Source organism: Pollachius pollachius (assembly GCF_949987615.1).
Source record: "Pollachius pollachius genome assembly, chromosome: 2".
Classification (NCBI taxonomy): Eukaryota; Metazoa; Chordata; class Actinopteri; order Gadiformes; family Gadidae; genus Pollachius; species Pollachius pollachius.
The window spans coordinates 9851551-9966309 of NC_136935.1; the positions used below are offsets into that span (position 1 = coordinate 9851551).

Consider the following 114759-nt stretch of genomic DNA (forward strand, 5'->3'; position numbering starts at 1 on the left):
GATAAACATATTAGTTCGTCCTGGCTGGAGATATATTGGGGCATGCTTGACTGCAACAGCGGGGTTACTGAGCATGGGGTGGGGGACATAAAATAGGAGTTTCTTCCAGTCCTGCAATGCAGTCTCATGTCAATCTTCTCATCTTAATTTGCCCATCCCCTTACTCCCATTCAACATACTTCTTCATCGCCTTGTGTCAGGAGAAACAACGCTAGCGCTTTGACATGTAGCTGCCTCCATTTGAGAGGGGGTTGCTTGCTTGTGAGAGCTTGTAATAGCATTCAGCCCTGGGTGTACATGCAATCATTAGGCCGATGTCAATGCCCATTACATTCCACACCGGCTCAGGTACATGGTGCGCAACGAGGGCACGTCCACAGGATGTGTGGACGTGGATTTGTTGGTAGATGCATTTGTATGCCGGACAGAGTGCAGCACAGGGCCTGATGTTTTCCAAAGCAACAACAGCACGGCAGTGCAAAAGGGAATCGCATGAATGAATGGTCTTGGATGGCGAATCGACCTGCTGTTCAATTTGATTAATGCAACAAAATTAAACTAAAAACTAAAAACGGTCTGTGTTTTTGGTTTGGTCTTACCTTATAACTGGATAATGTTAGGGCAAGCAGGGGATTAAATCAAAAAAAACCTCTCTAATCAAATGGACCTTGGAGCAGGGCTGATAAACACTGACCCTACCCCCGGTGAGAGCATGCCTGCAGGGGGCCTGTGGTCCCCAATCTTCTGCCGGGCCTGGAGGATCTGCAGTGTTGAGATCCACTCCACACTGGGATCAGGTGGAGCATTCCACAAATGCCCCTGTCTACACGCCAAGTTCCAGCACTCAGATGTTTGTTTTGTTGGACAATACGCCCCCCCCCCCCCCCCCCCCCCCCCCCCCCCCCAACATACACACACCCACCCAGCCACCCACAAACACACACACACACACACACACACAGAGACACACACACACACACACACACACACACACACACACACAGACACACACACACACACACACACAGACACACACACAGACATACACACACACACACACACACACACACACACACACACACGTCTTCATTTTTGTTATTCAATCTCTGGCAAGGAAGTAAATGGAAGGCATAGCATTCCATTTTTTTTGTAGGTCGATATCTTGCTTGTGCAATAATCCTGAGATAAGGCTTTTGAAAAATAAAGATAGAAATGCTAAACAAATAATCAGCACATTGCATATGTCCGAAACAAAAGAAGCCCAACGTGTCAGTGGCCCTTCACTACCAGTGTCTGGCTGTTATTGTGAGGAGCCACTGCTAAGCTGGGACCATTGTTACCGAGCCTCTGTGTCAGACAGGTCAGAAGACATAGAAGCAGAGAGAGAGAGAGAGAGAGAGAGAGAGAGAGAGAGACAGACCCCTAACCCTATGACTGTAATAACTAGAAATTGTCAAGTAGACCGTATTATAAAGGCTTAATTATGGTGCTGACGACGATGATGATGATGATGATGATGATGATGATGATGATGATGATGATACTGCTGATGATGAGAATGCTGATGATGATAAAAGGATACCAATGGGTCACGATATTAAAACTGAGCAAGATCTGCTTGCCAAATTTTCAGATTTATTCATTCGTCGGGGGGACCCGACCTCGTGCTATCTGGAATAGGCTAAGGCCAAGAAGCTGGTTTGCAATGAAAGCCTGACATCTAGTGGACGAGTTGGTAACACGCGTTTTGGTCACCCTCCATCACCCCTAGCGTCGTGTTCATTCAAACGACGTCATACTGTAGCCTAACCAATGGGCAAAAAACCGCTACACAATCTATAGTACCATCCCGGATGTAGAAATTATGAGGAATGCAATGCTATGGGGATCCAAAAGATGGCAAAGTCTTCTCAGTTTACAGAGCAAGTAAACGCCTTCTGTTTGAGAACCGACATCAACTGACATAGGGAGGTTTCTATACTAGAGTTAAAACCCAACCTCCGATTTAGAGAATCTAAACAGACAATAGCCTAATATTAATACAGCCCGAAAAATTTCTAACAAAGTTTAAAACATAAAAAAATGAATGGATGGTGTTCTTTTTGAGTTCATTGCAAGCGAATAGGAATATAGTATTGTGGCAAATATTATAGTATTATTTTATACAAGAGCCTTTTGGGTCTGCTTTGACTAGGCAATGCTGTTATTAAATATGTATAGATAATATACATTTCTAATATTTAATACCATTTGTATTTTCAATCAGCATAACATTTCGGGGGCTGGGTGAAACAACATAGGAACCTTTAACATAAAAAAAAATACTTGGTTAATGATTCGGCTATTATGAGAGAGAGGGAGACAGAGGGGAGATTGAGAGAATCTTCCATCTTTCCTGTGTGCTGTACCCTTGCTGTGGGAGGTTAGCGATGCGCGGCGCAGTGCAGCGCAGCAATAGACCCGTCCGTTTTTTCTGCTCAACACGTTCCCGACACATCTCCCTGGCCTATCCCCGTCTCTCCTGCTACGGCGTCCTCACACACTGCCTTGAGCTACCTGAGGAAAAGGGCACTCCGCCACAAATAAACCTGCGTTAAAAGTGGACGATTTTCGCGCAGTATGGTGCGGTAAACATCGCTGTTTACTTCGCTAACGAGGACGACAACGCTGAGCGAGATGGTAGACGTATAGAGGAGCCTCTCTGCCCATCGGATCGCACGGTCTCCGCTCTGCCCAGCCTGCTGCATCGCCGAGCGGCCTGTAAAGCACAACATGTCGACTAGAACGCCATTGCCGACTGTGAATGAACGTGATACTGAGAATGTAAGTGTTATCTCCCGCGGAAAAGCCAAATGTATTGTTGACATTGTAGCGGAAAGGTTTTTAAAATCCGACTCTCTTATTGTGGGTTGTTGTGGGGCAGCAGCGATTTTAGGGAGCGGGGGTTTTTGGGCTACCAATGTTGCAGAATGACTCGACCAATCACCAGCCTGGTCCGTATGACGGCCATAAAGACACGATATCGTGGAATAAACAGGCGAGCTTTTGTGCATTTCGTGGCGTTTCGTGAATTAACAATGCAGAGTTTCTGGCCTAGCTAACGCACTGCGTCAGTATAGCTAGCTTTATGGGCAATACGAAGGTTAAGTCGTATTGTTGTGACTCTCAATCCGGCTTTTTGTTAGGTAGACTGTTGGGAAATATGTTGCTGCCCCTGTTGCAAGTGGGTATATTGTAGTGCAGGGCGTCAATATTCGGGGGATGGGGGGGTGATGCTGTCCCACATTTCAATAGCCGTACTCGGTAGCATCACAATGTGACATGACATCCATCACCTAGGATGTCCGCTCTTGCTGCATACCCGTTATTTTTTTTGTCTCGCTATACCCCACTCGGATGTTGTGGTGTTGTAAAACGGCACATATGCATGCCATGCATCAACAGGAAGCTAATTAGGCCATACGAGATATCCCGTCCAATGTGATGGAATGTCCATTATGATCGATCTCCCTTCTCTCTCTCTAACACACACACACACACACACACACACACACACACACACACACACACACACATACACACTCTAGGTCTGATGACAACCTATGCATTGTATGTTGACAGGGTATGACATCAGGGTTCGACTTGTTTTCCTGGAATGAACCGTTGCCCAACTATATCCGAATTAATGGAGCATATCATATTTCAGAGACAATGGACATTACAAGAAGCTATGCTTTCTATTTATAGATAAACACTCACTTCTAAATCACTACACTTAATATATCCCGAGGCAAGGCTCTGAATAATCTATAAATAGTGTTGTTGCATTTTAAGCAGCTCATTTAAATAAGAGTGGGTGGTGGATAAAACATCATTGAGCAGATGGTCACAGACCATTACCAATTTACAAAATAGCTAAGATCGTTTCATATTTAAAAGTTATCGGCCTACATTAAACTTTATTGTCGAAATATGGTATAAACTATAAATAAAGATTTATACTCTAAAGTATTGCAATAGATTGAGCTGTCTAACTGTCTGCTCTGACATTAACTGTGAAGTCATTTTAGCTCTGCCTTTATCAACACTGGCAGTAGCTAGCCTAGCCTAGCCTTTTATCCATTCCTCTGTAGCACACAGCCCAAGGGCCACTGACTGACGATCTGTATTGCATAACTACCTATTACTCAGAGAGAGACAAGAGGCTTTTAGTGCAAAATGAAGAACATGGTTGTGCCATGACTTTTCCTATGCTTCCATCTCTGCCTTGGTATCTAGTAGTTGTGTGTGTGTGTGTGTGTGTGTGTGTGTGTGTGTGTGTGTGTGTGTGTGTGTGTGTGTGTGTGTGTGTGTGTGTGTGTGTGTGTGTGTAAGTTGCTTATGGCAGTGCTGGTGCTAAAATAGCCGGAGGACAGTTTTGACCTAAAGCCAAGCAAATAGTGACGCGTAAATGACCGCTACCGGTCAGACAGCTGGCTGATCTCAGCAGCAGCAGCTAGTCTGACGCCTTCACCACCAGTGTACCACTGGATGGTCTGCCCGAACGGGCAGCCAATCAAAATTTCCCCTCCGTCCGTTTTTTTCTAGATATCTTATCGTCCCCCTCATAGTCACGTCTCTGTCGCAAACACGCGCACGCACACTGGGGACGTTGTCGGGATCATGTGGTGTGCTTGTGCGACGCTTCCTCACACAGGAAGTAGGCAAGCTCTGTGTGACGTGCGCTGCTGCAACCGGCCGGTGTAGCGTTACCGTGGTGAAAGAGGAGCAGGGCAGCCTGGGTAACCAGACCGAGGCTTTTATTCTCAGGGCTGGGGCGTGGCGCTCCGCAGAAACAGTGGACCATGGGAGCTTTCACCTGGAGTGACATCAGCAGCTGGTGTAGCCCAGCCCGACACAACACTGTTCTGCTCTCTTGTGTCATCTCTCTCTCTTGCTCAGCTGTCTCTCTTACACTATTTTTGTAGTGAGCCCATCACAATTCATAATTGTGAGTTGCGGCTTTGGGACAGAGCTAGCTTTTGAGTGTCATGGGGTTGTTTCATATTACAATACACATATTGCATTAATTTATCACCCAGCATTAATTGGATTAGTTTGTAATCAAAGGTTTTGCTCATTACTTTCATTATTTTGCTACAAGATGATGACGAGGTGGTCAGGAAGGAAGGAGGATGGGGGCGACCTTATTTTCATACAGCTCTTTTCCTGTAATAGGTTCATTGCTGATGGGACAGGTATATCCCTTGCCTTTGCACACACACACTCCCACTGAAGAGCCCTGGCCTGCAGTGTGAATATCACTTAAGCCTTAGTGTGCGCAAGCCAGGCTCCTTATAGGAAAATGCAATCTGAGTGCAGAAAAGAACCAGGCTAAAGCGTTAGCCTAGCTAACGTGTGTTGTTGTCTATACTGCTCAAAAATAACAAACCAGTGGGTTTTCTTTTGTACTCAGGGCAGGATATTCTAATGGTTAGGGTGTATAACCCCTAGCCTCCAATGTCTGAAGTTTGTAGGAATCCAAGAGGGCTAACCACCTACCTGCTCACTAGTGACCAGGGAATTTAGTCTCCTTTGGTAAAAGCTTTTCTCTACTAAACGAAAATGGAATCGGCATGCTTCCGGTCGTTTATTCGTTCTGCGTTCTTCCCGCAGCACTCGTCGGACGGCTTCGTGGAGCCCCCCGTCCCGCCCACCAAGTCGACCAGCCGCCACAGCCTGCCGCGATGCCGAAACTCCCTGACCTCCACCGAGGAGCACCCCCACATCGGCAACTACAGGCTCCTCAAGACCATCGGCAAGGGGAACTTCGCCAAGGTCAAGCTCGCGCGCCACGTCCTCACAGGCCGAGAGGTGAGACGGCGGAGCGACCCTGTTGAACCAGAGATGAGATGAAAAGTTGTATTTATTTATATGTCATTTGGTTTGGGGCAAATGCCCACACCCTCAGAGTTATACCCTTTTATAACCGCACAACTGTAGTAAGACGTTATGTACACGCTGTGGTGTTCAACTGCTCAGCTGATATGAAAGCTGCTGTTCATCAAAGCAACTGCATTCACAGGTCTTGTGTTTCCGCACAGGTCTACAGTGCACAGTAGCTGCATTTCAACTAGCATCCTGTTTGTTGAAATTGGCTACTCAACCAAATTTGCGACTCAGTCAGTATTGCGATTGTAAATCATATCAGGGGCGCGGGTGTTTTGGTCTGTCCTTTTCTGATCGTTTTTTTCTTCAGTTGGCAGGAGTTATATTTCTATGTGGGTTTTTTTTTTATCAAATATTTTTTATGTGGGATTTTGTTCTATTTTTAGAGAATTAGTGAAGGCCCACAGCTGCCATTTCTCATTCAGAAATGGCACAGGGAGAGAAAAAATGTCCTGTTGTGAAAGTGTCATTTTTGACAGTGCTTTTGTCCTTTTGAGGTCACTTACCAAGCTCAAATTCACACTTGCTATCTCTCCATCTCTCCCTCCCTCTCTCTCTGTCTGCTGGCCTCCATCTCCCTCTCTGTCTTGCCTTTAAACATGAAGCTATTGTCGCTGCATTGCCAGTGATCCAAACCCCGCTATGTTGTGTCTGTAAGTAAAGCCCCTGTTTCCCAGGGACAGAGAAAAAAGGAAAGAAAAGGTGACCTGCAGTCTGTGTACCATCTCTCTCCCACTGGCAGAGCCTTAGAATCAGTTACTGGTCTCTCTCCCCCTGGCAGGGTCTGAGAACCAATTACTGTTCTCTCCCCCCGGTAGGGTCTGAGAACCAGTTACTGGTCTCTCCCCCTCACTGCAGCTGAGACTCTGGTGCTGGTCTCTCTTTCCCTGGCAGGGTCTGGGAACCTGGCGCTGGTCTCTCTCCCTCTTGCACGGTTTGAGAGCAAGACGCTGGTCCCTATCCCCATGGCAGGGTCTGAGAATCAGGCGCTGGTCTCTCTCCCCCTGGCAGGGTCTGAGAGCCAGGCACTGGTCTCTCTCCCCCCTGGCAGGGTCTGAGAATCAGGCGCTGGTCCCTCTCCCCCTGACAGGGTCTGAGAGCCAGGAGCTGGTCTCTGCAGCCTAGGTGCTTCTGCGGCACTTCTAGCCTATCTGTACTCTCACACCCTCTTATCTAATCAAGTTTCATATAATAATAATAGTAATAATATCCCCAGTCACGCTGCACAGGAGTATCCCTGAGTTAGCTGGATCTCCTCTGTGTGCTGATTCCTGTTTTAATGCCTAGTCTCTTGCTTTGGTTTGGGTGGGCTGGGGGTGTGTGGGTTACCGGCTACTGCCTACTTTTTCGCTGGGAAGGTCAGGCACTGATGTAATGCGTTCGCTTGCCCTTGCTGGTTCATCAGAATGCACAGGCATTGCTGTGAGTCAGAGAAAACAGGTGGGGGCCAAAACAGGCACATGGCACTAATGCTGATGATATCAGTGCTTGGGTCAACCACAATGCGTACAAACTGGGGTTAGCACAATGCTTACAGACCATTTAAGCACAATGCTTGAAGACCAGTTAAGCAAAAGTCGTACAGACTAGGGTTAGCATATGCTAACGGATTGGGGATTGGCAAAAAGCTAATAAAGCACACCTCACACACACACACACGCACGTACATACACACACACCTTGGGCAAGGCAATATATATATGTTTTTCAATTATTAGAAGAAGACGATTAACCTGTACTATTGTGCTATTTAACTTGTATGCCTCTTGCTTGTTACTTTCCTCATTTCAAGATGCTTTGTCATTTCATCAGTACTGTTATTCATTTACTTTCGAATATTTATTGTGTTCGGGGGAGGAATATAGGCAGAAAAAAATAAACACATAGTTTGTGTAACTATTGAAGCTGCTGCTTGTTGTATTGAATGACCTCGACCCTGGCTCGCAGTCCTCGCTGTGTGCCGGGACGAGGAATACAGATGAACAGAGGGTAGAGACCCCCACCCAAGGGCGTAGGCACCGGGGGGGACGGAGGGGACGCGTCCCCTCCAATATTGGAGACAGGCGCATTTGTCCCACCTAAAAATTATACCGGGGGAGAAAAATATTTTATTTTATTTTGAAAGCGCAACACAGCGTCTTGTCACCGCTTCTTATTCTAAAAAACTGGATGATTGAGCGTGCAATTAAAGAATTGATTTGATATTCATCAGTTCATTACTGCCATTCAAAATGTGTTTTCCTTTACATTTACAAATGTACCTTTTTAGTAGAATAAAATATATTTGTGAATTTTTTCAGTGTAGTTAATTTATGACATATTTCTGTTCAAACCATTAACGGATCTGTCAGGTTTCCGATATGTGTCCCCCCCAATGTTAACCTCATTCCTACGCCCCTGCCTCCACCACAGACTTCCTGTTGTCTTTCCCATCGTCCACGCATGTGTTTATGTGGACGCATGTGCTTGCGTGTGTGCATCACGTGTGCGGGTGTGTGACGGTCCTGTCACATAAGCATGGAACGTATAGTAGTGAATAATTAACAGGGATGCCCTTCTGTCACTGTGGATCTAAATTATTTATCGTTAAATAAATTACCCCAAGGGGGGGGGGGGGGACGAACGCACACATACACACTTAAACAAGCATGCAGAGGATCACACTCATAACCGCAGCTCAGTTTCAGTCCCGCTAGCCACACCCAGCTTGCATCAGCCCCTCACCCCCCCCCCCCCTCACAACCCCAAGTGGAGGAGAGGGTTTTCTTCAGATTTCGTACTTCTGACTCACGCAGCTGTCTGACAATCCAGCCGAGCACAACAGAAAGCGCTACGTGGTCATGTCCACTCTGAGGAGAGTGAATGTGATATACGGTACGGTGTGAAGAGAAGCACAAGATACCGGCCAAGGGCTAGTGCTCCACAGAGGGAGGGAGTTCTGTCCATGCACCTGCCCACCTCATCCTGGCCACAAATAGACGATAACTGCATAATGTCTGCAATACACAAGAGCATCTCTCTCCCTCTCTCTCTCACGTGGCATCTCTCGCGCTCTCCCACTCTCTCTCTGTCTGTCTCCGTTTCCCCCTCTGTCACTCTCTCCACTTTATTCTCTCACGCTGTCTCTATCTGTGGTGGCATCTCTCTTGCTCACCCACCATCTCTCTCTCTCTCTCTCTCTCTGTCTCTGTCTCTGTCTCTGTCTCCTTTCTCTTTCTATTGCTTGCTTGCTTACTCTTTCTCTTTATTTTGCTTGCTCACACTTTTTCCACTCTCTTCCTCTTTCCCTCACATTCTTCCTCTTTCTCTTTTTCTTCCTCTCTTTCTCTTTCTTACTTCCTTTTCCCCATACTCTTCATTCTCTGCACGATCTGTCCCTGTCTTTAATGTATAGTGCAGTAGCCTTTGGCTTCTCGTCTATGTGTTTTTGTCCACATATTTCTTAGTGTATCCACCTTGTGTCTATTTGGGGTGTACAGGAGATGAGTGGCAAACTCAACGTCTGCCTTAGAGTGGGGTTGCGTTGCAGGGATGTGGGGCGGGTTTGGAGAACCCCCTTGTTGTTCTTTCTTATAGCAGTTCCACCAATCGCAGGATTCTGTGACTCCGCATTCTCCACCACCTTAGTCGAGGGCCGCTTTTAAAGGGCCACAGGATACAACCAGAGATATCTGTTCACGCGGGCTTATTAGCTTACTGTTTTAATTAAGCTGTAACGAGCGTGTAGTTGCTCCAGTGGCGCTCTCGTTACTAATATCTCCCCTGTCTCATGGTAATGGTTTTATGATCTCAAATGCTATGAGATTCAAAGCGTCGGCTTGGATGGCTGCCATATGTGGGATTTTTGTTTCACTAGAGGCGTGGCGGCCATGTTGTGTGGGCTAATCAAGCCGTATTTCTGTGTGTGATGATGCAGTACACAAAAAAGACATTGAGTAGTGGCTTCCCCAATTTAATTTGCTGTGATGGATTTATGGTTTTATTAAAATGGGCGGTAACTGTATCGTTGTATACAGTCACAGTTAGGCGAACATTTCTGGCACTGATGCAAAAACAACACCGGTATAGAAAATATGCTTAATCAGTTGCTTATAGACATAGTTTATCAGCTCAATGTACTAAGAGAGGAGGAGGGGCTGGCACCGAGGGCCTTCTAGTGTGCTGAGCTCTCAGAATCACAGCACATTGGCTCTGCTGTCGGGCGGAGGGGAGAGTTGCATGCCAGTCGGCTAGCAAATCAGTTAACTAGCAACCTTAGGTCCTATGGAATCACAGCGAATGACTCTGTTTTTGCAGCCACTTTGTGTGTGTGTGTGTGTGTGTGTGTGTGTGTGTGTGTGAGTGTGTGTGTGTGTGAGTGAGAGACAACTCCTACTTATTCACAATGATTTTACACACATTTTGTTTTCAACAGCTGCAAATCAAAGCTCCAGTTATGAAAGACTGGCCGGCTGCCTGTACCAGGGTTTTCATTTAGTTTTTTTCTAACGGTTGGATGTAAAATAATGAGGACGCACTACTCTACGGCCCCCGAGGCTGTTTGGTGTGTTTACTGCACAAACCAGAGAAAGGCAAATGGATTATCCATTTTGGCTTCTAACTTTTTCTTCATGTGTCTCTCTCTCTCTCTCTCTCTCTCTCTCTCTCTCTCTCTCTCTCTCTCTCTCTCTCTCTCTCTCTCTCTCTCTCTCTCTCTCTCTCTCTCTCTCTCTCTCTCTCTCTCTCTCTTCCCCCCCCCCTCAGGTGGCTGTGAAGATCATAGACAAGACCCAGCTGAACCCCACTAGTCTACAGAAGGTAACACCCTGCTTCCCCCTGCCTCACACCACACACTGTGGTGCTGTAGAGACACCACACCGATTGGTTGGTTCTCCGTCTCTCTGTCTGTCTCTCCAACACTCTCTCCCTCTCTCCCTCTTTATGTTTCTCTCTCACTGTCTGTCACTCTCTTTATGTCTTGTCTCTTTCGCTTTCTTTGTCTGTCCCTCTCTTTCTCTGTCATTCTCACGCTCTTAGTGTGTGTGTGTTTGTTTTTCTATATATGTTTCTCACACACATGCACACGGTGGGTTTGCGGTGCAGGATCAGCTGTTGAAACCAGCCCCTCCTCCACCACCATTGCTTCCCTCCCACTCTCCCTGCTTTCTACGGCTGTCCGATTAGTGGTCATATAAGTAGAACCCGAGCACACAGAGTTTACGGAAGTGTCTGATGCGACTAGGGGTCTACATATAAGCCCTTCCTGTGGATCAACGGCATGTACATGGCATAACTTAACCCACAACACACACACAAATACACACCACATGCAAAAACACACACATGTACACAGGCCGAAAGACACATGCATGTAAGCATGCCCACATACATATATATACGCATGCGTACATACATACACACACATCACACACACACACACACACACAATTTCCTCTTGCGTGTGGAGCAATACAATTGTACATCTGTATGTTGGTCCGCGGCCATGGATCCACAGATGAGAAGAGATGATCAATTGTTTATGTGTCCCAGCATGCAACGGGGCCTCATAGAACTGTATGACTGACTGTGAGGCGAATGCATTACCACTCTCTCAGTACTCCCTCTTTCGGAAGACATTTCAAAGGAATCCCAGGGTGAGGCTAGGGTTGGTCACAACAGTCTAGAGTTATTCAGAAACAGTAAATGGACTGTTTTGTAAAACATGTACAAACCAACCTTTTCATTGCATTGAGGACCATTCAGAAGAACATATCAGGGCCTGGGCAAAGATAAGGTCTCAAAATACATATTGTATTCTTTTGCTAGTCTCAATAGAGCTTATTTTTCTTACTGACTTTGCTACCATGTTGTCAAAATACGGGTGATGATACCTAACCCCAAGGCTTCCTCCTGAGCTCTGCCTGGACACAGAGGGAGAGGGAGGGGGAGAGAGCCAGGTCGCGGCCCCCCTCCCTGGGTTTATAGGCTGTAGTGGGGCCATCAATAGGAGCTCATGGGGCATCACTGGTAGGGGGGAGGGTTCAGCATCAGCAGTGTTCTAAGCCAGTCATGACTTTTTATTGCAGCCTGCTGTCTCGCGATGCATATGGAAGAGCAAACATGCTGTTTGACCACTGATGGAGTGCCTCTGTCGAATTATTCATGAGGCCCCTTAAAGGTCTCGCGTTGGCTGTAGTCGACCCGCTGTGTCTGTGTGTGTGTGTGTGTGTGTGTGTGTGTGTGTGTGTGTGTGTGTGTGTGTGTGTGTGTGTGTGTGTTGGGTACTAGCGGGGGCTTGACTGCTGTGAACCCTCTGGTCCAGGATTGGCGAAATGGCCTATTAAGCAAGAGCCCCACCTGCAATGCAGAAGCTGTTTCTTTTTGAATGCAGCAACAGTGATCTACTGGATTATATTGATTGTCTCCTAGACTCTGGTGTCCTGCCCTTGCGAACTGACACCAGTGTGCATGGAACCGGGTCCTGCCCCCGGATACAAATGCCCATTGGGCCTCCTCTTGGTAGCCTGTAATCGCCAGGCCAATTGAGGAATGCGTACGAGTCTGGAACTCGTGGAGTTCATGCTCCATCATTTTCGGCTATTGACGGGCACAAAACCAAATGCCTCTGGACGCATTTGGATAGATCTACAATTAATCACAGCAGTGAACGTGTGACTCATCAGTGGCAGCCATATTTTCAAAATGACTCATCTGTGCTCCTCTGTACAGTCATGGTATCAAATAGTAGAATTTCAGAGCAATGATGGCACTTTGCATGGTTATGGAACCTTAATCTATCAACAAGCGATGTAAATAATTGTGTTCGGGCTGCGACTAACTTGTATAAACTGCTTTTTGATAGTTGATTAAGCAGTGACAAATATTTATTAATAATCAGAACTAATTCATTATTGGTTGACATTAATTGTCAACAAATTTGAATTATATCGAATATGCATATTGGATATGAAAGATACAGGGGTTGAAGAGGGTCTTCCTGAAATATAATCAGGTATAAAGTATTAATACTCTACAGCCTTGATTGTTAACATTGAAAATTGAGTCCTTTTTTTGCGTCATGATTAGTCAATGTAATCGATCAATGATGTCGGCCCCTCAAATATACAAACCGATACTGCTTCGGAAATATAATATTGATTCGGTGTCAGGCTTTTAACGGCTAAATACTAAGTGTAAGAACAAAATTGTCCATTTCCTTTAATATAATATGGGCTGATACATTCAGTATATGTATATATAGTTATATCTCATTTATAATGTGAGAACTGATCTTGTTCGGTCAGCCTCTCTATCTCTCTCTCTCACTTATCCTAGCTCACCCTTGCCCAATCCCTCTCGCTCTACCATAGCTGGTGTTGGCTGTCTCTGGTTCCTCTTGTTGTGGGCTGCAGAGGGCCGGGTTTCGGGGCTCTCTCCATCTAGCTCAGTGGGCACAGCCTGGGCCATTACAGAGCTCACTGAACATGCGTTACATGCACACACATCGACACATCCACACACACACACACACAGGTACCAAAAACACCTAGAACTGACTTGCCTCAAACACCTCTTTGGTTTTTGATAACGTATGGTGGGAAACTTGCTATGAGCACATGTGCAAGCACTCACTAATTCACATGCACACCGACGTATTCACATGCATATATCCTCCCGCAACTCAAGTTCCAGGAGATGGATCACACACAGAGGCAGAGTCCACGCTGGGACTTCTTCTGAACACAAACTGTTTTTATTTTTGCTTATTGATGGTAGGAGGAAGGTTTTCCATCGAGGGGATTTAGTTTTCCTTGCCTTGCATCCAGAACTCATGAATGAATGGAGACCACGTGCGCCCTCAAAGGGCTGACGGCAGCTCCTAAGGATCTCAGAAAAATCTGCCCAGGGTTTTTCCTCTTTTCCATCAAAATGATTGAACTTTGTTTAGAGAAAGGGTCGGAGCAGGTCAAGGAATTTCTCTTGAGGTCAGAAGGAGTGAAGGGAAGTGATGGTCCAATGTGGCTTCTCCTATTGGCCGGCTGCCCTCCTGTCCTCTTGCTCTAGTAACTTGTGTGGTTCAGCACAACAGGAAATGAGGTCAACTGAGTTCCCAGAGTACGTCCAGTGATCTGCCACAGGAAACGCATCACGTGTCAAACGTGGTCAAATATGTTGATGTTGTCATGGTTTTTAGGCATTCCAGCCCCGAAATAGTCCTCGCTCAATTAATACTTTTCATTTCTTTTTTACGGAGCAAGCAATCGCTCTCTCGGTCCCTCTGTTTTTCCTGCCATTCTGTCAATTCCAAAACACACTAAAGTAGGCGAGGCGAGTAACTGGACTGTTTTGACGTACAGACTTAGCAAAGTCTTTCCTATGCCGCTGTGAACTTTCAATGCTACTTACTCCTAAAGTTTGAGAGCGATTTTAAGTGGAAGTAATTTAATTAAGCAAGCAGAACTCTGTCATGTCCTTCCAGTCAGAACCCCTAACTTAATTATCACAAAGTGCTATACACTATCAAACTAAAGTAGGCCAAGCAGGTACCTACACTGTTATGTTATAGAGTGGCTGAACAGACTGATGAATGAGCTAGCCATGCTACAACAACAGAGATCGAGAGAATATAATAAATGAATTAACCAATCAAAACTGTAATCTCCCTTTAATTATTACACATGCTAACCCCAATCAAACTTAAGTAGGCTGAGTGAGTCACTCGACTAACATGCCGCTATAAGCTGGCCATGCCTCATCCTATAAGGTTGCTGCAATGTGATGCTGCTAGCAAATTAATTTAGCAATCCATACGCTGTTATCTCCTTAATTATGACATGGAACTAATCCCCTATTTAGTTCCCGTTATCGTCCTGCTATAGTGAGAGGACATGTTAGAGGACACTAAACCCTGACCCTGGGTGAGGGCCTACACTAGCTGACGGCCTATCGCCGGGTCGCCGGCAGTGTTTAACGTCCGTGGTTGGCGTCTGTCTTGTGTCTGACCGAGTGTATCAGTCAGCAGTATACTACAGTGTTGTAGCTTTCTCCCCCCCCCCCCCCCCCCCCCCCCCCCCCCCCGGTGCTTAGGGGGGGAGATCTGGGCTCCGGTTCCTAGAGAAGCAGAACGTGATGGGACGGACAGCAAAGTTCTCTGTTGTGATTCATTGTACACCGGGGGAAGAATTATAGTAGAGATAATAACGCGTGAATTACATGGATGATGCTGTGGGATCCACTCTCGCAACACGTTGTGAAACCTCTTGATAAAGAGGTTTCACAACGTTATTATCTCTACTATATTATCTCTACTATAATTCTTCCACATTGGGTGTGCTCTTGGCAAACCGACTGTGTCGTTGAGTTGACCCCCTGCCTGCCCCCTCGCTCTGGACTGTTTTGGTGGTCGGCTGCGGGGGCAGATTAATAGCAGGTCTGTCTCTCAATGAAGAGGCCTCTCTGGTATGCGGACAGGCAGTGGTTCATGGTTCATCTGATTCCGGCTCTGTGCCTGCCGGGTCTCTGTAGTACCACCGTTTAGGGGAATCACTGTGCTTCATCCTCCATTGTTGGATTTGTTGTTAGTCGGGACTTCAATACGTGCACAACCCAACGTCCACTTAACACGCATACACGCACTCACACACGTACACACGTACACCACGCTAACGCAGACCCTTATTGGGAAAAGCTGTCCGGGCGTCCTGGCCTGTCCATAATCCCATGTGGAATAAGCAGCTGTGCCACGGCGACTGAAATAGTGCGGCCAGTCCTCACGAGCGCTCTCCCCTGGCATGATGTCCCGGTGCATGGGGGACACTGTGCGGTAATTAAGGCTAGTTTGGAAGTCTGGTCGCCTCTGGGTGACTCTAAGTAGGTCACTGGCACGCAGACAACCGAGTTTCCCCCGGCCAACTTATTAAACTGCGCTTTTGTGCGTGCATCAAACGGGATGCGGCGCCTGATAATACAATTAAGGCTGTGCCCTGACAATGGCATTCCTCACCGCCGTGCTCGGAGAACGAAAGGAGCCCGGTTTGGTTTTGATTGTGCTCCTTACCCTGAACCGTTCAGCCGTCCACCTTAAACAAGATGGAATTTTCCCTGTCTTTTGTTTGTTCGGGGATTAGCCCTCACGGTCTCTGCTGAGGAAATGTACGTGTTTGTTATGGGTCACAAATGGGTGGTTGGAGGGGGGTTGTGTTATGTTTTGCATGTACACTTTTGGTTTGCACTTCTACTGTTTTTGCCGACCCTTCCATGTATAACAACAACAACCCCCCCCCCCCCCCCGGAGCCAACAAAGCTCTGTTCTTTTCTGCTCTATTCTGTGTATTCCATCCTGCACGAGGTATAATCTTTTTCTCTGTTTAGACATATATACACAAAGGCTAGATTTATGTTGTTGGTCTAATCTTTTGTATCTGTCTGTATGTGTTGTTGTGCGGTGCCGTGGTCCTTCTCTCTCAGATCTGTTCTGAGTTATGTTTCCAAATGGCTGCACGCCACATGCTTCCCCTGTGAGGGACTGGAGGGCAATGACGCAAATAAGAGAGGGGGGCGGGGGGGGGCGAGGGAGGTAGGGAGGGAGAGATATAGGGAGGCACAGAGATATAGGGAGGGGGGGAAGGGGAGGGAAAGACGGCGAGAGAGGGGGAGGGGAAGGGAGGTAAAGGGAGAGGGAGAGCAACATGAGAGACTCAGGCAGACAGACGATGGATCAAGGGATGATGAAAGTACTGATATCAGTCTGAGAAACGCTATAGAGAACCTCATAATAGCAAATAGTGTGTGTGTGTGTGTGTGTGTGTGTGTGTGTGTGTGTGTGTGTGTGTGTGTGTGTGTGTGTGTGGGGTATATTTTTCTGGTGTATTGGTGTTTACTTCTGTATATGTGTTGGCATGTACTGCAGTTGATGTGTTGGACGTAGTACAGTAGATATGTGTTAGTGTTAACTACACTAGATGACTGTGTATTTGCCTATACTACAGTAGATATGTTGGTGTGTACTACTTTAGATGTGTATTGGCATGTACTACAGTAGATGTACTGGCCTGTACTACAGTAGATGTATACTGGCCTGTACTACAGTAGATGTGTACTGGCCTGTACTACAGTAGATGTATACTGGTCTGTACTACACTAGATGTATACTGGCCTGTACTACAGTAGATGTGTACTGGCCTGTACTACAGTAGATGTATACTGGTCTGTACTACACTAGATGTGTACTGACCTGTACTACACTAGATGTATACTGGCCTGTACTACAGTAGATGTATACTGGCCTGTACTACAGTAGATGTGTACTGGCCTGTACTACAGTAGACGTACTGGCCTGTACTACAGTAGATGTATACTGGTCTGTACTACACTAGATGTGTACTGGCCTGTACTACAGTAGATGCGTACCCTCTGTACTACACTAGATGTGTACTGGCCTGTAATACACTAGATGTGTACTGACCAGTAGTACACTAGATGTGTACTGGTTTTTACTACAGTAGATGTACTGGGCTGTACTACAGTAGATGTACTGGCCTGTACTACAGTATATGTACTGGCCTGTACCACAGTAGATGTGTATTGGCATATACTACAGTAGATGTGTATTAAGTGGGAAAAGTAGCTATAGTAACTATAGTACATGTGTATTTGCCTATAATGCAGTTGGTGTGTATTACAGTAGACGTGTACTGGCCTGTAGATGTGTATTAAGTGGGAAAGGTAGCTGGGAGGATCATCTAGTGGTCTGCTTCCTCTTAGACGGTTCTGTTCCCTCAGGCTAACACGCTGACTGAATATTAAACCCAATCCATTTCACATGGGAGACCATCGCTAATCTGAACTGCTTCAGGAAAAGTGAAAGTCGGTTAAATATTTGGTTTGAAAATCCATTCGTGAACCCATCGGAGGATTTAAAAAAGACGCCGGCTTGCCTACTTTGAACGGGTTTATTTTTCTTAAAATACATTTTAACTTGTTTATTTGAAGGACAACATCTATTTGTATAGGTTTTTGGTTATGTTAGGCCCATTTGTTATTGGGTTGCTTCGTATCAATATTGTTTGGTGTGGGTGCTCTAGCCGGTGGATCGCCAGGTAGAGCACGTACCATTAAGGCTCAGACCTGACTGCAGCGACCCGGGTTTGATTCCTGCCTGTGGTCCTTTGCTGCATGTCCAACCCTTTCTCTCCCATACCTTCCTGTCTAACTCACTGTATCATCATGAATAAGTTATGACCCTTACATAATAAAAATATTTATTGTTTAGCGTGGCACAAAATTTGATCAATATTTGTTTATCGCGTTTAGCGTGCTTATCCTTAGCTCTTTGAACTATACATCATGCCTGACTGCATTGTCTCTCTCTCTCTCTCTCTCTCTCTCTCTCTCTCTCTCTCTCTCTCTCTCTCTCTCTCTCTCTCTCTCTCTCTCTCTCTCTCTCTCTCTCTCTCTCTCTCTCTCTCTCTCTCTCTCTCTCTCTCTAATTATTTTATAAATATATATATATATATTGTTCTGCAGTAGTTTTGTCAACGTAATGAAAAGACAAACCCTGTACGATGTACACGTAGCAGAATGCTTTGATTAATACAATACATATTTAAACCATTTCGGCCTCACCTCCAGCCTATGCTGGGAAACAGTGTGAGTGTGCTGTATTCCCTTGGCCAGGGGTGGGATTTGGTGCTCCCCTGTCCAGTTTTACAACAGCCACACTAATAGTTCTGAAGCACTCTGCAGCAGGCTGGCTAAATGCTGCGCTAGCGTCTGTGTGCATAGTAGCACAAACTTGCTAATGGCCTTTTGGCCCTTACATAAGTGCTTGGACAGTTTGTATTTCTAGGTCATTAAACAGCAGCGCTATTACAATGTGAACAGGCCTTCGATGTATCTTCATTTTCTTCCTGACCAGATTGCCTTTTGCTCTTCCTCTAATTCACCACAAACTCTCACACATGCATGTTGTTCCGCTTCTCATTTTTGAACTCTCATAAATTGATTCATCTTTTGACTGATGGTAAAGAAAGGAAACACATTTGCAGTACGGCTTGGAAGCCAAATCTGCGCTGCCTCAGGTACCGTTTAACTGTTAAATCCCAAGTTGAGGCACATTTTGGAGGGAAATCAGACAAAGGTTATAGGCCTGTAAAGGGCAATGATGGAGTGGTCATATTTAAATGATTAAACAGCACCTCTCAGTGGCCACAGGCTAGACAAGGTCACATGACGTCAGTGTCTGACAAGCAAGGTACAGAGGTACCAAGATTCCCCAGATTTCAGTCATCCACGTTTTTCTGTTTAAACCAGACATTAGACAATGAATAACCTTGGATCAGGCTACATCTGGTTCTGGACCATTAACATGTGTGTCAGAACTGGTTTCCAGTCACGGTAAAACCAAGTACAATCATGTGCACAGGCCCCTCCCACTTCATAAGTGGGAGGGGCCTGTGCACATGATTTGATTTGGTTTATTCTTTACGACTCAAATCATGTGCACTGGCCCCACCCACTGCAGAAGTGGGCAGTGTCTGTGTCTGTGTCTGTGGCTTGATTCCTAGAGGGTTCTGGGGACTCATCATCACATTGGTGTACTGTTGCTGCTCCGTTGCTCCACGTCAATGCTAACACGATAACATGGAGAATGCAGCAGATGTCTGAGTGATCACCATCAGCCTACCTCTTCAGTGTGAGCCATCACTGGCTGAATGTGTTGTTGTTGTCTCACAGGCTGGCTGCTTCTTCCCGCAGGGCTAGTGCTTGGCTGGCTGGCTGGCTGTGTGTGTGTGTGTGTGTGTTTGTGTGTGTTTAGGAGAATTGTGCGTGCCTGTGTGTTAAGAATTGTGCAGGTGTGTTTTTTTGAAGTAGCATGTGCCTTTTAGTTTGTGTGTGCGTGCGTTGAGGGCGCGTGGGTTTGTATTTTTGTGTGTGCGTGGGTTTGTGTGGGCAACTCAATAAATGTTGCCTCCCCTCCAAGTCAAGGACCATAAGCCCTTGGTATACAGATCATGTTCTAAAGTCTCCTGGCTGCATTACATTCACACTAGCAAAATAATTCTCCTACCATTCTCCTGAGTTATTAGGTTATTTCCCTTGGCTGCGTCTTTATTATTTTCCTGCTGTTATTAGAGAGGGGTCGGAATACCGTGGGTCTACCGCTCCAATAAATGAACCATGGCGTAGAAAACAAACTCATTATTTCACGCATTACACTGTTTCTACAGCGGGTGGCGCTACCATTATTTAGTGAACTAGGCGTGTCAGCATGTCCTCTGCGTGACCTGCAACGTCATCTCAAAGCCTTCTTGAAGCCTGAGAACATCAATAAGTTAATCTTTCTGTAAAATAACTTAATGAGGCAAGGGTAGAAGCTATAACCCAAGTGTCTTGTTTCTGCAGTTAACGCTACAGAAGTATAGTGTCCTGTTTGTTGTGAACGGTTTTATTATAAGGTGGAATTTGTTATTTTATATTTTAAGCTATAACCCCAGTATCTAGTTTACATGTCCTGTAGTTTACGCTCATTAGTAGTACCGTATTCTGTTTATTGTGAACAGTTTATTATAAGGAGGAATTTGTTCATTCATATTTTTCTTTGGTCATTGTATAATGAAACTATACTTTATCCTTCTTAATTTGCACTTCAATTAGTTTTAAAACTATTTTAGTTTTTCTATATTATAGTTTACTCTCCCGTAGCGTTGTGGCTGTACAGTTTATACTGTGGTACGTTCCATACCGTGAGAAAATGGTACGGTCCCGTCCATAGCTGCTGCAGAGGACAATATCACATTTTACAATTAGAAATGTATGCCTAAAATACTCTGCCTTCGATCAGCACGCCTGACCTCGCTGCAGTGCATTTACTCTGTATTGATTAGGGGAACTGGATCTTGAGTGTCCGTTGGAGGCTGAGACACCTGTCTTTTCATTTTATTTCACAGTCTGATCCATCAGGGTTGTGAGGATGAGGTGAGATTAATCCTGAAACTGAATCATAGACTATAGGAATCAGCTCACTCTTACTGTCCAGATTTCCGTTGCTGGTGTCTCTCCTTTTTAGAGATGAAGGCAATATATATACAGATTTATATAACCAATATGTATTCACCACTAGTCATCACACATCGTCATCACCCTTTCCCAGCTGCAGTAAAATATGTTTGATCTCAGTCAGAATATATATATATATATATATATATATATATATATATATATATCAGATCTAGGGTTGCAAAGGGGTGGACAATTTCCGGTAAATTTCCGGAAACTCTTGGCTCAAAGTGTGGTCCAGGGTTCTAGAAGTCATCAGTGCACATGTGATGGAGGATGCACAGTGCATGTAGGGGGTGTTGTCTCTATAGCCCTGCAGTAAGCAGTGTGCTAGCGTGATTGTGGAATAGCATAGATATTCAAGTTTACTTGCATGAAATCTGGTTGTGTTAGTCAAGATTATGCTAAAATATATTTTCCCCAACTACATTTAAGTCCCCTGTTAAGAGCCAACCTTCGATTTTGTAAATTCCCGGTTTATTCCCATAAATTCCTGTAAATTCCCGTTAATTCCCTTGGAAAGTTTCCAACTTTGACAATTCCCGGGATTTTGCAACCCTTATCAGATCTAACTAAATAACGTATAGTTGTTGTATACTTCTTGCTCATGGTTTGGATAACATATTGACCAAAAAGTGGAAGGCCATTATGAGTTAATTTGGAATATGGTGAAGTTGTGAAGTGCAATATTTCACTGTATTTACTATCAGTCATTTAGCAGACGCTTTTATCCGAAGCTACATTTTGACATCGTCTTCAATAAGCTACCTTGCTCCAGTTTATGCCTATATGTATACTATTAGGGTAAGCACCCCAAACCTTTCAGCTTGGAATCATACCAACCTCAGTCTAGACCATCCCACTCCATATCTCAATAAAATGGTTATTCAAAGGAAACTAAATCCACATTCAATCCATCTGTGACATTGTGTTAAAGCAACATCACTCTCTAAGCACCAGGACATAGATTAACCACCGATAACAACAACAAGCACATCCTTTTATAGCGTGTGTGTGTGTGTGTCGTGCCCCTGTCAGTGGTAAGGACAGCGATCCCTGCGGAGGAAAATGTGTTAGTCATGCATGACTACCTGTGATGTCCCTGACCTATTTATTTTATTCACGGGATGCCCTTTATCTTTCCGACAGCTGTTCAGGGAAGTCCGAATAATGAAGATACTGAATCATCCAAACATCGGTATGTATCCCTGTGTGAACGTGCTACATGTGTATTTATTGACGATTGACGTTTTTACATGTTCAGTGTTGTTTCCTGTTAGTACGCTGCACAATCAAGATTTCCCTCGAGTTGGAGTTTGACTCCATTGATTCATTGCTCCTTGTCTATGTTTCCACCCGTCACTGTGTTTTCTCCCTCCCTAGTGAAGTTGTTTGAAGTGATTGAGACGGAGAAGACTCTGTACTTGGTGATGGAGTACGCCAGCGGCGGTGAGTGTTACCGTTCAGGCCTTAGTACTCATATCAAAAGAAAACAACCTTCCATCCAGCTGGCCTCATCATTATATTCTGCAAGTGCAAATGGCATTAATCGTGTAAGCTTACTTAGATGTTCACTAGCCGAACAAGGCTTCAATGACCTCGGCTGGTCTGAAAAGGGATTGGCCGCTCACTATTCTGACGATTTCAATGATGAAAGTGGATAAAGATGCCAGCAACCTCATCAGGAAAATCTTATTGATAAGGATGACTACAATGATATGGACCATCTTTAAGAGGACCCTGATTATGAGAACCCTGTTTATGCTTATGAGGCCTGTCCTTATGAGGACTTGACTAATGAAGATCTTATTATGAGCTCTTCAATTATGAAGGCCCTACTTATGAGGTCTTTGTTTGGGATGGCCCTTCTTATGAGCTCTTCACTTGTGAAGAACCTTCCTATGATTTTCTCACTTGTGAAGGCAATTCATGAGGTCTTTACTTATGAAGACCATTCTGATGAGACTTTATTAGGACATAATTTAAAAGGAAATCGTTTGTGAGAACAGCAATGTTGGTAAAATGCAGACTTTGCTGAAACTATTGTACTGTTGTTAATCGGTGTATTCTCTGTCCTCCTAATCCAGGGGAGGTATTTGACTACTTGGTGGCCCACGGACGGATGAAAGAGAAGGAAGCCAGGGCCAAGTTCCGACAGGTGAGACATCGACCAAAACACACCCGGCCTCACTATTCGGCACGTACTCGTGCACTGCAACCACAATCCATTATTTCCCCTGCAGTGTTTGCAGTGAGACATTGCCACACCATGCTCTATATTCCCAAGCATTTCTTAGTCATCCGTGGACAGGATTAGATTGAGATGGATAACTTTGTTGGCGTGGACACAGAAAACCTAAATTTCCTAGAAACCATTCAGTTTGTGGATCTGGGCTCGGACTGTGTCCGTCTTCTCCTGTGTCTTGATCTTCCACCAGTTAAATTATGATTTAAGGTCTGTTATTCAACAGAATGTGGATTTGTTTTTGGGCATTTTGAACATAAACAATTACTTCTGGAACTTGTTCTGCAGAGCAGAAGTTCAGGAGTGAAAATTGAAGGGACGGGTTCCGTTAATGAGCCAGGGTTTTGTCATGTTTCATAGTTAATGAGGAAGAGTTTTGTCATGTTTTCTCGTTTAATGAGGAAGGGTTTTGTTATGTTTTCATAGTTATTGAGGCAGAGTTTTGTCATGTTTTCTCAGTTAATGAGGCAGGGTTTTGTCATGTTTTCTCAGTTATTGAGGCAGAGTTTGGTCATGTTTTCTCAGCTAACGAGGCAGGGTTTTGTTATGTTTTCTCAGTTAATGAGGCAGGTTTTAGGATTTGTTTCTTACATTTACATCCTCAATCCATCACCTGTGATAAAGCCGGTATAGTTCTGGCCTTAATGGTGTCTGTGACATTACATTATGACAGTGACATAGTATATTTCCGGGCTTTGGTGCAAGCCTTCTTAACACAAAGCCTCCCATATTGCAGTCCCCCCTCATAATATTGAGGTTGGTCTATTTTTGTTTCCGTTTCACTTTTGCGAATGATTCTGACAGATCTAAATGTCAAGTGTTGTGCAGAGGCCAGAGAAGGCTAGAGATACGGAAGAAGAAAAAAGAAACGACAACATTTAAATATCCTTCATCAGTGGTAGCCTGCGATGAGTCAGAGGAAGAGCGTGGGCAGCGTGCACACTTACCGTGCACACTCAACTTGCACACTAAACACAACCCAGCACAGTAAACAGTGGCTCAGGGTTTGCGACTAGGGGTGCGTGTGTGTGTGTGTGTGTGTGTGTGTGTGTGTGTGCGTGTGTGTGTGTGTGTGTGTGTGTGTGGGGGGGGGGGGGGGCTTTTGTGAAGCAAAAACGTCAAAGGGTTCTGTCTAAAGATCTTTATATATGATAGATGGTTAATCTTCAATAATGTAGTTATGAATTTCAATCCGTCACCGGGACACTTAACTGTGCGCGTGAATCAGCCCTGGTGGGTGATCCACCAGGAATACACCAGGTCTGATTACAAGAACACAGTTCCCTTCCACCCACATGAATCCAAAATACGGATGCGGTTTATGTCCTTCAACCCAATGATGCACGCTCGTGCTGTGACATTCGGTTTGGTGAAACATATGCACTTGTGTTGGATATTTTACGATACATGTGTGGTATATGTGATGGCGTGTTTGGTTACACGTAGGCCCGTTTGGTTTGTTTGTATTACAGATTGTGTCTGCAGTGCAGTACTGTCACCAGAGGAGGATCGTGCACAGGGATCTGAAGGTAAGGATATGTCTGCAGTGTGTCTTGTTTTGCTGTTTCACTGCCTTCAAAGCCGTTCATGTTTTTTTATTCTGTTTTTTTTTTTTAAAGTGGAACCCCTTTTGATTAATTTTACTATTGTCTAATTCTGCTGCTGTGACGGCCAAATGTTCCATCTGGGCTTTATAACGTTTTGTATTTCATCTTGTGTTCTTTTGTCTTGGCTTATTTTAGCTTGAGGAGTTTATTTTATTATAGCTTAATTAGGCAAATTATGCATTGGCTTAGTGGATTTTTTTCCAAGCCTAGTAGAAGTTGATTTAGTTCATTTTATCTGAGCTGATTTACGCCTAATGATTTTTGGTTTAGTTTGTCAAAGTTAAGTTTATTTGAGGTTAGTTTAGCTTAATTTATTTTAGTGTATCTTAGCTTAATAAAGCATAATTTATCTTACTTTAGTTTATATTCGCTTAGTTTAGCTTAACTTACATTGGTTAAGTTTTGTCTTGGCTTAAAGTTAATTACGCTTAACTCGTCTTTGTTTATCTCAGCTGAACCTGTCTTCTCTCTCTCTCCTCCCTCCAGGCGGAGAACCTGCTTCTCGACGCCGACATGAACATCAAGATCGCGGACTTCGGCTTCAGCAACGAGTTCACGCTGGGCAGCAAGCTGGACACCTTCTGCGGCTCCCCCCCTTACGCAGCCCCCGAGCTCTTCCAGGGCAAGAAGTACGACGGGCCCGAGGTGGACGTCTGGAGCCTGGGCGTCATCCTGTACACGCTGGTCAGCGGATCGCTGCCCTTCGACGGGCAGAACCTCAAGGTGGGCGGGGGGATAGGGAAGGGTGTGTCGTGCGGCGTTGGCTACGTGGTGGGGCGGTGCTGTGAGATTCGTGGAAGACGTTTGGTTTTATGCTATACTGGAAAGTCATTTCAAAGTGTCGGATCAATATGTCAAATTGGCAGTGTTTGTTCGATTTCAGTGTTCTCTGTGCTCTTGGATTTCAGATTATGGTTGAATTGTCTTGGAAAACGCTATTAATCTGAAATGAGCTTGTTTGTTTTTCAATGCATAAAATGAGCTTTGTTGATAGTCATACAGCGATGGTGACTCTGTATTGAGCGGAACCCCATTTTTCAATTTGAAATCGTAATTACCCTGAAAAGGACAGAAAAGCGCCGTGGCTCACCCCTAAACCTTCCCCCGGTGTGTGTCTGTGTGTGTGCGTGTGTCTGTGTGCGTGTGTATGTGTTTGTTTGCAGGAGCTGAGGGAAAGGGTCCTGAGGGGGAAGTATCGCATCCCTTTCTACATGTCCACCGACTGTGAAAACCTGCTGAAGAAACTGCTGGTGCTCAACCCCGTCAAGAGAGGCAGTTTAGAGGTAATCCAGGCCCGCGCCACGCCCTGGAGTTTCCACAGGCATGTTGTTGTCTTATAATGCTCCGCCATGGATGGAATCAACATTTGATGGGCGGGAGGAAGTTGAGAAGGGAGCAGCTGATCCACGCCGTTTAAAGGAGATCTTCTGGATTTTCCAACCTGGATTCTATTTTCCGATAATTATAGGTCTAACGGACTCATTTGGACGACAGTTTTTGAAATCTGTCCAGTATTGAGCCAGAATGCCGCAGAGGTAATCTACAAAGTCGGGCTGCATGTAATCCTTTGGGGTAATTACACCCGTCAATGTACGTCCTCCGCAATATCGTTGGAGTATGATCTCAACCTGTCAGTGGCAGAATCAAGCACTTTTAGAGGATGTACATAGACAGAGCGCTATTGCCTCAAAGGATAACAATGGAGCCCGTTTTCGTGGATTAGGACTCAATTATGGACCAATTTCTAAAATTGTTGTCTGCATTAGTGCCTTGGAACTAAAATGATTGCATAGAGGTCCAGGTTTAAAACCCTGAAGTCCTGCTTTAGTTCAATTAGGTGAGCGGAGTCTGGGGGATGTTAGGGGATGTTAACAAAGAATAGTTGTGGTAGCTTTAGTCTTTATTATATATATATATTCTATCGTATATTTAATGTACAATCGATTTTTGAAATGTAAGCGCTTTATCATAATCTGCATACGGTGTTGCCGGCTACCAATGATAAATGCTTTCTTTGACAAACTTATCAATGTTAGACTAATTATCTATCAGCTTTTCCTTAACGTCAGCCAGTTGTTACTGCACTAGACTTCTATTGAAAAGCAAAGAACTGCATCAAACGCTAGCATGTGAACACAGTGGGACCTTATCTTGTCTGTGTGTGTGTGTCTGTCTGTGTGTGTGTTTCTCTTTGTGTGTGTGTGTGTGTGTGTGTGTGTGTGTGTGTGTGTGTGTGTGTGTGTGTGCTTAATGTTCCTTGTGGCATAGCATCCAGTCCACTCTTCTCTGTTTAACCTCAAAACATCCAGTACATGTATACCTCCACCACCACCACCACCGGTGTGTCTCTCTCCTGCTTCCTCCACTAAAATCTACCTTTAACGTTGAGTTATTTAGCAGACGCCTTTGTCCCAAAGAAACTTAGAGGTGAGGCTGAGACCAAGCAAAGCACAACATCAATATAAGTGTAAAGCTACAAAAACTAAAAGTGCTGCACAAACAAGTCTTGAACAAAAGACCACTGTGCCGCCCTAAAAGAATTGGAACGTAATTTTATAATATTTGTATTGGCTAATTATTAGCTGTAGTAGTCAAGTGTTTTAAACAGAACCAAGTAGTGTGCATTGTAAACTCACCAACAACAGCTCATGCCTTGGCATCCATGTGGTTTCCCATGATGTGATGATGTAATGGTCCAATGTAAAACATACCAAAGGGGGTGGGGGGGGGGGGGGCATGGCAAGTCTAGCTGTTTAGGATGCATTAGTCCATCTGTAGGCCTCAGTGAGCTATACCAGTGCTCATTGATGATGTATCCAACCAAAACAAAACCACTTTAAGTCCCTTTGGAGAAAGGTGTCTGCTAAATAATAACAAAACAGTATTCAAGTGTCTCTGATGCTCTTAAGCTTTAGCCTACTTTAATAGCATTGTTTTTCTCACTAGCTATGAACTTAGCCTTTTTGCATCCGTGTCCTGCAATAGTGGGAGCGCCTCTTGAGTCAAAGCAGAGTGCCCGAGTGACGTGTGGATTCATATTCCTCCAGCAAATCATGAAAGACCACTGGATGAACGTGGGCCACGAGGAGGAGGAGCTGAAGCCCTACACGGAGCCCGAGACCGACTTCAACGACGGAGCCAGGATAGGCGAGTAGCGCTCAGACCGCTGCACGCGTCAGACAGGGCTATTTTAATTCCAGCTCTGTCACACATCTCAAATACACATTTTGCGTGGGCGGAATTATTTTTTATGACTAAGGAAACGTAGTCTTATCTGTTCCCAATTTGAACCAATACAATCAGAGCATGTTTAGGAGGTGATGCTCAAACAGAATCCACTTAGAATAACCTGGCTGGGAGTAAAAAGCTGGATCAAACTAAAACCGGACAGACCAAATTGAGACGCGTTCATTACACCCCACTATGTCTCTGGTGTGGATGACGGGGACATGGAACGTCTTCTGTCGCCGTCAGACATCCCTGCCCCGGTCTGTTGAGTCTGGTTATCCTCTGTTCTACCTGGTCTCTAATGCTTTATTGATAATGTACTTTGACCCACAGAGCTGATGATAACCATGGGCTTCCCTAAAGATGAGATCACAGAGTCTCTGCTGGGCCAGAAGTATGATGATGTCATGGCCACCTACCTTCTGCTTGGCCGGAAAGCTCCAGAGGTCTGTGTCTCTGATAGCCTGTGATGATGGGCGCTGACCTCATCTTAACCGGCTAACTGTTCTTTCATAGCATTAGCGTCGGATGGTGCCCTCCATTAAGTCACTAATATACCACATTATGGTGTGTGTGTTTGTGTTTGTGTGTGTGTGTCTTTATACGTGTGTTTTTGTGTGGTTGTCTGTGTGCGCGTGTTTGTGTGTGGTGTGTGAGTATGTGTTTGTAAGTCTTTGTGTATGTATGTGTGTGTGTTTGGTGTGTCTGTGTGTATGCCTACATCTGTGTGTGTGTGTGTATGCCTACATGCGTCTGTGTGTGTGTGTTTGTGGACTGTGTGTGTGTTTGTGGACTGTTTGTGTGTGTGTGTGTGTGGGGGGGGGGGGTCTCTGCTTCCAGTTCGAGGGCAGCGAGCCCCTGGCTGCCGGCATGCTCGGTCAGCGCCAGCGGCCCAACAGCGACATCAACAACAGCTCCAGCGTCTCGCCCGCCCACCCCAAGGTCACGCGTAGCATCTCGGCCAATCAGAAGCAGCGGCGCTACAGCGATCATGGTGGGGATGAGGAAGGTGGAGGTGGTGGTGGTGGAGGTGGTGTTGGTGGTGGGGATGTCGTAGCCAAGCCAAGTACAGTAACCTCCTCCTCCTTCTCTGCTCTGAGACAGCGCTGCTGGATGCTTGTGGTGCGCTGGCGAGTTGCTTTGTCACGGGCGGTCGATGACAGCGGGGCCGTGGGGGAGGGAGGGAGGGAGGGGGGGGGGAGGGGAGAGGCCATGGCTCTCATGTTCAAGTGCCGTCCGCCCCCCTGGCTGCTGGAGTGCCCTTGAGCCCGACACTGAATCCCCGGCATCTCTCTCCAGAGGCCGTCGCTTAAATGGCTGCTTGTGTCCCTCTGTCCTTGTTCTAGAGAAGATAAAACGAATAACTAGTATGATTTTATTATTAAGCCTCCCTTTAGATATAAACGTGTTGTTGAAAGAGACTTTCTTTGTAGCTCACTGCTTGTGGACTGTACTCCCCCCCCCCCCCCCCCCTTGTGATACTTGTATTTTATTTAGTGATGGAGTAGTAAATCAGAACACTGTACTGGCTTTGTCGCAACCCAGGCCTGCGTCGTGTGTGGCACGTTGTGTCTGCTGCCATCGTGTGGCTGGCTGCTGTACTGCAGCTCCTGGAATGAGCTTCTTGAATGTTACCCCGCTTGCCTTGGCTTCTGACTTGACCTTTGAATGTCTCCTATATAAGCAGCCAAGTAATGAATTGATTAATGTCCCAATGCATTTTGAACGCCGGAATTCGAATTTGTGTTTAAACATTTTGAATGGCTTGGCTTCGTGCTGGTGACAAGCTCGTTTGTTGAGACGACTGTCTTTGCCTTTTTTTGTCTGAATATGTTTCACTTTAGACCTTTTAAAAAGACGGCGAGATGTTTGACGTGTGTGTGTGCGTGTGCGTGTGCGTGTTACCCCTAGTGGGTCCGTCCGTGCCCCCGGCGGCGGCCTACTCGAAGCGCGGCCAGGCGCTGAGCGTGGAGAGCGACCACCGGGAGGAGTGGGACGGGGCGCGCCGGCTGGAGCTCAACACCTCCAAGGGCGACGTCCCCGCCTCACCACTAGGGGTGCAGGAGAGGAAGAAGACCACCAGCGCCGTCGGGGTGAGAGCCAGAGGGGGAACACAACACACACACTTTCTTACGTATTCCTGGCTTACTACACACACTTTCGCAAAGTACGCGTGTACATAAAGAAATACATCAATTATATTGTGTTTTGATTGAGGCCCAGAATCAAAAAGAGATATTGGGCATCAGGTTTTCAACAGAATTGCAATTGATAGATGGTGCAAATATGTTGGGAGAACATTATAAAATAAATTAAAAATAAAGTATAAAAACAAATTGTGGGGCTTAAACGCTGTGGTTCAGATTTAATCCAACCGCTGTGGTGTAGCACTTCTCCGTTTGAGTCGACCCTTTGTCCGTCTGCATGCACAGATGGACGCAGGAGATATTCGCTCGCAAGCACATTGCTTTGCTAGCTGTATATATCGAAAGCCCTTCGTCTTCCCTGTTCACTTCATCTCACACTTTTAATGAAGAAGGCTTTGGAAAGGTTCGTCCACGAGATCAGACAGGAACACGGATGTAAACCAAGCGAAACAAAACCTTGAGGAAACGGCTTGGCGCTCTAGTTCCCCCTGCTACTGGATCCTATGTGTGTAGAAACACAATCCATGTGAATCATGGGAAACCCGCCCCTGATTTCCGTCTTTTAATTCAGACATCCAAACTGGTATATATATTGACAGTGTTGAACGCCACACACAATACTGTGGGGATCTGCGGAAGGCGTTGGGATTTTAATTGTTTGATTGATTGGTCTGTTACACCAGACAAATGGCTCGATGACGAGGAGGAACACGTATGTGTGTGAGAGATCCTCCACTGACCGCTACTCTGCCGCCATCCCCAATGGCAAGGACAGCAGGTACACACACACGCGCGCACACACACGCAATCCAATAAAATGTCTATTTTTGACATTATTGGTCAAATGTCTGATCTTGCGCTCTCTCTCTCTCTCTCTCTCTCTCTCTCTCTCTCTCTCTCTCTCTCTCTCTCTCTCTCTCTCTCTCTCTCTCTCTGTCTCTCCATAATCTACTCTCTCTCTCTCACTTTCTCTCCTTTTCTCCATCTCTTTCCCCCACCACCCCCAGTCTGACGGAGGTTTCTGGAAGCACCCCATCGACCGCTCCCAGTTCCACGCGTCCCCGCCACACCAAGTCCATGTCTGCGTCGGGGCACCCCTCCAAGAGCACCCTGCCCCCCATAGAGGACAACACGGAGCTCAAAGCCAGGTGAGACCCTGCTCCCCCCCCAGGTGTGCTGTGGATTCAAAGCGACCCTGTTAGTCACATGATGGATGGATGGAAGGTACCTGCCTACCCAGCGGACCGTACCAACTGGTAAGGGGAGCAAGCCATCACGCACCTCGGATGGAATGTGACTAAGAAAATGTATTAGTGATCAGTAATGAATAAGTACTCGACTATGTCCAAGATGATGATTGAATAAGTGACTTGAAAGCTGTATTTGGGTCAGAATTGTTCTGTGGGTTGTTTATTATCACCCAGAGGAAGAGAGTGAAGGTCAGGTTGTGACCCAAGCAAAGTACGGACCGTTCCACACTGGGTCTGTTATTCACTGGATAATAAAGGCCTTATTCACTATGACTATTTGAGGACAAACTTGATTATGGAGAAAGATCCCCAAAATACAAAACATTTTATTTTCATCCATTTTCATCCAAATCTTCATAGAACTAATAATGATAATCTACATAATAATACTTTTTAATAACACAAATAATGCCATGCTCCATAAGAGCCTCCATGTGAACTCACTGCGGGCTACTCTGACGAAGGCGTCTCCCATGTCTCGCGCTAAAGCCCCTGACAGACTGTGTGTTTCCCTTGTGGCCCCCAGCTCCTCACCGCGGGGCCCCTCCAGCTCCCCGTCGGCCCACAGCATCAGCACCCCGGAGAAGAACCGCTTCCCGCGCGGGACCACCAGCCGCAGCACCTTCCACGGGGCCCAGCTCCGGGACCGTCGCAGCGCCACCTACAACGGGCCCCCGGCCTCGCCCACCCTCTCCCACGACACGGGGGCCCTCGCCCAGCAGCGCAGGGGCACCTCCACCGGCATCATCGGCAAGATCACCTCCAAGTTCGTGCGCAGGTCGGTCCCCCCGGAGAGAGGCTCTCGTTAGAACGGTCTCCTCCCGTCTCTCTTTCTGTCTCTCTCTCTCTTCAAAGTGCTTTCAACTGAGATCTACTTTTCTGACATACGTTGGCCGAATCATTTCAGTAGATGAAAGACAAATTATGATCCCCAAAATGATGTGTGTAAATGAATTGCCGCATTTGATTTACAAGCCACGGGCTATATTATCGTGATTACAATTATCTTATCCTTTCTTCTTACTCATTTCTTTCGTGAGCCTTTGTTGAAACCCGTCCCCTGTGGCTCTGGCCGTGCGCGGTCGTAGAGCGTCTCTGTGCGTGCTGCTGTTGGCAGGAGCTCACAGCTCTCTCTCCCTCTCCTTCTCTTCCTGCTTAGAGCTCTGTCTTTCAGGTCCACCCCCAGGTAGGAGATCACAATGCTTGCTGCACCTCTCGCTCCCCCTCGGCCCAAATACAAACCAAAACAACTCTCCCCCCCCCCCCCCCACCCCCCCCCTCCAGCCAAACAACTCATTGTCTGTTGAGCTCCCCCCGTAACCCTGATAAACCCAGTGCCCAGTGCTCTTACTGACCAACCAGAACGCCCCCCCCCCCTCCTTTCATCCACTCTACGGATGAATAATCCCCAAGACCGTCCAGCTCTCTAACCACCTTCTAAACCATGACTCGACTCATGCTCACGCTCTCTTGCTTTCACTCTCTCTCTTCCTCCCTCTACCTCTCTCTCTTCCTCTCTTCATCTCTCTCTCTTCCTCTCTTCATCTCTCTCTCTTCCTCTCTCCCTCTCTCCCTCTTCCTCCTGCTCTCTCTCTCTTCCTCCCTCTACCTCTCTCTCTTCCTCTCTTCATCTCTCTCTCTTCCTCTCTTCATCTCTCTCTCTTCCTCTCTCCCTCTCTCCCTCTTCCTCCTGCTCTCTCTCTCTTCCTCCCTCTACCTCTCTCTCTTCCTCTCTTCATCTCTCTCTCTTCCTCTCTCCCTCTCTCCCTCTTCCTCCTGCTCTCTCTCTCTCTTCCTCCCTCTACCTCTCTCTCTCTTCCTCTCTTCCTCTCTCCCTCTCTCCCTCTTCCTCCTGCTCTCTCTCTCTTCCTCCCTCTACCTCTCTCTCTTCCTCTCTTCATCTCTCTCTCTTCCTCTCTCCCTCTCTCCCTCTTCCTCCTGCTCTCTCTCTCTCTTCCTCCCTCTACCTCTCTCTCTCTTCCTCTCTTCCTCTCTCCCTCTCTCCCTCTTCCTCCTGCTCTCGCTCTCTCTCCCTCCCTCTCTCCTCCCTCTGCCCTCTCTCGGCCTTTCCTCTTGCTCTCACCTCATCGACACTCATCAAAACAAACAGACACCGAGACAGAATCAAGGACCTGGCGTTTGGATTGGGGTCAGGGTTTCACTTCACTAGCCTGGAGTCCTGATCACGTGACTTCACATTCTGTTTCGCCACACGGATCAGTGTGGACCTCTAGCCCAAGGGGGCGGGAGTACTGCTCTTGACGAACAGACTCCTTCAGCCAATCAGCATAACAAAACATGTAACGCCATCACTGTGGATACACGGGATATAGAAGAGCGGCCCAAAAAATATTTTCCGTCGTCAAACACCGATGCTGCATACTCTTCTTCTTGATTAATTGTTGCTTTTGAGTCTATTTTTGCAATAAGTGCACTGAATAAGTGCATGGCTGTGTTCACTCTACTGAGGTTAACGTTGCAGCTCGTTGCTTCGGGAAACGCGGCCTGTATTTTCACGTCGTCAACTAGGATCCAGACCCTGATTGGTCGGTTACGTCATCAACCTAGACACAGTCCTTGATTGGCCCCTGGTTACGTCATCAACTACGACCCAGTCCCTGATATTCCCGGTTACGTCATCAACTACGACCCAGTCCCTGATATGCCCGGTTACGTCATCAACTACGACCCAGTCCCTGATATGCCCGGTTACGTCATCAACTAAGACACAGTCCCTTATTGGCCCCCGGTAACATCGTCAGCTACGACACAGTCCCTGATTGGCCCGGTTACGTCATCAACTACGACACAGTCCCTGATTGGCCCGGTTACGTCATCAACTACGACACAGTCCCTGATTGGCCCGGTTACGTCATCAACTACGTAAGAAGTCCGTGATCATCCCCGATTAGGGGACGATCAGATTTTTGGAAGTCGATCGAGTTGTCCAGACTGATCCGTGCAGGGAAACGCGATCGGAGGTCACGTGATCAGGGTGGGCTCCAGGCTTTGGCTGCCCCCCCCCCCCCCCCCGTCCTCGAACTCTCTGAATGAAGCCAGAGAAAAGGGGGCGTGAAGAGACGGGCGCGGTCAGAGTCTCCGGTGTGGGGGAGACCTATTGTGTATGCTCCCTCTGTTCTCCCCCTTACCTTGTGTACCGCTCCGCCGTCCCCTCTCTCTCATGCCCACCCACCCCTCTGCCCCGCCTCACCCCAACTCTGTCCTCTCAAACACCAAGGGATTGGACCCTGGCATGACGCCTGATGTCCCCTCTCTCTCCGTGTCCGCGAACGACCTGGCTGGCGTTGTTGGTGGAGGGAGGGGGTGGCTCGGGGGGAGGGGAGGGGAGGGGGAGGGGCTGTGAAGGAGGGCTGGTCCTGGGAGTCATGATTTCTCCCTGGTTTTTGTTTCAGGGTGCCTAGTGAGGGAGAGGCGAGTGCCAGGAGTGAAACCCCGAGGTGAGATGATGCACTGAGCTGCTGTTTAGAGATTGAAACTCACCTGGGCCCCCTTAAGATCTCCCTCATCGTTTCCCCACCTCTCTCTCTCCCTCCCTCTCTCCCTCTATTTCTTCTCTGTCTCTTTGTCTGTCTGTCTCTCTGTCTGTGTCTCCCTCTGACCGACCCCCCCCCCCCCCTCTGTCCCCCTCCCCCCCTCCCCTCCAGAAGTGCGTCGGGGGACAGTAAGGACGAGGCGGGCCGGGACTCCAAGCCGCGCTCGCTGCGCTTCACCTGGAGCATGAAGACCACGTCCTCCATGGAGCCCGCCGACATGATGCGGGAGATCCGCAAGGTGCTGGACGCCAACAGCTGCGACTACGAGCAGCGCGAGCGCTTCCTGCTGTTCTGCGTGCACGGCGACGCGCGCCAGGACAACCTGGTGCAGTGGGAGATGGAGGTGTGCAAGCTGCCCCGCCTCTCGCTCAACGGCGTGCGCTTCAAGCGGATATCGGGCACGTCCATCGCCTTCAAGAACATCGCCTGCAAAATCGCCAACGAGCTCAAACTGTGACGTGCGCCTTGACAGGAGGCAGTCCTCCGGGTGGGCGGGCGGTGGGTCGTCGGCGGGCCCCCCCCCCCCCTCTTCTCACCTCTCTCTCTCTCTCTCTCTCTCTCTCTCTCTCTCTCTCTCTCTCTCTCTCTCTCTCTCTCTCTCTCTCTCTCTCTCTCTCTCTCTCTCTCTCTCTCTCTCTCCCTCTCTCGCTCTCTCCCTCTCCCTCTCTCGCTCTCGCTCTCTCTCTCTCTCTCTCTCTCTCTCTCTCTCTCTCTCTCTCTCTCTCTCTCTCTCTGTGGTGGGGGGGGGTCCCGCTCATTTCATGAACTAACTTGCGTTGGTGTTGACAAGCGGCGGGCGCTGGGGGACCTTACCGCGCACAATCAGGTTGGACCGGACCCGGGCCGGCCGGGAGCCGCGGCAGCGCAGGCCGTGAATGTAACTGACTGTACAGGGTAGCGGGTCAGAGAGAGGCCTGTTGGTGGGTTTCAAGACGAAGAGAAGACAAAAAAATAACTGACAACTGTACTCCTTGCTTTCTTCCGTCCATTTCCCTATCTCTTTCCCCTCCCCACTTTCTCTCTCTCTCTCTCTCTCTCTCTTTCACTCTATCCCAGTCCCTTTCTCTTCTTCTTTGTCTTTCTCTCTTCCGCCTCTGTCCTGCTCTTTCTCTCGCTCTCTCGCTCTTTTTCTTTTCTTTCTTTCTTTCTCTTTTTTCTTTTTTCCTCTCTCTTTCTCTTTTTCCTTTCTTTATTTCTCGCTCACTCACAATCTCATTCTCTCTCTCGCTATCAATCTCTCGCTCTCTCAATCTCTCTCTCACTCTCTCTCTTTCCCTCTTCATGCAACACACGCAGTATGCAACTGAAGACGACCATTCCCGCAATAATGTTTTGCATCTCTTTTTCTAACAGGCTAACAACGAGATCTAATCACCCTGCCCCGTCCCCCTCGCTGAATAACCATTTAAAATGACTGAAAGCTCAACTAAACTAAATAGCCGCTTTTCCACCCGTGTTAAATCCGTATATAGATCAGGCTGGGAACCCTTAATAAAAACTATGTTAAAAAAAAAGTTAACAAGGATTAAGAAATGTACTGTATGCGTTACACCTGCAGGTACTGTATTATATATTGGTTTTGAGTTCTGTACAGGATTTATTGTCAATACTGTGTCTTTATTTTTCTCTTCGTTTTCTTGACATTTGAGTTCTGTCCTGCTATAATTGATGTACCTTTTAGAACATTTTATCCTTTCTGCTCAGTGAGATTTTTAATTTCCTCTTTCTACGGGTCATCGCGTACGAAAGAAGAAGCATAGTGTTTTACTTTTTGGTTTAAAACAGCACTAAATTATTTTGTGGAGTACTCTGGGACGTGTTCGTTCTCACTCCCTCTTGCCTTTTATTTTTTTCTCTTAACTGTTCAGTTGCTCCCATTTTGTCCGCCTAAGGAAAACACAACACTGTCCCGTCAACGTAGAGGCCAGCCCTGTTTTCAGCTCACACTAAACATGGGTTAACTTTATCGTTTCATTTTCTTCTTCTTCTTTCCTCTCCTCTTCTTGTTTTTCCTCTCGGCAGTCGGTAGGGTGACATGAAGAAAGCCTGCTGCAGTTGCACAACTTTTCAAGGAGTAATTCTATATTGAACATGAGAGTGCGCACATAACTTTTCTTTCATGTCGGTCGGTAAATTTCTTCTTTTTTTTTAAAGCAGGATTTGAATTAATGTTCTTTAGAGGCAGAGCGTGAGAGAGAGAGAGACCAAGGAGGTCAGCAGGTCCAAAGGCATGCCGATGCAAAATAATCAGTCATCATAATGGATTGGGAAAGGAAAGACGACTCTCTCTCTCTTTCACTCTCTCGCTCTCTCTTCTAAGAGCCTAATTCAGTCGCTGTACCAGTGTTCCAATGCAGCTCCTTTTTATTTTCATTTTACTTTCCTTTTGAAATCCCCATGCTTGTTTAATATTTTTTTATTTCTTTTTTTTAAGCATATTTGGTTATATTTATTCCATTACATTGTAATGTGCTGCTTTGTAGAGTTTGAGGCGTGCACTTTGTTGCAGAAAATAAAAAGGATTTTATTTGTTTGTATTCAATACCTCATATTTTTTATTGTTCGTTCCTTAAACCAGACATGCATTGTTGTGTCATTGTGACATTGAAAGGTTCCCAGAAAGTTCCGGGTTTGATGCCCAATGTCCACAGCCTAGCCTGTAAGCAGATTTGAGCAAGATGCCCTAACCCTTTGCCTGTATAAATTAACTGTTAATTGCCTTGGATATAAGCACCTGCCACATGACCTCAAATTGCTCTTTTACACATTAGCTTTGCATGCTATGTGCCGCTAGCTGGGCAGCGAAGAAGAGATGTAGCAGCCAGATAAAGACGTGTGATGATAGAGATTTTATTCACTCCATTAGTATGGTGTTAGTCAATTACTTGTGATTTTAAAGATGGCACAACTTCATACATGTAATATTATCATTTTGTCCCGTTCCTCATTCGGCTTTTAAAGTCATGTGAAAATATTTTAAAACACATTCAAAAAGTTCCTTTAAATATATGTTATGAAAAACAGTGTTGATATGAACGTTTTCAATACTTTAAATGTCGTACAAACATTTGACAATAATATGCAAGGATATTTTACTATGTCCTTACAGAAGATTGCTGTCATTTTCCAAACTATAAACATAATATTAAAAGAATTTCCTTTTTTCCCTAACAAGCATTTATCAAACTGCCTTGGTCCCTCTGAAAACTTACAAAAGTTTCATTTATAAACCATGTATCGCACAAAAAGAAAGACATAAAAATGTAAACAATTCATTTTGGCAGATAGTTTTCTTACCTGTTTTTATCTAACGTGGCGGTTTATTAAAAAGTACTACTTTAATCTTCCCTTGAGAAATATGCAATTGTATAAAGAGTGTTAAGTCACGTGAATGGTTAAACACAAAATCTGATGTACAACAAAAAAATCGAAACAAAGCCAGATACAATGGATAAACAAAACTGGACATTTCGAGCGTTGTGTTGATCAAGATGGCTTGTGTGTGTCCGTGGTCATGTGTATACGCTTGGGAAAAAAAAACGATCAAATCCTAACTTGAGAAACAAGCATTCACGTATCACTATAGCTGTGCGTTGATATTAACAGGAAAAGTAGAACATACAGCAGGCATCGAGGAGAGTAATGCTTGTCGTTCTCAAGTTAGGATTCAACCGATAATACCTTTCTCCCACCACTGACACCTCTAACACAACCACTGACACCTTTAACACAATCTACAAACATTCGGCTTCCAACAGTACAACAACCGCTCGCTCCACCAACTGGGGGGGGGGGGGGGGGGGGGGTGGCAGATCCTCATCAGGTGCTCAGGTCTATGACCAGGTGCTCGTAGATCTGCGTCTTGCCCTTGAAGCTGGACGCCAGCAGGAATTGCCGGTTGTCTATGGAGATAGGCGAGAAGGCCCGCGGAGCCTGGATGTGCAGCTCCTGGAAGTGGACGAACTGGCCTTTCTTGGCGTCCCAGCGGTACACCCGGGTGAAGGAGTAGTCGCTGCCCAGGATGGCGTACTGCCAGCTGCCCACCGTGAAGGGCTGGAACACCATGGACCCCCGAGAGGGCATCGTCTGCAGCTCGCGGAACAGGGCGCCGTCCCACCGCATCACCTTGGAGTCCCCGATGAAGCGCGTCAGGCACAGGTAGAGCTCCGTCTTCACCTGGAAGTGCTTGACGGCGTACACGTCCTCCATCTCGGGGATGTCGGTGCGCCGCTCGAACTCCTTGCTGCCCTTGTTCCACTGGTAGATGACGGGCCGCTGCGAGCTGCTGGACAGGATGAGGTGGGGCTTGGAGGAGATCTCCACGTACTCGACGTCCGTGTCGCGGTACCACGAGTGCAGGGAATGTTGCGAGTAGAAGCCGTTGCCGTTCCACTTGTACACGGTGGTGGAGCCCGCCTTGGAGCTGTCGGCGATGACGAAGAAGGACTCGCCGTCCACGCGGAAGGTCTCCACGTCGTTGGGCTTGCGGATCTTCAGGATGTCGATGTCCTGGATCTTGATGAACTTGTTGGCCGACACGTCGCGCATGTAGATGTGCGAGCCGCCGAACAGCTGCGCCACGATGATGAACATCTGGTCGCCGATGACCAGGGGCTTGCACACTACGGTGGACGTGCCTAAACAGGGCGGGGGGGCGGAGAGAGAGAGGGGGGTTCATCATTGGGTTAGAATCTCTTCATGTGTTACCACCCATGGTTGTGTGTGTGTGTGTGTGTGTGTGTGTGTGTGTGGTGGTGGTGGTTGGGGGGGTTATTTGATTGTTTTTAATGTGTGTTTAATGTTGTTTGGTTTCCTGATGTTTTTGTTGCTGTGGGAGTTAATTGGTTAATTGATTATGTTGGTTAATTGTTTGTGTTGTGATGATTGCTTGGGCAGGTTGCAGCTGGCATATCAAGGCCAGAGAGAAGGGACCAGTTTCCACTTCCATCTCTGCAGTGTTGTGTGTGTGTGTGTCTTTCAATAGTGTTATTTTGTTATTAATACATCTATTTTTCAATTTACTGTGAGAAGCTGAGGTAGTAGTGGACAATTTGATGTTGTGGCCGCTACCCCTAGGTGGTGGTAACAAAAGTGAGGCTCTCAACCGCACCACATCAAACCACGCCACATCAACAACTGCTTATGTCCTTCGTCCATGTTGTAATGGTGACCCAGTGACTTACTGTCGATTTCATCGAAGTTCCGGAAGACCATCTCCACGTGATCCCACTCCAGAAAACTGCATTTCCCAATGAACGGTTGGGCGAACACCACATACTCATCGCTCCCGAAGGAGAAGGACTCCACCGACAGGGACTCAAACTTGAGAGACTGGTAGGAAGCAAATTCTGGAGAGAAATCAAACAAACTATCTTATAAACTGTTTGCCTTTTCACAGAACCAACATATACGTAGAAACCACTAACTGTACACCACTTGCATTTCAGTTTGAATGCATGGCGGAAAGTTCACCCCCAACACCCACTTCTTCACTTTCATAATGCTGCAAATGCAAGGGCTTTTATGAGTGGGCGATATAGGCTCAATCAACATTGTGTTTCCTAATTCCATCAAAGATGGATAAATAAATGCCCTCAGCAACAGATCTTGCCTATACAAGTACCAATTCTACTATTGTATTATTATACATAATATATATTTAATATATATATATAGTATTGTATTAGTGATTAGGGAACTCGGCCCCAACCTTCTCCTGAATGACATTTACTCCTGAACTTTGCTCAGCCAATTTTGATAAAATCGTCTGCTAAATGGCTAAATAGTAAAAGAAAAGGATACCTCTGGCCCGCTGCTGACCGGTCAGGCCTCCTGGGGTAGCTCACCTGTGGTGATGCAGTCGAAGGACTGGGGGGACAGGTCGTTGATCTTCTTGTCCAGGAGCGACTCGGGGCCTTTGCAGTAGATCTGGTCCACGGTGGCGTTGGTGTGGACCATCCACTCCACCAGCCACTTGAGCTTACAGTCACAGATGAACTGGTTCCCTCGCAGGTCTCTGGGGGTCATCAGGAGGGGAGGGGACACCTTGTAAATCGACATGTATTTGATAATGGTGTGCTAATGCAAGTCAGTGGAAACGTTTGAACCTTTTGGATAGCATGAATACGAAGTGAATATTCAATTATTTATAGAGAATAGACCAAATAGACCAAAGAATAGTCCACATTCAAAAAGTCAAAAAAATGTATCAACGCAACAGAAAATAACAACAAAACGTGTTCTCATGGTGGGGGTTTCATTTGGAGATCCGCAGTCAGTGAATAAGGCTCCGTCTCTGGTTACAAATGGTTGAATGATTCCAAATAAATAAACGAAAAAAATGATGTTATTCAAATCCAAGCATCAAATCAAAAGCAAAACAACCACAAAAGGGCTTCATAATGTCCATCCTCATTGCAGTCACTGAGTTAAGGGCAGTCTGGTGCTCTGGTGATTGGGCACTAATGGCATTCCCAGATCTAATACTGAGTCCTAACACAGTGGGCTGTTGGTGTGTTGGCCGCTGGTAATTGGTCAAGCTACACTCAGGGGAGACGAGGGAACAGGAGGAACAGACCCTCCCGCAGCAGGCCATCGACCCCGCCCCATCTGTCTCCCACAGTACAGAATGCAATATTAATCAGGCTAAATGTAGTCCCTGCCCACACATTATTCAAGACTTGACTGCAGAGGAGTACTGAGAGATGGTCTATATTTAGCCCCCCTGTACAAAGAGGTTTGCTGGCCCTAGAGCTCTTCTCTTTGGTGCTTCGTAATGATTTGTATTTCAGATGCAGCTTTTTGAAGCTATTTGGCAGAAGCCGCAAAGGCAGTGGTCAGGCTTTGTCCTCAAAGGCGCTGTAGGTCACATTTCAGAGCAATGATTTCATTAGAAATGCCATGGACATCTGTCAGCTGTCAGTGAGTAGAAATGCTCTGTTCTACCTATATCTGTTCTGGTTGGCTGTACGTTTGAATTTTAGACCACTCCCCTGCTCATTTCTGACCAATCTGGACTTCTCTTGAACGATAAGGTCAGGGTATCAAGACGCTAGCTAACACAGCATTATCAAAGCACCTCCACTGTATCGTGAATGTAAAACCTCTCAACGGTGGAGAGGCAGAGCTTGAAGTCATGCGTACTTACACTTTGGTTAGAGCCTCGAGACCCTGGAACATGTCTTTGGGCAGAGTCTCCAGGTTGTTGTAGGCTAGACTCCTGTAAGACAATGGAAATAGCATATTATCTCACAATTGTCTCATATTGTTTCGTACCTATCATCTCATATCATGTCCCAAATTATTATCAAGGGAATCTATTATCTTATATCATATAATGATATAGCATCTCGCATCATAGCATATTACATAATAGTTAATATCATATATTTCCTTTGAAATTCCAAGTCTCAACTTGTATAAAATATTTTCATGTCAAATCACCACGTTATTTCATCAAATCATATCTCATATATCATACCCACTTGTACTATATTATATTGTGTGCCCATGTACATAGATGTGACAGAAAATGTAAACTGGATCTATAGTTCGTGGTTCCCGAATGCAAGGCAGAGTGTCTACACATGTTATGTTTGTGGCAGCAAAACAAGGCTACGTGTTGCAGGGCTGACTGCTACCTAGGAGACTGGCAGGCATTCGCTAATTACAAGTGTAAAAAAATATCTTTTTTTTTAAATGCTGTGTCCGTAATTAAGTAAATATCAAGGGAGGCCTTAGGTTGTGCAACACTTTCACACTGAAAAGGTGTACACTTCTTTTTCTACCATACAGATGACTAAGTATAATAGCATTTGTTTTAGTGAGCATACACTTACACTTTGATGTAGAATATGTGTAATTGTTAGTCAGTTTTAACTGAGTGTGATCCGCTCTACTTGAGACCATTGAATACAGCTGTGTGTGCTATTAAAATAGAAATCCCTGTGTGCCAGTAAGAAAATGTGGACCACACACTTAAAAAACACATGTTTCTCAGTCATGGTCAATAGCTCAGCTCCTTCAAATAAAATGAGAGTAGACTATTATACTCCTATTCTCATAGTTACACCACACGGCTAAGAATAAGGAATTTTGCAACACTGTTCGATTTGGTTTGGCACCTAAAATGAGTACTTAGCATCTTATCCTAGCTATCTTGGCACTCTATGAACATCCTTACTGTACAGACAGCGATATATTGTTTATTTTTCTTCTGACAAATGTACTTATTGTAAATCACTATATTAATATGTATAGGTCTAATGAGTTGTTAATAGGTCTATACTCACAGATGCACTAATGTTTTCAGCCCGCGGAAAGCATTAGGTGATATAGACTTGATTTGGTTGGTTTCAATGAATCTGTAGAAAACACAGGGCAGATGTTTTACAAAAGACACTTTAAGCTCCTGAAGCGTTTCATTTTGAAATAGTTATGAATAATATGTATGAATAATAATATGACTACTCACAGATACTCCAGATGAGGAAGGCCCAGAAAAGCATCTTCATTGATGGAGTCAAAAGTATTGGCTGTGAAAAGACTTAAGATACAAGAGCATGGAAGGTAGTCATTTATCACAAAATCTTATTTTTTTTATCAGATGATGTCATGCCAACTGTATATTAGCCTGCTTTATGGAAAATAGTCCTATCTAAACCTGCAATTGAAACTGACAAGTTGAAAAAAAAAAGATAAACCAAAACGATATAAATATATTTTAGAACAAGAAACAGCCCAACCGAAATACGACATTGTCAGACTGTGTGATTTAAAATCCCAAGGTAAATACCAAAGCTCCTCCCAGAGAGAGAGAGAATGGGGATCCTATTCATGAAGGGATTCCTATCACTGGGACAACCACGCTTTGTTTACCATTCTACTATAACTGACAGCTACCTCAGCCAGAAAACACCGGTTGGACTACAGCCTATTAATACGCTCTCATACCGTACTACACATGACATCACATCGTGGTGTGTGCATCAATGTGACGAGCGTGACGGGGGAAGTGATACCAACATTACTCGGATTAATCGAAGTAGAGGGGGAGCAGGAAACGTCTCTGTCCAGTTAAACATGGCGATGGACACATCGCAGGGGACCTTCAAGGCGAAACAAAGACAGAAACACAAGCGAAGGGCTCTCACAGCAGATGCAGAGCAGGCGTGTGGATGAAGCTCTCTTTGGGGATCTCCGTGAACGCGGACTTCACGAACGATCTGTTGGGAAGCAAAACGACAAAGAAACCTTTTTTTTTAACATCATAGTATGTCCCGGTGCTGAACTCCAATACAAAACTGGACACATCGCGGTTGGTAGGTGTAGAGTAGCCTATACTGCATGTAGTCCAATTTTTTTCTTTCCACTTACAAGCACACAGCAAAAAAAATAAATCAACGCACGGTTGACACAAAGCAAAAAATATGATCATGTTGACACGACTTACAATGAAATGACATCAGGGGGAAAGCTGCGAGGGATCAAACCCGCGCTCTCGCACAGCGCGTTGTCTTTGGTGCACGTACACGCCGAGGGGCAGCGGGGCTGGCGGGCGCGCTTGCCCTCCGCCGCGAGCAAAAGCCCCGCGACCACCAGCCACACCAGATGGGTCTTGGGGGTCTCCTGGCTCTCGCGTTTCATCCTTGCGACGGTGAATCCTCCTTTGCCTGGGCAGAGACGTGCTGCGCGTCGAGTAATCCTACACACATGTAAAACGCCACAAACACACGCACCCTCGCCCTTGTTGTCCCCCACTTCTCCAAAAGAGGGCCAGTCGACACCTTTTTTTCCTTTTTTCTTTTCACCAAACGCCGTCCTTGTTGTTAAAAACGGCAAGTATCGTCTGCCTGACTATCCTCCACTATACTTCCATCCGATGCGTCCCTTGTCCGGTTTTCTTCTGATGTTATTATTCTCAAAAATACCACTCAAAGGCAGCCCCTCTGGAGAAGGTATAACACGATTTAAAGGCGTTTTAAATGCCCACAGCCTTCAGAAGATGTCCAGTCTGGCACGGGGACCAAATCGGTGTAGGGGCAGGTGCGAGTCACGACAGGGGACCAGATCGGGAGCGCCTCCATCCAAAACCACGCCTATGCCAAACAGAAGCGATGGTCGTGTTCCTGGTACAATCCGCCTTACATGGATGTCATGGTTTTACTGGTGAATCAGCTGGGAAGTGAGGAACCCTTTAGTGAGCCAGCAAATGTGTTGCTATTGCGCAGAACCTGCCTTTTCTTGTTGTGTATGCGCGAGCGTCAGGTGTAGGTAAGGTAAATAAACAACAAATAAGACAAATAAGGCTTTATATCTTTGTGATAATGATGACGATAACAATAATGATAATATAACATATGATAATAATATAGATATGAACATTATTAACAATAATAATGTTTTTAATAATCAGAATATTATTATGGTTATGATTATCATGATTTAGTGATAATAGGCCGATTCATACGCTATATCCGTCATATTGATTCATAATCTGTGGTTTGGTTTGCAATAGGGGGGCGGCTTTTAAATGAACCACTTAGTTCTGGTTTGTTTAAGTTACAGATGCGATTGTGGTTGCAAATGTGATTGCAAGCCAACCTTTTTAATAGAGTGATGGAATGAAAGCCACTCTGGGGCCGACGTATTACTTTGCCCGGCCACAATTAAACACTCTCCACTCCCAGGGACCCAGATGGGCTGCCGGCAGCCTCTATACCACGGCTCCTCTTTCATGTGAACCCTGATTCACTGCGTACACATCGATTTCACACTGTCCAATAGCCCGTCGCTGCCATGGCAACAACAACAAAACAACACCGAGAGATTCACCCCTTCCTCTGTGAGCCTTGCTGGTGCGAATGTTTCCCCCGGAGATAGATAGGCTAGTCCTCTCTTCAACGCCTTCTAGGGCCACAGACCGTCCCAGTAATATCATTTCTGCAATTGCATTGTATTGAATGTGTTGAAACGTTGTTGGCTTACGACATGGATCATCTTTTCTTCTTTTTTTTTTGGCGAAAAAGAAAGACATGGAGAGAATGGACACTTGAATGGAATGACTGAAATTCCAAAAAAGAAGAAAAAAACGTGTTGCTGGAGTCTGGGAAGAACAGTGGAAGTGATTGTCGACCCACGCAGGGATGGGACGTGTCCAAATGCGATAAATTCCATAATTCATCGCGAGCATAGAGCGCGCACTGTTCACTACTCTCCCTAACGTTATCAACAGTTGCTGAAAAAAACAACTCTGATGTTATCTGTTTGATAACTGAAGCATCAATGCCGTTTTTGGTTACTGTTTTAGACTTCATCTTGTCTGTTTATAAATAAGCCTAAGTGTAAGGCCTAATGCTTTATATGAATATATTTATGGACTCAAATAGCCAAACAAGACTCTTCTTAAACAAATAGCAACATATAAGCGTATGTTCCTGCCAATGTAATGCCATTTGAGTCGTCCTCATAGGTATGAATTAACAACTTAGCCACCAGAGGGCAGTGTTTTATTTAAGGATCATTTATATTTAGCGTTATATTTGTGATTGATCTCTTGTAGATGCTGTATTTAATCATAATGTGATATAAAACCATGTGACCAAAGTTGACATAATCTTTAGTAATATTTATATTGCAAGGTTCATACGATAAATCTGAGTTTGCATTTAAAAAATATACTAGGCCTTGCATGTGCCTCCCTTAATGGGTTTTAATTTTCATGCAGATAAACATTTAGTATTATGAAAATACTACAAACATAAGGATTTGGAAAAATAAATAAATAATCCATTTGATAAAATAACGCAAAGTGACTTATGAAGTGATTCTTTTTTTTACCAAGTCAGCGATATCATTTCCCACTTTTAAAGAGTGGCACCAAAAGCATTTCCATTCCCACTCCCCAATGAATGAATATGTGCAATTATTTATCGAAAGCGTTTAACAATACCATAAGTGTATAGGTTGTAGGCATGGGTGTGGCCCCAGTGTGAATCCTCTAACCATGTGCAGTGTTAATGTCATGCTCCACCAGGCGAGATACACAGGACCAGCAACAATGGCTGTAGCTAACTCTGTCATTGTTTGGCGGTTTACCTGGCTTCTCAATGTCTCACATGTAAGCAGCCAATCATGGCATAAACAAGAATGGTTTATGCCAAAAAACAAACAACAGAAAGAAATGGAATTGCATCAATTGACCGCAAAATAGCATCATCAAGTTTGGGAAAATCAACAAAGAAAATGGCCTCCTTTGCCCTCCCCTTGTCTTAAGGGATTATGAGTTGATTATTGAGACAACATATGGGTCAGAGACAGGAAGACAAGGACCAAACTGTCAACACTGTTACTGTTGCATGATCTCTTTCTGTTTAGTTATGTCATCGCTACTGCTAAATCTTCCTCCAACCAAACCCAATAAGTTCCTTATGGGCTCACTTTTGCAATTGGCTCCTGGCTTGTTGAGGGCCATCACCACAACAATGAGCTCCTTCCCACTCAGCAGAGGAGCTGTGAGCAGGCATTTTGTGGTGCACTTGGTCTTCTTGTCCATAAAGTCACTGTAGTGGGAGTCCTATAATACAAAACAACAAAAGACATTACAGGTTACATAAGGGATTACGTTATGTCCCAGGAATATTTTTTTTCGAGCATTGAATAAAATGTTTTATGTTGCAAGGTTATATAATATAAAAAAATGAAAATTAATAAAATAACATTTTGGCATACAGAGTAACAGCATATAGGGCATTGATAACATGACATAATTATATTGTAAAAAATTGTACAATATAATTAAAAAACTAGATTAAATAAAAAACTAATAAAAAAAATAAAACTAATAAAGAAAACTCTTTGTGCTTATCAGTTGAAATGGGTCCATCAAACCTAGACCCCCACTATTCCTGAACCCCCGTTCAATCCGTCCTTTTTTCTGTTCACTCACGTGCAGGTTATTCCTTAGTCAGTGATTTTACATCTAGCCCCGCCTCTTTCGGCTCTACTGGTTGCTCACCTATTCCTATTGGTGGTAACTAGCTTCTTCTCTCTTCCCCATCTAGGGAAGTACGGTAGTACCAAGTGTCAGGCCCAGACGTCGAATGATGTGCAGTGGTTTTCCCTTACGCCCCCTCTTGGCAGCTCTTTCAAGCACATGCTTAGCCTCAGCATTCACCAATGTGCTGCAAGTACCCACAAGTGCAGCTTCTTCGTCAGCAGGGTTAGGGTGTTCACTCAGATCAGCCCTAGATACACCAGAGCGTACCATACTGTTAATGTAATACGCCGGTGGGCAATGTGTCTTTTGTTGTGAAGACCTGATTAACTGGACTTAATCAATGTGATTCCATGACAGTTTGACTTAACAAGATATAAATGTATCATAATATATTGAACGTAAAATACAATTTTTACCATTGTTTCGGATAATAAATCGCCTTATTCCTGTGGGTGCGGATATATGTCAAATAGCCTTTTCATTTTTTTGAGTATAGCTGACTCAATGTATATGTCCCTGCCGTATATAGTGTGAGACAGATCACTGTACACAATCTGTTTTTAGCTATTTATCAGGTTTGACCAGAGGGACCAATAACATGGCAACCTGTGACAAGAAATGACAAACTAACGAAAAACAGTCGTCAAGAAATATTCTTTAATTTTCAAAATGTGCACTTTATGCCTTGAGCATAAAGTGCATGGTTAAGGCATGAAGTGTAGAACTAAACACAAACACCTTAACTATGAAGAACACATAGCTGCGAAACCACTCCCTAAATTAGTTAAGTAAATATATCTTCTAAACGAACCTTTGAAATAAACCTTAAACATCAAATTGTATTATTTTCAACCAATGTCTGAGGCTCTGAACTCTGAACTCATGAGGCTCATGACGAACCATCTCGTGAGGCCTGAGCGGAGGCCATGAGCTGGAGGACCTCCTGTCTCCTGGCGGAGCTCCTCAGTCCAGGCAGTGGTCCAGGTGGGCCAGAAGCTCCCGGTGCTGGCTGGACCGGTACTGCGCCCGGCAGCCCGGGCACTCCAGGAAGCTCTGGTTCAGGGCGGCGGGGGGGCGAGGGGAGCCGCCGCGGTCTGGAGCAGCGTTGCTGGTCTGGGGCCCGCTGGCATCCTGACGTTGTCTCTGCTAAAGCACGCATGGAGGCAACGCTGTCGGTCACATGGACGCTGCTGCTGCTGGCTACCTCAGCCTGGATGCACATGGTAACGTGACCATTGAAACCTCATAGTGCTTTTCCTGATGAAATTAAGGTCAATAACGGTGTGTCCTATTGCCTAACTAGGCCTCTTGCGCACTTTTTCTGTAATGCTTATTAGCAACTATTTGTTTTTTATTTAACCAAGGTGCTTGCATCTTGGAGTACATCTTAACCTTACTTGTCTTCACTGACCTCTGGCGCTGTGGTCTTACTGGTTTTCCGTAACTCTTTGAGGACTCTGTACAGCTGTTTCTGTAAGTTGAGACAGTCGCGTTTCTCCTCCTCCAGGTCTCTGGCCGACATCTGAATCTGTAATGGAAAAAATAAGGGGATAAGAGTGTGACAAGCAGAAGTAAAGGAAAATAATAATGATAATAATGAAAAAATTAACACACATTTGACAAAAAAAATCTGAAAATCTGCAAAAAATAATAAAGAAAATGGATATATATACAGTATGCATATATAAATGTAAAGGAAAACAAAGGAAAATAAAGGAAAACATTAAGTTGAGGTAAACATTATTATTCTTGCATACTCTACATTGTTGACATTATTCATAGTGTATAGATGTAAAAAGGAAAGATTCCAGGGGGGAAATGTGCCAGGTATAGAGGGGGTTAACATCGATGTGGTCGCGTATTGGGACATGTCTGGGTGATCGTTGATTGGCTACGGGAAACAGGAGGATATGTGAAAGTTGAACCAAGACCGGAGGATGAGCTAACATACTGATACAGCAGAGGAGAACCCAGAAGCAGCTGATCCTCTAATAGGGTTTCATTACAGTGGATGGATTAGCGGCTACCTCTAGCGCTCAGTCTAAAGCTAAACGCTTTATCTAAGGAAGGGTTAATTAAGATGGCAGGTCTAGGGGAGTGAGAGTGGAACTGTGTGTGTGTGTGTGTGTGTGTGTGTGTGTGTGTGTGTGTGTGTGTGTGTGTGAAGGGTTGGCTACCTGCTGCTCCAGAATCCCAATTTTCCTGTGATCGTCTTGGTGATTCAACACTGTATTTTGAAGGACATTCACCTGTGAGGGGGAAACAAAGGGGAGTGTAGTGGTTAAGTTGTTGGACCGGGTTTTGATTCCCCAGGTCCACAGCCAACATGCACCCAACCCTTAATGCAGGATGCCTTACCCCTAGTCTCCTAAATAAGGCTTTAGATTCTTAAGTCTGTTCTATCAAATCTCAAATCTGTGTGAAGAGGGCGTTTTATGTCTTTGGCTTCAAATTTGTTTCGACCTGTTATATTGCTGGAGGCAGGGATCTGCGAGTGCTTGATTGGCGAATACAAACCCGGCCGGCAGCAGTTACAAGTGTAAGCTCAACCCCTTCCTGATCCTAACTATTAACTTACACATTAACTTACATCCATTCCGAATTTGAGTTTATTTAGATATATGCGGATGCTAGATACAAATATACTAAATACTATATAGCAGCTTTCAATTCTCATTTTTGAAGCGTTTTTTCTTGTTCCCCTGATCACTTCATGCATTAAGTAAAGAAAACATATGCATTTATTTTCCGACCTAAAACGAGTCCTTGTCGTGATATGAATGAGAGCAGAGACCCTGGTCATTCACACCTGCAGTTGGTGCTCAGCAGACTGATGCTTCTCCTCGTCCAGCCGCTGTCGGAGGTCTTCCGCCTGGGCCCTGAGTGCTCTCTCTCTCTCCCCACCCTGACTCTTCTCTTCCTGGGCACGCTTCTGGCTCCTCAGCCTCTCTACCTGGATCTGTTCCTGGAGCTCCTGCACGTGGAGCTGTTTCTTCTCATAACTGCACGCACATGCACACACACACGCCAGCACACGCATGTTTGAGAAGTTTTTGTCCATCCAAAATGAACATTTTCTAATATTGTTTAGAAAACAGATAAAAACACTGCTATTTCACTTTGAAGTAAAGCAGATATCGGTGGGCAGCCAAAGTGACCTGAGCATTCATATGAGACAGAGCTCCGGCCGTCTTATTGTCTAAGCAGCAAGCAACAAACATTGACACCTTGTTGTATTTGGGAGGTTGTTTGTGTCACTCACCTCCACTGCTTCTTGTCCAGGTCTTCGTGGGCGACGTTGAGCTGCTCTCGAAGAGCCTCCAGCTCAGTCTTGGCCTTGAGCAGGAGCCTGTCATAGTGATCCTGCATCTGGCTCATCCTCTCCCGCTCTGAATTCAACACTAGGTTTCAATGCTGTGCTCAAATCGCCCCGCACATTGACTTTGATTGCTCTTCTAACGCATCAGATCGACCCACTACCTCACAGGCATTATTGCTTGTTCAATTCATTACTCTGATTGTCTGGGGGGGGGTTCAAGATGGAGTTACACATCTTTTCGGCATTCTTTTTGATAGCTTGGGCCAGTATCAATATAGCGTACTCTACTGTCTCTGTCCCTCACCGTCTGAATGGGCCGCATTGTGCTGCTCTGATAGGGCCTGGTTGGCTTGGTTCAGCTGCTGCTCCAGACCGGACAGTCTGTCCAGCACGCCCCTTAAATAGTGCTCCCTCTGCTGGTCATAAGCCAGCCACTGCTGATTCTTCTCTAATGCCTGGGGCCATCCGTCACAAGACAACAGCAAAAACAACAACAAAAATAGAGTGACATACAGGCTTGGCTCCAATCTTTTGCTGTTTTGACTCTCATGTAGGCTAATATCATGTCAGGTTAGGGTGTTAGGGTGTGGGTTTGAACCACGTCTACCTGTAGTCTTCCTTGAGCAAGATGCCCTAACCTCTACCCTCTAATTAGGCACGTGGATCTAAAAATGTATCAATGTCAGACTCTCTGGAAGAAAGGGTCTGCCAAATGACATAATAGTATTAAATTCTCATAGGTTACACAATATATGTTTGCCCATTGATAAAAATGCTATCTATGCTTACATCTCTGAGCTGAATATGAGCAACTGTAGCAGAACAGGTGCTCTGGCCATCTGAATCGTAGTCCTGTGGAAAAATATGAAACATATAATAAGTTTACTAGTGTTACCCAGGTCGAAAAATACAGCAAATCTCTCAGCTAGTATCTATAAAAAGGGCTGTTGACTAGTCAAAAGTACAGATTTTGGATGAGTACTTCATAACAAATGCTGCCTCCCAGTGTCAACACGTGATATTATTTAGATCAATAAGCGGACCTAAGCTTCACTATACCTGATGCCCCTTTACTGTCTTCTCTAAACCTTGACATCTCGTCGACATGGTCACCAGCTTGTTTTTAATTTCCACCATCTCGGTGCGCAGTGATTGTATGAGTTTATCGATGGGCTCCCTCTCTTGAACGTAGGTTTCCATCTGGTCCTGGAGGCTGGCGTAAACCTCCTCCTCTTCTTGTGTCATACTCAGCTTGTATCTCAGCTTGTCAATCTCCTCATTTTTGGAGCTCAACTGTTGGTAATTCTTCTCTTTTATCGTTTCAAGAGAGAGGATTCTCTGTAAATATATTAAGTGACACATCGGTCATGTGACATGTCAGACAGGTCACTGTAGAGACGTCAATGTGGCGCAGAAAAGTAAAAAGGTTCCTCTCCAATAACTGTTTATTAGGTTTAGATTCTCTTATAATATCATTACCCGTAGGAGGTGATTATACTCCATATCCGATGAAGCAGCGTCCTGCCGTGCTAACTCGGTTTCCATCTCTTCGGGGTCTGACTCCTGAACACAGCCACACAGGTGGGATGTGAATACCATCTGTCACCTGTGGTCAATCACAAACCCAAACAACTACCCTAAATAGTAATATCATAGTAATTATATCATGTCAGATGGTAACTGATATTTTTTGCAACAAGCTAAATCATCGTTGACTAACATTAGCTACCATAAGCTACAGTTGGGCAGATCATATTTATATTTATGTAGACATTAAAGATGATGGTAACTGGGTTTCAAATCCAGGGAGAGTAACGTGCTAGGTTTTTACATGTACTAAATTACCTGCAACACGGTGTTTGAGGTTCTTCCCCTGGTTTTCCTGAAGCTAGGTGTCGGTGGGGGAGGGTCGACCAAACCGCGAACTGACGGTCTGCCACCTCTTGTACACTGTAGTCTAAAAACGTAAATAGTTTAAATTAATATTACACCGCATTTATTAAATGATTTCAGTTTTGAAAAAATGCAAATTACAATTACAATTACAATTAGGGCATTTAGCAGACGCTTTTATCCAAAGCGACTTACATCGGTTAATATACAAATAAATAAATACTGTAATAGATACAAAAATAGAGGAATTATTGATTGATTTAAGTAATAAATAATTAAACCCACAAACACACATTACTAATTTACAATTAAATGTATGTTTCTTATACTAATCGGGGTCCTAGATTAACTTCACGTGGCTCTGTTAGACAGCCGTGGGGGTCGCTATGAGGAACTCCCCATCACCGTTAGGGGGCGCTTTAATGCAGGATGAAAATTGCTCCGATATTTGGGAAACGCAAACTATTCTACGTGACACCAGTCTATACTTTAGTCAAAAAAACACTACTGTGACCATCGTGTATCCTCTCCATTGTTGAGAGGGGACGTCGTTGTTGTTTTAGGCAATCCCTATCAAAATCGCCGCTGAAAATTTATTTATCATTCATCAGCCTATATCAGACATAGGCCTATAAAAGCCGCGGTTAGTGGAAGAGGATGTCAGAATTAGAGGGAGCAATGTGTGTGTAAGCAATGTTTGTTTCTGTGTACGTGGAGATAGATTGCAATCACTACAATCCAGTTTAAAAAAATAGCCTTCATCTCACAAGCTCTTGCTGCCCTAGTGCCCTCTCTAGTGGTCCGCAGTCCTTGGTTCAACTACACCAGTGCCTCTTTTCACTGCGAGTCGCAGCACTCAGCTTCCAACCCCAAGGCAGGCTCACTCGCATCAAGCGAGGCGACGTCTCCGAGCAAAGCTTCTCCCCCCTCACATCTTCTGGGACAAAGGAATATGTGTCCATAGGATTGGCACAATGCTGCGGGTCATTGTTGAGTCTGCGAGTAGCATCCCCAAAAGGAGTTTTGGGGTTCCAGATCCAATAGCTGGAGTTTTGTTTAAAGGTGAGTTTTCACTTACTTTTTGGAATGAAAATAAGTTTTTGTTTATGTTCTCGTATAGTTTGCTACTTGTTGGCATCGTTAGCAACCTAGTTTACTACTTCTAGTTGATTTCTGGTTGTGTTAAAGCAATCCTAGCCGACTACATTGTTGTCTCGGCAGTGATTCATCCACATAGGAAAACATATCCTTATAAGGTGAGAACTGGGTCTTCCTTGGCACATATCCTGGACCTGAATCAGGCCCTATATCTTTTGGTTTGGGTAGATTTTGTATTCAAATTATAAAGAATCATGCGATTACAGGTGATGTGACTGCAGATGCATTCGGTTGATACAGACTTTGAAGACAAATAGATCCACACTGATCGGTAGAACTGCATTGTTTCTGTTATTTTTACAGGCGAAAAAAAGAAAACAAAGTCAATAGACAATGATTTGAATCCTGTTTGGAATGAAGTAAGTAATACATTTCATCAGTAAGATGCAGCATGCTTTATATTCATGAATGTAATTCAACACTGGCCAGTGAATATGTACATTTTCTTAGTTGTTTTATGGGTTATGTATTTATGTATGTATTGTAATGACAGGTACTTGAATTCGACCTGAAGGGTATTGCCTTGGACCCTTCCTCACACATAGATGTAGTTGTGAAAGACTATGAAACCGTTGGAAAAGACAAGTAGGTGTATCCACAGACAAACACACCCCCCCCCCCCCCACACACACACACACACACACACACACACACACACCAGCTAGTCATTCATGAATCATTGCAGAGGAAAATAAACAATCATTTGTGTGCGAGTGTAACCAAGAAAGACAGTTCATGCGCTGTATATCTTCAATTAAATACACACCATAGGGATCACACTATGGTTATTGGTTGCATTATTACAACAACAAATATGTAGTACCATAGTGCTACTTCAGAATGCAGTTTGACTTGGTACCAGGAGAGGTTCTGCTTTCCCTGAGCACCTTTCCTGCTCCACATCGCTACCTGTTCAGGCCTGCTGTGCCTTGGAACGGAGCGGAGGTATAACATTGATGTTTACATAGCAGTTCAACCCTTTGTTACCAAATACCTTTTGTATTGGCTGTATTGGCTTTCCCTACATGTATTAGACGTCTTAACTCTACATTAAAACAGTGGTCTTTGTTAGTGTTTTGGTGTGTGGAAAAATATGATATGTCTGTAGAGAATAAGGTAGCTTGTTTGATTACAGTGAAAGTAGATGTAAATGTCAGGAAACCATGGTTGGTTGTGGTTACCGGGCTTCTGCAAGTTATCTGACACAATTGAGGGATTTTTGTGTGCTGGGAATTGGGGAAGTAACTGTATGTGTGTATGGGTGTGTGTGTGTGTGTGTGTGTGTGTGTGTGTGTGTATGTATGTGTGTGTGTGTGTGTGTTTGCTTTTTGTGTGCGTGTGTGTGTGTGTGTGTGTGTGTGTGTGTGTGTGTGTGTGTGTGTGCGTGTGTGTGTGTGTGTGTGTGTGTGCCCTAACCCTGTGTTTGGGAGAATGTGTTCATCCTTGTCAGTGTGGCCAAACTTTACAGGATTATTACAGTCTTTGGTTTATTCACTTTATGTGATAACATGTAGGCTATAAAAGTCATCCCACTTAAGTCGGCTTCAGAGGGTGTTCAGAGAAGCTGCTGATGACTGTGCTGTGAGTGCTCTCTCATTGCTTTGCTCTAACAAGAACCTTCAAGTTTCAACACTGTTGCAACACTGTATACACCCAGTGTATGTGTTTCCCGTTTCTATACTGATATTCAACATTACCATATTCCCCTTAAGATATTCAAGGACCATTCTTGGTTTACTCCATGCCCTATTCTTTCTCTGCCCATCCCCCCATCATCTCAGTTGCTATATCTGTGTAGCCTCCATGCTAGCTCTGGTGTGCCAACGTCATGCCTGTGGCTCACTCTAATTGTTTCCATCCCTCTGTCATTTTGCCACACAGCCTTTCATGCTAACACAGGCTTGTCTCTGGAAATCGGCTGGTCCTTTCCTCGCGAAACATTGTGTGTGACATCATGTCATCTGTTCTTTCACGTCACGTCCCTATTATCCAAACAATATAATTCTGGTCTTTGTTATGGTGACAGGACGTTAAGATCTATCTGTGTTTACAAGTAACTCACTGTCATAATCTGATCGTTTCCTCTAACGCTTCTCTCCTATTGGATGGAACTTGAAGTTGCTCTTTTGGAAAATGTGAATTGATATTGTTAGGAAATCCCATGTGGTTGTTAATCACCCGCATACTACTTCTGCTGAGCACGGGGGGACTCTGGGTGTGTATTAGTTGCCATAACTTTGGCTCAATAGTTGAAGTGAAACAGGGAAATGGGCACTTCTATTAGCCAATAAAGAGAACTAAAGATGAATCACAGAGTTTTGGTATTTCTCTGAATAAAAGAGAAACAAAATCAGAACTTATGTCTACATTTTATATTAAGATGTTCATAAATGTGGAACTGTGTTTACTTTGTTGAATCTGGGTGTATTTTTTTATCAAGATTTAACACTTTTCTCATTGATTTTAAGATTCATTGGCTCTGCAAAAATTTCCTTGAGAGATCTAGCAAGTGGTCAGGCTAACTCCCTCCCATTCAAGAATGTTCCCCTGGTCAATGAGAAACAGCAAGCCATCGGGGTAATCAATCCATTCAAAAAGTTACCTACTCTCTGAATAATTCAAACAACTATCGTTTTGTTATAATTTTACAAAAATATACATTTATCTTTCTTTCAGGCGGCCATTAATTTGGTCGTTGGGTACGAGCCCCCTGCTGGCACCTTTCCAAACTCCACCAACGACCAGCCTGATGGAGAGGTGTCCTACGGGGACCCCGGTGAGTGAACCATGGTGAACGTGGAGGTGGGCTTCACCTCAGAAGTCACTTTGGAATATGCTTGACTTTTATCATTTCATGCTTGGATTTTGGATCTCTTCATACACATTGTTTACCAGAACTAGTAGTCTTTAACAGAGAGGTTTCATAGCGGTAGAGGTTCTAGATGCACACGAGAATGCAGTGAGTTCAAACATTGATGCGTGTAATGCCGTGAAATGTCCTAGTTGTAGAATGGCAGGGATTCTGCTTGGCGTACACATTTGATCACATATAGCATTTTATTATTGTTGATTAAATGTATTTTTTCCTCCACGGGAGATGGTGAGGATGAGGAAGAGGGTGTGGAGAACACAGAGAAAGGTTTACAGCCGGGAAGTAAACAGGGAGAGCATGTCAGGCCGGGGCTGAACCCCAACCCAGGCCAGAAGACCACACGCCACAGCACCAAGAGACGCAGGGCCCTTGCCAACAAGCCTCAGGACTTCCAGGTATTGTGGAAAAGCCATTGACTCTCTCAAAACGCAACCGTTGTTATCACGTTTGACAGCGTTTGAGGGGACTCACTGTTGCTCTGCTACATCCAGATTCGTGTCCGGGTTGTCGAGGGTCGACAACTTCCTGGCAATAACGTCAGGCCGGTGGTGAAGGTGAACGTGTGTGGAGAGACCAACAGGACACGAATCAGAAGAGGAAATAATCCCTACTTTGACGAGGTAACCTCCTCCCAGAAATTCCTCATCCCACAAAAACCTTGCCAAACCGATATTCTTCCTTTCTTTTTCCATCGAGAAGATAATATACTCTTGTTACAATGCTTCTTTTTTCTTGCTTGTCTTTAGTCCTTGCTTTTTGACTTCTCTTTGTTCCTGTAGCCTCCATAACAACCTGATAAGGCTATCTGTCCTAAGCAGCAGTGAATCATCTGAAACCAGAGGTCTGAAGTTAAATCCCTGTGCTTACTCTTGCATTTTACAATCTTTCCTGCTACCTATTTGTTCCTTTACTTATCTAAATCTACGAAAAAGTCAAATGTATATTGAAGTAGTAAGTTAAGTGATGTATTCAAAACCCAGACTTCCAACTTTAAGTAATCAAGTTTTTATGTACTTCAGATGTTCTTCTACAATGTTAACATGCTACCCTCTGAGCTGTTGGACGAGAACATCATATTTCGGGTTCGTACCATTGTTCCTGTTCAAATACTTTACATTTAATCTCATATGTTCTTTACAACATTGGTGGTTGATGTATGACGCATGGCCATTGATCTATTGCTAATAGCTTACTGTGGTTCCTCTGCCTTCACAGGTCTATGATTCTCACTCCCTCAGAGCAGACAGTTTAATGGGAGAGTTCAAGGTATTCAAGTCCCTTTCATGTTTGTGTAAAAGCATTACCAAAGCGGTTTTACTGCCGGACATTTAATGTCTTCTACAAATTACTTTTTGAATTATTAAGTAATTGAAACACCATTCTCTCTGATTAATTGAAATTATTATGCTTTTCTTTATGGTCACCCAGCTTGATGTTGGGTATGTCTACGACGAACCTGGTCAGTACTTTCTCAGTATAAAATGTTTAACCTATTTATTTAACAAACATATTTGGACATTTGGTTCTCTAAAGTGTGTTTACAAAAATGTCATTGAGTACAAGGCATACCAACATTTTATTTTTTTTACTCCAGCTCATTCAGTGCTGAGGAAATGGCTTCTGTTGAGCGATCTGGAGGACTCGAGCTCTGGGCCCAAGGGTTACCTGAAAGTCAGCATCATCCTCGCGGGGAATGGAGATGAACCACAGGTGTGACATCCTCCCATTCCGGGTCAACTACCCTCTGACGAACACAGATACAACAAGACACAATACAACCCACAACGCTCCTTACCTCCTCACCTTACGCCCCCCCTCTCTCTCCTCTCCCCTTTCCTCCTCTCGTCCGCAGATTGAGCGCCGGGAGGTGAACGACGAGCAGGATGACATAGAGAGCAACCTCCTGGTGCCGGCTGGGGTGACCCTGCGCTCGGCCAGCATCAGCCTCAAGGTGTACCGGGCAGAGGACATGCCTCAGAGTGAGTTGGATTCAACATGGGCACTGAAGAGCTGAAGAATAGTCACAGGCAACCTATTCAACTAGCATAAGGCTATTCATAACCTATAAGCTCTAAGCAACATTACATCTAATCTTGCTAAGTAGTACCATGATATCAGTATCCACCACATTGGATAAATAATTGTAAAATATAAAATAAAAATATACATAGATTAACAAAAATTGACCACAGACAGGAACACATCTAGCAGCATGGGCTGGATCATTTGTTCAATTTGTGATGCTGTGAAAAAATATTGCTATGTTTATCATAACTGTTATAAATAGATGTGAAACAAAACTGTCTTATTTTTTTTTTTACAGTGGATGATGCATTTGTTCAGACGGTCAAACAGGTTTTTGGAAAGGATGGCGACAAGAAAAACTTGGTGGATCCATTTTTCGAGATGAGCTACTCTGGGAAAAAGGTTTTTAGCTAATTTAAAAATCGTTATGTGTATATGTCTGCATCTTGTGTTTGCACATGCTGAATTTATTTCAAATGATGCTCATTGTGTTTTAGCTGAGCACCAAAATCGTAGAGAAAAATGCAAACCCAGAGTGGAACCAAGTCATGAATATTCAGGCCAAGGTAAAATAATTGTTTGCCTATGGAAAATACATGTTAAAAGCACCTACTACACATGCTAAATGCACCTAATACTGCTTTTTTAATTTACAGTTCCCATTCATGTCTGAGTGCATCAAGTTGACTGTTTTCGACTGGTAAGACCTAGAGACATGTACAAGTTGTCTGTGTGTGTGTGTGTGGGTGTGTGTGTGTGTGTGTGTGTGTCTGTCTGTGTCTGTGTCTGTGTTTGTGAGTGCTTATATGTTGCGTGCAAATGTTTTATTACTTTTTTCAGGGATCGCCTTACCAAAAATGACGTCATAGGAACAGCTTTTTTGAATTTGAGCAAAATTGCCTCATCTGGGGGGGAAATTGAGGGTGAGAGATCACTTTTTAATATTGTTTACCATTCTAGAATCATGAATCAATATTCATTTTGACCATCTAATACTTTATGGATGATGCATGCTGTATTTATTACTTGTATTATTCCCTCTGTTTGAAATAGAACCTCAGGCTGAGAATACCAACACACTTTCATCGGAATGTAAGAAGTTATGATTTCATTTTGATGTATTTTGCTCCAAAGAAAGGGAAAAATATTATAATCTCGTTTGACAAGCTATGACCTGGGTCTAACACGATGTCAGTGACAATAGCAGAAGGTGTAACACACAATCAGTTGAATCCTTAAACTCTCTCAACACGTTTGACTGTGAGTCCGAACAACGGTTGAATCTCCTGTGCTTGTGCCCACCAGTGAGCACGGCCGAGTCCGAGGTGGGCTTCCTCCCGGCCTTCGGCCCGTGCTACATCAACCTGTACGGGAGCCCCAGGGAGTTCAGCGGCCTGCCGGACCCCTACGACGAGCTCAACACGGGCAAGGTACCATGCAGACGCAGTCATCCCACTGAATCCAGACGCAGGTTGTTATTGAGTCGGTGGGGGGGTTGGGGCATCTTGCTCGAGGATGCCTACTGGGTTTGACTGCGAACGCCGAGGATCAGAGCCAGAAAACGTTGAAGCTGGGGGTCTACCACCCGGACCACTAGACTGTCCTGCCCTCCCAGGTTGGATTGCCCTTGACCATAACTTACCTGTTGTCATCCTAGACCAACAGTCCCAGTCCCTCACCAGCTCCTTAATGACCTGTATCTGGATTCACTTTCAAGTAGCTCTCGATAAAAGATTCTGTGTCCCTAATACTTAATTATTTGCTTATCATTGCAATATTGCCATCTGTTTGATGTTTGTGTTTGTGTTTTCCACCCCAGGGGGAAGGGGTAGCCTACAGAGGACGGGTGCTCGTCGAGCTGTCGTCCAAGCTGGATGAGAAAGTGGACAAGAGAATGGGGGACATTTCCAGCGATGACATCCTGTTGGCGCAGGTGAAGAGAGACAGACCTCCTCTCTTTTGTCCTTGTGCTCGCTGTCTTGTTCGCATTTCATTATGAGGCCATATAAGGTGCTGTAGGGTAAGAATTTACAGTTGTTAAACTTAGCCGGCTTCTGTGTGAGTTTCTTTCACTCCAGCTCTGGTGGAGTTATGATGTTATGATGTGATTGAAAGGCAAGATGGATTGCCAAAACTAATCAGTGAAGAGGGGCCCTGATTGGCCTGAGCTGGAAGCTTTCAAATTCTAAAATTGTCTCATACAGAGGCAGGCGTGCAGTCAGATATTCTTACATTTCACTCACTAATAGCTGAAGGACAGCTATGGCATTTCCAACTAATAATGCACAAAGTATAATCGTTGACCTATCTCTTACCTCCATAATGATAGCTGACCCTCTCCCTTTTGTCAGAAATACCAGCGGAAGAGGAAGTACTCGCTGTGCGCCGTCTTCCACAGCGCCTGCATGCTCCAGGAGCCCGGCGAGCCGATCCAGTTTGAGGTCAGCATCGGTAACTACGGCAACAAGCTGGACTCCACCTGCAAGCCCCTGGCGTCCACCACGCAGTTCAGCTACGGCGTGTTCGACGGTGAGAGAGCATTTCTGTTGTGTTCTACTTTTTATTTTTTTATTTCTTGTTAACCATTTGCAGCTGACTTGCAGCCTTTATTTAAATTATTTTAGAGGTCATTTAGATACAGGTCATTTTGGATGAATGGTCAAACTAGGTAAGGGGTTACCTCTGCTCAAAGAGGCCTATTGGTAGGCTTCAGACATTGTGGATTAAAACAAGGATTTTCATAGTTCCCAATCTCATGACTGTCATTGAGTTTATAGAGTTTATTGTGTGTGTGTGTGTGTGTGTGTGTGTGTGTGTGTGTGTGTGTGTGTGACCCATTCCCAATCCTGCCCATAGGTAACCACTACTATTACCTTCCCTGGGCGGACACTAAGCCTGTTGTGATCCTCACATCTTTCTGGGAAGACATCAACCACCGCCTGGACTCTGTTAACATCCTCCTCTTCATCGCAGAGAGACTTGTGAGAAGTGACGACTCTATAAACCAATCCCATTCCCTGTATTCTCACTTTTCCCTACATTTGTATTCGTCGTTCATATTTTGAACCCAAATTATTTGATGTTTATTGTTTCCAGGAGGACAACCTCACTTCATTGAAGACGGCGATCTTGGCCAAGGAGCCTGAGTCCCGTTTGGTCGAGATTTGGCTGAAGCTCGTAAATCACACGATCGAAGACCTCAGCAGGTAGGGGCCTTCAGAGCCAGAGGGGTCCTTCCTGCACTGTAGACCGTTGGCTTTCAACCTGCGGCTCGGGACCCAGAAGAGGCTCAGAGAACGGGAGTTATTGGATCACGGGATGGAAATATTATAATAGTTCAAATATCTAGGATATGCTGTATATACTTGTCTGTCATGTCTGTTTAATTTGATCATTCGAATATTTCAAGATTGAAAATCAAGAGAAAAATTGCAAACGTTTTCAATTAGGTACGAGTATGAGTCATTATTTAGATGTATTTGATTGATTCATAAATCCATTGATCCCTTCCTGAACGTCCCTTCAGTTTCAAGCTCCCTGTGATGGAGGGCCAGGCCAACCTGACCGCCCTGGACCTGCAGATCAAGAAGCTGCGAGACGCGTCGGTGGCGAGCGTCAGACAGATGGCCCAGCGCATGAGGCAGGAGGCAACCGACGTCAAGGCCACCGTCAGCGAGTTTGAGGACTGGCTGGAGCGTCTCAAGCAGCTGGCAGAGGAGGTCAGTGATAAGAACAACCAGAGGAACTGAACTCAATTTAAATCAAAACAACACCATTTCTGTAACTGTAACCTCCCTAGAGGTTGGATTTTGCAGTGAGGTTGACGATTTAAACCAACTGAGTACCGAATACCGAATCACAGCCAAGTCCTTTCTGCCTGATACCACTACATTCTTCACACTGATGATACAGTTTAATCGAGTTTGGAAGGTTTGCAGGCAGAGCAGTTGTTCCCTGCTGACATGTCAGTGCAATCTTGAGTGTGTGTGGTGATGGCTGGTTTATACTGTGTGCATTGATGCCCAATGCAGACAGTATAAGGGGATAATGTAAGTGTTTTACTCAGTCAAAATACCAAAAAGGATAATATATTGTGCTCTGTATAATCAGTAGTGTGTGTATGGATTGGAGGCAGGGGAAGGAGGGCTTTGGGGAAGATGTGATTGAGTGAACACAAAATAACCACAGTGACTCAGGGTGTATTTACTGTTGTTACTCCAATGTTGCCCGTCGCCTCAGCCTCAGAACAGTTTCCCAGACGTGATCATCTGGATGATGCGCGGGGAGAAGCGGTTGGCCTACGCCCGTGTCCCGGCCAATCGGATCCTCTACTCCACCATGGGGGAGGAGGCCTGTGGGAAGTTCTGTGGGCGGACCCAGACCATCTTCATGCAGGTAAGCAGACGCGAGCTCTATCTAGTCGTTTAGCAGACGCTTTTATCCAAAGGGACTTACAGGGAATGCGGTTAAGGTAGGAGGGTAGGGGTTAGGGGTTAGCTATCTTGCTCAAGGATGCCTACATGTTGTGCTGTGGACCACGGAGATCAACCCAGCACCCTTTGTCGGAAGTCAAAAAAAAAAACTTGCCACCACTACACTATCCTAACCCAACTCATTACAACCAATATCACAATGTACAATACTCAACGATAATGAAACGATAATCTTTGCCAATCAGCTACTAACCAAGCAAGTCTTTCCTCTCGCATTTTATTTGAAATGGTGAATTACCATTGACAATTCCACAACATATCTATTGATTGATTGATTGATGGATTGATTGATTGCTGAATTGATTAGTAACTTCCCCCTTCCCTCCACCCAGTATCCAATGGACAAGGACAAGGGCGTGAAGATCCCGGTGCAGCTGCGGGTGAACATGTGGCTGGGTCTGTCGGCCCATGAGAAGAAGTTCAACAGCTTCGCCGAGGGAACCTTCAGCGTGTTCGCAGAAATGGTAGCCAGCTCTAGAGCTGTTCTTTGCTCTGTTAACCATACTGTAAAGTAGTTGTTAGACACCAGTTAGTAGTCAATTAGCAAACACTTACACACTCAATTACCCAAAGTGACAGTCCAAGGTATTTTTCTTTAGATACATAATTTGTTGAGGGAAACCTCTTCAACCTGGACCCCAGTATCCAGGTTGAAAACTCCTGAAGTTATCCTTTAATAGGATGGCTTGCTTAGGAATGCAGATAGACATCGGGGTTCGAACCCAGAACCTTTAGACTGGAAATCCACCCTAACCCTAACCACTAGTCCGTCCCGCTCTCTCACGGCAGTATGAGAACCAGGCCAAGGTGATCAGGAACTGGGGCACCACCGGTCTGGTCGGCCGCCACAAGTTCTCGGACGTGACTGGGAAGGTGAAGCTGAAGCAGGAGCGCTTCATGCCACCCCGAGACTGGGACTGGGAGGGAGACTGGTTCTTTGAGCCCGAGAGATGGTCAGTACGATGTCACCGCTGCCGCTCGCATGCATGTCTGGGCTTGTGCCAACCCCCTAAATGCATAACAGAGGGCCGCTGTCGTGGACGTGTTTCGGCATGCAGCGCTGAGGAATGCTTTGCATTCGGGAATCAGATTTCAGATTAAACAGCAGAACCCAAATCGGTGCTTGGGCAAGAAATACTTCAAGGGAAAAAAGATTTAAGTACAATCAAAGGAAATGAATGGGCGTATTATCGCCATTTGCCCTAAGCGCCCTCCTTCTTCGTCTGTTTACATTCTCCCATCAGCAGTCATGTAAATAGCTCTTGTTCTCTAAACTTCCTGTTCCTAGCATGTTCTCTAGCCCACTTATACATCTCAAATGTTAAGCGTTGTGTGTGTGTGTGTGTGTGTGTGTGTGTGTGTGTGTGGGTGTGTGTGTGTGTGTGTGTGTGTGTGTGTGTGTGTGTGTGTGTGTGTGTGTGTGTGTGTGTGTGTGTGTGTGCGTGTGCTCAGCCTGTTGACAGAAGCAGACGCTGGCCACACAGAGTTCACAGACGAAGTGTTTCAGAACGAGACGCGTTTCCCCGGCGGTGAATGGGCACCGGCCAGCGAGCCGTACACAGACGTGGTAGGAAGACTGTCCTATAGGGACCGTGTAATCAAACACCAGCCACATTAAGTGGAACGGCCTGCTATTTTCAAACAACGGATAAATACGCCTGGTGCCGATTGCGACATCAAACCAAATAAGTTTCCACATCGTGGAAACTTATGTAAAATGAATGGGAATTCCCATTCATTTTACAGAGCATAATAATAAACATTTGCAGACCACTCCTGTTTGAAACAGTGCTTTCTTATATAAGAAAAATCTGACAACTCATACGTTTTAGTAATCCTAAATGATGAGCAAGCCAAAAATGTGCACATTCTTTCCAAAGTGAGTGTATAAGCCACAGAAAATATGGTTGTTGCACTTGGCATCTAGACAGCCATTCGGCCTGGAACAGGCTGTGGCAAGTAATTGTTCATGTTGATTAAGTGCAGGCTTTTGCACATAGGCAAATGAGGGAGGGACCTGACTGCAAAACACCAGTGCTCTAAACACACTACTTTAAAACAGTGGAACTCCTAGTGTTTACTTACATACTAAAATAAATATTTAAAATTGTTATGTCATAATAATAATTATGAAAAAAATATATGATTTAAACCTTATATTATTACAAAATGATAAGATTACTATTTAAAAATATAGCACGTAAATAGTATTCCTAACCCTTATATGTAATTACAGTTTTTCCTGAGTTGACAGTAACCATAAAAAGAAGCGTCTGTAAGTATGTGCCAGCTGTTCAAATGAACTATAGCTAGCTGCCTCTGTCTGTGGTGTTCATCCAGAATGGAGAGCAGGCTCAGAGCCCAGAGGAGATGGACTGCCCCCCCGGGTGGATGTGGGAGGACGAGTGGAGCTACGATGTAAACAGAGCTGTGGACGAGAAAGGTCAATAAAACCTCCAACCAATCCAATCTTTTCTTCAGATGCTGATAGACCACAATGGGGTTTGCTGCAGTAACTTGAATTTTTTTGTTTGTCCGCAATCAATAAGCTCAAAAAAGTAAGCAAAAAACGTTTGGTACGGTTAGGTTAGGTACGGTTAATAAAAACGGTTAGGCAGGCTAGTGAGCTTTGTTGGTTATATACGTTCTATGGTCACGCAACAAATATGAACCGAAATAGCGCTCTGTGCGCTTTGGGCTTAATACAGTATATATTTGTGCACCTTTTCATTTTTCTTTTTGCCATAGGCTGGGAGTATGGAGTCACCATTCCCCCCGAAGACAAGCCCAAATCCTGGGGGGCCGCGGAGAAGATGTACCACGTCCACCGGAGGAAGAGGCTGGTACGGCCACGCAGACGGACTTCGGACGTCATGCCAACCATAGAGGTGAGGCCGGCAGAGGGAAGGAAAGGAGGGAAGTTTGAGGATAGCAAAGGAATGTAAAGAAGGGAACAATGTAGAAAAGAAAAGTAAGAAAAGTAAAATGTAAGATAAGTGTTTAGCCCTGCAAAAGGAAAATAGGGGGACAATTCTGAGGTTTGTTAAGGAAAGGAAAGTGACAAAACAGAGGCAACTTGAAGAGCGACTTGTTGTTGTTGATTGTGCCACCCTTAACCTTTTTGTTTCCATTAAAGAGACGGACATCTGGAGACGACTGGGAGTACTCCTCTCTGATTGGCTGGAAGTTCCACAGGAAGGAGCGATCATCAGACATGTTCCGGCGGCGGCGATGGCGAAGAAAGATGGCTCCCTCAGGCCGCATGGGGGCGTCGGCCATCTTCAGGCTGGAAGGGGCCCTGGTGGGTAGCTAGCTGATATAACAAAATAAATATAGGCGTTGGTGCCATGGTGCCAAACTCCTTGGTGACTGTGGTTCTCTGTTTTTCTGAAATCTATTGGCATGACTACAGAATGAAAATATGTGGTAGGAGTCATATCCTGTCATTATTCCCCTTAATTTGCCCTGTTCCTGTTCATAAATGGTAGCACACTATACTACTCGTTGACATTTCTCCAGCAAAACCAGCTTGTTTGCTTATCGTTCTCTTACACTTGGTGTTTCGAGCAGCAGTTTCCGCTTGTTTGGTGAAGCCATTTTTCTCCATTAAGCCAGTACAGTACAGTATGTTTTGTTATCTAGGGTGTTGACGTTGACGAGAAAGCCAGCAAGGCAGACGCGACTAAACTGTTTGGAGCCAACACTCCCAAGGTTTCCTGTAATTTCAGCAGTAAGTGACCCGCAGGCCTGATCCACACTCAGTATCTGGCAGGAAATGAACACCACTGACCCCCTCTTCCTTTTTTAACTATTCCACATTCATATGTGTGTATGTGAATGCATAACGCTACTCTATATATGTATGCATATGCATATGATTATTTAAATGTGAACATTTGCTTGTATATTTTTTATGTGAATGCATATCAATATACATTTGCATGTGACTATGTTAAGTAGAGTAACTTAGGAATGGACATACAGTACAAGTACTATGTCATAGTGCAATATTATATATATATATAGCACTCCACTGCTATATGTATATGCACCCAGGTATACATCTTTAAGACGTCTATTGTTCCTTCCAGGGTGCTACAGGTACCATCTCAGAGTGTACGTCTACCAGGCCAAGACCCTCTGTGCCATGGACAAAGACAGCTTTTCCGGTGAGGAGCACAGGAAGAGCCTCTTGACTCTGTGCGATAACAACACGATCCCACAAGATCGCAGTAGATCGCCACAGTGTCACCGAGCTGCAACATAACACGTCCCGCTCCGACCCGTCTCCCTACAGACCCCTACGTCCACGTGTCCTTCCTGAACGTCAGCAAGACCACAGAGGTGGTGAGGTCCACCCTGAACCCCACCTGGGACCAGACGCTGATATTCGAGGACGTGGAGGTCTACGGAGACCCCAAGACCATCGCCCGCAACCCCCCCGACGTGGTGATGGAGCTGTACGACAGCGACCAAGTGGTGCGTGAGGACAGCACACGTCTGCATGTTTACAGCCCTACGCATTCTGACATGAACCACGAGTCTGTGAACTCAAAGTTTGATGGCAAATTCTGCTTTTAGCCCTTTTTGTATTGTGTTACACTGTTGTGGACAGACAGGCTTTTGGTTAGGGTGTTTCGACTCCCAGCCGAAAGGTTCTGGGTTCGATTCCCCCAATGTCCACAGCACCTGCCTGTAGACCTCCTCCAGATGCAACGTACCCTGACACCCTAATTCACCCGCTCATGATATGAATCTAAAAAAATAAATAAATCACTAAGTCACTTTGGATAAATGCGTCCGTTGAAACGGCCAAACGGCTTCGTGTGTTGCTGTGCAGGGCAGAGACGAGGCCCTGGGCCGCTGCACGTGCCCTCCGATAGTGAATCTGAACCCTGCTGTGGCCATCAGCCCCAAGCTGCTGTGGTACTCGGTCACCAAGAAGGGCCGTGATGCAGGACAGATGCTGGTGGCTGCTGAGCTGCTGCTGAAAGACGGGGTGAGGACCTTATAAGGTGCTGTTGGAGTTAGACAGAAAGAATGTGGACATGGGGAGTAGTTAATTAAGTAAAGATGAAAAGAAAACATGGGCGCTGAGGAATGGAGGGAGGGAGGGAGGGGGCGGGAAAGGGAGGGAGTGAGGGAAGGATGGGAGGAAGATGGGAAGAAGATGGCAACTAATATAGGAACGACCGAAGGCTGAATAAAAGAACAGAAGAAAACATTGATTGAAAAATACAATGTAATAATTGTGTTACATACATTTCAAAATCAGTATTTTAAAACGATAATGCGTAAAACCTTTGATTGAAGAAATGTGGATGAGATGTGGACTCTGTGCTTCCAGGTGAAGGAGGGAGACCTTCCCCTTCTCCCCCCGCTGAAAGGGGACAGCCTCTTCATGGTTCCTCAGGGAATCAGGCCTGTGGTGCAGCTCACCGCCATAGAGGTAAACCTGGAGCCACACCACCCAGCTATTCAACCATGTTCCCACCAGACACATCCAGACAAGACCAGACCAACCTCGCTGGTTCAGGACAGAAGATAAGGGAATCGGATTCAGAGCTCTTTTTTCAGCTTTTGCAATTCACCCAATTCACCCTACCTTTTCTTAGTATTGCTTCACTTCTTTTATAATCCAGGTCAAGTTTATTTTACCTTGAACTTACAAACAAGGGAAAAGAAGTGCTGTAGATAGTATCTCCGTTTAGTCAACTATATCTTATCTTCGGGTTTTTTTTGTTGCGTTTCTATTCTTCGAATTGCTCCGTGGTTTCGTAGTCATCGTGTGTACCTCTGTGCCTCCCGGCTCCACAGGTTCTGACCTGGGGCTTGAGGAACATGAAGACCTACCAGCTGGCTAGCATCTCCTCCCCCAGCCTGGTGGTGGAATGCGGGGGCGAAGTGGTGCACACCGCCGTCATCAAGAACTTCAAGAAGAACCCAAACTTCCCCAGCTCCGTGCTGCTGCTCAAAGTGGTATCGCTCGTTCCCATTTCAACACATCATGGTGACTCACCCTACACTGGTATAACAATATCGTCTTTCAGATGTCCCCTGTTGATTGTTGTTCCTGTTTTTCCTCCACCAGCTTTTGCCTAAACAGGAGATGTACACCCCACCCATTATTCTGAAGGTGGTGGACCACCGGCCGTTTGGCAGAAAGCCCGTGGTCGGTCAGTGTACCATCGACTCCCTGGAGGAGTTCCGCTGCGACCCGTACCTCAACAACAATGAGATGGTCATGTCTGCCAAAAGTAACCAGAACACACTCACATACACTCTCTGTTTCTCTCTCTTTTTCACTGACTCACTCACTCCATCACTCACACACACATGGAATTGCACCCCATGACACACATACACACCAACAATACCACTTAAACATGCACATCCGCAAAAACATACACATACACATGCACAACACACGCACAAAGTATTCACCTGATGATGTGCATGTTTTGTAGTGGCGATGATTTCATCTGCCCCAGGCGATGTGGTCATAACCATCGAAGACAGACCCATTGTAAGCGCTGAGGTCAGTAATAATTTCCAAAACATAAACACCTAAACACAGCAATAATAATAATAACAATAATAATTAAGTTCTCATGGACTTCCTTTCTGTTCGTTCCTCTGTTCGTTCCTTCCTTCCTCACAGATTCATAAAGAACAGGTAGATATTCCCTATTGTTTCTTTTGTATCATCACTTTTGAAATTCATAGGCTGTGTTTTTGAAGTCATCACTTCCCTTTATTTCTTGCTCACTTCCTGTTTCAGCAGGAAGATACGGTGGATTGGTGGAGTAAGTTCTATGCCTCCATAGGAGAGAAGGAGAAGTGTGGTCCTTACCTACAACAGGGATATGACACCCTGCAGGTGCATACCACAGAATGCTGTTGTCATCTATTTGCATGACGTGCAATTTTCAAAATGATAAGTCTTTAAACCAACTCGTTTGTGATTCATTGTGTGTGTGTGTGTGTGTGTGTGTGTGTGTGTATGTGTTTGCATGTGTGTGTGTGTGTTTGTGTGTATTTGTGTCTATTTTGTGTGTGTGTATGTGTGCATATGTATGTACTTATGTGTCTATGTGTGTGTGTGTTTGTGTATGTCTCTGTGCACATGGTTGCGTGTGTGTGTGTTTTTCTTTGCCTGTGTCTGTGTGTGTATGTGCGTGTGTCTACCCCAGGTGTATGACTGTGAACTTGAAGACGTGCCCGAGTTCTGTGGGCTGACAGACTTCTGCCGCACCTTTAAACTGCAGCGAGGCAAGATGGAGGATGAGGATGAAGACCCGTCCGTGGTGGGAGAGTTCAAGGTGCAACGAGTCTCCGTGTTAATATAGCCTTTTTTCCTCACATTTTAATCGTTGCTGCCCCCTGGTGGAATATATAAAGAATTTAAATGAGGCTCATTTGAATTATCCTGTAGAAAAACAGCCTTATACCTTGTATATATCAAACAGATCTGTGCCTGCTCACAGAGACTCGACATGTTGAATTGTATATGATGTAAATGTATGCTATGTTATGTTATAAGCTTACTGTGTGTGATTAACCAGCATGGATCAGGTTTAAGACCTTTGTAGTGCAAAGAAATATCAGAACATAATGTCTAACATTGTGTATATAGAGATTATAAATTGTGTTTGGTTAAGATATTAATACAAGGACAAAACAAGAGGCTACAATCCAAACAGACGCAAAGAAAGTAAGGGATTTTTATTCGCACAAATACATTTACTTGTGAGAAACAAACGGTACAATTGAGTTTTGCACTTATGTTCTCCTGAAGGTAGTGTATGGTATGAAGCAACAGGAGAAGAGAGCTTGACTTCGAGAGCAGTGTCCGCTGGTTGATAGTGTGGGAGTATGAAAGGAGAAAAGAGATTCTGGAGTGCTAATGGAACAATGATGGATGATATGAAGTTCTCAGCAGCTGGAGGATCAGTGACTGCTATAAAGTTGACTGAACTTGAGGTTCTTGACAAATGTTTAAAGATATAAAATAAATAAGTATAAAAATTCCCCCCCCCCCACACACACACACACACACACACACACACACACACACACACACACACATACACATACACACACACACGACAAAGAAGTGGGCGCAGACATCGGAGTTTCAACCCAAAAGCTTGCGATGCACAGGCTCTATAAACCATCCTGCCTCCATAAAGGACCTGTTGCCTGGTTTATGCCACAGGGCTCCTTCCGGGTGTACCCGCTGTACGAGGACCCCGGGATGGCTGCTCCCCCACGCCAGTTCAGGGAGCTGCCTGAGAGTGGTCCGCAGGAGTGCCTGGTCAGGATCTACGTGGTGCGCTGCTCTGACCTGCAGCCTAAGGACAACAACGGCCTGGTGAGGCCCCCCTATCCCCTTTAGTGTCAAACACACGGCCATGGCTGATGCCAATCAACAGCCTCTACTGTTAGTCTTAACTGGATCTGAATTCCATTTCAACAGCTCATTATTTGCACACAGATTTTTTGTAGTTGATTTGTGCAAATATGCTGCTTAACAAATGGATATCTTCATTTGTCTCCGTATTTATGAGACCGCATTAAAGGTTAAACTATCTCTTTTCCCATCTCAGTGCGACCCCTACATTAAGATTAATCTTGGGAGGAGAACAGTAGATGACAGAGAAAACTACAAACCCAACACACTCAATCCAGAGTTTGGCCGGTAAGACAGCGAGTGCATATCAAGAAAAATAATCAACACATTTGTGTTTCTTCATATACTCATTCAACTTTGGATTATTTTGTGTATTTTACCTCCGATAGACATATCGTATTATATTTGGGTTTCTGTGGGGTGAGAGCACAACTGAATGTCTTGTTTTGTTTCTATGTATCCAGGACGTTTGAGATGTCCTGCTTCCTCCCCCATGACAAGGATTTGAAGATCGCCGTCTATGACTTCGACCTGCTGAGTCGGGACGAGAAAGTGGGCGAGACCATCATCGATCTGGAGAACAGACTCCTCTCGCGCTTCAGCTCTTACTGTGGCCTTCCACAGACCTATTGCATGTAAGCTCCTAGTGTTGTTACACACACCAAGTCTAGACATGCATCTTTAAACGGATAGGCTGCCGCTCACCCTACTATTATCGCTGGATCACTGCAATGCATTGGTTACCCATGAAAAAAAAAGAAACAGTGGCATGTAGCAAGACCTCAGCCTAACGTGTTGAGACGAAATACAATCAAGGTGGATTTTCTCCTTTCTCAGGCAACTGAAGCAATGTTAGAATAATGATCAAAATTGGAGAGGCTCCAAAGAAAGTGCTGCACCGCCTAGTCTAAAACGACAAGCACAGGAGACAGCCTATGTGTAAGCATGTGCTTCCCTACAGCTCAGGGAGCAACCAGTGGCGGGACCAGCTGAAGCCATCTCAGATCCTGCAGAACCTGGCCAGGCTGAGGGGGATTCCTCCCCCTGGTTTACAGATGGACGGCAGCTCTCTGTCCTTTGAAGGGAAGCAGTACAGCCTGATGGACTTTGGTAGGAATATTAACACTTGAGGCATTCTTAAATTATAGAAGGATAACTCCCATGGTCACACGTGGAATTGTTTGTAAAACAATTATACACTGATGTTGACTTTACTTTCACTTTCAGTTTTGTTGTCTAAAGGGATTCTTTGAAAAACATTTGTTTCCTTGTACTTTTTCAGAGGCCAATAAGGTTGAACATCAGCATCTTGGCCCACCGAAGGAAAGGCTGGCCCTGCATGTCCTCAGGAACCAGGGGTTGGTACCAGAGCATGTGGAGACCAGGACTTTGTACAGTTCCTTTCAGCCAACACTATCCCAGGTTAGACATGGATACCCACTCAGGCACGCATGTACGCAGGAATGCATGCACACACACACGCACACACACACGCACACACACACACACACACACACACACAAACACACACAGATAAATAAAAACAAATCACAAGTATTTGTTTAAAACAATTTAAATGGACATAGAATCTGTATGTGTGCTATAGTGTTACATTTAAATGTAACATTATTTCTTCCCTATTTTCAGGGAAAAATTCAAATGTGGGTGGACATCTTCCCCAAGAGTCTTGGCGTGCCTGGGCCGCCGTCTGACATAGAGCCGCGCAAAGCCAAACGGTATGAATACCCAAACTAAAAAATAATGCCATGGATGCTATTTGATATGGGCATGGACATACAGTACCTCAAATAACGGTGTGATTGTAACAGGTACCACCTGCGGACCATCATCTGGAACACAACAGATGTCACACTGGACGAAACAAGCATCACTGGAGAAAACATGAGTGACATCTACGTTAAAGGGTACATGATTGTGTCAATCCAAAGAAAGCACTATTACACGCCCCCTATCATAACCATTGCTTTGGTTGAGTAAAATACTAATAGTAGATTAAACTTGGTGGAAGCGTCTTTGTGAGCTCAGGAATTCTTAGCTGAGTGAACTGTAATGGACATTTCTTGAAGACATGACTTTCTAGAGATACTAAGACAAGGCAAGCTCTGAGTTACTATGTTTAGTAAACACGTCACAGTTTCGGCCATGCGTATCAGCCTTGGTGAGGAAACATATACAGCCTCTGCACTTTTATGGCTATAACATAAACCATACATTCTGGATGGCCGAAGGGAGCAGAGGCATCCTAACCAGCAGCTGGGCTCCAACAATTGTTTTCCCTTCTATGTACTGGGGTGCTCACTTCAGCATTTCAACCTTTTTATGCTTTCTTTTTTTTATGCTTTTACCCCTTTTCACAATGAACAATAAAGTATCTTTTTTTGGTACATTGTCAATTCAGTTCAAAGAATTTCCAGCCCAAAACCCAGTTGGAATCGAGCCCCTGAACCCCTATAGTAGTGACATGCTCGACAAGTTGAGCTAGACAGGGGCCTTTTAATACCTTTTACTCCTTAAATCCTGTTTTCACAATCGTAAATCATCATGATCATGTTTGGTGAAATATTTCAGTCAAACATGACTTTAATCACCACCACGTCTCCCAGATGGATGCCAGGGATGGAGGAGGATAAGCAGAAGACGGACGTCCACTACAGATCCCTGGACGGAGACGGGAACTTCAACTGGAGGTTCATCTTCGGGTTTGACTACCTGCCGGCAGAACAACTGTGTCTGGTCTCCAAAAAAGTAAGAGTGACATCATGTCAACTGCTCTTATTTTTCCACTTAGTAATACATCCTCTCTGTATATGCATAACCATGCTTCAAATGTAAATGAGACCAGAGAACAACAGCAAGATGTTGACGATTTGTCTTTACCAGAACCGCTTTTGGAATCTGGACAAAACCGAATTCAGGATCCCTCCAAAGTTGAACATCCAGATATGGGACAATGACAAATTCTCCCTGGATGACTACCTAGGTCAGTCAATGCCGCTCTTAATCTACGACTAATCCAGACAACAAAATACATACAAATGTTTTGCAAAAAAGAGATAACAAAGACTGAAAAACACATGACTTTTCAATAACTCTGCCACAGGCACAGTGGAGCTGGATCTGCTGCATCTGATCCCTCCAGCTAAAAGCCCAGAGAAGTGCAGCCTGAAGATGATACCGGGCATGGAAGGCTCAAGCCTGTCCAAAACGTCAAAGGCTACCTCCTTGTTCTCCCAGAAGTCAGTGCGAGGCTGGTGGCCTTGCCTGATTGAACAGGATGGAAAACATGTGATTGGGGTATGTTCAAAACGAACCACTTAAAATCAGCAGAATACATGTGTTAGCAGGATCGTATTGTCATTTCTTTCATGTTTTACAGGGGAAGGTGGAGATGACCTTAGAGATTGTGGAGGAGAAGGAAGTGGAGGAAAAACCAGCAGGAAAGGGCAGGGATGAGCCCAACATGAACCCTAGACTGGAGTCTCCCAAGTAAGATATAGTTCCTCCCTTAGGAGTTCAAATTAATTATCTTTAATATTTTCTTAAAGTCATGAATTAATAAACATAACTGAACTATTTTTGATGTTTTGTCTTCCAGCCGCCCTGACACATCGTTCTTCTGGTTCACAAATCCCTGCAAGACAATGAAATTCATTGTGTGGCGCAGATTCAAATGGATTTTCATCATATCAATTATTCTAATACTGGTGATCCTATTCCTGGCAATCATGCTCTACTCCCTGCCTGTAAGATCATCTATCATAATGACCTGTTCTGAAATACACATTGCATTCTGCATATCGATCATAGACTATCTATGTCTACATAAAGCTCCAATTGAGTATCACATGATTACCACATTTTAATATGTTTTGGATTTTACAGAAATTATGTTAACAAATGTTTGACGTGTAAATCAGTAACCTTTGTATTAATTGTTGCGTCCACAGAACTACATCTCAATGAAGATTGTGAAGCCTTTCTCGTAGTCAGTGCTTCCAAGGCTGCTTCCCTGCTCCAGAAAACACAGAGGGATGATGGTTCACTATAGCCAGTAACCTGCCCCTGGAACCAAGAAATTGAACAAAATAAATGTTTTAATGCCTGCTATTATCCAGATTGATTAACTTCCTTGTAAGGCTTCTTGGGGCTTTTTGCACTACGAATAACGCTGAATATGTTATTTGTTGTTTTCAGCGTTTACGCATTTTGTATGCTGGTAATATCTATGAAATGTGAGCTTTTAAATAAACGTATTAATGACTTGTTTACATTATTGTGACATTAGAGTTACTATAGCAAAGGTCAAAACTTTGAAAAACTAAATATTCTCTGTTCATCCTGTCAGAGGAGCCTGTTTCTATAGACGTTGACGCCTCTTGTGAAACGAACCATCCGTTCGATCCCTAGGAAGGATATGCACGACATTAACCCTCTTTACGATAGAGTTGCTGGGATACCTAATCATTATCCCGCCCCTTTTTCCAGATACTTGTTATGATTGGTTGTGATTTGCTTGCCGTCAACCCGTGATGTCACTCAGCGACGAATTGAAACTAAAACAATACCAAAGGATGATGCATAAAGTAGTTTTGTCTAAATACAATTCCGTTGATGCAAAACAGTTACAAAAAATGTAATGTATCGAAGTCAGACGTACACAAAGACAGCGTGATTGTAAGTTGGATCAAGCTTTTTAATGGACAGTTTGGCACCAGGATCTCCATCAGTTTCAGTTTGTACTTTGACAGCTCAATGCTAGCTTACCAGCCAACAATAGCTAACGTCATTCTTCAGCTACAGCAGGTTGACAAATAATATGTCGTATTTAAGACTCACTGTGTCCATGAGAAGATGTCCATGAGAAGATTGCAAGATGAATCGCTAATGCAGGTAGTGTGTCATGGGTCTTAGGGAACGTTATACTGTTAATAAACGAAGAGCCATGTCAAGTTAGCTAGCTCGTCATATATTGTGGTGGTCGTTTTAGAATCACTTTTGTGAAAACCCTTTGCTCTGCAAAGGTGTTCTGGTTGCAGTCTGGGTTGTATAGTCGAGATCGTCAAGGAGTCACGCAGGAACAAATCCCGGTTCGGAAATCGGGAGCTGAATCCGTTTCAGCTGGCAGTCTTGTACCTAACTATACCTAACTAAATTCTGAGATTCACGCCAATTGCTTATATAATATATCAACACACCTCTAGTCAAATGCCTCATTTTTTATTTTCTTGCTTTAGTACCTCCTTTATTTTGACTTGGAATGGTGATGATGATGAAAGTCATGAAAGTTTACATTTTTTCCATCTTTATAGTTTTGATACTTCTACCTGAATTCCCTCAAGATGGATCAAGAAATGGATTCTCAAAAAAGGTACTGACTTGTATATATGTTAACTAACCTGCTTAGATGTCTGCTTAGATACACATGTATTGTGCCTCAGTAAATTTGCTTAATCTCTTATCAATCATAATATGTAGTAAAAACTTGTCTCATGCATATGATAATATCACAATGTGTATGTATATATATTTATATCTATATAATCGAAAACATAATGCACTTATTAGCAAATATTTTACAAAGAAGTGTAATTATATTTTGGCTTTCCAGTGAATGAACCCTACTTTGATCTGTTCATTATAGTGACCTCGTTGCTGTTGGTTCAGAAGTGGACAAGGATATAACAGTAACGCAACACAAAGATAAAAGCGAGCTTCCTGATAATCCAACCATGCCTGAACTGGTAGAATCAATGGAGAATTCCCAAGGGGACATGTCTTCTCAGCATGTCATGGACTTTGGGGCCACGAGTGGACGAGATGATCCCGGCGTCACCCTGGCTAAAGAAGGAACAGCTGAGATGCAATATCACAATGGACAGAAATCAAGCAAGAGGCCGAACTCGCCAGGACCCCACCCGGTTGATTCAGCCTCTGCTTCAAATCAAAGGCCCATCCTCCATCTCAGTTGTAGCCCTAAAAATGTTCTGGATGCACGTGATGATGATGTGGTGATGCTGAGCCCTGAAAGCCCTAAACATCTCCCTGCAGACAGCGCCACTCCGGACAGGGAACCCAAGTTTCTTGATCTAGCAGTAAACACAGACCATTCAGGGATTTCAGAACTGGAATCCGGGCCACCTGTCAAGAGTGTAGATTCCGGATATCTTCCTCAGAACACAGCCCAGGTGGTTGCCACGGTTGCATCCAAGGATGCTGTAAAAACTGCACGCGTTGGCTCTTCTCATACGAAACATGACTCTACTGGACGGCACACAGGAACAACTTTAAAAGGGTAACCATTTTGCCTAACAGCATGTTTAGTTTATTTACCTGTGTATATTTTTCGATGATGGATTCGGAGTAGTCGCATCAGTTGTTCTTTAATGCTTGGATTTCCCTAGCCTCATCGTGAACTCTAGTTAAAGGAGACATATTATGGCGTTTTCATAACAAGTAAACATAGTATTTGAGTTCCAGAAAACATGTTTTTGAAGCTGTTTGCTGGATATAGCTATTTGGAAAAAAAGCCGCTATTCCCCTATGTTTCAGTCCCTTCAGAATGCGCTGTTTCTGGTGTCTGTAGCTTTAATGCAAATGAGCTGCTGTCCATTGACCAATGAGCTGTCAGGCAGAGCCACAGCATGGAGGAGAAGGGATTATTGCTGTTTGCGGACTCCTGGAGCTCTTTTTCTATATAATATAATAATAATGATAATAATATTATGTATGGGTATTTATATAATATTATATCTAATATCACGGCCAAAAGCTATGTGCGCCTCGGATGATATTATGAATCATTAAGACTGCGTCTGACGTCTCGTAGTGGGGGATATCTCGGCCATGGTTGAGAAGAATTGGGGGAAAGGAACTTTGGCCTTGACTCTTTGAAGACCATGAACTGCGACACGGAGGAGAAAGGGATTGTACTACGGGAGCTGAGCTGCCGGACTGCCGCCGAGCTCCCTGCACCGGAGCTGCCGGACTGCCCCCAAAACTTCGGCGGCACCACCGGAGCTGCCGGACTGCCGCCGTCGAAGCCGTTCAGCCGCCTTCGGCGGCTCCGGCAGTCCGGCAGCTCTGGCAGGGTAGCCTACTCCGGGAGCTGAACTGCCGCCGAAGCTTTCCAGCTGCTCCAGCGGGTGTCCTGCGGGAGCTGAAAAGTCTGGCGGAGGTAGCTCGGCGGCAGTCCGGCAGCTCAGCAGCTCAGCTCTGGGAGTACAATCCCTTTCTCTGCCGGACTGCCTCCCCCCGCCGGAGCAGCTCCGGAGGAGGAGACATGGAGGAGAAAGGGATTGTATTCCCGGACCTGAGCTGCCGCCGAGTTCCCCACGCCGGAGCTGCTTGTCCGCTGGTCCACAAAATCGTAGCTTTGCTCTGATTGGAGGGGAGTGGGGAAGTGGGAGGTAATATTCAACTGTGCCCCCTTCCTACGTAGGAGGGGGCGCCGAAACTGACTCGCTCGTTTGGTAACTGTAGGCGGGGTACTTTCAGAATTGCATATCTCACTTAAAAAATCATGTACAGACTTTTTTCAAAGTTCGTATGCGTGTTGGAGCACCAAAGACCCAAAACAACACCCTAAACCCCCAAAGTTTTTTTCATAACATGTCCCCTTTAAATAGTTAAGTTAAGTTAAATAGGACTCTAAACTTAGATGCTTATCTCAGATTAGAGTCCTATTTCACTTCATACAGCATGGTTCTAACACGTAAAAAATAGCCTTTTTGGAAAGAAACAGGGCCGAGTTGCAAAGTAAAAAAATCGATGAATATTCAGATACCTATATTCTACTTAAATCTCATCGGGATAATGCAGAATATGCTGTTTTCTTACAATCGTTACAGCAAAAACGTACAGCAAAGAATTTGTTGGCCATGTTGGATTCCGTCTATGACGCATACACACATTTTCTTGTACTTTGCAACTTGTTTTGCAACAGTTTCTCACCAAAACGGCCCCTTCCTACAGTTGAACACTACCTCCATTGGGTTAGATTGGACTCCATACTGAAATAAGAGTCTGCATGGCTGGATTACCGGACAGGGCTGGGGCTGCTCTCCATCGAATGTCAGCCCTTGTGCGCTGACCCCTTCCTCCTGCTCCCTCTGTCCCGTTTTCAGCTTTGCGTTCTCACAGGACAAAATGGACAAGCGGTGGCTGGGGACCCCCATCGAAGAGCTGAACCGAATGCCCCAGTGTGCTCCTCCTCTGTCCCACCTGAAGCCCACGCCCAGCCACACAGTCACAGTCAGGGTGAGCTCACCTTTTGTGTTTGGTTGCCGTTTGTCTCACGGTTGTTTGTCAGTCAGACATGCAAAGCTGTTAGTTTGTGAAATACAAGCGCACAACAACAGGTCACACGTGCGGGCTTACAAAACCATGTTGATGTTCACACACACACACACACACACACACACACACACACACACACACACACACACACACACACACACACACACACACACACACACTACTACAAGTATAAGGAAATAATGAATTAATATCATTAATAGAAGCTGCAGATGGTTGTACCTGATGCACCTGTTGTTGTTTGTAAAGGAATGATATATTGGCCATTTGGTGGATATTCAACTATAGTGAGTGCATCCATTCTTAGCACCCTGCCAGTTTTTAACGCCATGCTCGACAAGTTGAGCTAGACAGAACAACAAATTAGGCAGCAGGGGCACTTGAGCTAAGCTATGCATAAAAGAGGTTATTACCGCCATGGTGGATCGTGTCTGTCATTCAATGTATGAGGAGAGAGTTGTTGTGAATAGGGAGAATTGAGTCAGGCAGTGTGAAGTCAGCACGCAACCCCCTGAGGGCCTCTTGTCAGTAAAGCTCCCATCACACTGCCGTATCCTCCTCAATCAGTCCCTAAGGAATACCAACACACACGCACATGCACAGAAACGCATACACATACACAGAAACACACATGCACACACATATACACACACAAACGCATAAAAAAAGTGAAGCAGCTGGCATGAATTTTTAGTTTTTTTCTGCCATCAGATGATGTTGTTGCTATGATGGTCATAATCATGTCTATAGATGCAGTAATATGCATAACACTCTATCACGTCAAATTGTAACATTGTGATACACCCTCCAGGGCTAAAAAATAAAAGATCTAGTTGGATCAAATCTCTAATTTGTATTTATTCAAGTTGTCATTCTTAAATAGTATGGTATGAGTAGTAGAGCATGAGTAAACTATACTCTATTTCTGGGGTCGACAACCCTAGGCACGTGTGCCACCACTGGCACGTGGCAGTATAATCATTTGGCACACTTGAAAAAAATAAAAAAATCGTATTTTTTTTATTTTACTATTAGAAAAATTCACCGCACAATGCGGCAGCAAAATCAATACTACCGATTTTTTTTTTTTGCACTTTATTCTGTTTCGGGCATTTCCTCCCAGTGCAATGTTGTGAGTAATTGAGAAGAAAATTTTTAAAATATTGTAGCAAGTGGCCTGTATGCGTCGCTTTCACATGGTTTTGCAAAGCTGTACATGTCTTAAAGATATTGATGTGGATGGTTCCAACATTCTCATATATTCTCGTTTTTTACATTTCTCACAGTGCAAATATGTTTTTGAATGAGTTTCTGAAAGTGGTGTATCAAGATGGGACATATGTAATTATAATTTTTAAGCCCATGTTGCAAATATAACAACAAAAAATTTTCAAATGTTGATGCATGATTGTGGACTATAAGGAAATAATACAATTCCAGGTCCTCTGGAAATGTTTTTGGTCGCTGTGTCATAATTCATCTTAATATTTAATATATTGTTGCTTAAGGCACACTCATTAACGAAAAAATGTCAAACTGGCACTACATGTTGAAAAGGTTGCTGACCCATGCTCTATTTCATCCATAAAGTGACTCTTGAAATCACTCAATACAATCAAAACCAAGAAGTTTGTCTGCTCTATTTCTTCTTGAGTAAACCCGACCTGTACCCTCACTGCACCCTTCTTTTGTTCTGGATGTTCCAGACAGACCTCCTGAGAGAGGGAGAGGTCCCCCAGCACTACCCGTCTAAGTTCAAGGACGCATGGGACGACATGTCCGTCAAGATGCCCTGCTCCGAGAAGAACCTCTTCCCCGTGGAGACGGAGGTACCGGCAGACACGAGGCCCACGACACTTCAAATGCACTGAAGGATAACCCCTTGGGACGGCTATCTTGGTTTCAAGGGGGTCCAATGCATGTAGAGGTCCTTAGAAGAGGATGTGATAAAGTGGTTCTTTTATATTGTGGTTTTTCTAACCTCAATACACACAAGGACACAAGTTCTTTGCAATTAAGGCCCTCACATTCACCCATTCATGCACGCACAGACACAGACAGACACTAGGTCATCCTTGAGCAAAATTCCCTAATCCACAACAATGGCGGTAAGACGCTTTTTTTTAAGACACGTTTGTTAATGAAAAAATATTAAATACTATGAACCGATTACCAAATCTAACCAGTAACCCTCCTTTTACCAGAAGACGGCAACCCTAACTTGAGACAGTACGCAAAGCTGGTCAGCAGACATGTTTCTCAGTAAGGTGTGTATGTGGTGTGGTGTGTTGTGTAGGTTGGAGGCGGTGTACAGAGCCGATGGGTGCTGATCCAGACTGCCCTAACGGGCGAGTTCAGGAGTTCCTTGGACCTCAAGGTAAGGAGCACAGAGATGGTCACTCTCATGAGGTTCTGATGCAGAGCTTAAAGAATGTCTTAGGTTTACTTTTCAGCCAAAAGCCTGTATGTATACATTCAAGTGTGCAGTTGTTGGATCCAAACCCAATTCCATAAACAACCACAGGATGGCAGAGTTAAATTCACCCATATTCAATTAGGAGTTGGTTTAAAACAATTGCTGTATTTACCAGATGATGGGTAAATGCACACCTTATATAAGGTCCCCATCATCAATCATTTGCTGTGTTTTAAATCGAAAAAACCTTTGTAAAAACCAAAGTGTATTTCTTGCATACAGGATGCGATACTGAGGTACAACATAGCCCACGCCAAGAAGTGGGACTTCACGGCCCTAAACCTTCTATGTACAGAGGTAAGATTTGTATGCCAAAAGATAAGACTCTATTCCGAAAAGATGAAAGAAACAGTGCAAAATCCCAGACAGAGCTTAAGATCTTTGAAGCACCAGGGTGGAGGTATTTGGGAGAAGAGGTTGTGGTGGGGGCAACCGTTGGCTGGTGCTGGGGTCTCATTGATGATTAATGGTGTCGTAGATGTGTGAATATTTATTGTTCCACATTCTATTAAACCAGAATATATCGTATCTGCCGGCTACATCATATCACTTAATCCTCCCCTTCGCTGTTAAATTGACGGCTGTCTTGATGTACCAGCGTACCACGTTTGTACGTGACTTACCTGTTGAAAGACTCATAAATCAATGGTATTATCTTGCACCCTGAGCCTGGTGTTCTTCCCTTTTAAGCGGTCAGTTGAACAGCCTCACTGGTCTGGTCTAACGAGGAGCTCTGCTGCTCACAGCCTTGTTATCTCCAAGCAAATCAGATGTTTGTCGGCCCACCCACGTGAATCCTCCCCGCCTGCTAGCTGGGACAAACGGAGTGTGGGTGCGTGTATGTGTGTGCACAGGTGTAGTGTCTGCATGTGCCTATGTGCACCTGTGTTTGTGTGTGTGTTTGAGCAAAAATACACATGTTGCCGGTGTGTATGTGTGTGCACACCTTCCAGTTAGGAGGGATGGGGAAAGAGCATAGCAGCAGCAGCTGTTTCAGGTGAACCAAGGGAATCCCTATCATCCCTAGCAGTGTGTGGTAGACAGCTTCCCTGTCTCTCACACACACACACACACACACACACACACACACACACACACACACACACACACACACACACACACACACACACACACACACACACACACACACACACACACTTTTTTGAATTTAGACTACTGAGAAACATTGAATTGTGCCCCGCCAGGACTGATTCTTGGCTGCAATTAGTATTTTCCAACTTTATTCATTGTCATTTTTCTTCAACATTTTAAGATTTATTTTACAAATTCATGCAAATAAGTTATTTGGCAGATGCTTTTATCAATGGTTATGCTTATGGTGGACCAACATGCAAAACGTTAAGGAGCAGCTATGGAGTGTAAGCCACGTTGCCTGGCATCATTCTTAGCACAAATTTAGTTTTCAATCTTCAATTTGTAGCTGTGCCTTGGCCTGGGTTTCATAATACTGTTCTTTCTGTTCTACACAGTCAAATATATAGACTGCTTTCTATTATTAATTCACTTGTGTTACTTTTTCTCTTTATGCTTCCTAGATTTATTCTAAAGCCATTCATGAGCTTATAGTATAATATAGTTTTGTGTATTCTGGTCTTCTGTTGCAGAATACCATTTTGCTGCCAGTATTTTTTCACTGTGTTGTTCCAACGGCAATAAGAAAATCTTACAATTTAGGGGGGGTAATGATATATGTTTTTCAATTAAACAAAAAGCAAGATCATTTATCTTTTTTTCTTTTACTCTGCATAGCTGATTGGAGTAGTGCAATTAATCGATCAGCGTCGCTGCCCCACTGCTGGATGCATTGAGGGGAAACACTGGGTGTAGCCGTTGGCTAACAGTGGGAATAGATAGAATGTAAGAATGAGGGAGGGGTTTCCCAAAGCAAGGCTTGGTGCCATAGATTCTCTCTAGAGTGGCCTTTTCCCTGAATAGAGGCTGTATATAGAGGATCGTCCATTTACTGGCCAACCCTCTGAACAGGCAAAGAGGCAGAAACCCTTGAACAAATACATTTCACTTTCAGTCAGAAGCTAAACTTGTTGTTGTAAATAACTTTTTTGTCGTTGTAAATACGGATTTCACCAATTTAGTAATGACTCAGCCCACATTCGGCCACCCTCTGCGCAAACTGGCTGTTTCTTCCTCCCTCTTAATCAGCTTCTTAGAGAAGGGCATCAGTAACAGTGCATCAGATCAATAACTGCCGTGGCCGTTTTACAGCTCAGTCTAATTTAATTAAAAGTTCCATTGAATGCTATGGAAGGGGAAACCACCCTTCACATCTGCTCTGTTGCATCAGCAAATAGCCAACCAGTCAGATCCTGCTGATGCTTTTAGCTGCGGATGACTGGAGCTGGGGTACGTCCAGGTTTATACAGGGAAAAAGGTTCAAGCGCTGGAAGTGATACACTTATACAGCGATGGTGTGTGTGTTTTCCTGATAAGTGTGTGACAAAGAGTGTGCTGGTGAAATGTTCACTGTTTTCATGTCGATGTGATGCCCCAATGTTGTGTCGCGACCTTGGGGTCACGACCCCACACAGGGTCACCTGATGAGGTTATGACATTCAGAAGGAGATTGCTGAGTTTTATGCTGTATGTTTGCGTTGTTGCATTGTTTACACTGACCTTTCAAGTGTGTCTTCCTCCGTTCCTGGAGTCTGTTGCACAGCATCTTAGGAAGGTATTGGATCTGCATAACCGTACTGAAGATAATTTACGGTCATGTTCTAATTGTATTTTTATATGCTATTAGGAAAGGACAGTAAATTGTCTTGCCATACCCTCCCAAGTGAAAGTGTCACAATGTTTATTTGGTAACCAATGCCCTGACTCAACGTTGTGAGCCAGTTAGGTGTAAGATATAGCTTAATTTGAAATAGAGGATGCAGACATGTACCAGTAATTGCATATGAAAGGCACCCATGGACATGGTTGACTTCCTAACACGGGCCTATCCCTGCATTTCACCCTGCTTGATTTACTTTATCACATGTTTACAATTATCAATTACTTTTGAGTTATCAATTTCCCGTATAAATGTATGTGTCAATGATTTCTCAATTCGTCTCATGTTGACACTGCTACATGGTAATATTATGAATGAAGCAGAGGTTACATTGCATTGCAATCTAACGCTAGTAGACCACATTCGCCTGTCCATCTCTCCGTTCTTTTATCAATAAACTCCGGTAGATGTGTGTAAACACACCTAACTTAGTGTATGAATGTAGAATACAGGGCATGGCTCTCCGTGGCTAGCCTCCTTGTGACCTAGCCCCCCCTGCCATCCATCCCGCCCCAGAGGAGCGCTTTATGATGTCAGTGCACCCATTAATCCTGACAGTGTTTAGGCGGACATGCTCTGCAGCCATGTGAAATGCCCACGGCCAAATTGGAGACTCCATTTCCTGGTTTAGAAATCACGCATTCCCCCCCCCCCCCCCCCTCCCACCTCCCTCCCTCTCTCCCACTCTCTGACTCTCGCTCTCTCTTTCTCCCCCCCCCCTTCCAATTGGTCATCTGCATTTGTTCGAAGAAGGTCCATTTAATCAGACCGGCTACCCAACCCTCCTCCCTAACCTTAATGGAAGCAGGCTGGTGATAGATGACTCTGACACCCCTAGCCAATACACTCATAACTGATTGCGCAGTAAATCTGGTTGTATGATAGAATTACTGGACAGTTATTTTAAAGGGGGGGGGGTTGCTGGGTTGCTGAGGCAGGGGCTTCAGCTGTGTCTACGGATGATGCGAGCCCAGCACATTTTAGCTCCCGAGATTAATGGCAGTTGGGGAGGAGGAGGGTAGGGGAGCACATTTGGTGCGTCGTCACCGGCTCTGCCGCTGTTTTTATTTTATTTTGTCGTGAATTTATATTTAACGGCACACAATGTACCATGACGTATATCTATTTATTTTAGTCATAAAGCACAAGAGAAGGACGGAGGGGGTGCTACCCCATTTAGGAGCCACTCGGCGGTGAGGTTCATAAAGCTCTACGCCGTCAGAGATCCCTCCACGCCAGACATATGGTTATGGGGCGTTTAGTTCCCGGTAAACACCTGGGAGGTGCAGCTGGCCTCTCGGGTGTCTGCAGGGCTGAGTGTCTTCCCGGGTACTGGGGTGTGATTAAAGTTATGAAGAGCACCCATTCCCGCTTTGATGGGAGTGAAGGAAATGGGCCCGCGCACGCACGCACAAGCACTGTGTCCATTCACAGACAATCCTGATACCACTCTACCGCCTGCACTGTTGAAGATGAAGCCACATTAAGCTGGCTTGTTTTGTTAAACGGCTGTTTCAGTACCTTCTATATATGCCCCTCCCCCCCCCCCTTCTTATCTTGTCTGAAATGTCAATTGTTTTATAGGTGCAGGTTCACTAATTTACAAACAATTCTTGTTAGCATTTAGGAGGAGGAGATAATTAACATCACCTTCTCCCGAGGAATCCCTTAGAGATATCTTCGTTGCACATGGGTTTGGTGTGACAGCAGTGTGGCTGGAAAGCAGAAAAACATATTTCTTGCTTCTTGCGTGCTCCTAGGTTGTTTTTGTCTGTTTGACAGACCAAAGAATGACCGAGGACCTTACTTTGTCAACTTGCAACATAACCTCAGTTTCATCTGGGCGCGCCCATCACATGAACACAGCCAGAGATACAATATTGGAAATAGTATTTATAGTCTGTTTTTCACTGTGGTCTTGCTTTGCCATTTACTATTGGTATTCAGTACTTGTTGTTGCAAAAACCTTCATGCTGACCAAACACAATCTCAGTCCTGGTCAACACAATACTCATGTCCGTCCGTCTGTCCCTCTGGGCTTCTCCTCCTCCAGGTTCTGGACTGCTACGAGGCCAAGGAGCTGTTTGAAGTCCTCCTGCCTGGCATGGTGAAGCTGGCCCTCAGCGCCCCAAAAATATGCACATCGGTATGTAGTGTTATCCACTAACGACTGGCTTCAGATTCCAATGACGCACCATCATCACAGCCTTCTCTAGAACTACTTGAATGGCCAACCGCCACAGCGGTCATATTTAGAGTTTTGAATGAAAATATGAATACATGTGTATCAAGTTCAATGAGCGAATGGACACCGGGGTTGCTTGGAAGCACACACAAGTCTTTTATTTGCATGAGTTACGACAGTCCAGAAATTATAAACCTGCCACTGCGGTCACAGGGAGCGTTTACAGAGACTCTCACAACGTAGTTCATGTGCTACAGTCCTTGTGTCTGCTCCCGATCCCTTCCCACTACAAGATAAAGCAGGCAGGTCAATACACCCTCCCTGATTGGTCTGATTGCGAGCAGGTGTCCGCAATCAGACCAATCCACCCAGCCGATCCGGTGTGCTCCCAACCTGCCCATACTCCCTCCTGCAGGCCAGACGCCGTATGTCCCTCAACAATACGTCATTATGGTATGAACATTTTTTTCTGGAAAATGTGGGCTACTAGTGTAGTAGACCAAAGGAGATGTAATGTAGACACTAGGGGTGTAAATCTCTGGTTTCATCACGATACGATATTAAATCGATTCATTGGACAACGATACGATATTTGCCGATATCAAAAGTCTGCCGCGATACGATATCGATTCAGTGGCCTGCGATCGATAGGAGACGATATCATATGCCCATTTAACACAACCTGTTACATTCACATCAACTCACAAAAAAAACGTAATTATAATTTAAACATTTTATTGCTTTGCTCTTCAAGATGTTAAACAAAAACCATACATTTAAGAGCTTAACTTAAGAGCCTGTAATAGCTTTCAGAACAAATGTATTTCTTTCAGAACAAATGTATTAGTAACCATTTCACCAAAACAATCAATAATATAATAATCAAATGTTTCCTCCAGTGTCCTTTGGGAGGTTTTTCTTTAAAAAACCAACTGGTCAACATGCTCTGCGGACAAAACACTGCGTTCAGAGCTGACAATGTCTCCAGCAGTGCTGAAAACATGTTCTGAAGGTACACTAGTACCAGGAATGCACAGGTAGGTTTTGGCAAGGTTTGCCAGGAGGGGAAACTTAGTCTGATGTGTTTTCCACCACTCCAACACATTACCTTCCATGGGCAAAGGGTCAGTGTCTTTGTACTTGGCAACTTCTGCATGGACTAGGTCTCTGGAGGTCTTTTGCCTTGGGTCAGCAGTGCCGAACGTATCGCCAAAGAGGTCCTGAAATGCCTTCGACTTTTTGGGAGCTGGAAAATATTCTAAAATGACACAGAACAAAAGACTAAATTAATTCAGAAGAAATCTATTTTTATTGCACTTCAAACACTTAACCCTATAAACTCATTTATACACTAAGTCAATAACACTTTCCACATGCAGGAAAAACACACACACACCTTGTTCTTGAGCCTGGGATGTCTCAGGGGTTGGCTCCAAGTCAGGCTCATCATCAGTTTGGTCAGCAGATGAGGGAGGAGGTATGTTCTCCTCAACATTTGTCAAAGTGTCATCCTGTAGATGATCATGATCACACACACAATTAAATGAAAAGCATTTTAACAATAAGAAAAGGCAAGATTTATGAATATATTTTAAATATATTTATATTTTTAAGTGCATCATCAAAGCATAACAAACAATATTATCTTACTTTCTGGTCCCACAGCTCTGAAGCCTCATATGTGATAATCTGGAAGGCCGCTTCTTTCTCCTCCTCACTTAGAAAGGGCAGTCTTGAATCTTGCATCCAAAGCAGATGCCATGTGGAGGACCTGCTGCACATCCTGGTAGCGCTGTGATAGCTCCCTGGACATAGTTTCCTTCATCTCTCCTAGTAAAGCAGTCTTCTTCTGTGATAAGGTAATGCACCAGCAACTTTGCTCTGAGTGGAGCGATGACCGACAAAGTGGGTTGTTTCTCTTCACACATTATTGTGGTGGCGGTTCTGACTGGTCCGAGGAGCTTTACCATGTCTTCTGCAGCAGTGATGTCACTTTCACTGAGTGTGTGAATGTCATTCACACCTTTCCTTATTTTCCTGTCTAGAAGTGAAGTACACACAGCAGCCTGCTGCTCCAAAAATCGCTTGAGCATATCAAATGAGCTATTCCAGCGTGTGCTCACGTCTTGTTTAAGCTTGTGTATGGGGATTCCAAGCAACTTTTGGTTCTCTTTTAAAACTGCCGTTGCTACCGTGCTCCGGTGAAAAAACGTGACGATTCGTCTCACTCTGCCCAAAAGACGAGTTGCACCCGCACATTTTAGGCCTCTGTGTGGCCAAATTAATTGTATGCCCGAAGCACTTGATGTGGGGTGACATTTTCGCCTCTGCTCCGGCTACCGTCATATTGCTGGCGTTATCTGTGACAAGTGCGGGATTTTTGTCGCGAATATTCCACTCTTCACATGCCTCTCTCAAAACTGCCGCAAGATTTGCACCCGTGTGAGAGTTGTTCAAAACACGAGTCTGAAGAACAAAATTCTTCATCTGCCAGTCAGCGTCAATATGGTGGCTGGTCACGGTTACTTACGCTTCTGTTGTACAGGACGACCAGCCATCTGTAGTCAGAGCGACTCGTTTTGCTTCCATCAACTCACGTTTAACGTTGTCTTTAGCTTGATTGTATAGCTTCGGTATGCAAGTTTCACTGAAACACTGTCGGGATGGGATTGTATATTTTGGCTGCAGAGTATGAAGTAGCTCACGAAAGCCGGCGTTCTCGACAACACAGTACGGCCTCATGTCTTTGCAAATGAAATGTGAAATGGCAGCTGTGATACTCATTGCTCTTTTGGAGTTGTGGTTCAGTTTTTGTGGGAAAAAACTGCTCAGGGCTGGTGTTGTTGGCAATGCTGAGCTGCCGTCGAACACATCGACGACGTTGCCGCGTGCTTCATGGGGGTCAATGCCGTGTTTCTTTTTGAGGTGCCCGGACAGGTTAGTTGTATTTCCCGAATATTTAATGTTGGATCGGCACTTTTTGCATATAGCATGCGTTTTGTCCGTTGACCAGTCTTTTTTCAGAAATCCGAAATATTTCCACACCGCTGACTTGTATCCGAGAGGGGATACAATAGCCTCGGCATCATCTTGGCCGTTAGTAGGATTAGCCGTGCTGCTGCTAGAAGCCAAACTAGACACCCTCCCATTCAAACATGTGCTCTTCGCGCTCATGATTGCCTCGTTTAACAGGTGAACCAGTAACGCACATGAACGGCTTGGCGCGCTTGGCCGGAAATAGTGTCACAAACACCCGCGCAAGGAGATTGTCAAAATAAAAGCGTATAATACAGCGATATGCATCGATGTTTGAGCGTTGCATCGATGCATTTGGATCGTTCGCCAATGTATCGATATATCGATGTAGATCGATGTATCGTTACACCCCTAGTAGACACATTATACAGAGCAGATATTACCCACGTTCTACGCATTGCCCGGGTAGCAACAGCAGCCACGATGGGGGCAGGAATCAAGTGTGGAGGGACATTTTTAACGGCCATCATTTGTCGGCTGGACCATGCCCGTCGGTTGGAAAAGTTGGCGTTTCAATAACCGTAGATTGAAGTAAGATTTCATACTGCCGTCCATTTGGTTGATTCGATTTGGTTTCATACTAGACTCTGTTCATTTATACGTTTTTTTATTCCATATTATTGATGTAATTTATTTACTAAGGCAAAGAGTGTACCTTATTGGCGGGATATTTAGATGCAACGGCAACAAGTACAGGACAGCAGAAGACTTTGAACTAAATGCCTTGAATGCCCTAATGCTGTATGTCAATGTTAAGACAACCTCACAATCTAATCCACGTTTGATACGATCTCCTAAGTGCCACATCCCTGTACCTTCTCGTTATCCGTCATGGACGATCTCGGAATGCCAACATCTGCATTCCTCTAATTCAATTCCTTATCGCAGAGCTATGGGAGTAATTAAATAACAGCCATTTCTTTGGCTGGAGAAATAATCTCCTTGTATTTTTTTCTTCAGTGCAGACGAGGCTTGGCTTGAGCACGTCGGCTGTGTTTTATAACAAAGGGCACCGTGGGACTTGTGCTCGTCAGCACGCCGTAGCCCCCGCTAATGTTTAAGTGGGTGGGTTATTAGAGGCTGGTATCGATCAACCCTCAGCCCGGCCTTTGGAGGCTCTTTAGGCATAATCAGTGGAGATGGATAGGCCCTACCACCAGGGTCCAACCGCACTGACCAGGAGGGGGGGGGGAGCCTTAATTACTGGCAGCCATTTAACTAATGGAACTCAGCCTTCCCCCTGTTTTACGGCGCAGGGCTAACATGGCTAAACTAATTACCCTCCCACATCAGGAGATCCTTCTGCCCAAAACCACTGTGCTGCCTGGCCACCTACGTAGTGTTGGGGCAAAATAACCTGCTGAGCACATCACATGTACATTATAAATATAGCTAACTCCTACCTCTAGCTTAATGAGCACATCACATGGCAGTCACCTTATAATATAGTCAACTTTTAACACATAACACATACATGAGAATATAGTCAGGTCAGGGCCAGAGCCAGGGCCCCATATCTCCTTCCGGCAGATGGTAGACACTCAGACAATGCACCAGTCATCCTCAAGGATGGGAGGACCACAACAGGTGATGCTCTGAAGCTCTCCCCCGTAAGGAGGAACACAAGAAGATATACATGCATACACTAGTGCCTGGGAACCAAGGTCAAGTAAAAACACACAGAACCACACACATCTCAAACGCACACACCTCATCACGAGGAGATACAGCATAAGACTGTATCACTCTGAGACTCTTCACCTTCTTCCGAAGCAGACCTTCCACGGAGGCGAAGCTCCGGACGAACCATCAGCGCTGATTAGGGACTTAGACATATTCGATTTCTCACGCTTATGACTCTGTATAACCGTTGCCACTTTACTTAATAAATCCAAGGTCCTCGTGCCGATAGACTTTATTACCTCTCCGTCTCATTTCATCTGGTCCAGTAACTAGCCAGACCGTTTTTCCCAACAGTAGCCATGCGATGCTCCATCGCTCTCCTCTCTCGCTCTCTCTCACTCTCTCCCTTTCTCTCTCTGTGTCTCTGTCTCTGTCTCTGTCTATTTCTCCCTCTCCTCCTTTTTATTAATGTCCTCATACAAGGTTATCCAGCGTCCACCATGTTCTCTCCATGCCCCTGTCTGCGTTGTGTATTTGATAATTATTAACGTGTGTGTGTGTGTCAGCCCATCCCCCTGCTGAAGGCCAGGCAGAACCACTCCCTGACTCTGTCCCAGGAGCAGATCTCCTGTCTCCTGGCCAACGCCTTCTTCTGCACCTTCCCCAGACGCAACTCCCGCAAGTCAGAGTACTCCAACTACCCCGAAATCAACTTCTACAGGTAACGGATCGCAGCCACGCCAGCGTTATGGGCCTTCAAGATATTGAATAAAGCTATTGTGGCAATTGAGATTCATAAACCATGCTGGATGAAACAAGTTGGCAGGCATTTTATGCACTGACATACCTTGTTGGATTGACTGGGAGACTGATTCTCTTGTTTTTTGATGAATCTATTTATTAAATTCGATTATTTATAAATTATTAATTATTATTTGTGAATACATTTTGTTTGTTTGTCTGTTTTAATATCTGACGTAATAATCATGACGCACTTAATCATGAAGCAGTTCTAAGGCTTTCACATTCCATTTTAATTAAGATCCCAGAAGAAAAAGACAATTCAGCCTCAACCCAAGTCCTCTAACAGAGTTCATCAGTATACACCAAAGAAGTAAAATCAAATACAATTGCAATGTTGAAAACCTGTTTGATTTCGTGGGGCATGCGACCTACGGTATACACACTACCATAAGGGGGCACTGCAACCTTGGACATGCTTTCATTAGGCTCTGTAATCATCTTTCAGCCTGTGCACTGTGAGTTTTGACTCTCTTAGGAGAACACCAAAGCATATGTTTAGAGAAAAATAAAATTACACAAAGTTTTCTCTCCCCCCAATGTGGTCTGTCACATTTAACTGTGCACTATAAGCGTCTCTGTCACAGTAAAACTCTGATAGGGATAGGCCCATCCATGGGGAGAGTGGTTTGTGTCTCTGGGTTGGCAGATCGTCTCTGAGCTGCTTGGTTCCCTGTCTTGGTGTGTGTGTGTGTGTGTGTGTGTGTGTGTGTGTGTGTGTGTGTGTGGCGTGCGTTTACTTGTGTGGTAGACGTTGTCACTGTAGGAGTGTTTTATGGCTGATGTCTTCTCCTGCCTACTCAGACCCAGTGATCCGGTCAGACGTGTGTGTGTGTGTGTGTGTGTGTGTGTGTGTGTGTAGGCGGGCCACAGCGAGGCTAATTGAAACAAATGTATGTTGTGATAGAGTGAGATAAAAAAAACAAGCAACAACAAGTGCCTATCTGTGGTCTACCCTCTGCGTCGTGACGGCGCCATGGTGAGCTATCACTTGTGGTGCTGCTGGGATGTGGGATGATGTGTTATGCATGTCAGTCCAATTAATAGGGAGCCCATTAGTGCCTTCGTTATCAATCTCACGCTACGCAAAATAAACTCCAGAAGGAGTTCCTTTTCCTTCGGCTTCAATCACGTCTGCCATCATTTCTGACATCATTGCGTATTGTCTAAGGAATTCATGCGTGCAAATCTATTAGATTTCGCTCGTTATTTCGGCACCGGTCGGTGGCCAGGCAGTGTTTACAGGACGCCCAATTGCATTTTGGGAGGGGAGAGTTGGAGGAGAAAACGTCTGACACCGGCGCTAACCAGGTTTCGCGATGTCAAGCAAAGTTCGACGTGTTGCCATGGAAAGTGAGTTATAGTTGGCTGTGTTCACATCTCCATCTCAAAATAATTTGGAGATCCAACGTAATTGAATTTTTCCCCCCAATTTGTCTCGGGCACCCTTCTTCTTCTCATTAGTGGGGCCTAACGGTGTCTGGGAGCAAACTGGGATGGGTTGTGTGGGAGTGCTTCTGGGCTCTTCCATGAGGGGGGAGTTTCAGCTCTGTATGTTTTTTTCTTTTTGAGAGTCGTTGCTACTTCATAGACACCAACTTCTGTCTTTAACTGTAATTAGCCATCTGCTTTCCCCCCCTGGGGTAAGACAGCAGCACCAGATTGCACTCTTTATACGCACGCTTCGTGCTAGGTTTTTTCTAGCCTCCCTTCTCTGCACTTCACTTATTATTTTAACTCAATGTTAAATCATGCAGTCGATCATCTGAAATGGGCACCCTCCTTAAAAACCCTCTGTGAGATCTGGTCCATCCCTCCTTAAAAACCCTCTATGATATCTGGTCCATCCCTCCTTAAAAACCCTCTATGATATCTGGTCCATCCCCCCATAAAAACCCTCTGTGATATCTGGTCCATCCCTCCTGTCAGTCCCTCTTTGATATCTGGACCATCCCTCCTTTAAAACCCTCTATGAATCTTTCCATCCCTCCTATCAGACCCTCTATGATATCTGGTCCATCCCTCCTATCAGACCCTCTATGATATCTGGTCCATCCATCCTATCAGACCCTCTATGATATCTGGTCCATCCCTCCTATCAGACCCTCTATGATATCTGGTCCGGACCTTCTATCAGACCCTCTATGATATCTGGTCCATCCCTTCAATCAGACCCTCTATGATATCTGGTCCTGACCTTCAATCAGACCCTCTATGATATCTGGTCCTGACCTTCAATCAGACCCTCTATGATATCTGGTCCATCCCTTCAATCAGACCCTCTATGATATCTCCCTGGTCTGTAAATGTCACAGGCAGGCTAAGTGGGGGGAAGGCCCACCTAATAGCGTGAGCATAGATTCAGACGACCAGAGAGAGACGGAGAACGAGAGGGTGAGAGAGAGAGAGAGCGAGAGAGAGAGAGAGAGAGAGAGAGAGAGAGAGAGATGGCCGTTTCAGACCTGGCAGTGGCCAAGCCATCGCAGAAGGCTGCCTCCACCGTTTCTGCTTTCTCTTTTTACTATCAGCATCCCCCAGCTCTGCCACCAACCCCCACCCCCTGCTGAGCGAGGGAGAAAAAAATAACAACAAGTTTGTTGTAGCGGCGTCCAGCCTCCGTCCGATATGGGCGTACCCTGGATCGTTATTGGACCCCCCCCCCCCTCCCCGCCCCCTCACCACGGTAATTGAGTGAGTGTCCGTCACTTTGCTTATCGGCTACAGTAGCGCTCCATCTTGGCCGGGGCCGGGCAGCAGGCAATCTCCTGATTGCTGTTTTGGCACAACTGTCAAGGTCTGTCCTCTTGTTAAGTGATGGATAGATATGAGCGGGAGGGGAGGGGGAGGTACTTTCCCCTTGCCTTCCACTTGTGCTTTTTACTCACACAGAAAGGCACATTGAATAGGATACACAAAAATAAGATGTGTGTATATATATATATACAGTGTTTTTGTTTTATTCAATTTGTTTATTTCTGTCATGCCCATAGCTCATTACCGGCCTTGAACCTTGCTGCGGCCTCTTCTAAAACTGATACCTTCGGCTGATCTGCAAGAAAATAATTGTCTGTAGGGAAATGGTGGGAGAACGTTGGCCCCTTTTTGGAGATGCATTGTTTTGCAGAATTGCACAGCCGTAAACATAATAATTGGAAACGTCTTGAGTAAACCACCACGGGATTCCATCTCTATGGCATTTTAGAGATGAGGCCCTAATTGATTGTGCATCGGGCAGTCCCCCCATCCAGGGACTGTCCACGTGCGTCACCGGTGTGTCTCCTCCTTGGGAACATTAGGGCAGAATGGTCCTTCTACTCATGGCTGAAGGGATTGTGGGGAGGGGGGAGGAGGAGAAGGGGTGAGAGAGTGTGACCAAGGCATTGAGTGAGGGAATGCCTGACGGACAGAGTAGGAAGAAACCTCTATAGTCAATAAGCAGATCGCCTTGGATGCGTGGGCTTTTTCCTTTCTGTCTCTCTCTTGCTCCGGGGCTTTTAGTGCATCAGATTTCCCTCCTTTTGTCATTTCCTTATTACTCCCTGCTTTGTTGGGTTGGTTTTTTGTTGTTGTTGCTGTTGTCGTTACTGGTTTCTCGATGAAGTGCCGTGAGAGGTACGGATAAATGGTGCGTTCTGATTGGAAGTGGCTTTGCTCTGCTCTTGGTGCAGGCGGCCGCCCGCTTGGTTTAAGCTGCCCATATCAAGCCGCCGAGTACCAGCCAGCTCCCCTTCCCTTGCTTGTATCAAGACGCTGAGGGTTAATCCACTTGCAGAAAATACCCTCCACTGTTAATGCCGGCCAGTCTGCATTCACAGACTTTGCTACAGAATACAAAATGCACAAATATGACACAAATAGGTGAAAATCCAACTTTTATTCTAGAAATACTGCATGTATAATGCCCAAATAGCTTGTAATACTCTATGGGAGGGAAAAACTGTGTCATTCTGTCAGATCGTGTCAGCTCTGTGATTGAGTTCTTTATATAACCAAGAGAAACCATGTCTCTGTGCACCTTATTTCTACGAAAGGGGTTAATCGATTTCATACTGGACTACATGAAGTATCCCCCCCCCAGTCGTCTTGCACTCCCTTTCCTCTGATACGCGTTTAGCCTCGATTCTTCTGACACAAGTTGCCTCAGGCACTGCTGTTTTTGTTCTTCCATTCAGAGTGGATGGCAGAGAGACTGAATGTCCGACTTAACCATTGACTTCACTCACCCCCCCCCCCCCCCCCCCCCCTTTTCCATCCCGGGACCCAAAAGGGCAATTTCAGTGTGGCTTAGTGATCCAACCTCACACAGCGGAGTACTCTGAGCACACCTGGATTCAGGAACCACCAGACTCCATTGGACGAAATGAGACTTATAAGACAATGTATGAAGAGAGATAAATTCATCAGTTTGATTAATTCTCAAAAAAAACCTGATAGCTTAGAGTTTAAGAGTGCCAATGTTGTGGCAGTTATGAAGTACACAAATAAAGTCCACAATGGGTGTTGTGTATACCAACTATAACCGGTTTTTTATTTATTTTCTTAATTGCCATGTATTGTGCAAACTGCTGTGTTTCTGACTACCTCCCTTAAAAACTATCTCACCAGAAGATATTCCGCTTATTTGCAAAGAATCTGTCTCTATTACAGCGAATGCTATTATTTCTCACAAATCAATCTACTCTTCCAAGTAGATTGAATACAGTGTCTACTTGACAAGAATCTTTTTCCTCAAAATATCTCTGGCCCGTTTCAGATTGTTCGAAGGCTCCTCGTTGAGGAAGATCGAGAAGTTAAAAACTCTCTTGTGCTACTTCAGGAGAGTCACGCAGACACGTAAGCTATGAAATATGACCCACCGGTATCATGGCTACCTTTTTGTGTTTTGATGCCTTTCCAGGCTCATACAGCTCGAGTGAATGAATAACAACAAATCTTTGTTTTGGCTCAAGGGCCCAAAGGTCTCGTGACGTTCACCAGACAGTGTTTGAGCAACCCTCCGAACTGGGAAAGGTAATAATGCATCATCTATAATCGGCTATTCATCAATGAATATTCTCTGACACACAAGTTTGCATCAATATTTTTAATATTTTGATGTTCCTGGATATGTTATTCCATTTAATGGAATCTGCCACCGTGAGGCATAACATCACTGATCTGAGTGGTGTGGTTGATGTGGTTCTTCCCTCCAGCTCTAAGACCCTGATGACCCGACTGCACATCACGTGTGAGGGGACGATCGAAGACGACGGATACGGGATGCTACAGGTTCGAGTCCCATTTAGGAGTTCCTGCTGTGATACAATATAGGATTTTAGGTTCTCTATGTCCTGTGGTAACCCGCTCCTCAATGTCTCGGGGTTCAAGGTACGTATCACGCTTTGGAGTCGGGGTTAAGCCGAACTCGGTTTAATTACAATGAACTCTCAAAACAGGGAACACATGCACTATACCTAGGGTCTCCGTGAGCCTCTATTCGGATGTGGTCTCGAGCGCTTCCCTCGTGGCACTCGCTCCTGTTCTCCCCTGTCGTCAGCTCTCGTGCTCCTTTTACGATGGCCTCCTGGCCTTCTCCTCCCTTCGGCCAGGTGTCCCCTATCTCGCTGATTGGGGGGAAGGAAGTGATGCTCTCTGTCGCCGGTTAGTGGGTGGCGGCGGTATACGCCGTCCATGACTACACCTCGGACCCACCCGGGCCGAGGTTTGAGGAGCGGGATGCCACAATCCCTCGTCTGTTCTCTCAGCGTTCCTAAGACACGGTGAAGATGTTAATTGGTAGGTGGGTAGGATAGTGTAGTCGTGGCTAGGATGTTCCCAGGGCCATTCCCAGCCAGAAGGTACGCAGGCTCAATCCCCAATGACCAGCTGTAGCCACCCATGATAAGCCCCCAAAATTCCTGCTCTTTAATGCCATGCACCTGAACATATTCAACCTTTATGTCTTTGGATCAAAGGTAATGGTAATGCGGAAATGGAACCACAAACACAATTGGATCCGATTCATACATATGCAGAGATCCATACATTGATACATTGAATTTGAATCGGTGTCTAAAAACCTATATGATGCATTTCATTATAATAAGCAGCACGGGGTGTTTTCTCCTCCCTTCTGCTTTGTTGACTGCTCTTTCTTCAGATCCCCCTGTATATTTCAGTGTGCATCTACCTGGATAAACTGCTGACATCATATCTGTCTGGCTGGGTTCACCCCTGCTCCCCTCAACCCATCACCATCGTCCACTAGTGTTGCCATGCAGCTGGTTTGTTTTTCCTGTGGTTGACAGTTGATGTGTACACACGAGTGGCCCTGGGGAGGGGCGAGGGTGGTGTGGGTGGGGGGGGAGGAGGAGGAAGGGACCCATGGGTGGGATGATGGCGGAGGGGGGTTGGGAGGGCAGCCAGCCTGCCAGCCTGCCATCGCAGCAGGCCTTGACCTATCGGTGGTGGGGGGGGTACCTCCGGAGTGACGGCTGCCTCTCGGTGGAGCGCGGGGGCTCTGATAGGGCGGGGACGGCTGTCATTGTGTCAAGAGGAGGGTGGAGTGGAGGGGGCTGCAGTGGAAGGGTGAAAGGGGGTACCAGGGTGCAAGATAGCCAGGGGGAGAGGCTGACTTGAATGAAAAGAAAGAGAAAAGCCAAGCAACCCCCCCTCCCTCCATCTTGCCCCCCCCCACCCCCACCCCCGCTGTCATGCATCCAAACCCGGACGTGGCCCAGTGAGCACAACCCCTCAACCCCCTGACAGGATCTAGAAGGCAGAATAAGGGAGTGTCGTGAATGGGCTTCACTCACACCTACGTCCTTCCTCCGAAACAAGCACGCACACACACACACACACACACACAAAGACACACACACAGACACACACAACATGGAGGGTCAGATCTGGCGGATCCTATTTGCTTGAGATATTAACGTTGCACACATTTGTTAGCTGCTCTGTATCGCATTACATTTGTTGTGCATAAATAATGTTGATAATCAAATTATAAGAGCGATCTTTCATTATTAATTAATGATTGATGGCATAAAATGTAATGAAATTACAGAAATGTCATTTTTAAATATCGACGGAACTACTCGCTCAGCAAACAGAATAGAGCGCAGCGACAAAAAACTACCATCCAACGGCATACGTCAAATCCCGCTGCTTTACACCAATTCCTCCACCAGAAATTCTGAATGGGACGACTTATGTTAATGAGCGTCAGACCACGCTTCCACATTGCAGGGCTTAGCAACCAGCGTGTGCTCCCATCGTCGGGCCACGCGTGTTCACGTGCGGACCGCGGCCTCCCTCGGCCATCCACCGTGATGGATGCAGCGTGCGTCCCACCCTCCGAGCCGCTGATTTGATTATCCGCCAGCAGGATGTAGCGTTCCGATCTTTAGGCATCTGTCTGTGTTAAACGGCCACCGTGGGTGGCAGCTAATAAGGACGGGCTAATGGAGTCATCTGTTCAAATCACGCCAGCGGCCGTAGCCGACGCCTCGTCCTGCTGATTGGGCAGAACCGGGGGACTATTGTGTGTGTGTAAATCTATAAACATCTCGGGTCTGTGATTCCCGATTTAGGGTGGAGTTTGTAACTGTGTCGAGAATTCTTCACAGGCTTGGGACATTGTTCAATTGTCCAATCAGACCAGGGAAGATATATTTGAGCTTGGACACACTGCCGTTGATAAAAATAAAAAAAAAAGCACAGTGGGAAGAAAACATAAATCTATTGAGTACTAACATCATTTTAGACAGGTTTTGCCGTCCTGTTGGTCTATGTCTTAGGCGGACTCAATGCCAGCGTAGAGCAGGATAGTGTTGTAGCTAGGGGGTTACCTACCGACTTTTATTCGGATAAAAGCATCTTTTATATGACTTAATAGTTACTATAGATTGTAAAGATGACCCTTTGATACTAACACTTTGTGTGTGTGTGTGTGCGTGTGCGTGCGCGTGCGTGTGTGTGTGTGTGTGTGTGTGTGGGGTTCAGGTGGATTTTGCCAACAGGCTTGTGGGTGGGGGGGTGACAGGCCAGGGGCTGGTCCAGGAAGAGATCAGGTTCCTCATCAACCCAGAGCTCATAGCCTCCCGCCTCTTCACAGAAGCCTTGGAGAACAACGAGTGCCTCATCATCACAGGTAAGAACACACCTCAGATCACACACCTGACACACTGTAAAACACACCTGACACTAGGGGTGTACCGGTACACTGAAGTCACGGTTCGGTTCATACCTCGGTTCAGACATCACGGTTCGGTACGAGTTCGGTACAATGAAAATGCAGAAGGCAATTCTTTTTTATTGTCTTAGGTTGTACCACCTAGTGTCATACAGTCTCTCCCCTGAGCTAGCTGCAACAGCCTGAACTGTGTAATCTAAGATGTTAACAGTAAACAATAAGTACCCCACATAAAACTGAAAATTCAGCATGTCTTATTTATGAAAGTGCAAAGTACTCAGAATTTGAGCAATTTCCACAGAGGGTGCGGGTGGGTTCGGTGTGGCTTGGTGGAGTAGTGAAGGTGCGTTTCGGCACGGCTCGGTTACGGCTCATGTTTCCACCGCCGACAGTACCCTTATGGTGGGGGGGGGGGGTTAAACCGGGTCGCGATAGCCGCGGCAGCTACCCTAGCATTGTGACCACATAGCAGCCTGACACAGTGTAGCCTGCTCATAATTCCAAGGAAAAAGAAGAACGCGCACAATGAACAAAGATCAACCATGTAGGATGTCCAAGAAGGACGGCAAACTTTTGTGCGACATTGTCCGGAAATACCTCGCGGATAATGTGTTTGTTTATTATTTCCCTGTCTCACAGAAGTGCGATTCTGTCGACCAATCAACCGACGGCGTGTGTAGCTCGGAACTTGCCGGCAGCCTTTGAGGCGTCTCAGTTGTCCCTGAAGATCGCGCATCTAACATTACTTCGGCATTACATTTATTAATTTGCACGCCAGTTTTATTTAATTTTATACCATGTATTCTGTAAATCCATGCACCGAACCGTGACGTCCGTATTGATTTGGTTCAATACGAATACATGTATCGTTACACCCCTACCTGACACACATCAGATCACACACCTGACACACCGTGAAACACACCTGACGCACCTCAGATCACTTACCTGACCCAACGTAGTTACACACCTGACACACCTAAGATAAGGAGCAGGAGCAATGTAAATGCTCAAAATAAAAGTGCACATTACAAACTGGAGAGGTAGTCACACCTGTCCATCAACCCCCCAGGACAAAAGCAGCACTCAACATGGCCTTTTTAAAAAATACCGGACACAAACACACACACACACACACACACACCAAATTGTTCAAGGCAGTGATGGAGGAAGAGAACAGAGCCAGGAACCTCTCATTGGTGTATGACCCGGTCCACGTTTGACATTGTAAATCAATCCTGTTGACGCCAGGGCAGGTTTTTCAAACTCTGCAGTCTGCAAGGTAAACGCTCAGATAGACACGGCTGCTCACAGATGTCTGCACTTGATGGATTCTGTCTGGATTCTGCCTGTGCACACATACCTGACCGTCTGTTAAAGCACTCACTGTTTTACTGGCCATGTCCACGTTCTCAGTCTGTCGATTCAGACTGAATATCTTACATGTAGTCGTGGTTAGGGTGCACGCCTCCCAGACTAAAGCGCCTACGCTCAAATCTCCAAAATGTAAGCAGTCTCCCCCACATGCTAATTTATATAATTTTCCCTGTGAGTTGCTTTGGATAAAAGTGTCTGTAGGCTTTAATGGTTTAAGAGGACATATTTGACTTAGGCTTCTGATTGTTGTTCCCTCCGTCTCTGTCTGTGTACCCGGCTACTGCCTCGCTTTCATTTGACTCACTGTCGTTTCCACCCTCCTCTCCTGCTGTCCCCCAAATCCTCCCCTCGTCTCTTGGATGGATGGAAGCCATCTCCATGTTCCCACTTATGAACTCTTTGTCGGGAGGAACACCTGTTTCCATGACTCTCCTTTCCAGCACGTCGACACGGAGAGATGACAATTATATTTGCCCCGTTTGTTACAGAACAGCTTGCTCACCCTACACACATTGCTTCACTTCTGGTATCTTATCGTCTGAGATGGTGACTCGCCTTGTATTGGGAGGGGTGTGATGATATGCTACTGCGGATGTTCAACCATGTATACTTGGTGCATATGTACATAATATATGGTTCCATGCTACAATAAGGGACTAGCAGAGTGGTGACATTCGTGGCTCATGGGTCAACTCCCTAGTGCGTTAACCATGTAGGCAATATGCATGGAGTGACCCAGGTTTGATTCCCACCTTTGGTCCTATCAAACAGGTTGTTCCTTCTCTGCCTCTCTCCACTGTCTTGTCTTTAAAGGCAAAACAAAATGGTGTGAAGATTTTTTAATATATAAGCCAATTTGTGGATTGTCCCTAATGCATCCTCTACATCTCTTTCTTCTCCGTCCGTCTTTGTTTTCATAAGCATACAGTTTTATATACTGTAGGACTATAATCGGTCTCCATCAATAATTCCTCCCCCCCCCTCTCCTCCTCTGCGGTCACTTCGCTCGCTGCAAAGGTAAATCGATGGCATCGATTCCCGGGCGACTGCCCAGTCATCCCTCATTTGTGTCCAGGGGGGGAATTGCCCTATCCCTCACCCTCCCGAACTCCAGCTTGCCTCAGTCAACCTGTTCAGGTGACCCTCGCTCATAAAGCTCCCACTCCCACCCCCCCTGCCCTTGCCTCTCCCATCTGTTGCCACCGCCCCCTCCAGTCCAAGCCCGCCGCTGGTCCGAGCCAGGTGGGAGTTGTCACCCACACTGGACAGGACTACGGATGAGGGTGTGTGTGGCAGGTTGTGTTCATTGATCTTGCAGTGGGTGGTTGATGTATCCTCTCATCAGCCACTCTCTCTCTCTCCCCCCCCCACCCCCAAACCATAAAAGAAGAAGAAGCTTCCTTTACTTTCGTTGGGTCCAGAGCCGATTCCTCAATGGACTTTTAGCTCCACCTCAGCCAACCCTCCATCCCCCACCCAGCCCCCTACCCCTCCACTAGTGGAAGTGCTTTTCCCTCCGAAGGAGAGAGATTGCTCGGAGTTGATTCATTAGCCACTTAAATCAGGACTGTGCCAAATGTCTTGCTCATTTATTTGGTCTTTTTATAACTAAAGGAAGTTGTCTCGTATTAGGTGGGGGATATGTGACATTGACGGCGCCTCTTGACGTCATCAGAGCCAGGATCTTTGGCGGTTTTTTTCAGAGAAAGGGCACCGAACTTTGCAGTCGTGACTGCGATGCTCGAATGGAAAGGGATGGGGGGTGGGGGCTGCAGGCGTACTTGAAGACGGGCACGGCAGCAGAGACAAATTACACGTGGGCGCGCAGAGCCAGGAACAGAACAGAGGTTTCCATGGTCTGGTCAGTGCTCAAGACCCTCCCGCTGTTGCTCATCTCAGGACACTCACTCAGCGTTTCTATACAAACATTAATCGAAATGCAAGAAAGGAAAGCCCCGGTGGTGACTCAGTCGACGTCCAGATGTAACTCGGTTTGCCTTGGGTTCCCAGCCATGAGAAGGCTGTTTTATTCTGTGTGATGCCGTCCTCTAGGAAGCGACCCCTCTAAGTCACCTTCATCTCTAAGTGACTCCCCCACCCTCCTCTCATCCTACTCCTCTCCCTCCACCGCCTCCTTCACTTAACGTTATTACATTTGGACATGGAAGAATTTATAACCAAACTTAGGTCATCGCTCTGCTAATGGAATGAGCCAATTATGTCATGGATTTATTAAAACGTTGCAAAGAGTATTCTTGGCACGGACTGAGGCTTCGGCCCGCCTCCTTCCTCTCAAAATTCTGTTGTGCTCAATTACTTATCTCTATTGTATCTCTCTCCCTCTCTTTATCTCTCTGGATCTCTTTATCTCTCTCCTTCTGTCTTCCTATTCTAATCTATTTCTTTCTCTCCCTCTCTTTATCCACCTTTCGCCCTCTTTAATTTCTCTCTCCCTCACCCTCTCTCTCTCCCCCTCTCTTTCTCCCTCTCTCTTATCTAATTCTATTTGCTTCCTTTAACGTTGTCGTGACGTGCGTCTTTTTTTGTTTGTTTTGTTTGGTTGGCCCTTGGCTCTGTTCTGATTGGTCAACCCAAGGGTCAGGTGGTAATGTAGCGATGACTGCGTGTGTGTCTGGATGCTGTCATGGTCGCTCACTTGCTACTAAATGGATTCAAGGTGAAGGCAGGACCGGGCTGATGGATGAGAGGGATAGGGGCAAGGCAGGCCATTTATTCTTTACATTAAGGAGTCTTGTGATGTAGCTACTCTGGTTTAGTTTACCGGCTGGAAAAAGGTTTTTTTACGCTGTTTCACTGGAGTTCTGTATGGGGGCGTGGTGGTGTTATGGTTAGTGGCTTGAGCAAGAGGCCCAAGCCTCTACCCTCTCCTTTATGAACTGTATCTGAATTCATCAAAGCATCTGACAAATAGTAAATAGTATATTGACGCGGACATCTCACAGGAGAAAGAAAGGTCAGTATTTACCTTCGAACATCACCCACATAATAATCTCTACTGGCATAGATGAGCTTTGCCACTGGGCACAACCAACTGACACAATGTGATAATGATCTGCGCTTATAAACTGAAGATTACACACAAACCCATACGCACACACGTGCAGAAAAGCTTCTGGAACAGTAGCACACTTATTGTTTGCAGGTAACTTGAAAGTGAATTCAAGGATTCCTAACGAATCTCATGAATAATTACGTATGATGAATGTTATATACCTGAATCAGGGTCCGTAATGAGAGGTACTGTTGGAAGTATAATGAGCCATGATGCAATCTTTGTGCTCTAGACGTTAAACACTATACTGATGAAGGAAGAACTACTGTTTCTCCAGGCCGAGGTGCATTACGCATACACTCAAGTGTTTAAGACTAGGGGGCGGAAATGTCTCTTACATTTTTTGCACAGCGGTTCCAAGGTTAAATTCTGCTACTCTAACCCATTCCTCCTTCCATTACGGCTGAAAGCTTTTCATTTCAAAACCCAAAGCGGATTACTTATTCAATCAATGCTTTTCCCTTTTTTCTTTATTTACGACAACCCAATACCCGCTGATACATCGGCGCCCCTGATGGGCAAGGCAGTGGAGAATCAGATTTGATTTAAGGAAGGGGAGAACGGAAATAGATTCAGGCGCGCGGAAACACGTGTGTCTGTGACAGAGTGCTGGTAAATGTCAGCTGTGTAACTCTTCTGTCATGTGTCTTCTTGTGTGTGTGCAGGTACTGAGAAGTATAGTAAATATACAGGCTACTCAGATTCCTACAAGTGGAAGGAGAACCACAAGGATGAGACGCCCAGGTACTGAACCCTCTTGTGATTACAGCAGACCCTATCCCAGTTCAGCTTTTCTACTGAGTAACCAAAATAATGACTTATCACAATAAGAACAGTAGTAAACATTGTTTCTTTTCTTTTTTTTATTTACAGATAAACTCATAAAATGTGTGCTACACATTGCTTTCCGTAATAAAATAAACAGACAAAAATGGTACATAGTAATAAGACAATTGGGCTCAAATAATATGCTTTTTTTGAGGTCCAATATAAGGACGGTATAAAATGCAATGTTTAGAATAAAACATGAAATAACAAGCCCCAGTCCAGGTCAAACGGTGTGACTCTGTTTGTTCCGCGGTGGTCCTCCTGTCAGGGATGACTGGCAGAGGAGGTGCACGGAGATCGTGGCCCTGGACGCCATCAAGTACCGGCACTTCCTGGAGCAGTTCCAGCCCGAGAAGATGAGCAGGGAGCTCAACAAGGTGGGGGCCCTCACCCTGGGGATGGGGCTGAGGAGACAGAGGATTGCCATCGTTTGTTTGTGTTTTTACATGCTTTTGTGCCTATTTTATGGACAGAGCAGTGAGGAGAGGCGGGAAAGTTAGTTGAAGAAAAGATGGATAGACTCTTAGAATAGGGCCGCATGTCAGAACCAAACTCTGGCCCCCACAAGGCATATCCCCGACTTGGTCAGCGCACAAGCAGGGAACACTCTTATTTTCATCGATTTAAATGAGCATGTTTAACAGCCTTTTGACGTCAGTGTTTCAGTATCTATTCAGATTGTCATAAATCACATGAAACGTTTGCATCGATGTCCGTCATGCTATGGCTGTCTGTCCACTATAACGTTCCCGACATAAAATGCACATATTGTTTAATCAAATGTGATGTGTATGTAGAAGGCGGGAAATGGACAAGAGTGACAGCAGCAATCTTTTTCAATCGACAGGACAGCTGTCCAACGTGAGCCTTGGTACTGTTGGCACGGGGCTGGTTGTCCCTATATAGTCGTTGTTGTTTCTGTATTTCAGATTTGATGCATATTTTGTATCGGTTTGTAAAGAAACCTTACAATTAATGTCAACCCATGTACACCTATAGAAAGACTAAAAGATGCATATGTTTTTTAACAGCAAAAATATTACGTTTATTCCATAAATGGAATAGAATATTAAGTAATATTAATAATATCTTTTTACTTTATTCTTGGCATTGATAATATTTACACACATGCAATTCACGTCAGTTGATAATGTACCCTTAAATATGCTTGATACTGCCAGAAGATTTTGTTCTGAATAGCGTCCACCCCAAGTTTGGAGCTAAAGTTTAGCGATGGTAGAACGCCGAATGCTCCTGGATTATCGTCTTTCATCTTGTGACGGGGGCCAATTCAAATATCCACACTTACTGTGTGCCCATATTAGGCATACTGCGGGTTCTTCCGGCCCGGCGCCAACAGCAAGCACCTCTCCGCGGTGGCCACTGGAAACTGGGGCTGTGGCGCGTTTGGCGGGGACACGCGACTTAAAGGTACAGTTGGCTGAAACTAACTCACTGTCCCTCCAACCCAATTCAATAAAAAAATGTTTTTTATTAACTACCAATGGCGTAAGCAGCCCTCTCTTGCTCTCTCTCGCGCTGTGTGTGTGTGTGCGTGCGTGCGCGCGCGCATATGCGTGCGCAAGATCATAATATAACATCCTGAAAAGCCAGTGTGTCATAATGTAACATAAATCAAAGTAACGGCCTGACCCGAGAGTGCATTGCAGTCGTTACATCCTCCGAATTAGCCTCTTCCTCGTCCTCTTCCCCCCCCCCCCGCTTTACTCTGCCACTCCCTGTGCCCCCGACCTCCCTATGTGTTTCCTGTTGCACATACATACAACACGTCTACAGAGACTGTTCCTCCTGGAGCCCTCCCTCCCTCCCTTCATCGATCAGCTGACACACATTTATGTCCTCCATTAAAAGGCCTATTGATTACGCGGTGGGAGGCTCGTAAATCCACACCTGCACGTCACCCTCTGCACACACACACACACACACACACACACACACACACACACACACACACACACCAGTGAACGGGAGGGGGCCCTCACCGTCCCCTGTGGATACCTCACCGCACACACTCACATCGCCTCCCGCTCATCCGAGGACCGACTAAAGTCACGCCTCGTGTCATGTCATGTGACATCACTATTTGGAACAGTTTTAAGCGAGGGAGTTTTTAATATTGATATTGTTTTCGAAGGATATTGTGGCGTGCGATCTCTCGCGAGTGCCAACACCCGGTCTCCTCATATGCTATGTTATTGCCATGTTATTATGTTTCCATACACGGCACCAAGCGTTTTAATATTTAAGGTTATTAGTTTCCTTTCCGCGAGCTTTCTATGAATAGATCCGCTGGGTTTACAGATGGCGGTCTCCACGGAGTTTGCTCGTTGGAGTCCCTCCCATTACCGCTGCAATTAGCATATCTGTTATTTTTAGAAGGCCATAACCGTACTTTACGGCGTCGACGGTAGAGGAGACTCGAGGCGAGGTGCTTGGCTCCAGATGTAGTATTGACGCAACGATTACAGAGTCCCGGTAAATGATGCCTTATTGTGCGCTCTGATTAATCTGCAGCTGATATGGGTCCTGTTTAATATTTGAACGTCACCCGGGACCTATTTGCAATGTCTTACGCGATTAAACGCCACCACAGAGGCAAGGGTTTTCTTCCAGTACAAATGAGGCTTTTGGTCCTTTCTTATGTTAGCCATGCCTTATCTGTAACAATGTCCATTTAATTTGCGTGCTTTGTTTATTGCTGCGATCTCGAGGATTTCCTTTTCGTTCTCTTTGGCGACACCTTGGGCTATAAGCGGTCATTTTTCCCTTGGATCCCTTCAAACAGTGTCGCCAGTTCTTAAAAGGCTCATCACCATTGTATTGCCTCATTTGGCGATAGATTCTTAGTCTTTAACCGACATTTATTGACATGGAAATCTTTGAGATTGCAACTTATTAAGTATTGAAGTATACAGTTGTAAATTCTTTCTGTTATAATTTACTGTTGCCTACTCTTCTCTCTCCTCCTCTTTTGCCCTCGCTCTCCCCCACTGTCTCTGGGTGTCTCTCGCCCAGCCCTGATCCAGCTGATGGCGGCAGCGGAGGCCGGGAGAGACATGGCCTACTTCACCTTCGGAGAGGCTCAGCTGATGAGAGACGTGCACGAGATGCACACGTTCCTCACAGACAGACAGACCACCGTCGGTAGGACACACACACACGCCTCGCCCCCACACGTACTCAAACTCCCTCACTCACTCATTCTAACACACACACATTCAAACACACACACACACACACACACACACACACACACACACACACACACACACACACACACACACACACACACACCAGGAGAACATTTGGATGGTGTGGACGCTGGCGGGCCCACAGCACACTCTTGGCGTTTGCTCTGCGTCTATGGGTCTAAGTGTATACAGTAGATTACATAACGGCCAGCAGTGAGGAATGTGACACCAGCTAGCAGCACTCTGGGGATGCCACCGTATGGGTCCCCTAGGGGCCCTGAACCACACGCAGGTCGGACTCTGGGGCCCCGGCTTCATTTAAAAGACCCACGGCCAGTAAAGGGCAGAGATGTCACTCTCTATGTTAAGTTGGTCCACTTTATGGGTCGTCTTATTTCCTCAGCAGGCCGTGTACCCAATGTCACCACGGGATTACTGTTTGAACTCCTCCTCCTCCCACTCTATCTCCTCCTCCTCCTCCTCCTCCTCCTCCCACTCTATTTCCTCCTCCTCCATCTCCTCCTCCTCCTCCTCTTCCTCCCACTCTATCTCCTCCTCCTCCTCCTCCCACTCCATCTCCTCCTCCTCCTCCTCCTCCTCCTCCTCCCCCCACTCTATCTCCTCCTCCTCCTCCTCCTCCTCCTCCTCCCACTCTATCTCCTCCTCCTCCTCCCACTCTATCTCCTCCTCCTCCTCCTCTCACTCTATCTCCTCCTCCTCCTCCTCCTCCCACTCTATCTCCTCCTCCTCCATCTCCTCCTCCTCCTCCTTCTCGTTCTTTATCTTGTGACATTTATTGAAGCCTTTCACGGAAATGTCCCCCTGGCCATCCATTTTCTAAAGTGGAGCAACACAGAATGGGGTGTGTGTGTGTGTGTGTGTGTGTGTGTGTGTGGGGGGGGGGGGATGTTTGTATCCATTTGTGTCTCTTTTGTTTGTGTGTGTGTGTCTGCGTGCATGTTTGATTCATAAACTGTTTTTCATTTTTTCCTTAGCCTTTCTTTCTTCCCTCCTTCTCAACCCTCCATAGCGTACAGTCCATTTTCCATCTCGCTCTCTCTCGCTCTGTCACTTTAATAACGGTCTCATAATTCTCTCTCTCTCTCTCTCTCTCTCTCTCTCCTGCCCCTCCTCAGGGAAGCTATACGGCCTGCTGAACCACTACTTCGTGGCAGTGTGCAAGAACTGTCGCACGTCCCGTCCCGACCTCTCTCTCTACGGCTTCATCCACGAGAGGCTGTCGCCCAGGATGCCCGGCCCCACCGCCGACAGCCCCGCAAAGGATGCTGGGACGACCCCGGGCGGCTCATCCCGCCTCTGAGCGACGGCCCGTCCTGACGTACACCACAACAGTGTTTTATAGGAATCTTTTGTTTAACCACACGTTAACCCTACTCCTATACCTTTGAGGAGAAAAGAAATGCTGCTATGAAGTAGTTTTTTTGACCATTTTGAAACAATGAAGTGTATTGGGAGTCAATTTCAAACAGGAAAATAACCTGGAATTGTATTCTTATTCTCATAACATCTGTGTTGCATAATGGCAACCCTTGTGGATATTGATTGACAAAACGAGTATCCCTATCTCATTTTAGCCTTGACACTGTGCTGCTTATTATAATATTAAGTAGTTTAGATTGCAAATATTTAATTTTTGAATATTCAATCACGTTTGCTGACGTTGAGATTCATCCCTTATGTACTTGATTGTATCATAAATGGCTATCCGTAAAGGGATGGGAGTAGATATGATAAATTAACAAACCGTCTTTGGACGGTGTATCCTTAACAAAGAAAAATCTGGTTCAGATCATGTATCAAGTATGTGCTGCCTCACCACAATCTCTCTTTCTCTCTCTCTCTCTTTGCCTCCCTGATGTCACTCAGCCTAGAACCGAAACCTACCAAACAGTTTGCCTTTCTGCTCGTCGCTAGTCGTACTATCGGGACCTCGTAGTCAACAAACGCCCGGTGAGCTTATGTGACACAGGCCCGTCTTGGCAATAGTAAATCCCGGTTGCTGTCAACCCCTTCTTGTTAGCCTAGCCATGATACGTGGTGGATCTATGATTCTGTTACTCTCAGAAGGTTAGGGTTGGGAGTGGGGTCCACACGGTCATCGTATGCATGAATCTCTGGATCGGGGCGTCGTCAGTGTTACCTTCTAGGGAAAGATGGTACCCAATCATGACGGAGGAGAGAGTCTGAGAGCCGTACTCTAAATTAATCTATGCATGGTTTACACTCCCTTTATTTCTGGAATACTCCGCACGCTATATATACTGCCACATTCAGTCATGCTCATCGTAATGTGATGCACTTCAATATTTTATACAAATGTTGATCAAAATTGCGAGGGAGGTTCAATTGGGTTCAAGTTAACTATCATCTGTTACATTTCAAACTTGCCATGCTTACTCTAAATGGGTTTATTCACTGACATTTCACGATGCATCATTATTCATTATTAGCCAGCGCAATAACTGTGCACGCTACAAACACATGATTAAAATATTACTTTTAATCTACATGTGCTTCGGTTACGGTCCGTTGATGTTCACATGATGTTTGATTGACAATATCATACTATTTAATGGATAGATTGAATGGTGGGATTTAATGCTGTAATTGTATTGCATTGTAATGTAGGTTTCTTAGTCATTTCTTTTTATTATAATTTCTTAATTAAAATATATCCTGTTCAAATGGTTTTATTGCATTTCTCATTGTAGTACAGTTGATTGCAGTTTTGAACGGGTCAAGTTAGGGTTACTTAGGGTCTAAATGATTTAGTGTGGTTTGTTAGGCCTACTCTGGATGTATGATGTGATGAAGAGCTGCTTGCGACTCGAAGACCATTTGAGTATGATCGGAAACAAAATGTAAACACATTTTTACAGTAGCCTACACCAAGCCAGTATTTTGTTTACACAAATACAGTTAAATTATTCATAGACCAGGCTCAAAAAATGGCCTTTATCGCCGTTTATGGCATCATTACAACTAATGAATATTAGTTTGTGTTGTACAAGGGCACCCTAGATTTGTCACTATCATAACATCATACATAATTCAATTATCTGGAAACAATTGATTTTGGAGACGGCACATATAGGCCTAGGCTATAGCCTTCGGGATAATTTAATATTGCCTCAACATTTTTTATTCGATAAATTATGGTTGATAAATAAGCAAATGACATGGACTTCCTTAAATAGAAGGAGAAAAGTGGATTACATTTGTGCCTCTGCTCTTTGTACTGAGTGACTAGTAGATTAGATAGGAGCAGTGTCTATTCGGTTTTGTAGGCCGACTGTTGATGAGGATGGCCGTTAGCAACGGCTACAGATGCTAACTGAATTCATTAGCATTGAACAGGCTAGCCACAGCCCAGTGACACTAGAAATAAACTGCAGTATAGTTCATATCATACAACAAAACGTTCCACATTAACTGTAGCCTATATTTGATTTTAATCCACAGTGCCATAGAGTCTACTTGAAACCTGCCATCCATAAATGAATACTTTGCACAGAGAAGTTATGGGGAAAAAATGAAGCCATTTAGCCAGTTTTTCAATTTCACTCTGAACATGGAATAATAGTATTGCACTAGTGTTGCTTGATGTCTGCCCGTATACTGGGGTCATTATTTGAGTAAGCTTGTAATTTAACCACAGAGCTATAATGTTACCCAGCGGCAGCCGACTTCCTAGCTAGATGAATACTATTAAAAAAACGTCAGGGAAAAACTGGCCTTCGCTCCATCTTTGTCAGGCTGCCAAGTCACTACAAGAAACTGGCATTTCCATTCATAATTGCCTGACCCCTCCTTCTACAGGTCAGCTGGCTGGAAACCACTGCAACACAAAGCACTTTGAGAGGGTTCAAGAGGTAGACGTACATAAACGAAAATGGATATGAATGATATGGTTTATTTCTCACAAATGCCGCAGTATAAATAAAAACATTCTTTTTTTGCAGATGTTTTGATTGAGTTTTCATTGGGTCCCTTCCTACATTTATTATTAGCCTACCTTGGGACACGTTTATATATAAAACATCTTACCACCGTTTTCTTTTTGATGTTTGATTGCGCCATGATTGATACAACTGCAATTCAGTGCCAATGAGCATGAATGATGAACATCTAGATGGGGGGGGAGTCGGTTTTGGAGGTTTGGGGGCGATTAAGGGCACATTTTCTAATGCTTTAACCCACTCATATGTGAAGGCCAACAATCAGACATCCACTTGTTAAAATAACTCATGCTTCAGCCTTTATAAAAGTTTAATTGGTTGGTATAATTAACACCGAGGGGGGAGACATTTGCAATGTTTTCTCAGACTGAAAAATCATACTTCCCATGATTAGGTCTGAGTGTGTCTAGTGTTCACACTAGTATATTGCACCATCGATTATGACAGAAATCCCAGAAATCATTAGCCTACTATTTAAACTGCTAACACAGTGATGTTATTTTGTGCCATTAACATTTAGGACTTGCACAAATATGGCAATGCATATTGAAATTATTTGTAAAGAATCTGGATAGTATTAAGAGCTTATTTATATATTTGAATATATATAACATTGCACGTGTAATGCATTGTTATTTATTTCATTGCATTTAATTTATTTACCCTTTGCATGGTAAA

At 45.1% G+C, this 114759-nt stretch overlaps 5 protein-coding genes across 9 annotated transcripts; 3 read left to right on the top strand and 2 right to left on the bottom strand.

Moving 5' to 3' along the window:
• The first annotated feature begins 2546 nt into the window (after nt 1-2546).
• Nucleotides 2547-35592, top strand: mark1 (MAP/microtubule affinity-regulating kinase 1). Of its 3 annotated transcripts, none has more exons than XM_079730526.1 (18): nt 2547-2823; nt 5656-5853; nt 10672-10725; nt 22114-22162; nt 22348-22413; nt 23052-23122; nt 24682-24738; nt 25303-25539; nt 25980-26099; nt 27864-27963; nt 28378-28490; nt 28885-29038; nt 29956-30137; nt 30875-30969; nt 31199-31339; nt 31968-32219; nt 34855-34899; nt 35107-35592. In XM_079730526.1, exons 1-18 carry the CDS (start codon nt 2773-2775, stop codon nt 35450-35452), a joined length of 2331 nt encoding a protein of 776 aa, XP_079586652.1. In that variant the 5' UTR covers nt 2547-2772; the 3' UTR covers nt 35453-35592. The 3 variants fall into 3 exon arrangements, with proteins under 3 accessions (XP_079586652.1, XP_079586653.1, XP_079586654.1); XM_079730527.1 differs by having other exon boundaries at nt 35110-35592; XM_079730528.1 differs by having other exon boundaries at nt 34864-34899.
• A 3222-nt stretch (nt 35593-38814) lies between these two features.
• LOC307071525 (leucine-rich glioma-inactivated protein 1-like) lies at nt 38815-44655 on the bottom strand (the record flags this gene model as incomplete). Its single annotated transcript, XM_079730532.1, has 8 exons — nt 44447-44655; nt 44148-44219; nt 43469-43540; nt 43287-43358; nt 42143-42214; nt 40842-41011; nt 40179-40343; nt 38815-39632 (listed from the first exon to the last, which is right to left on the bottom strand). Exons 1-8 carry the CDS (start codon nt 44638-44640, stop codon nt 38815-38817), a joined length of 1635 nt encoding a protein of 544 aa, XP_079586658.1. The 5' UTR covers nt 44641-44655.
• A 4300-nt stretch (nt 44656-48955) lies between these two features.
• On the bottom strand, nt 48956-52910 carry LOC307071527 (centrosomal protein of 55 kDa-like; the record flags this gene model as incomplete). The annotated part of the gene is made up of 9 exons (XM_079730535.1): nt 48956-49138; nt 49404-49520; nt 50170-50241; nt 50802-50994; nt 51255-51381; nt 51616-51766; nt 52101-52163; nt 52371-52649; nt 52791-52910. 9 exons carry the CDS (start codon nt 52908-52910, stop codon nt 48956-48958), a joined length of 1305 nt encoding a protein of 434 aa, XP_079586661.1.
• A 905-nt stretch (nt 52911-53815) lies between these two features.
• Nucleotides 53816-76448, top strand: myofl (myoferlin like). Of its 2 annotated transcripts, none has more exons than XM_079730513.1 (54): nt 53816-54266; nt 54666-54721; nt 54856-54947; nt 56831-56939; nt 57039-57138; nt 57460-57629; nt 57726-57854; nt 58254-58316; nt 58450-58500; nt 58663-58693; nt 58829-58944; nt 59087-59213; nt 59558-59661; nt 59757-59825; nt 59916-59959; nt 60100-60182; nt 60313-60351; nt 60565-60689; nt 61079-61192; nt 61611-61788; nt 62116-62240; nt 62356-62465; nt 62786-62978; nt 63499-63654; nt 64085-64216; nt 64542-64705; nt 65205-65319; nt 66093-66195; nt 66501-66640; nt 66889-67053; nt 67395-67482; nt 67844-67921; nt 68050-68231; nt 68593-68751; nt 69100-69201; nt 69570-69731; nt 69844-70009; nt 70220-70290; nt 70414-70428; nt 70537-70632; nt 70946-71074; nt 71971-72126; nt 72362-72453; nt 72630-72800; nt 73127-73275; nt 73448-73587; nt 73813-73901; nt 73995-74090; nt 74790-74931; nt 75067-75166; nt 75287-75480; nt 75563-75672; nt 75782-75929; nt 76134-76448. In XM_079730513.1, exons 1-54 carry the CDS (start codon nt 54179-54181, stop codon nt 76170-76172), a joined length of 6165 nt encoding a protein of 2054 aa, XP_079586639.1. In that variant the 5' UTR covers nt 53816-54178; the 3' UTR covers nt 76173-76448. The 2 variants fall into 2 exon arrangements, with proteins under 2 accessions (XP_079586639.1, XP_079586638.1); XM_079730512.1 differs by having other exon boundaries at nt 53817-54266; nt 70534-70632.
• Nucleotides 76449-76717: 269 nt separating this feature from the next.
• On the top strand, nt 76718-112807 carry parga (poly (ADP-ribose) glycohydrolase a). 2 transcript variants are annotated; one of them, XM_079730530.1, is made up of 18 exons: nt 76718-76860; nt 77496-77554; nt 77828-78478; nt 80310-80442; nt 82206-82328; nt 82796-82876; nt 83198-83272; nt 87841-87933; nt 93198-93352; nt 98186-98265; nt 98382-98442; nt 98625-98700; nt 101422-101569; nt 106727-106805; nt 107158-107266; nt 108215-108320; nt 109926-110054; nt 111238-112807. In XM_079730530.1, exons 2-18 carry the CDS (start codon nt 77526-77528, stop codon nt 111420-111422), a joined length of 2313 nt encoding a protein of 770 aa, XP_079586656.1. In that variant the 5' UTR covers nt 76718-76860; nt 77496-77525; the 3' UTR covers nt 111423-112807. The 2 variants fall into 2 exon arrangements, with proteins under 2 accessions (XP_079586656.1, XP_079586657.1); XM_079730531.1 differs by lacking the exon at nt 76718-76860 and adding an exon at nt 76872-77076.
• The last annotated feature ends 1952 nt before the right edge of the window (nt 112808-114759 follow it).

Bases quoted from the DNA above. Each gene is read 5' to 3' on its own strand.
- mark1 (XM_079730526.1), top strand. From the start codon at position 2,773: ATGTCGACTAGAACGCCATTGCCGACTGTGAATGAACGTGATACTGAG. The intron at 30,970-31,198 runs GTACACACACAC...CACCACCCCCAG, and splicing joins CCCAATGGCAAGGACAGCAG to TCTGACGGAGGTTTCTGGAA. The intron at 32,220-34,854 runs GTCGGTCCCCCC...TTTTTGTTTCAG, and splicing joins ACCTCCAAGTTCGTGCGCAG to GGTGCCTAGTGAGGGAGAGG.
- myofl (XM_079730512.1), top strand. From the start codon at position 54,179: ATGCTGCGGGTCATTGTTGAGTCTGCGAGTAGCATCCCCAAAAGGAGT. The intron at 58,945-59,086 runs GTGTGACATCCT...TCTCGTCCGCAG, and splicing joins GGAATGGAGATGAACCACAG to ATTGAGCGCCGGGAGGTGAA. The intron at 62,466-62,785 runs GTAGGGGCCTTC...ACGTCCCTTCAG, and splicing joins ACGATCGAAGACCTCAGCAG to TTTCAAGCTCCCTGTGATGG.
- parga (XM_079730530.1), top strand. From the start codon at position 77,526: ATGGATCAAGAAATGGATTCTCAAAAAAG. The intron at 87,934-93,197 runs GTATGTAGTGTT...TGTGTGTGTCAG, and splicing joins CCCCAAAAATATGCACATCG to CCCATCCCCCTGCTGAAGGC. The intron at 98,266-98,381 runs GTAAGCTATGAA...TTTTGGCTCAAG, and splicing joins CAGGAGAGTCACGCAGACAC to GGCCCAAAGGTCTCGTGACG.